This window comes from Podarcis erhardii, assembly GCF_964252035.2.
Source record: "Podarcis erhardii genome assembly, chromosome: 15".
In the NCBI taxonomy this organism is placed as follows: Eukaryota; Metazoa; Chordata; class Lepidosauria; order Squamata; family Lacertidae; genus Podarcis; species Podarcis erhardii.
In genome coordinates, this window is record NC_138505.1 from 5103262 (window position 1) to 5238850 (window position 135589).

The 135589-nt window shown below is 45.5% G+C and overlaps 7 protein-coding genes across 13 annotated transcripts; 2 read left to right on the forward strand and 5 right to left on the reverse strand.

The window, feature by feature from the left end:
- Positions 1 to 3996: 3996 nt before the first annotated feature.
- APH1A (aph-1 homolog A, gamma-secretase subunit) lies at positions 3997 to 21460 on the reverse strand. The gene is made up of 7 exons (XM_081841378.1): positions 21300 to 21460; positions 15135 to 15305; positions 14075 to 14148; positions 12546 to 12668; positions 9913 to 10040; positions 7241 to 7364; positions 3997 to 5471 (listed from the first exon to the last, which is right to left on the reverse strand). Exons 1-7 carry the CDS (start codon positions 21410 to 21412, stop codon positions 5407 to 5409), a joined length of 798 nt encoding a protein of 265 aa, XP_081697504.1. The 5' UTR covers positions 21413 to 21460; the 3' UTR covers positions 3997 to 5406.
- Positions 21461 to 26592: 5132 nt separating this feature from the next.
- On the reverse strand, positions 26593 to 30175 carry LOC309330585 (uncharacterized protein). Its single transcript, XM_081842307.1, has 6 exons — positions 29649 to 30175; positions 29055 to 29390; positions 28111 to 28422; positions 27893 to 28009; positions 27434 to 27480; positions 26593 to 26790 (listed from the first exon to the last, which is right to left on the reverse strand). Exons 1-6 carry the CDS (start codon positions 29725 to 29727, stop codon positions 26695 to 26697), a joined length of 987 nt encoding a protein of 328 aa, XP_081698433.1. The 5' UTR covers positions 29728 to 30175; the 3' UTR covers positions 26593 to 26694.
- A 3247-nt stretch (positions 30176 to 33422) lies between these two features.
- Positions 33423 to 88828, reverse strand: LOC309329999 (uncharacterized protein). Of its 2 annotated transcripts, none has more exons than XM_081841383.1 (5): positions 88517 to 88828; positions 40411 to 40731; positions 38344 to 38655; positions 35465 to 35566; positions 33423 to 33763 (listed from the first exon to the last, which is right to left on the reverse strand). In XM_081841383.1, exons 2-5 carry the CDS (start codon positions 40520 to 40522, stop codon positions 33756 to 33758), a joined length of 534 nt encoding a protein of 177 aa, XP_081697509.1. In that variant the 5' UTR covers positions 40523 to 40731; positions 88517 to 88828; the 3' UTR covers positions 33423 to 33755. The 2 variants fall into 2 exon arrangements, with proteins under 2 accessions (XP_081697509.1, XP_081697508.1); XM_081841382.1 differs by lacking the exon at positions 88517 to 88828 and adding an exon at positions 43074 to 43208.
- Positions 43734 to 70202, forward strand: LOC309329973 (uncharacterized protein). 2 transcript variants are annotated; one of them, XM_081841327.1, is made up of 6 exons: positions 43734 to 44470; positions 62888 to 63232; positions 65665 to 65976; positions 68482 to 68607; positions 69579 to 69625; positions 70050 to 70202. In XM_081841327.1, the coding sequence occupies exons 1-6, from the start codon at positions 44434 to 44436 to the stop codon at positions 70155 to 70157; spliced, it is 975 nt and encodes a 324-aa protein (XP_081697453.1). In that variant the 5' UTR covers positions 43734 to 44433; the 3' UTR covers positions 70158 to 70202. The 2 variants fall into 2 exon arrangements, 1 of the variants encoding a protein (XP_081697453.1); XR_014151245.1 differs by lacking the exons at positions 62888 to 63232; positions 65665 to 65976; positions 68482 to 68607; positions 69579 to 69625; positions 70050 to 70202 and adding an exon at positions 45047 to 45175 and having other exon boundaries at positions 43734 to 44832.
- LOC309330590 (uncharacterized protein) lies at positions 53147 to 61667 on the reverse strand. The gene is made up of 7 exons (XM_081842315.1): positions 61624 to 61667; positions 60098 to 60244; positions 57576 to 57887; positions 55593 to 55865; positions 54414 to 54515; positions 54211 to 54260; positions 53147 to 53341 (listed from the first exon to the last, which is right to left on the reverse strand). Exons 2-7 carry the CDS (start codon positions 60141 to 60143, stop codon positions 53309 to 53311), a joined length of 816 nt encoding a protein of 271 aa, XP_081698441.1. The 5' UTR covers positions 60144 to 60244; positions 61624 to 61667; the 3' UTR covers positions 53147 to 53308.
- Positions 80055 to 89933, reverse strand: LOC309329985 (uncharacterized protein). Its single transcript, XM_081841354.1, has 6 exons — positions 89586 to 89933; positions 87563 to 87883; positions 83605 to 83922; positions 81059 to 81157; positions 80912 to 80961; positions 80055 to 80246 (listed from the first exon to the last, which is right to left on the reverse strand). The coding sequence occupies exons 1-6, from the start codon at positions 89626 to 89628 to the stop codon at positions 80214 to 80216; spliced, it is 864 nt and encodes a 287-aa protein (XP_081697480.1). The 5' UTR covers positions 89629 to 89933; the 3' UTR covers positions 80055 to 80213.
- A 19536-nt stretch (positions 89934 to 109469) lies between these two features.
- Positions 109470 to 127200, forward strand: LOC309330066 (uncharacterized protein). 5 transcript variants are annotated; one of them, XM_081841485.1, is made up of 7 exons: positions 109470 to 109740; positions 114137 to 114302; positions 120436 to 120504; positions 122157 to 122198; positions 124197 to 124243; positions 125358 to 125480; positions 126741 to 127200. In XM_081841485.1, the coding sequence occupies exons 2-6, from the start codon at positions 114242 to 114244 to the stop codon at positions 125475 to 125477; spliced, it is 339 nt and encodes a 112-aa protein (XP_081697611.1). In that variant the 5' UTR covers positions 109470 to 109740; positions 114137 to 114241; the 3' UTR covers positions 125478 to 125480; positions 126741 to 127200. The 5 variants fall into 5 exon arrangements, with proteins under 5 accessions (XP_081697611.1, XP_081697610.1, XP_081697612.1 ...); XM_081841484.1 differs by having other exon boundaries at positions 114171 to 114302; XM_081841486.1 differs by having other exon boundaries at positions 114175 to 114302.
- Positions 127201 to 135589: the final 8389 nt, after the last annotated feature.

Here is a 135589-nt window from a genome sequence, read left to right on the forward strand (position 1 = left end):
TAATAATAATAATAATAATAATAATAATAATAATTACCCCGCCCATCTGGCTGGGTTTCCCCAGCCACTCTGGGCGGCTCCCAACAGAACATTAAAAGCACAATAAAACATCAGACATTAAAAACTTCCCTAAACAGGGCTGCCTTCAGATGTCTTCTAAAAGCCAGATAGTTGTTTATTTCCTTGACATCTGATGCGAGGGCGTTCCACAAGATGGGCGCCACTACTGAGAAGGCCCTCTGCCTGGTTCATAATACAGTGGTACCTCGGGAAGCGAACGGGATCTGTTCCGGAGCCTCGTTCGTATCCCGAACGGAATGCAAGACGCGTCTGCACGTTTCGCCGCTTCCGCGCATGCACATGACGTCATTTTGAGCGTCTGCGCATGCGCGAGCGGCAAAACCCAGAAGTAACGCACTTCGTTACTTCCGGGTTGCCGCGGAGCGCAACTCGAATGCGCTCAAACCAAAGCACATTCAACTCGAGGTATGACTATAAGCTGTTTCATAATATCTCTTTAAAATGTCTGTGGGGGGGGGGAGAGAAGTCACGAAGCATAGAGGAGATAGTTTCTGTAACTCCCAAGCCAACAAACAACAGGGCACCGCCATATGCTGAATCAGGCCGTCGGGGTCCTGATTCAGTACTTGCCAACACTGATTGGCAGCAGTTGGCTTTCCAGGGTTTTGGGCAAGGGGTGGCAGGGGACAGAACCTGGGGTCTTCTGCAAGCAAAGCAGATGTTGTACCACTGAGATAAAACCCTCCCATTGTAAACGATGCAAGTGTCTAGTCCTCATGGTTCTGGACTGATTCAAACAGGAAGCTGCCCTGTACCAAATCGGACCCCTCAAGTGCAGCATAAATTATAGACTCTGCACACTGACTGGCAGCGGCGGGTCTCCGGTTTTTGGGCAGGGGTCTCTCTCTCCCAGCCCTGCCTGGTGACGCCATTGGGGATTGAACACGGCACCGCTCTGCCAACTGAGTTGGGGGTTGTAATAGATGTCTCCTGGGTGCCCCTTCCAACAGTTCAGTGCTTCAGTGCTATGACATTAGGATTCCAACCTTCAAATATAGCATGCCTGAAGAATGGATGCTTTTGAATTCTGGTGCTGGAGGAGACTCTTGAGAGTCCCATGGACTGCAAGAAGATCAAACCTCTCCATTCTGAAGGAAATCAGCCCTGAGTGCTCACTGGAAGGACAGATCCTGAAGCTGAGGCTCCAATACTTTGGCCACCTCATGAGAAGAGAAGACTGCCTGGAAAAGACCCTGATGTTGGGAAAGATGGAGGGCGCAAGGAGAAGGGGACGACAGAGGACGAGATGGTGGGACAGTGTTCTGGAAGCTACCAGCATGAGTTTGACCAAACTGCGGGAGGCAGTGGAAGACAGGAGGGCCTGGCATGCTCGGGTCCAGGGGGTCATGAAGAGGCGGACACGACTAAACAACTAAACAACAACACAGATTGTACATGAGAATGGCCAAACACAACCCCCCTCCCTGCAATTCCTTATTTGCGTGTTGATATGGGAACCGCAATTAGGAATTCCGCTACATTCCACACCAGCCGCCACTTGGGAGTGGAATGCAGTTTGTGGCGGGGGCACAGGGAGCCTTGCCAACATAGGATCAGCTGATCCCTGCATTCCCTGCCAAAAATAGCCAGAGGCCTCTGAGAGGTGGGCGTTTTAAAACTACCACTTTTCCCTGCAAAGAAGACCCCTTGGTCTGTGAATTGGGGTGTCTGGGCTTTTGCTGTGGGTTGGGGGAGGAAAACTCCCCTTGGACCTCTTCCTTCTGCCCCGTGGAAGATGGAGCAAGTTTGTTTCCTGCTGTTCCCGAGGGCAGAAGCCAAACTAATAATAATAATAATAATAATAATTATTATTATTATTATTATTATTATTATTATTATTATTATTATTATTAATACCCTGCCCATCCGGCTGGGTTTCCCCAGCCACTCTGGGCGGCTTCCAACAGAATATTAAAATACAGTGGTACCTTGGGTTACATATGCTTCAGGTTACATACGTTTCAGGTTACAGACTCCGCTAACCCAGAAATATTACCTCGGGTTCAGAACTTTGCTTCAGGATGAGAACAGAAATCGTGCAACCGCGGCAATAGGAGGCCCCATTACATAAAGTGGTGCTTCAGGTCAAGAACAGTTTCAGGTTAAGAATGGACATCCGGAACGAATTAAGTTCTTAACCCAAGGTACCACTGTAGTCTATTAAACATTAAAAGCTTCCCTAAACAGGGCTGCCTTCAGATGTCTTCTAAAAGTCTGGTAGTTGTTTTTCTTTTTTGACCTCTGGTGGGAGAGTGTTCCACAGGGTGGGTACCACTGCCGAGAAGGCCTTCTGCCTGGTTCCCTGTAACTTGGCTTCTCGCAGCGAGGGAACCGCCAGAAGGCCCTCAGTGCTGGACCTCAGTGTCTGGGCAGAACGATGGGGGCAGAGAAGCTCCTTCAGGTATACTTGACCAAGGCCATTTAGGGTTTAAAAGAACCGATGAACTCAAACAGCAAGAACAGAGATTCCCACTAGGCTTAGGAAGAACTGTGCAATTCTATGATTCTTCGCACAGCACTGAAAGGTCTCCCTTGTGCAAGACCCCCTCTGCTTGTCTAACAGAGTGCAATCGTGCCAACTGCAATCCTGAAGAGGGGATCCCAGACCTGCCACCAAAACCAGCAGGAGACATTTATAACAGTTCTACCCATCCCTAGCAACGCCACCCTTTGCACCTGTAAAATAATAATAATAATAATAAGCCCTATTATAAGACAGAAATCCTTTTATTCATTGCACCAACAGGGATGATAGGAAAAAGGATCCTGGCTTCAATATATATCTCTATATTTAAAGGACTGGTGATCTGTCAAAAAACAAAAACAAAAACAAAAACAAAACAAAAACCCAAACCCTTTAAATGCCTTTTCCTTCCCCAACATATCAAAGCAGCAGTACAGTGGTGCCCCGCAAGACGAATGCCTAGCAAGACAAAAAACCCGCTAGATGAAAGGGTTTTCCATTTTTCAAGGTGCTTCACAAGACGAATTTCTCTATGGGCTTGCTTCGCAAGACGAAAACGTCTTGCGAGTCTTGCGATTTTTTTCGTTCCCCTCCCCCTTTTCTAAGCCGCTAATAGCTGCTTTGCCGCTAATAGCGCTAATCCGCTAATAGGGTTGCTTCGCAAGACGAAAAAACCGCTAGACGAAGAGACTCGCGGAAGGGATTCTTTTCATCTTGCGAGGCACCACTGTATGTTAATGTAGATGCAGTGGCACTTCCTGGCCAGCAGATGGCGCTAGAACTTCCTGCTGCAGCACAAGTGCTTTCCTGCCCAAGGTTCCAATGCTGCTGCTCACTGGCTGGCAGCCACAACCATAGAGTTGGGGAGGGAACCCAGAAGGAGAGACAGCCTTCTTCTCTTGTTCCTGTTTGAAAGTGGGGGGGGGGGCAGAATCATTTAAACTCTTCCTCTTTATGGAGAAAGCCCTATTTGCCTTGGCACTGGCCAGCAGCCACACGGCCATCTTCAGTCAGAGGTGCCAACTGAGCCTTTGGTGACTCCACACTCACAGGGCTGCCATATGTCCAGAATTTCACAGACATACCCGGGATTTGTCCGTCGAAAACAGTGTCCAGGCAGAATTTCTGATACAGTGGTACCTCGGGTTACATACGCTTCAGGTTACAGACTCCGCTAATCCAGAAATAGTGCTTCAGGTTAAGAACTTTGCTTCAGGATAAGAACAGAAATCGTGCTCTGGTGGCGCGGCGGCAGCGAGAGGCCCCATTAGCTAAAGTGGTGCTTCAGGTTAAGAACAGTTTCAGGTTAAGTACAGACCTCCGGAACGAATTAAATACTTAACCAGGGGTACCACTGTAATTGATTAAAAAGTCAGGGGAAATCCATGTTGGAAGTGGGGTTTTTTTGCAAAGAAAAAGAAAGAAAGAAAGAAAGAAAGAAAGAAAGAAAGAAAGAAAGATCAACAACTTTATTGTCCAGATTTTTACTTTTTGAAATATGGCAACCGTACACACTCAACTGGACCTCAATTTTCTTCTTCCCTTCCTCAAATATCCCATGAAGGCCGCTCTCATCATCTAAGGGGCCTGCTATCTTTCGTGGTCCTTGGGCTTGACCGCGGCTAGCATTGAAGGAGGGAGTCCACCTGTGGCCCACCAGATATTGTTGGGCGTCCAGCTCCCTCCAGCCCCTGCCAAGATGGCGAAGGAGCAAGGGAATGCTGGGAGCTGGGAGCCCCCAACAACTTAGGAAGGGCTGCCCTCGCGCATTCAGACACACATATATTAAAAATCCAGGGCTCCAGTGTTTCAACGCCTCGAGGACAACAGGAAGGCGTTTCAGTCCAAAGGCTTTTCATGCGCCACCTCTTCTGTCCTCTCAAAGGAAAAAAAAAAGAAACTTCAGTTCACTTTTTGTCCTTGAAAAAGAACGACAGTAAAACAAAATCAATTGCACACAGAGGAAGGATTCTTTCATAACAAGGGATCATTCCAGTTTGGGAGTTTTAACAGCAAAAAGTGGGTGACCGACCTTCACTGCCGTCAGCAAGACTGATCTAGAGTAACCTCGTCACTTGAGGGGATCGTGCTCTTTGCAGATTAGAGCAGGATCGGCGACTCACAGCAGCAGGGCCAAATCCGGGCCCTTCTTGAACAGCTCCAACCAGCTTCCAGTTGATATTATGATGGTGATGGCAATTGCTTCATTCGAGGAGGGTGGATTGTGGTCGGGCAGGCCTGCTCTCCTCTCTTGGCCCTCTGGCCAAAGTTGCCGACCAGGAGAAATGGGCGTCTAGCCTAGGCACAACTAACTTCACACCACTTTTACGTCAACATCACACATCCCAGAAAGAGAACTGGTTGTATATCCCGAGCTCCCCGACATTAAAGAAGAGGGGAAAGGAGGCTCATTTTGGCTCCAAGAAATTGTGTGTCCCAAGAAAACATCGGAGGACAAATTACTTGGCCTTGTTTGCCTCTACCGAAAAGATGAAACTGCTTAAGAGTTTAGCCGACGTTCTCCCTCTTGCAGATTGGAGTCAAGAAAATATACCTCCTTACACACACTGGAGAGACGGTAGGGAAACCAACCACATGGAATACTGAATTCCCAGCCACATGGAATATGTAATGAGCACTTCTTGGGAGTAGTTATCATCCTGCCATGAGAGCTATCAGTTCGGGCCAAAGGAATCACCCCTTGGGCTAGGAGGGTCGACTCTGGACTTGTGCCTCCCAGACAGAGGGGGGAGGGAAGAGAGAGGGTGTGGATTTGATTGGCAGAGGCTGCCGCCAACAGAAGGGCACTTGGGTGGTCCTCAGGAGCATCCTCAGATCCAGGATGCTGAGAAAGGGCGGGCTCAGTCCTCCACAGGAAGCTGCAGCGCAGAGTAGACCATCACTTGGTCAGCTTCCTTCCGCCGGCCTGGAAGAAAAGGGGGCTGTGTCAGGACAGAGAAAGAGAGACGTATAGAGGCAACCACTGGCTAGACTCCATCTAAACCACATTATCTAGGTGGTCACTGCTGCCAGTTGGGCAATCTTTGGCCAGTTGTCTGCTAGTAAGACTCTGGCCCTATCTTAAGCACTTTAAACTGGATCAATTTAGACAGATCCTCCCCCCAAAGGATCCTAGGAACTGTAGACTTTTTTATATACATTCTTGTTTCAGAATATTTATCTCTCTTTTTTAAAAATAATAATAATAATATAGATTTTATTAGTATTTTCCACACAACATGAAAAATTTCGAAAAATAACAATACACAAAACACAAATACCAACATTCAAAAAACAAAAAAACCCAAACAAAAACAAATCCATATCTTACAAGTTAATAATATAAACACTAAAAAGAAAAACAAACATTGACTTCCACCAATCCCACAGCACCTCCTTTACCTCTCATTGTGTCTTCCTGATCATCTCTATCCTAACATCTAGATATAAATCCCTCTTTCTTATCCTTTCACTTCACAAGGTTATTCCAGACTCAGCCAGATTTCTGTCCTCGAACCTTGGCTTTTAAGGTATTCATTTAGGCACTTTTTTCACTTCGCTTTTTGGTTTTTGTCTTATTATGTCTGTCAGTTTGGCTAATTCTAAATATTCTGAAAGCTTACATAACCACTGGGAACTGTAGATTGTGACGGGTGCTGAGAGTTGCTAGGAGGAGACCCTCTGTTCCCACCAGAGAAACAACTCCCAGAATTCCCTGGAAGGAAGGAACTGGCTGTTAAACCACTCTGGGAACCATCGCTGTCTCCTGCAGGACCGAGTTCCCAAGTTTAACTCGGCGCTGTGTGGAGAAGCACTCCTTTTATCTGTCCTGCGTACTCCGAAACCGACGAGTTCCAATGTTATGAGAGAAGGAGGAAAACATTTCTCTCTGCCCTTTCTCCATGCTATGCAGAATTTGCTAAGACTCCTCTATCACGTCACCTCTCGCTTGCCTTTTTCTCTAAACCAACAAGGCTCAAACACTTGAAATCCCTGCAGCCATATGGACTAGAAACTTGGGTTTTTAATTTTTTTAAAAAACTAAAGCTACCGCAGTTTTTGCTCTATAGGATGCCCCTGATCATAGGATGCACCTTGTTTTAGAAGGGGAGAACAAGAAAAAAATTCTCCCCCTCTCTGCTCAGAGCCCCTTCAGCGAAGCGGCAGGAGAAACGGAGCCCCTTCCATTTCTCCTCCCGCTTGGCTGAAGGGGCGCTGCACAGCTCTCCCTCTCTGCTGAAGCCAGAAGAGAGTCTTGCTCTCCCGGCTTCAACCCTAAGCCTTCGGAGCACAGCGCAAGTTCCCGCTGTGCTCCGGAGGCTTCAGGCGGCTATCCCTGAATCCCCTTTTGCTCTCCAGGCTACAGCGAAAGCAACGTAAAGCCAATGAGCACGGAGGGAGCGCTCCCTCTGTGCTTCGGAGGCTTCGCGTTGCTATCCCTGAAGCCTGCATTTGCTCCATAGGACGCACACACATTTCCCCTTAATTTTTGGAGGGGGAAAAGTGCGTCGTATAGAGCGAAAAATACAGTATTTGCTTAGGTCAAGCAAGCTGTTTCTGCTCCTACCCATGCCTGCATAAACCCAGGTGGGCTTGGGGTGTGTGTGTGTGTGTGTGTGTGTGTGTGTGTGTGTGTGTCTGTTTTAGCTATTGCCCTGCACTCGTTCCTCTCCCACAAAGAAGTGCTACCCTCACATGACAAGCAGGTGACGATGCTCCTTAGGGAACCTCCGGCAGTGAAGAACGCCCAGACTCCCATGGAGAAGGTGATGATGAAGATGGGGATGAGGCTGGCTTCATAGCAAGGGTTTAGAAACGTCTGTGGAGATGGGAGAGAAAGAGGATTTCAGAACAAAGGATTTCAGACCACAATAAATCTGCTCTGTATATAATAATAATAATAATAATAATAATAATAATAATAATAATAATTTATTATCTATACTCCACCCATCTGGCTGGGTTCCCCAGCCACTCTGTGAGGCTTCAAACAGAATATTAAAATACAATAGTCTATTAAACATTAAAAGCTTCCCCAAACAGAGCTGCCTTCAGATGTCTTCTAAAAGTCTGGTGGGAGGGCGTTCCACAGGGCGGGTGCCACCACTGAGAAGGCCCTCTGCCTGGTTCCCTGTTACTTGGCTTCTCGCAGTGAGGGAATCGCCAGAAGGCCCTCGGCGCTGGACCTCAGTGTCTGAGGTTGGAGACGCCCCTTCAGATATACTGGGCCAAGGCCGTTTAGGGCTTTAAAGGTCAGCACCAACATCTTGAATTGTGATCGGAAACGTACTGGGAGCCAGTGTAGGTCTTTCAAGACCGGTGTTATATGGTCTCGGTGGCTGTTCCCAGTCACCAAGTCTAGCTGCCGCATTCTGGATAAGTTGTAGTTTCTGGGTCACCTTCAAAGGTAGCCACACATAGAGCGCATTGCTGTAGTCCAACCAGGAGATAACTAGAGCATGCACCACTCTGGCAAAACAGTCCTCGGGCAGGTAGAGTCTCAGCCTATGTACCAAATGGAGCTCCAAATCCAGTCTTTAGCTGTGGTTCCTGCATTGCAGGGGGTTGGCTGGATGACCTAGGGAGGGCCCTTCCAGCTGTATGATCTGATCCTGTATCCTCTCCTTGTGGCTGCTGCCATTCCCCTCCACATCCCATAAATCTCTTCAAAGCAGTCAGGCCAGGCTCGTCTCCACAGCAACTGCGGCTGGCCGATGTGGCTTAGGGGATAATTCCCTGCTGTTCTAGAAGGCCAGATGGTTTTCATGTGACTGCAAATCTCGCATTTAACGTCCTCCCACCAGCCTCTTCTCCTCCTACACTGCTAAGGAGAAGAGCTGAATAGGTAGGGGGTGCAAGGGAAACAAATTAAGAGTCCTGCTCGCAGGCCTCACTCTCCTTTGTGACACCAGGAAAAGCACACAGGAAAGCCTTTGGAAATCTGGGGAGAGGGGTGGTTGTAACTAAGCCTTGATCACATGTCATTTGAGACCTTTAACACCAGAATATTTTTTTAAAGGGGCGTGGGAATAAAACTATTCACATTACTGTGTGAATTCATTATTCACTATTAAATGGAGAAGTCCCCACCCCACCCCACCCATAAACAACAGGATAAAGGGACAGTATAAAAACAAAGTAAGTGTCCTGCAGGATCAGGCCCACCTTGTCCTGTTCTCACCCAATGCCTGTGGCAAACCCACAAACAGAATTCGGGCACAAGAGAATCTCTCCCCTGCTGCCGTTTCCAGCAACTGGAATCCAGAGACATCGCTGCCTCCGGCCGTGGAGGTAGAACGTAACCATTGTGCCTTGTGGCCACTGATAGCTTCACTCTATGAATTTGTCCAATCCTTCTTTAAAGCCACCCAACTTAGTGGCCATTACTGCCTCTTGTGGGAGCGAGTTCCACAGTCTATGCACTGCGTACTTTTATCTGTCCTGAACCTTCCAGTGTTCAACTTCTTTGGATATCCCCAAGTTCTAAGGTTATGAAAGAGAGAGAAGCTATTCTCTAAACCTTTGGGCCCATCTAGCTCAGTCGGGACGCGGGTGGCACTGTGGGTTAAACCACAGAGCCTAGGACTTGCTGATCAGATGGTCGGTGGTTCGAATCCCTGCGACGGGTTGAGCTCCCGTTGCTCGGTCCCTGCTCCTGCCAACCTAGCAGTTCAAAAGCACATCAAAGTGCAAGGGACCCCTGACCGTTACGTCCAGTCGTGGCCGACTCTGGGGTTACAGCACTCATCTCGTTTTATTGGCCAAGGGAGCCGGCGTACAGCTTCCGGGTCATGTGGCCAGCATGACTAAGCCGCTTCTGGCAAACCAGAGCAGCGCACGGAAATGCCATTTACCTTCCCGCCGGAGTGGTACCTATTGATCTACTTGCACTTTGACGTGCTTTCGAACTGCTAGGTTGGCAGGCCCTGGGACCGAGCAACGGGAGCTCACCCCGTCGCGGGGATTCGAACCGCCAACCTTCAGATCGGCAAACCCTAGGCTCTGTGGTTTAACACGCCACTCTTTTTCTTCCTGCGAGAGGGAGTTCCGTAGTTTAACCCACGCGCTGTGTGAAGAAATATGCAGGAGTGTTCCTGCATCCATGTCTTCTCTGCAAGTTTTCCTTTCGGGCGTCTGCTCGGCCACCGTGAGAACAGGATTCTGGATTAGATGAGCCACTAACCTCACCCAGCTAGAGGGCCCTTCTGACTTTCTTATGGAACCTCCAGCTCCAGTGGCAGTCTATCTCAATTCCTAGGTTCTCGGGGGCATTCGGCCACTGCGAGAACAGGACACTGGAATAGACTGGGGCCTCATCCAACAGTGCTCTCCTGATGTTCCGATGTAACACGGGTCATTCTACTCACTAAGCCGGATGTGACCAGGTGACTGATGACCACCAACGCCAGAGTCCAGTAGCGGCCCTTCTCGCAGGCGTCGAAGAAGATCGTGCCCCAGAACGTGTGTAGGAAAACCAGCGCCATTGTGAGGAAGGCTGGAAGGAGGGAATGGCGGGAAAATGGTCAAGCCATATTGTGGCGAGTACGATTTACGCTGTTTCTCAAAATCGGTGGTTTGGCAGTCTGTTCCATGTGGACAGTGCCAGTTTAGAGAAGCATTTGCCAATCTTTTTTGGACTGCCAAGTGGCCAGCTCCCCAGGTAGGGCTGCAATTGTCCCATTACTGGAGAGCCTTTATTAGTCAGTGTGGAGCAGGGCAGCGGAAAGTTTGGCCATCCTGATAATTTTAGACAGCAACTCCCATTAGCCAACATTCAGAGATGATGGATGTGTGTTTTATTTTATCTGTTGTTAAACATATATCCTTCCTCCCAAAGGCAGGAGAGATCGGACATCTTAAAATCCATCCCACTACACACCAAAGACTAGGAAATATCTCTTATTGATAAAAAAAGGTTATTTGTGTAAGCTACTACTATTGCGGCCCGTGTTTTGTTAGCCCCAAAATGGAAAACGAGTGAGGTCCCAAGCAAAGAATGGGAACTTAAACTGACAGAATTCAGTATGCGTAGCTTGCGGACCTAACTTATAGAAACAAGAAGAACGTATGTTTAAAGAAGACTGGAAAACATTTATTGAATATATGGGGGGAATTTGTGTACATTTGAAAACGCTGGCAGCAGTAAGATAAATTCGACGGTGTAAATAAGCTTTGATGGGTGCAATAATGGAATACTGAATGGTTTAGTTTATATAAAATATGCAGGGATTTATGTTATGCAAAATGAACCATGGAAACAGAAGGAGGGAAGTCATTGATACAGTGGTGCCTCGCAAGACGAAAAGAATCCGTTCCGCAATTCTCTTCGTCTAGTGGTTTTTTCATCTTGCGAAGCAAGCCCATTGACAGCTTAGTGAATTAGCGCTATTAGCGGTTTAGCGGCTTTTAGCGATCAGCTGAGAAGCGGCTTATCAGCGGATCAGCTGTTAAGCGGCTTAGCGGCTTAGGAAAAGGGCGGAAAAAGCGGAAAAAACCTGCGGGAACTCGCAAGATATTTTCGTCTTGCGAAGCAAGCCCATAGGGAAATTCGTTTTGCCAAGCGCCTCCAAAACGGAAAACCCTTTCGTCTAGCGGGTTTTCCATCTTGCGAGGCGTTCGTCTTGCGGGGCACCACTGTATTTTAAGGTTGTTCAAATGAATATTTTAAATTGTAAAATTTATAAATAAAAGGAAAGATCTGTTCTTGGACAGCTTGCAGGAAGGGGAAGGTACGCAGCATGCGCCAAAAACTCCAGCACCTCTCCAATATTTAGCAGGACAGAATTCCAAATGAGAGATGCCACAACCTTGAAGGCCCTGTTTCTCTATTGCAAGCACCCCCAAACCTGGTCCTCCAGATGTTTTGGGACTACAATTCCCATCATCCTTAGCTAACAGGACCAGTGGTCAGGGATGATGGGAACTGTCTCGGTATCGATGGCCTTCCTATGTCCTCGAAAGTCTCCTGAAGTGATTTTTTTATTTTTATTTTACCAACAACCAAAACACAAACAGTGAAAACAAACAATGAAACCCCCCAGGTTGCTGATACGTTGGGTATACATAATCAATGATAACATATTCAAATCAACTATATGCACAATTCTATATCCCTTAACACTCCTCTCTCCACAAGGTTTATCTAATTTTTAACATTTTAATTGCCCCAATTTGTTCAAACCTGCCCAAATAATTCAATATCTTCTCAAACCAATCCTTCTCCTTATCACTGACCTTAAACCCTTTCATTTTATGTATCTTCACAGTTAGATATTCTAAGATTATAATATTTTTTCAATTTTCCCCTCCATTGGTTCACACCAGCTCTTCTGCACTTTTCCAATTACTTGCTATAATCTGTCTGGCTGCAATTACCATCAATTTTACCCATTTGCATTCCTCTTTTGTTTATAACTCAGTGCCACTCAGGCTAATAAAGGTAAAGGTAAAGGGACCCCTGACCATTAGGTCCAGTCGTGGCCGACTCTGGGGTTGCGGTGCTCATCTTGCTTTATTGGCCGAGGGAGCCGGCGTACAGCTTCCGGGTCATGTGGCCAGCAGGACTAAGCCACTTCTGGCGAACCAGAGCAGCGCACGGAAACGCCGTTTACCTTCCCGCCGGAGCAGTACCTATTTATCTACTTGCACTTTGACGTGCTTTCGAACTGCTAGGTTGGCAGGAGCAGGGACTGAGCAACGGGAGCTCACCCCGTCACGGGGATTCAAACTGCTGACCTTCTGATCGGCAAGTCCTAGGCTCTGTGGTTTAACCCACAGCGCCACCCGCATCCCACTCAGGCTAATAAGAACCATTAATTTAGATATTTCCACCTTCCTACCCACAATTCCCGCTATTTCTATACCAATCTGTTTCCGGAATTCATTAACTAGCGGACAATCCCACCACATATGACTGTATGTTCCCATCACTCCACATTTCCTCCATCAATTCTTTCTTCCAGATTTTGTAATATGATATAACCTTACATGTGTGTAATACCTGAAGTGATGAAGTAATGGGGCGAATCCCCATGGATTCCCACGGTGCCTGGCCCAATGGAGTCCGCAAGGATGTTGATGACGGAGAAGACCCCGCTGATGATTCCAAAGGAGAGACCCGACACTGCGGAAGAGAGTATGAAGGACAAACCAAATTTCACAGCACTCTGAGAACGTTTATTGGTATGCCATGCCTCATCGTACAGGACATCACTTTCCAAACTAGCAGCCACCATCGTGAGAGCCGTTTATAATGGAATTTGCACACACAGGGGAAGGGCAACTCAAAAGTATATCTGAAGGAGCGTCTCCACCCCCACTGTTCTACCTGGACACTGAGGTCCAGCACTGAGGGCCTTCTGGTGGTTCCCTCACTGGGAGAAGCCAAGTTACAGGGAACCAGGCAGAGGGCCTTCTCAGTAGTGGCCCCTTCCTGTGGAACGCCCTCCCACCAGATGTCAAAGAGAACAACAACTACCAGACTTTTAGAAGACATCTGAAGGCAGCCCTGTTTAGGGAAGCTTTTAATGTTTAATAGACTATTGTATTTTAATATTCTGAAGCTTTTAATGTTTGATGTATTACAGTATTTTAATATTTTTTGGGAAGCCGCTCAGAGTGGCTGGGGAAGCCCAGCCAGATGGGCGGGGTATAAATAATAAATTATTATTATTATTATTAATTATTATTATTATTATTATTAGAGGTCTGAAAAAGTCAGCAAAGGTGTTACAGTGGTACCTCGGGTTAAGTACTTGATTCGTTCCAAAGGTCCGTTCTTAACCTGAAACTGTTCTTAACCTGAAGCACCACTTTAGCTAATGGGGCCTCCTACTGCCGCTGCGCCACCGGAGCACAATTTCTGTTCTCATCCTGAAGCAAAGTTCTTAACCTGAAGCACTATTTCTGGGTTAGCGGAGTCTGTAACCTGAAGCGTATGTAACCTGCAGCGTATGTAACCCGAGGTACCAATGTATTTCACTTAGGAGGGGCCGCTCTGAAAATGGAGCTTTCAAGGAAACCGAATTCTGAAGTGCGAAGGGCTTTTGCTTTAGCTTTGTTGGTTACAGGGGGCTGCTTTTTAAGGCCAGAAAAGGGCTTTTGGTCGAAGCTAGCACATAAAGGGACATCTGGGTTCTACAAGGAGGAACTTATGTCACATAGAGGAGAGAGAAAGGTTGTTTTTCTGCTGCTCCAGAGAAGCGGACACGGAGCAATGGTTCCAAACTACAAGAAAGAAGATTCCACCTAAACATTAGGAAGAACCTCCTGACAGTAAGAACCGTTCGACAGTGGAATTTGCTGCCAAGGAGTGTGGTGGAGTCTCCTTCTTTGGAGGTCTTTAAGCAGAGGCTTGACAACCATATGCCAGGAGTGCTCTGATGGTGTTTCCTGCTTGGCAGGGGGTTGGACTCGATGGCCCTTGTGGTCTCTTCCAACTCTTCTATGATTCTAACTGTTTCCGCGACAGTTGTGGCGCACGTAGGGAGACAGACACGCAGGAAAGGGAACAGCCAGCAATTCTCTCACCATATGCCATCTGCTTGATCGAGATGGGAGACCGGCCGTCTTCGCTGATGGTCACCAACCCTTCGTCAGCTTTCCTGAGGGCAAGATGCAAAAAGAAAGCAGGAAATTGGTTGGCGGTTTGTGAGGCAGAGAAAGTCACGAGATTTTTATAGCGTAGAGTTGGAAGAGGGATCAAAGGTTGGGTAGTCTGGCAATGCAGGAATCACAACTAAATAATCCCTGAATGTCTCTTTTAAAACTTCCATGTTTACCCAAGAGCTCCTAGGTTCTGACTCTTTAATTTTGTTTTTCTTTTGAACCATACTCCATTTTATTTGCGATGCACTGCTGCATTTCCCCCCGTCATCTTTTATTTAGGGAATTTCGGTGATCAATTAGGACATTGACTCTTATAGAACATTACAGGTTGCCAGATTCCTGATTTCAGTTCTTTCATATAAAAGACTTCATGGAATGCTGTATGACTACTAAAAATCTAGTAAACTCTATGCACCATCTTTATCTTCAAGGCCATAATACGTATAGTGTTAAAGAAGATTATGCGTTGAAATATTTTAGTTGATATTTTAGATTGTAAAATGCTATTTTTATCTATTGATTTGTTTTACCTTGTGGGCTTATAGCCGAATAAAGTATTATCTATCTATCAGTGATCAATTCTTTTCCATTTGTTTATTAGTTTTATCTTAAAGTATCTCCTTTTATGACTCCAATTTTATGTTTTGATTTATTGTATCCTTTGTGTGCATATAAAGGAGATGGATGGATCAATTTACTTTTATTTATTCAACAAGGTTTATACACACCACTTGATTGCAATAAAAAACCTTTGAGTGGTTTCTTTTTTTTTAAAAAAAAAGGACGCCGCATTAAATTTATCAATAAAAGACCATTATAAAAATGGACCACAGAAAGAGGGAGAAGGAAGTCAAATTTCAAAATGTTAAATTGATTGTAAAACTAATGGAATGCATGAATTTGAAAAGTATAAACAAAAAACTAAAATAAAAATTGGCGCAGAAGTGGGAATATTTGCCACAGCTTAGCAAGGCACTCTTACTTGAGGAGCTTGAAGTACGCGAAGCGAAAGGCTTCCTGGAGCAAGACCGAGACAACTGCCCCGAACATCAGAAGGCCGTACTGTAGACGCCCATCTTCCCGGTCGCTCAGATGCACCGAAATAAACCAGATCAAAGAGGCCAGGAGCAGGGAAACCAGCCAGAAAAAGGCCCTGGATAGACAGCGAGAGAAATAAAAGGACATTAATCGTTATCAACAGGTGTGCACATACAGTGGTACCTTGGTTCTCAAACTTAATCCGTTCCGGAAGTCCGTTCCAAAACCAAAGCGTTCCAAAACCAAGGCGTGCTTTCCCATATAAAGCAATGCAAAACGGATTAATCCGTTCCAGACTTTTAAAAACAACCCCTAAAACAGCAATTTAACATGAATTTTACTATCCAACGAGACCACTGATCCATAAAATGAAAGCAATAATCAATGCACTGTACTATAAAATAAATAAGACAGTATTGCAGGTGATAAAAATTAAATTTAACTTTTTTTCTTAACTGCATTCACTGATGATAGTCATTGTTTGGTTGGGGGGCTTTTATCCATTTCCACAGTCACACAATCAATCAATCAATCAATCAATCAATCAGTAGCTGAACTGGGTTCCACACAAAAACAAATTAACCGAAAAAGCCTCTAAACAAACAAACAAACAAACAAACAAACAAACAGCAAAAACAAAAGCGCCAAACTTAAGCAGTTCCAGAAGGCTGTTTGACTTCCGTAATGTTCAGTAACCAAGGCGCAGCTTCTGATTGGTGCAGGTGCCCTGGAAACAATAACCAACAGCTGTGTTGGACGTTCGGCTTCTGAAAAATGTTCAAAAACTGGAACACTTCCGGGTTTTTGGCATTTGAGAACCAAGGCGTTTGAGAACCAAGGTACCACTTTACTCTGAACTTGGGGAGAAGAGATTCACACCAGGATAACCCACTTTCTGCAACCTTTTTAATTTGTGAGCTATTACGCAGAATTTGTTCTGCTTTGCAGGTAGGGCCCCTCCAGGTGATCCAGGCTACTGCTGGGGCTAATGGGAGTTGTAGTTCAAAACAGCTGCAAGGCCTCAGGCTGACAAGAGCTGAGCTGAACAGCCCCTCTCCCATGCCTTTTGGGGGGCAGGAATGCTTCCGAGTACCACTTGCCAGAAACCCCCACCCTGTCAAGCCTTATCTCAGTTATTTAAATCCGGGTGGATTTGATTTAAAATCAAATCGATTTAAATCACTAGTCAGTAAGACTTGATTTAAATCTTTTTTTTTTTTTTTTTACAGAAAGACTCATTCTTGCTGGTATAATCTTAACATTTACAACCAGATGAAGTTTTCATTTTTGGAATAATAAATTTTCAGAGTAGTTTTTACAGTCATATCCAAAATTACTGATTTGGTTTATACTATGATTAGAAATATATAGACAGATAATTATGAAATTATTGTGAGGTTTAATAAGTTAACTGTTTGGACAATTTTTCTGCTGTACTTTATTGGAAGGAGAAAAATAATCATTTCCTTAATAACAATTTAACAATTTATTTAACTTAAAACAATAACATTATAGCATATGTATCCATGTTTGTTAACTGATGGGGTTAAACAATTTTTTTAACAAACAACAACCTTAAGACTGAGTTTTAGCACACATGAAAAACTTTAAAACAAATCCTGATGAATAGCCTTTGGACTATAATGTAACTGAAACAGAAAACTATCTTTAGAATTATATTTCCTCCAAAAGCGTTTTATTTCAAAAATCTGATTTAAATACATTTTAAAAATGCGATTTTTAAAAAATAAAAAATCATTGATTTTTCATTCACCCTGGTTTAAATTCAGCACTATCTCAAAGGAATATAAGAAGCCCCCTTGTACAGAGTCAGACCCTTGAGCTCTACCCAGCTCAAGATCATCGCTAAGTTTTATATATGCTGGAAGCCGCCCAGAGTGGCTGGGGCAACCCAGTTCAGATGCACAGGGTACAAATATATTATTATTATCCGCATGGGCTGGCATCAGCCGTCCAGGGTTTCAGCTGTAGCTGGAGATGCTATTGACCTAACCTGGGAAATTCCACACCCCAGGAGATAGCTTCCACTGGGAGGCTAAACCAGGTGAGGGGAGCCGATGGGTCTCAAACCCTCAGTGAGTCAGGGACTTCTTCTGCTTCGAGAACACTGTCCAACCATCTCGCCCTCTGTCATCCCCTTCTCCTTGGGCCCTCCATCTTTCCCAACATCAGGCTCTTTTCCAGGGAGTCTTCTCTTCTCATGAGGTGGCCAAAGTACTGGAGCCTTAGCTTCAGGATCTGTCCTTCCAGGGAGCACTCAGGGCTGATTTCCTTCAGAATGGAGAGGTTGGATCTTCTTGCAGTCCATGGGACTCTCCAGTGTCTCCTCCAGCACCAGAATTCAAAAGCATCCATTCTTTGGCGATCAGCCTTCTTTATGGTCCAGCTCACTTCCATACATCACTACTGGGAAAACCAGAGCTTTAACTATATGGACCTTGTTGGCAAGGTGATGTCTCTGCTTTTTAAGATGCTGTCCAGGTTTGTCATCGCTTTTCTCCCAAGAAGCAGGCGTCTTTTAATTTTGCTAACACAGCAATTTGGACTTTACCTTGGAGGCACATTTCATTCTCTCGAAACAGACAGATGTCAACAACCATCTTTCCTCCAAGGAGCTCAGGGTGGAAAAAATAGCTCCCCCCCTCCCCACGTTATGCTCACAACGTCCCTGCGAGTTAGGTTAGGCCAAGACAGGCATAGGCAAACTCGGCCCTCCAGATGTTTTGGGACTACAGTTCCCATCATCCCTGACCTCTGGTCCTGTTAGCTGGGGTGATGGGAGTTGTAGTTCCGAAACATCTGGAGGGCCGAGTTTGCCTATGCCTGGGCTAAGAGACAGCAGCTGGCCCGTTCCCTTCGTAGTGCATCTGTTTCCACTCAGGGCTTGCTACCACGATTGGATATCTGATCTTGGACTTCAGAAGTTTCAAACCTGAGAAGTCTCTGAGCCGGGCACTGGCCACAAACCAGACAGGTTGAGTTGGGGGCATCAGAAAGCTCTGCTTAACTTATTTAAGGCTGTCATTCGCCAACGATGTATCTGACTTCTCTCCTCTGGGCTATCTAAGGGAAGTTCGGTCACATGCAAACCTTTGTCATGTGCTCCATTGAGGGAAGGAAGGAACGAATGCAATGCAATGCAGGCTTTGGGGTTTTTTTTTTTTGTAAATAAACAGCAGAACTGGAAAATCTAGATTTGCAGAGGACACACACAATGCCCCCTTTTGTCAACCAAAGGTGACAGCAGTTTCCTTTGGGGCTGTGATTTTCTCAGTGGGAATAAATGCTGCAGGCGCATTTTACAAGTACAGGCTTCAAATGGAAGGAAGAGGAAGGCATCAACCACACCTTGCTTGCTCTCAATACATCTCCAAACCTCATCATAGCAAGCTCCCGCCATCTGTTACAGAGCCTAGCATGTTGTCACCAGCAAAATGTGCTCCGGAACCAGCTTCCTACACTCTGGAGGCAATAATAAACAAGGACATGGATTGTAACTTCTGCAAAAAAAAAAAAAAAATAAATAAATCACAGCCAACAAGACCTGGTTCAGCAGTAGGGAACCTGCCTTGCACGCAGAAGGTCTGCGGTTAAATCTGTAACATCATTGACAAAGCAGTAAATCAATCCTTTTATTTGGAATCATGAGGACAAGGCTGCAGCTCAGTGATAAGAGCACATACCGTATTTTTCGCTCTATAAGACGCACCAGACCACAAGACGCACCTAGTTTTTGGAGGAGGAAAACAAGAAAAACAATATTCTGAATCTCAGAAGCCAGAGGTGCAAGAGGGATCACTGCGCAGTGAAAGCAGCAATCCCTCTTGCTGTTCTGCCTTCTGGGATAGCTGTGCAGCCTGCATTCGCTCCATAAGACACACATACATTTCCACTTACTTCTTAGGAGGGAAAAAGTGAGTCTTATAGAGCAAAAAATACGGTACTTTGCACGCAGGAGATCCCAGAGTGCAATCCTCAAAATCTTCAGGTCAGGCTTGGAACGTCCCACTGCCTGAAACCCCAAAGAGCTGCTGCCAGTCTGAGTGGACAATACTGAGCTACATGGACCCAAGGGTCTGACTCTGTTTAAAGTCCACTGGTCCTAAAATATGGGTTTTAAGGGAAGAGGACCCAGAGAAGACTGTGTGCCTTCTAGGACCTCTTAAGACTGACAAGCTCCTTAGAAAAACCACAAGAAAAATGGTTTCTGGTTTCTGTTTTTTTTAAAGATGATTATTTCTATGCTGGGGTAGCAGCATTGATGCTAAGATAGTACAGTATTTTAAACCGGATGCTTTATCAGGGAGAAAGGAAGAGGACGTGCCTGAAAAGTTAGTTCATGTCTTGGTGGGAGGGGGCACAGGTGGGCAGAATTGGCCAATAAACTGCAAATGGGCCAGTTTATGCCCACCCACTTTGCACTGTGTTGTTGTTTATAATAAGAGGGAGAGAGAAATATGCTTTTCTTCTCTTTTAAAAAGGATTGTTTGTTTATATTTATGAGTTGCTTCCTATAATAGCATATCGAAGCAATTTTGAAAATCGCCTTTCTATGTAAGCCACTTAAGCGATTTCACATCGTTGCGTGGTTATGTGCAAATAAATAAATAATCCTCAAGAACTAAAATGACACAGATTACAACGGGACTTCTCTCCCCGGAAAAAGTATGGATATAGAGATGGTTACCTAAGCAAACATAAATGAAAAACCCCAATATAATTAAGCTGCCTTAAAATGAAAAGGTGAGATAATAATTTCGCAATCCATCAGTTATAACCTCTCGTTGCTACACTGGGATCTTCAAAGGGTGGGCTCTGCATGGAGCCCCCTCCCCACCCTCAACTTCACAAGTGTGTTTCCATATCACCCTCATAACCTCAAGAAGCCCCTGACCCTGGAAAAAAGAGGAGGCCTGCACCCACCAGCCCTACTGCCCCTACAGGGGCTCTTGCCCCCTCCCCCCCTCCAGGCCCCACAACCCCCTCCAGGTCTACTCAAACTGAGCTTACTCCACCCATGGAAGTGGGTGGAAGTTTGCACCTTATATGAACAAAAGAAAACCAAGCAAAACACTGTGATCTCCGATTTAAAATGGAAAAAAAGTGGGAGTAACAGTTTTGCAATCTGTCATTAATTCCCTGCCCCTTTCTTGCCTGGGGCCTGCAAAGGAAGCGCTTTGCACATGCCCCAGATTCCTCTCTCCCCTCCACAAGAATCTGTGAGCAAGACTACGATCTTTGCCTTAAAAGGAAAAGGTGGGCCTCGTAATTTTGCAAAAAAAGAGATTCCAGCTAAACGTCAGGAAGAACTCTCCGGACCGTGGGCTCTTTTCCTTGCAGGTTTTAAAGCAGAGATTCGGGGGCCACCTTTCGTGGATGCTTTAGTTGAGATTCCTGCATCGAGGGGGTCCCTTCATTCTACATTCTGTGATTCTATGGAAAGCCCTCCCATTTTCTCTTTCAGAGGCTGGGGCCAGAGCCTTCTCCCCTCCACAAGAACAAAAAAACACGTGCACAAAACAAGGCTATGATCTCTCTGCCTGCAAACAGGAAATGTGGGAATAATCCTGTTTCTTCTGTTTTTTGTTTTGCAATTTATCGTTCAATCATAACCTTCCTCTCTTTGCTAGGCAGGGACCTACCACGGAAGGTCTTTCTGCACATGCCCCGGAACCCCCTCTCCACATCACCCACCCCCCATCGGGACCCACTTTCCTCCCCCCAGAAAGAAGAGGAAGAGGGGATTTCCCCCCCCCCCAGCAGCCCCCTTCCCCCCCAAACCAAGAGGCTGGGGCCAGAGCCTTCTCCCCTCCATAAGAACCCAAAAAACACGTGAACAAAACAAGGCTATGATCTCTCTGCCTGCAAACAGGAAATGTGGGAATAATCCTGTTTTTTGTTTTGCAAATTATGGTTCAATCATAACCTTCCTCTCTTTGCTAGGCAGAGACCGACCACGGAAGGTCCTTCTGCACATGCCCCGGAGCCCCCTCTCCACGTCACCCTCCCCCAACCGGGACCCACTTTCCCCCTCCCCCCAGAAAGAAGAGGGGATTCCCCCCTCCCCCCAAATCAGCCCCCTGCTGACCCAGCCACCAGGATGATGACGCGCAGGGGGTCCCCGGCCACGGTGAGCAGGCAGAGGGCCAAGGCCGGCCCGAAGGCGATGAAGGTGCAGCCGAAGAACACCGCCGCCCCCATCGCCCCGAGCAGCAGCGCCGGAGGCAGCAGGAACCAGGCAGGGAGGGAAGCTCCGGCAGAGAGCCCGGGCGGGGCCACAGGCGGCCAATGGGAGCCGGCGGGGAGGGGAAGCCACGCCCATAAGGGGCCCGGGCCCGCAAGGCCTCGTGGGAATTGTAGTCTCTCAGGTGAGAGGCGGGGGAAAGGGCGGAGCGCGCCACTCGCCCCGCCCTCAGCTCCATAGATGTGTGAATAGGGTAGAGGGGACCTCCTCTAAAGCTAGATAGATATTCTTTATAGATAGGATGATATATAATGAGATGCTCCATGATCACTGCAGATGGTGACAGCAGCCACGAAATTAAAAGACGCCTGCTTCTTGGGAGAAGGGCAATGACAGGCCTAGACAGCATCTTGAGAAGCAGAGACATCACCTTGCCGACAAAGGTCCGTATAGTTCAAGCTCTGGTTTTCCCAGTAGTGATGGATGGAAGTGAGAGCTGGACCATCAAGAAGGCTGATCGCCAAAGAATGGATGCTTTTGAATTCTGGTGCTGGAGGAGACTCTTGAGAGTCCCATGGACTGCAAGAAGATCAAACCTCTCCATTCTGAAGGAAATCAGCCCTGAGTGCTCACTGGAAGGACAGATCCTGAAGCTGAGGCTCCAAGACTTTGGCCGCCTCATGAGAAGAGAAGACTCCCTGGAAAAGACCCTGATGCTGGGAAAGATGGAGGGCACAAGGAGAAGGGGACGACAGAGGACGAGATGGTGGGACAGTGTTCTCGAAGCTACCAGCATGAGTTTGACCAAACTGCGGGAGGCAGTGGAAGACAGGAGGGCCTGGTGTGATCTGGTCCAGGGGGTCACGAAGAGGCAGACACGACTAAACGACTAAACAACAACAACAAAAATAATGAGATAGAATGATATATAATGAGATGAAAAAGATGTTGAAATATACATTTTTTAAAAAAACCAGAAGCATTTTTACTTGGTATTATAGGGCAGGACATTAATAGGCAAGATGTTAAATTGTTTTTATATGCAACAACTGCGGCAAGAGTATTGTTGACGAAAGAAGAATGGCAGACGAAATTAATGGACTATGCAGAACTGGATAAAATGACAGGAAGGATTCGAAACCTGCGGGACCAGAGATTCACAGAAGATTGGAAGAAGTCTATGAATTATTTGAAGAGCAACTGTAATCGACAAATTACGCTAGTAGGACTACAAGCAGTTTTGCAAGGAGAAATATACAAAGTGTTACAAAGTACAAAAAGATAGAGATATTGGTTATGAGTTTGAAATGTAATAGGGAAGATAAGAAATGCATACTGAGAGATTAGATTGGAAAATTTTCAGACAGGATTGATGGAAGTCAAAAATTTGAATAAGATGTAAAAGTATGTTTAATTACTGTTGAAAATGATATGTTTAAAAAACTAATAAAAATTATATATAAAAAAGATGTTCTTTATAGATAGACTCAATAGATATTGATATGCACACTTAATAAATAATTATTTATTTTTGCTTTTGAGTGCTTTATTGATTGAAAACTTTATAACAGAAGTGTACAATAGATATTACAGGCGAAATGAGAAATAAAAAAAATAAACGGTTATTCATTCTTTAACTAATGCTTGCTATGTACTGTACATCTATTTGTGATTTAATTTGTCAAGACCTCTGATCTTGCATTCCTGAATTAAATTCCTTAAATATGCGCTTAAACCTTACTTTCTCCATATTATTTGGCTTACAATAAATTTTATTTTATACAATTATCCTGTTTACACACCGAAGCTCAGTCAAAACCTGCTAAAGGCACACTTAATAAATAGATACAGTGGTGCCTCACAAGACGAAAATAATCCGTTCCACGAGTCTCTTCGTCTAGCGTTTTCTTCGTCTTGCGAAGCAACCCTATTAGCGGCTTAGTGGATTAGCGCTATTAGCGGGTTAGCGGCTATTAAAGGCTTAGCAGCTTAGCGGCTATTAGCGGCTTAGCGGCTTAGCAAAAGGGGGGAGAAAGCGAAAAAAAATCGCAAGACTCGCAAGACGTTTTCGTCTTGCGAAGCAAGCCCATAGGGAAATTCGTCTTGCGAAGTGCATCGAAAAATGGAAAACCCTTTCGTCTAGCGGGTTTTTCGTCTTGCGAGGCATTCGTCTTGCGGGGCACCACTGTATAGGTAGATATTGAAAGATAGCTACTATAAATAAATAAATAAATAAATAAATATTGACAGATACTGTTAATCATAGAATCATAGCGTTGGAAGGGACCCTGAGGGGGATTAAGTCCAACCCCGCCTGCCATGCAGGAATCTTTCGCCCCATGTGGGACTCGAACCCACGACGCCTGAGATTAAGAGCCTCGTGGCTCTACGAATAGATGATACATGTTAACAGGATACTCTTAGTAGGTTGGTAAATACCGATAGAAAGTTGCTCTTCAGAGGTTGATAGAAATGGACAGATGAAACAATATTGATACTTTTTTAATAGATAAGAAGATGCTGGTATTCTTTGCAAATGGAGATTGATAGATAGCAATGTATAAGAGAGATATAGAGACGGACAGAGCCAGGATGCTGTAGTGTCAGACTAGGACCAAGGTTCGAATCCTTCCGCCTGGCCACCATGTTAGCTTACTGGTTGCAATAATAATAATTTTATTGTGGTTAGAGAAGTATCTGCTCCCTTGTAGGCAGATAAATGTTTATAGGTAACCTCTTTGGGTGGCGCCCTGTGCCAGTCCTACTCAGAGTAGACCCATTTAAGTCGATTAGGCCTGGATAACTTGGCTTCGTCCGTTCTGAACGGAAATTGGCGGCAAAGAAAATCAGGGTGAAAATAACCTAAGGGCAAATCCGATAAGAGCAGAACCGCTTTTTAAAATGGATTTACGTCTTGTTCTTCCTCCAAGGAGCTCAGGATTGTCACGTTTTACCAGTGACAAAGGCGGAAAGAAACGCACAAATAAACAATGTCGTGAAAGGCTGAAATCTAGGAATAGCCCAGCAATAAATGCAAAATTATTCACATACCAAAAGACTTTTTTTTTTAAAAAAAAATAAAAGGTAGTAAGTGCATAAACAGGGGTTTATTTATTTTTTAATGTCAAGTTTTAATGTATTGACTAGCTATTTTGTTATGTCCAGCTGTGTTCTCTGGACAAGGTCACAGCAAGTTCGTATATATATATAAATATTATTGGTAAGTAAATATATATAAATCGTATATATATATAAAAATATTACTGGTAAGTAAATATAAAAAAACAACAACTCTCCATTTCCTAATGAAACCATAAATAAATGTCAAAAGTTGGTGAGGGAAATAAATAAACAACCTCCAAAGTCCAAAATCTTAGGTTTACGTTTAAATATATTGCTAATGTCTCATTTTAAAAGACACCGTTGATTGTCCTTTTTTCTTTCTTTCTTTTTTTTTGCTGTGGTTGCTTTGAAAACTTTGTAGCCCAAATTAAACTGAAACTGAAAAGATTATTATGTTTTGGCCTATTATGAATTTATAATTTTAAGTACTTGTTTGTCTGTTATGGCCTGTAAAGAGAGAAAACCAAATAAGATATTTTGTGCAACAGACTGAGGTAACTGAGGGAGCTAAGATGGCCGACACAGAGCAAAAAAGCCGGGAAAATGAAAAATGGTGGGGGTTTTTTGCAAATAACAGAGTCAGACTCAAACAGAAGACACACTGTGAAGCAAATCAAGTTTATTACAGAAAAAAAGCAATACCCAAAAGCTGAAAATATGCATGTAAACCAAAGAAAAAAATAAATGTTTTGTTTTGTTTAAAAAAAGACACACTTGCAAAACTCAGAGGCATCGCTGGGTTTAGCAATATTTTGGGCAAAGGTTGTTTCTTGTCAGCTCATGGATTTGTTGATGAAACACTGTTGGCACTTACAAATTTCTTAAAGCAGCTAAACTGAAAATTAAAGCAGATTCTGTCTGCAGGCCAATAATTTTAATTCAAGACAAAACGCCTTAAGGAAGAAAGGGGAGGAGGGTCTATTGCGTGCATTGCTGGATTTGACAACAATTAATTTGATTATTTTAACAGCTTCTGCTTTTTTATTATTATTAATAGTGTAGCTTCGGTTGCTCTGAGCTCAGTATGGAGGGTGCTGAGTAAAGTTTCTTTTTATTCAGAGATTTGGGGAAGGGCTTATTTCCAAGAAATTTCAATATCCCACGTCAACAAGCCTCCCTCTTCGCTTGTGTGATTTGTTCAGTGCAAAACTTTCTCAGAATGGCAGATATTTCTTGAACCACCTCCTCACCATCTAGAATTTCGCTATCTGATGTCAAGAAGCCACAAATGTGGCTCAGAGTTAGGCACAGCAAACGCTTTTTGACACAATTGCCCCATGGCATCATCACACCTCAAATTCCGGCTCTTGCAAAAAGCCACAGTCTCCCTCAGCCCGCGAAAGGCAAAATTGCCCCGTTGTGGTCCTTGAGAGCGATAAGATCTCCATGTCTCAAAAACTCCTGCATTGGTCACAGCAGGTTTGCCACAGAGAGCAGCAAAAGGCAAAAGACCTTACATCTTAACATTCGCCACTTTTTATTTTTATTTGTGGCCACCTGCAGAGAGTGTCTGCATTTTGCAAGAGGGATTCAGCTGTGTGATGGAAATGAAGTTTTGCACAACTGAGAGAGAGATAAGGTGCTCTGGGGCAACAAATCTATTCCATATGCATATGCATATGCATATACATATACAGATAGATATATAGACACACACACACACACACACACAAACACACATACACACCGTATTTTTCACTCCATAGGACGCACCTAGTTTTTAGAGGAGGAAAGGGGGAAAGCCCCTTTTGGGGGATCAGCTCACAGTTTTGCAACTTCTTTTGCAAAGGGGAAAAGCCCCTTCTTTTGAGGATCAGCTCAAAGTTGTTGAGCTTACTTTGCAAAGGGAAAAAATCCTGTTTTTATGGGGTTCAACTCACAGTTCTGCAGCTTCTTTAGGAAAGGAAAGGAAGCCTTTCTACAGTTTCCAGACAGATAATCTAATCAGCCAGTCACATGTCGCTGGGGGAAAACAGTCTCCATCTGTAGAACATTCAATAATGGAGGGCTGGGCAAGGGGGCAGAAAGGGAGCCAGCGATCGATCACACATTCGCCATAAGATGCCCAGACATTTCCCCTTACTTTTTAGGAGGAAAAAAGTGTATCTTATGGAGCGAAAAATACGGTATATCCTCCCAAATCAGAGTCTAGCAACTGATGCTTCTCAGACGTCCTTCAAAATTTTGGATTTCTTCCCTTGCACTGCTGGTCTTCTCTTCCTCTCATCTTAGGTCTTGCCTGAAAGTCCAGTTGGCCATAGCAAATTCCATCCTGTTATAAAATTTGGAGGAGAGGGCTGTTAGTTGCTTGATGGCTTAAATTCAACATCTTTTTGACCGTGTGAGAAGCATCCAGACCTTTCTGTCTCCGTTTCCCGTTTTTCCAGTTTTAAATACAGTTCTCCACATCTAGGGAAGCTTTTAATGTCTGGTGTTTTATCACTTTATTAATATTATTATCATTAATTCTTTTGGGAGCTGCCCAGAGCGGCTGAGGAAACCCAGCCATATGGGTGGGGTATAAATAATAAATTATCATCATCATCATCATTATTTCTGCAGCGATTTGTGATTTTTTTTATTTAAAAAAGCTTCATGAAAACCATACAACATTTTAGTGCAGATTTCATTTTGTATGCACTTCTGACTCATGAACAGATTTTCTCAGGTAATTATCCCTAATGGGATGCATTTTTGTACATTATTTTCATAAATATATTCATTTTTGTGAACATTGTTTGGATGGAGAATGACATTGCAAAATTTGTGGAAGTGCAAACTTCAAAGGTTGGCTGTGTTTCAGTTCTCATAGTGTTTCAGAAAGTGCAAATTTGATAGTTCTGAATTTAATACAAACGGAATCAAATGTATTCCCCATTCCTATCACCCATCTATATTTTAAAAAGAGCCCTTACCTGTATTTGCTCTGAAGGAGGAGGTTCAGAGATCTTGGTGTGACACCCTTCGGGAGCAAAAGTTTTACTATATTTGATTATCAAACAAATTTAACACACAAACAGACATATGTGCTGTTATTAACAACACATGACACACTTTTAAAAAAGGCTTTAAGATGTGTTATTTTCTTGAATGTTGTCGAGGGCTGCCAAAAAGTGGTTGGACCACCCTGATACACACACATACAAATTTAATATTTGATTTTTGCAGTATTTTCTTATGCACATTTTGCACTGTTTTATATAACTGATTTTTTATGATTAAGTGATATATATATTGCTAATTAAAATATAAAACAAATAGTGGGAAGCCCTGGCTGCCTTGTGCACTACAGGCAGCAACATTTCCTTTTGCCCTCTCACTGACATAGGGCATATTGTCATGGTTCTTTCCCGGGGTGTAGCTCCTCATACTACCTGGGCCAATTCGGATCCAAATAAAACTCAGGAAGATGAGAAGTGATGCCAACACTCCAACGACAGCAAAGGACACTCTGTAGACTTGGCAGTTCCTGTTATCGTCTGTGGAAGAAGCTTTCAAAAAAGGAGAGAGAGAAAGAATATTTTTTAAAAACCCCAGCTTTGCTTACTCAGGAATTTCTGCTGTCGACAGAAGACAACAATGCATCACTCACATGCATTGAACATGGCGGTCCTCTTCACGCTGGTGCTGGAGGAGTTGAACTTGACTTTGCAGGCGATACTTCCCCCACTGCTGTGTAATTCCAAGGGGAAGCGAAGGAGACTGACGAAGGTTAAGGATCCACTGTTGTTTTTCGCTAAAAGGGTCCAGGCCTCATGAGGGAGATCTCCTGGGACGTCCCAGGAAACCTGGACGAAGTTGCACACTCCATGGACCACGCAAGCAAGCTGGTTTTCCAGCTGGGAAGACGGCCCTTGCTTAGAGGGTTTTAAAAGCATCACCCGGGTGCTCGGGGTATAACTGTCTGATGAGAAAAAAATAGGGAGAGGAGAGTTTCATCGTTGCATAATTTCATCCACCTCTATCCTGCTCCCCTTTCTAAAAACTAAAAAGCACCAAACTCTCCTCCACCATCCTCTTCTAAACCTTTACTGGCTCTACAATATCCCTTTTCAGGTCAGGTAACAGTATCCCAATTGTGGCTTGCATGAGATATTTGTGTCATGGCGTTATGATGCGGGTGGTTTTAATTTCGATCCATTCCTAAGGATCCCTAGGGTGGATCTGCCTTTCTCAATCGTTCTAGGAAAGCTGCATCTTCGTTAGGAGGCTTGGGGTGAGGCCCCCTTAAATGGTATGGGGAAGGGCTGGGTTAATGTTTTGCTCCTGCAAAGGCCAGAGGAGTTTCTTAGAGAGAATCGTAGGAAACAGCCGAGCTGTTGAGGGATGTGGCAGACCCTCCATGAGATTCTTGGTGCCAATGGAGGCCGAACGAGGCTGGTTTCTGGTATTTTGTGACAGGACGAAATATGTCAGAGCGGGGCTAGAATTCAACAACAACCTTGCCTGCAACGTATGAGATGATCTTGAGAACGGATGCTAATTTAACTGCCCCACTCAGTGGTTCTAGTGCAAATCTCAGATCTAATCTCTTACCTCCAACAATCAGTAGCCATAATCCTTTGCTGACATTATAATTTGTTGTGACACAGAAATATATGCCAGAATCCGACCTCTGGACATTTAAGATCTCCAGCACTGAGTCTTGACTGTAAGCTTTAGCTCTGCAGACAAATCTGTCCCCGGTTTTTCCATCGTTACAAAATTTGATTAAAACTGGAAATCTGCTTTCTCTTCTTTTATACCAACTGAATGATAATCCACCGTCCTCAATTTTTTCGGCAGAAGTGCACGGAATCTGTGCCGACTCTCCAATACCCACAAACTGGAACCTCTGAGTTGGATACAGGAACGAAAGGTAGGCTGGAAGCACTGTGGAGAGGAAAACCCACAAGGACCATTAACGGCTGCAGTTTTGCACCCCTGGCTTTTTCCGCAAAAAGATATAACGCCACTTGAAGATCTCTACATTGCCCTGTGATTGAAACATTAGAAATCAGATGCACGTTTAAGGAAAAAGTGGGAAATGTTTTACAAAAACTACAGAAAGTTTCAGAGTCTATAAAAATTTCAACTCAATTGCTTTCTCAGGTTTTAAGAGTTGGGCAAAAGCAGCAGAATAAATCTTACCTGCGGAGGACAAAACAAGGTATGTGGTCAACAACATTGCTGAAAGTAGCGGCAGCAGCCAGAAGTCCAGAGCCCACATCAAATGTGCAACAGCTTCAGTGGAAAAGGTTTAATGTGACACCAGCTTCTTGCTAGGGAACCACCTCCATGTGGGTGTTGCAGTGGGGTTATGGGGACCATTGAGAAAGGTCAGCAGGGCTTGTGATAAAGTAAAAGCATTCTGGGAATTGATCTATAATGAGCTCAAAAAGATGTTTAGATATACCTTCCCCCAAAAGCCAGAAGCATTTTTGCTGGGTTTGATGGGAGAGGAAATCGCTAAGACTATTTCTGTACGCCACGACGGCAACAAGAACTTTATTAGCTCAAAAGTGGGAAGTGCAGGAATTGCCAACGATTGAGGAGCGGCAGACGAAGCTGATGGACTATGCGGAATTAGCCAAGCTGACTGGTAGAATCTGGAACCAAAACGACCAAAAGTTTCAAAGAGGCTTTAGTAAATTTATTGGGTATATGAATAATTGTGGCAAAAATGTGAAGACACTAGCTGGATTGAAATAAATCCTGCAATGAAACCTAAAACATTTTATAACTTTCTAGACCAAAGAGACAGAGTTGACTATAACTATTTTATAACTAGTACAACTATTTTACTTTTAAAAGACACCTGAAGGAGGCCCTGTTTATTGTTTTTTATATTTGGTTGGAAGCCGCCCAGAGTGTCTGGGGAGACCCAGTCTGATGGGCGGCGTATAAATAATAATAATAATAATTATTATTATTAGGATATAAAGGCCAGAAGTGGAGGTTTTAAAGTGTGACATAAAGACTTGAAAACAAAAGAACAGTTGAAGGGGTGGAGGGAAGTCACGAGCGCGGCAGAGCAAAGAGTATTTTTATTTGCTATTGTAATGTTGGAAATAGTGTGTTAAGAAATAAATTAATTAAAATTATATGTAAAAAAGTAAATGAGAAAGGTCAACAGGGAGGAATCACTCCCAGAAAGCCCCCCAACAGCATTCCTTGCTTTATTCAATGCCCTGTTATTGCCTAAATGTATATGCAATGGCAGGGACGCGGGTGGCGCTGTGGGTTAAACCACAGAGCCTAGGGCTTGCCGATCAGAAGTTCGGCAGTTCGAATCCCCGCGACGGGGTGAGCTCCCGTTGCTCGGTCCCTGCTCCTGCCAACCTAGCAGTTTGAAAACACGTCAAAGTGCAAGTAGATAAATAGGTACCACTCCAGTGGGAAGGTAAATGGCGTTTCCGTGCGCTGCTCTGGTTCGCCAGAAGCGGCTTAGTCATGTTGGTCACATGGCCAGTAAAGCGAGATGAGTGCTGCAACCCCAGAGTCAGTCACGACTGGACCTAACGGTCAGGGGTCCCTTTACCTTTACCCTTATATACAATGGCAAAATGTCTGCAGAAATGAATGGATGACAAATCTTACCCTTTAAAAAAATGGACATGCTGCCTTCAGGTCCATCCTGATTTATAGGAAGCACAGGAGCTTGCTTTCTGCTAAGTCAGACCTATCTAGCGTAGTGAGGCCTACACTGACTGGCAGCTTCTCTCCAGGGTTTCAGGCATAGGACGTTACCAGTCCTGCCTGGAGGATGCCAGAGATTGAACCCGAAACACCTTTTCTCTTGCAAAACATGTCTATGACATTTATTTCCCTTTTGGCAGAAGTGAATGAAATCTGCAGGCAGAGTAGCCCACTCCTGAGTTGACAAAACTTTTCAAACAATAGTCAGATAGATCCAGGAGTTTTTATGCTTGGTACCCGTAAAAGTGACATTTTTTTTGTTATTATTATTATTTCTTTGGTGCCAGAAGCTGCAAGTTTAACCAAGTCAGTTAAATCCTAGTTTAGGCTCTACAAAAGGTCATAGAATAGAACCACTGACCTTCTGATTGGCAAGCCCAAGAATCATAGAATCATAGAGTTGGAAGAGACCACAAGGGCCATCGAGTCCAACCCCCTGCCAAGCAGGAAACACTATCAGAGCACTCCTGACATATGGTTGTCAAGCCTCTGCTTAAAGACCTCCAAAGAAGGAGACTCCACCACACTCCTTGGCAGCAAATTCCACTGTCAAACAGCTCTTACTGTCAGGAAGTTCTTCCTAATGTTTAGGTGGAATCTTCTTTCTTGTAGTTTGGATCCATTGCTCCGTGTCCGCTTCTCTGGAGCAGCAGAAAACAACCTTTCTCCCTCCTCTATGTGACAAGAGCTTTATCTTTTGGCTAGGCTTCCCTGGAGATACCCAGGGGCACATTTATCCTCAGTACCCCTCTCCATAGATCAAGAAAGACAGGAGGAAATCAAACTAAAAGCTTTCTCTTTGAGAGCTATATTTAGGCAGTAGCTGGCTGGCCACCTCTGCAGCTTCAACAGACCACAGACACACAAAATCCCTGGGTGTGGATCTCAGAGGTAACTCTGGTTAAGAAAAAAGCACCTAGCACCCTCCTGAGTCAATCTTTCTGCTCTTGTTGGTTTTGACACCCCTGAGCCTATTTTCTTCATTTGCAAAATCGATAAAAACAGGAAATTTTTGTGTGGCTTTGGCTTCGATGCTGTTTGTAACGGTAATGAAATGTTGGTAGTCTGACTGGGCAGGAAGGACCCCTCGTAGCTCAAAATGGCCTGCTAAGTCAACTTGAATTGTTGAATTGTTTTCCCTACTCCGCCAGGGGGAAAAGCATTCTGCCTCTCTCATAAACAATACCTAGGAGAGAGAAACGGGGGACAAACTTGATCCAGTTTGCATTTAAAGTGGAACCGAACTGATTTGCACTTCCCAAAGCAATCTGCAAACTGCACCTAGCCATCGTTTGAAGTTTGCATTTGCACCCCAAATTTGCAATGCGGTTCTCCTCTCATGTAACGTGTGCAAAATCAAAAAATAAATAAACATACATGTATTAGGGTAACCTGTGCAGGAAAATAATTCTGAAATAGTGTTCCAGGGTAGAGGGGGAGTTAATTTATATTTATACTTAAAATTAATTTTGCGATGCAGTTTCTTATGGAGATAAAATAATATTCATTTGGTCTGAAAATTAAAAAGATAAAAAATACACATAAAAATGAAGTTATTACTGAAAGGTTTGTTTTATTTATTGATTTCATAAAACTTCTGTGCCTGTTTGTAAAGAACCTCAAAGCAGTTTACAAAAAGAATAAAACAATAAAATAAAACAAAAAAGTGTGAGTAAAAACAGCAAAAACATTAGTTGAAACATTCAAAAAGATTAAAATCCAATTGAAACACACATTCCCTGTTTAGGGAAGTTTTTAATGTTTAATGCTGCACAGTATTGGGTTTTTAATATTCGGTTGGGAGCTGCCCAGAGTGGCTGGGGAAACCCAGCCAGATGGGTGGGGTATAAATAATAAATCATCATCATTTTACAAATTCAGAATGAGTATTTTGTGGCAAACATATTCCAGTATATTGCTTTGTAAATAATAATAATGTACATATTAGGCAAAATTGCATTCTAACCTATGTATATTAGGAGAAATTTGCACCAAAATGCTGATTTATTTTCAAGACTCGCAATCTGATGTGGAAATTTAGAAAAGTGGAAACTGAAGATTGAGAAAGGGATAAACTGAGAGAAACACAAATTAAAGGAGTCTCCCTTCCGCAATGGCAGATAAAACTAGGCCATTGGAATATGCTGCAGAATGCAACCCTTACAAAAATTCCCCTGCATGTCCATCATTCAGAATGATTGATTGTTTTTACAATCAATTTTATTAAAGGTTTTCCAACATATTATACCATTAAAAACAAACTGATCAAAAAAGAAATAATAGAGAACAATGCATAAAAAAAGGAAATAAGGAAAAGGAGAAAAATAATAAAATAAAATAGTAAAAACCACCATAATAGTAATGATCCTAGTACAACACATTTTATATGTTTTACAATTTTATTAAAGGTTTTCCAACATGTTATACAATAAGAAGCAAACAAATCTAGAAGGAAATAATAGAGAACAGGTTAGCAAAGGGTGTTAAATTCAGGAGTCTCCTTTTCTACTTCTCCACATCCCTCCTGTAGACTCCATGTTTCTTCTTAGCTGCTGTGACCTATTCAGCTTGGAACAGAAAACAGAAAGGTCAAAACCCAGATTCCAGAGATGCTTTGTTAGGAACGAAGGATGAGAAATCACCTGGAGAGGTTTAGAGTGGTTCTTGAGATCCCATGTTGGGGGACCTGGACCACTTTGGACATTGATTGTCAAACTTAATCCATTCTGGGAGTCCGTTCGACTCCCGAAACCGTTTCAAAAACCAAGGTGCGGCTTCCAATTGGCTGCAGGAGCTTCCTGCACTCAACCGGAAGCTGCGTCGGACATTCCAAAAAATGTTCGCAAACCGGAACACTCACTTCTAGGTTTGTGGCGTTCGGGAACCAATTTGTTTGACAACTACCGTATCTTTCGCTCTATAAGACGCACCTGACCATAAGACGCACCTAGTTTTTAGAGGGGGAGTGCAAGAAAAAAATATTCTTTAAATATAGCGCTGAGCAGAGCCTGTATGCATCCCAGGCTCTGCTCAGCACTCCCTTTCACGAGCCGTGTGGAGCGTGTGTGCGGCGCTTGCACACACTTGTTCTAGCTTCTGGCTTAGCCACGCTCTGTCCCTTCCCTCACCTCCCGCAAAAGCCCCCAAGAGCCACGCTCCCTCCTCAGGGAAAAGCCCCCAAGAGCTGCACACACGCTCTGCGCGGCTCTTACGGGCTTTTGCGGAGGGTGGGAGAAGGGACAGAGCACGGCTAAGCCAGGTGCTAGAACAGCGAGAGGGAGCGCAGCAATCCCTCTTGCTGTTCTGCTTCTGGGATAGCTGCGCAGCCTGCATGCGCTCCATAAGACGCACGCACATTTCCCCTTACTTTTTAGGAGGGAAAAAGGTGCGTCTTATAGAGCGAAAAATACGGTAAGCCGTTCAGGAACCAAGGTACCGCTGTACTTCAGATCCAAGTTGTTTCTTTGTTTGCAACCGCCCACTTCTGCAAACCCCCCCCCAAACTCTGTTTTAGCCTGACTGATGTCAAATCTCTGACCGGGACAGAGAGTTGGAAGTTCCTGTAACAGTAGGAAGGGGGGGGGGTCAGATCTGGGACCCTCTTTGCTAATGCTGCACATTTGGGACCAGAGTATTGCAACTTTAGCTGTCTCTCCCCCCCCTTTCCCACGTCAGCCAGTGAAGAGAAAAGAACCCATTGAATTCTATGGGGTTCATCTGCCCTTCTTCCCACCAGCAGTTTCCCATAGGGTCTACCTCTTTGATCCTTGGTTTGCTGGTGGTTCTGGGTTCCCAAGGAAGCATAGAAAGGCTTCAGTGGGCTGGGTTCAATGCAGTCCCACTTTTTCCCCCTTTGCCTTTCCCTTTTTTAAATTATTATTATTATTATTATTTTTACCAACCAGCAAAACACAAACAGTGAAACCCCCCAGGCAGCTGACACATTGGGTATACATAATCAATAATAACATATTCAAATCAACCATATGTTCAATTCTATATACATTGACACTCCTCCCTCCACAACGTTTATTTAACTTTTAACATTTTAATTGCCCCAAATTGTTCAAACCTGCCCAAATAATCCAATATCTTCTCCAACCAACCCTCCTCCTTCTCACTGACCTTATACCCTTTCATTTTGTGAATCTTCACAGTTCGATATTCTAAAATTATAATATTTTTCGGTTTTTTCCCTCCATTGGTTCACCCCAGCTCTTCTGCATTTTTCCAATTACTCGCTATCCCGCTTGCAAACACATAATTACCTCTGCCCAAACGCTTTCTGAAGCAGAGGACCAACGGCGGGATCCACAGGATAATGGCCAAGCAGGGGACTCTATAATACAATGTAAGGAAGCAGGTTCCTGCTAAAAGAAGAAGACAGAGAAACAGCAGTGCTGTTAGTCATGGACCCAGGTTCTCACTGAGACTGGTAGGGCAGAAGGCAGGGAGGCCACCAGCAGGTGGCGCCAGAGCCAGTGACAATCCGAGCCAACTAATCCCAGCGTTGCCTCCACCTTCCTCTTCCCTACTGAGTTCCATAATGGCAACCCCGAGTCCACTTATAGCCCCTGCCACAATTTGCGGCAAGGGAACACCTAAAAGGGCTCTCTTTGTGGCCCTGACTCTGGAACAGTCTCCCCCATAGAATTCTGCCTTTCTCGCACCTTGCTGGTCTTCAGATGTCAGCGTGAACGACATTTTTAACACATCCAAACTTGCACAGTTTGAGATTATGAGATGTTTAGCCATCGGTAGCAATATGAATCAGTGGTTTTCTTTTTTTAACGATTAGTCTGAATATGCCTTTTATTTTATTTTCAGTATTTTGATTTTAGTATATTGTTGTGACAATGCCCCCCCCCCCAAGCTATTCTGGAGGAAGGGTGATTTGTAAGTAACATAAATAAAATAAAGATATAGGTTGGTGACTCTTGGCAGCTTGAGATAGACGGTAGTGCTGGGGTCTTACGGGGATTGTGGATTACAGTGGCACCTCGGGTTAAGAACTTAATTCGTTCTGGAGGTTCCGTTCTTAACCTGAAATTGTTCTTAACCTGGGGTACCACTTTAACTTATGGGGTCTTTCGCTGCCACTGCACTATTTCTGTTCTCATCCTGAAGCAAAGTTCTTAACCGGAGGTACTATTTCTGGGTTAGCGGAGTCTGTAACCTGAAGCATCTGTAACCTGAGGTACCACTGTACTTAATTTCCTTTAAAATGCGGCCGGGGGGGGGGTAAGCCATCTGTCCTGTATTTGGGGACCCCCTCACAGACCGCTGAGGGACATAGACTTGTGCCTCAGATTCTTGCCCTGGCGGCACTGCTAGAAGCTCTACGCTATCTTCAAATTCTAACCATAAAAGGGTGTGCTTGCGTAGCACAACATGCCCTGGAAAATTGGTCTGGAAGAGCGATTTTACATCGTAACACACCTGCATCCATAGATGATGATGTGCTTCCAGCTACTGCAACGCTTCCACTTTCCTACTCTTGCAGTAATATTTATTTCTGTTTGAATAGTATTTTTGTGCTCTGTATGACAGATAGGTTGAATTACCCATTATATCATACTGTTGCATGCCACCCCAATCTCTGAGAGGTGAAAGGGCACTTAACCAGAGTTCGGAATGAAGGTCAGTGGAGACTGTGGTGTCATCAGGATATCTGGTTATATTTGCACATATATACAATACAATACAATCTTTATTACGGTCCAGAGACCCAACAAATCATTACAAAGCAATACACAATTCATACAGCCTACCTCCAGGTTAAACAAGCATTTTGTTCAGAATATAGGAATCATTTGAGGAGTTAAGTACTAATAAGTTTTATGGTATTAATGGTAAAATAAGGTTAAAATAAACTAAGATAATTTTATGACAGAAAACAGAGAAAGATGGAATGGATTTGCTGAAATAATTAATAACTAGAATACAAAAAAGGGAGGTGTGAGGAGGTCGATGAAACAAGTAAATGAAAGACGAAGAAATGGAAAAATTGGATGTGTTTTCAACTGTTTTTGCTTTTATTTTTGTTCTGGAAGTATTGTTTTCTTGTTTTTGTTTTTGTTTTTTTATGTATTGTAAATCTTTTTTCTTTTTTCTTCTTTCTGTAATCTTTAAACTTTTAATAAATATTATTTTTTAAAAAACAAAAACAGAATATAGGAACCATTTGTTCTTGCAACCACTGATAAAAACTTTGCCACTGCTAATGTTCTAGCATTTGTCCAGTCTTCCAGTAGGAACATTTGCACATATATGCAAACTGAGCATGGCAACATTAACACCCCAAAATATATTGCTGCTCCATTATTCACCACTTTGGATCCAGCGCAGAGCAGGCAGCTGTATCTCCAGCTTCCAGCCTGATTTCTGCTCAGCCTTACAAACCACTCTCTTTCTTGCAATGGAAACAAACAAAAGAATTTCCTTCCAGTAGCACCTTAGAGACCAACTAAGTTTGTTACTGGTATGAGCTTTCATGTGCATGCACACTTCTTCAGATACCAACAATGGTATCACCTACCTAGCAGCCAGATGAGGGGATGGGAAAGCACATTCACTCATTCTATGGCACAGAGCAAATTATTTGGTTACGCTAATTGTGGTGTGAGCCACAACCACTGCCCAGGCAAAGGGGCTGGTTTGATAAACGTGCTGTCATCACTACTATGCCCCAAAGTGCAGGAACCCAAGAACTGGAAGGGACTCAGGGCATCATACAGCCTTGGTCCTGTATACCTGAAGGAGCGTCTCTACCCTAATCTTTCAGCCCGGACACTGAGGTCCAGCTCCGAGGGCCTTCTGGCGGTTCCCTCACTGTGAGAAGTGAGGTTGCAGTGAACTAGGCAGAGGGCCTTCTCAGTAGTGGCACCCACCCCGTGGAACGCCCTCCCTTCAGATGTGAAGGAAATAAGCAACTATCTTACTTTTAAACGACATCTGAAGGCAGCCCTGTTTAGGGAAGTTTTTAATATTTAATGCTGTATTGTGTTTTTAATGTTCAGTTGGGAGCTGCCCAGAGTGGCTGGGGAAACCCAGCCAGATGGACGGGGCATAAATAACAAACAACAACAACAACAACTATCACCATCATCATACAGTCTGACCCCACAAACTCACAACATCACTCTACCTGCTGACACTGTGTTCAAAGGGACCTCTGCACTGATGTTTCTTTTCTCCTGGTCTGAACAGGAATAAGCCATCCCTTGGCTCCATCTCTCTTGAGGAATCAGCTTCAGACTCCAAATGGTGAAGGCTCCTTCCCCATCGATCACCTCACCATCCTTCCGGCCCTGAGAGGTTTCCCCACCAATATCCCAGGAGAAAGTATCCTCATCAGGGTTTGCGTCAATCAGGAGGCAGAGGAGGGGAAGGTGGTGGGGGAGCTCTGTGTCTTCTGCAGCGGAAGGAGCAAAGAGGGAAAGTTTTGGCCCAGAAGTCCCTAGGAGACAAGGAGAATCGCATGAGAATGGCTCCTCAGATCTTTATCTTAATCCCTCTCGTAGGTTTCATGGGGGTGACATGGCTCCTCAACAAACTAGACCCAATAAACAGCCATCCCAATGACTGTTGCAGTAGTTAGAGTGTTGGACTAGGGCCTGGAAAAGACCTGGGTTCAAATCCCCATTCAGGAAGCTCGCTTGGGCCGGGCTCAGCCTAGACTACCTTACAGGGATGTTGTGGGGATCAGTGAGGAGCAGCTGTACCAAGTGAAATACCTGGAGCTCCTTGAAGAAAAATGTGGGGGTGTAAATCCAATAAATAAATAAAGCAAATGCTACAGACCCTAATTTAAATCTAAGCCATAGTTGCTTAAGACTTGCCCTACCAATATCTACTAGTAGTATAGTTGTACCTTGGTTTTCAAACTGCTTAGTTCTCAAATGTTTTGGCTCCAGAATGCCGCAAACCCGGAAGTGACTGTTCCAGTTTTCAAACATTCTTCGGAACCCAAATGTCCAACCTGTGTTCCACGGCTTCCGATTGGCTGCAGGAGCTTCCTGCAGCCAATCAGAAGCTGCACTTTGGTTTCTGAACATTTTGGAAGACGAACGGACTTCCAGAACGGATTCTGTACAACTTCCAAGGTATGACTGTATTAGTATTAACAAAAGCAAAAAGCAAAAAAGGCAAGAGAGCTTGTTTAAAGAAGTGGAAGCTGCGTTCAGACATGGATTAGAGCAGGGTGGAGAGAGACCCACAAAGCAAAATTAACAGAACACAGTGGCACCTCAGGTTACATACGCTTCAGGTTACATACGCTTCAGGTTACAGACTCCGCTTATCCAGAAATAGTACCTTGGGTTAAGAACTTTGCTTCAGGATGAGAACAGAAATCGTGCTCTGGCGGCGCAGCAGCAACAGGAGGCCCCATTAGCTAAAGTGGTGCTTCAGGTTAAGAACAGTTTCAGGTTAAGTACGGACCTCCAGAACAAATTAAGTTCTTAACCTGAGGTACCACAGTATAAGGTTTGGGGAGCAGAATGCTTAACAGATTAGGACAAACAAATAAAAATGTCTTTAAATATATGTTTAAAAATAAATAAATGTTTATAAATAAAATAAATAAAAAAATAAAAAATAAATGTTTTTTAAATATATCTGTGGCAGGAAACCAGGCAGGCAGGTAGGTGCGGCAAATAACAAAGCTGTGAAAGGATTAACTAAAAGGTGTTGGGGAGATTGCAAAGAAACTCAATTATTTCGTGGGTCTTTCTTCACTTGAGGAGATATTGGGCAGGTTTTTGTGTGCTGTTGTTTGAAATTTGCTAGGGGCCTATGGCAGGGATGCGGGTGGCCTAGGACTTGCCAATCAGAAGGTCAGTGGTTCGAATCCCCGCAATGGGGTGAGCTCCTGTTGCTCAGTCCCAGCTCCTGCCAACCTAGCAGTTCAAAAGCACATCAAAGTGCAAGTAGATAAATAGGTACCGCTCTGTCGGGAAGGTAAACGGCGTTTGCGTGCGCTGCTCTGGTTCGCCAGAAGCGGCTTAGTCATGCTGGCCACATGACCCGGAAGCTGTATGCCGGCTCCCTCGGCCAATAAAGTGAGATGAGCGCCGCAACCCCAGAGTCGGCCACGACTGGACCTAATGGTCAGGGGTCCCTTTACCTTTAGGGGCCTATGGCAGGTTTGCAAGTGGACTGGCTGTATATTATATAAGCAAGAAGCGCATTTGACATCTGCTGAGCCACTCACCTAAGACGATCAGCCTCACCCCACTCAGGAAGGTGAATTTCTGAGCCATAGCTCCAGCACAGTAATACACCCCAGAATCCCTTCCCTGGACGTTGTGTCGGGTCAGATCCATTTGGCTTGGTTTTTTTATTCCTGGTGTTTGAGTGGTATAAATGTCTGTAATCTTACGCAGTCCCCCTTCCTGTTCGTCTTTGTACCAGCCCACTACCGACACAAAAGTTCCTTCTGGAATGTTGCAGCTGATGTTGACAGTGGCGCCAGGAGATGCTGAGATCCTTGCCAGTCTCTGCGGGATTTCGGTGATCCCCTGTGATCCAGCAGCTGCAGCAGGGAAGCAAAGGGATGTGTGGTTGGTCCCATTTGGTTGGTCCCACTAAACAGAAAATCAAGATGACCACCCCATGACTATAAAACATTTCTTTTAAAATAGGGCACATATGACAGACCTGTTTGCTGCTTCCCCCTTTCCCTGCCCCTGTCTGGATTGTCACTTGATGTGGGGGTAAGATACAGAAGGATTACCAAATCTTAAGAAAAATATGCACACACACAAAAAATGACATGTTGAATTTTTCAACTTTCAACTTTAAAAAATGAGGGGTGCTGAAAAGTTGTAACATAACTTAAGAATTCAAAAGATATTTAGGTTAAATTAATATAATTTAGTTTTTCTTGGTAAGTAAAATAATTGCCATGCACTTGCAGTTATATTTATTATTATTAATTATTTCCTCCTGCTGCTGCTGCTGCTGCTAATAATTCAGCATTACTTGACATTTTCAGAAGGAAAAATTAATATTATCTGGTTTTCCGAAAGCAGTTTATGTGCTTCTTTGTCAAACATAGCCTTACCAAGCTAAATGTTGTCCAGTCACAAAAATAATGGCAGATTTGAATTCCCCACACACCAAAACATAGTTTGCAAAATTTAAGTTTTACCCCCTAAAATGAGAAGTGCTGCGTGTGTTCTCAAGCATCACAAATTTTGTGTTAAGCAATTAGCAACTAATTCCAAGCAGATTTCTTGTGGGGAGCAATTGCCCTGCCAAAGAAATGTGCTTAAGAAACTTTATAAACTGAGAGCTGCAAAAAGAAAACCAACCTCCTTTTTCCTCCTTAGGGAAGGAGACATGTCAGTCAAGTTCGTAAACCAGGTTCCAAATAAGAAACTTCAAATGTTTATTCAATGTGTGCAGAGATAAATATGCTTTACTGATTACTGAAACTGAATCAGTAGATTTTACTATATAGAATTAAATATGTGTTTCTTTTTGCCAAGTTAAAAGAAATGGCATCATGAAAATAAGAAACACTCATCGTTTAATTGAAGCGCATCTTGCTATTTGTCAAGACTCTGCTGAAGATTTGGGATGGGAGAGACTTTGTTCAGCTTTCATTTTAATGGGAACCAACCTAATTTGTGCTTCCTGAAAACATAAACAGATTGAAACACAGCATTCCTACAAAATTCACATTACTCTGAATATTTCAGGGTAGCTGTCCAACCAAAAAGTGTGCAGGTATAAGTGAAAACAATGAAAACAAAGCTACGTTATGTTATGGGAAATTGCTTGCAAAAATGCACATGTTTTGCAAAATTGTTCACAAATACACATGTGTTATACAACCGGCATTGGTATTATTAATTCACATCACAAATTTTGGTCTGTGGGTCTTTGGCGACTGTCAATTTCATGCATTTTAACGGCAGGCATGCCTATTCTTTAACCATTACTTGAGGCATCCAAGCAAAGCTTTACTTAATGCCCTAGGTAAGGTGGAATGTTTGGAGCACACTTTTCTTTTTTTGCTTTAAAAATGGGAATGTAAGAACACAAATATTCTGATTTTAATAAGCTATAAAAAATTAAGCTATAATGATTTGGACTGCAGGTATTCAAGGGTTTTGCAAACTGTCCTTCTTGAAAAACTTTTCATAAAGTGAAAATATCTAAACAGCAGAGTTCCAATGATCTATCTGGCTATCATCTATCTATCTGTTGGGCATTACTTTAATTCTTACATAAATAATGAGGCACATGGTCACTCGGTACTGTATATGTAAATGTCTGGCTCATGTAAGCCTTTGCAGTACATTTATTCTTAAAAATGAAAGAATGCACAGGTGGATAATACTTTTATTTTTATATATCTTTATTATTTGCAAAGGGAATCTTTGCATTGTACTTTTCTCCTCCCAGGCTTTGTGGTTTACATTTTTTATTCTTTGTTTTCTCTTTTTTTTGTTATCTTTGCACTTTTTTTGTTAATAACATATCATGATAGATAGATGATAGATAGATAGATAGATAGATAGATAGATAGATAGATATAACATCTTCAAAAAATATACATTTACTCAAGCTGTATTAGATATAAGATACTATGAATATTTAAATGATTTTTCTGAAAACTATTGAAGACATTTTTGTTTTTACATGTTTTCCTGCCTGGGTGAAAGCCTCTCCCTGCCTTAGGGGTTATTCTGTCTTGTTTTTAAACCTAACTTTCTTGTGTGTACTGTTTTAAAAACTAATTCTGCTTGTTTTTATGTAAATCACATAAAATGCCAGCTGTTTCTTGAGGTTTCCCTGAACATAAGCAACTGATGTGAGAAGAAACTTTTAAAGAGATCCTATTTAAAAAGCAAAAATTGTACATACTATGCAGAAGGGACAGAATCATCGCTGCAAAATGCAAGAGCATCTCAGAGGCTCCTTCAGCTTCTGAACTGTGAAGCAGATCTGGTCATTATCGGGGTGGGTTCCTGGTTCCTGGTGCTTCTGGTGCCTTTTTCATTTCCTGCTGACAGAGGCTCTACAGAAGCTTCTTTTCAAAAACACAAACAAGCAGAGGTTGCTTATAAAGGCACAAGCAACTCCCACCGGCTGCTTTCCTGTAGTAATAATAATAATAATTTTTTATTTATACCTCACCCTTCCCAGTTCAAAAACCGGGCTCAAGGCGGCTAACTAAAAATTTAAAACACTTAATTATAAAAACAGTATAAAATACGATATAAAAACATAACAATAAAATTCAAAATTCAATTAGATAATCCCCAGAGATAGCTGGCTGAATTGGTCCTACTTGGGCCAGCGAGGAGGCTGGGGAGAATTAGCTGTGGGGTCTCAGACCGGGTGATCTTCATAAAAGGGGAGGGGGAGGGAAGAGAAGGGAAATAAAAGATCAGGCTGAATTCAAATTAAAGGCCAGGCGAAATAGCTCTGATTTAACCGACAGAAGGTTAAATCCTGCAGGGCCCTAGAATCACAGGACAGAGCATTCCACCAGGTCGGGGCCATCACTGAAAAAGCCCTGGCCCCGGTGGAGGATAGTCTGACTTCCTTAGGGCCCGGGACCTCTAAGCTATGGACCTTAAGGTCCTCTGCGGGGCAGACCAGGAGAGGCGGCCCACGAAAATATGAGGGCTCTAAGCCACAAAGGGCTTTAAATGTCAAGACCAGCACCTTGAACCTGACCCTATACTCCACCAGGAACTTTGCAAGTTCTGGGACTCAGAGACACAGTGAATGCCATACAGGATGTGAATTTGCCCAGGAATCAATAGGTGGGAAACCAGATCCCTTGCCAACTCATTGTGCAAATATGGCAATCAGTCGCTAACAAACTGGTGTCCCCAAACAGCTGACAGGCAATCTTGCCTCCAGACTAGGCACCCAGATTCTGAAACCAGCAGGGTGATTTGACTTGACTGCTGAATAAACCTGAAGCAGAACACACACACGCTTACACAAATATCTGGAAAGGAGCAGAGAAGCAAGAGATTTGGAAAACCTAAAACTGTTCTGGAATAAGGCCAGTGATCTGTTGACCAGCAAAGGATTCAAAGGTGAATTAGTGAGACAGCCCCCACCACTGACTTTTCTCTGTGCTGCCCATCAAGATATTTCAACGCCCACATGGAAGTGGTTTCTTTGCAAGAAGCCAGCGCCACATTAGATTTTGTTCCACTAAAGCTGCTGCACATTCGATGTGGGCTTTGGACTTCCGGCTGCTGCAATGCCGCTGACCGCGTACCTCTTTTTATTCTCCGCAGGTAAAATTTCTTCTGATGCTTTTATCTGACTCTTAACTCTTGGGACGCTTCCAGACGAACCCTGTTTATTGAGCATTCATCCCGATTTGTTTGCCCAAAAGGGAGGTTAGACTACGTTGGCTACTTCTTGTGTTTCAGTTCCGATTTGTCTGCAACATCACTCCAAGCAATAGTTTCCCTACACTTCTCATCACTTTCCTTACTGTAATATGTTTTATGGGTCTTTGAGGGGGGCTGGCGGTGTCGCTGTGCAGTAATGCAAAATCTGCTCTAATTGTAACCTAGATTTTACCAGGATGGGACTGAATCCCACCCACAAATCAAGGAGATTCTGGAAGCGGTCTGAGCACCTGAGAAACTTGGTGGGTTGAATATTTATGATCTCTGAAACTTTCTGCAGTTTAGGTAAAATATTTTCCACCTTCTCCTTGAGCAAGTGTCTTGTTCCAGGACTTCATTTGCAGGACAGTGTAGGGATTCTCAAACAGCGTGATGTCTCCTTCAATGTCTTCTTGCAGGAAAAGCCAGTGAGAAACAGCAACCGTAAACGGTCCTTGTGGTCTTTCTCCTCCACAGTGTTCCCATCCCACTTACAGATCCTGCATCCGACCCGGCGGTTCCTTTTTGTGGATATTGGGGAGACGGCACAGATCTCGTGCACTTCTGCAGAAAATATTGAAGACAATGCATTATCATTCAGCTGGTACAAAAGAAGAGAACACGGAATGCCAATTTTAATCAAGTGCTGCGATGTTAGAAAACCCGGAGACAGATTTGCTTGCAAAGTTAATCCTAACCGTCGAAATGCCGTACTGGACATCCTTCATGTGCAGAGCTCTGATTCTGGCCAATATTTCTGTGCCCAAACATCTTCTAGTGGCTTGCATTTCAGCAATGCAACATCTTCACTGATTGTTGGAGGTAAGAGATCAGGGCTGAGTGAGCTTTGCAGTGGCACTACTCATGTCAATGGCAGATTTTAGTTTGTTAATTTTAAAGCCACTGGGGCAATAACTAAGCCTTTCGTTCGTTCCCCGGATAGGCAGAGCCCAATTTCCGACCAAGAGAGGGAGTCAGGAAGAACGAGAAAGGTGCAATTGCATTTTATTATGCCGCAAACCCGGAAGTGAGTGTTCCGGTTTTCAAACGTTCTTTGGAACCTGAACGTCTGACGGGGCTTCCGTGTCTTCTGATTAGCTGCAGGAGCTTCCTGCAGCCAATCGGAAGCTACATCTTGGTTTCCAAACGTGTTGGTAGTCGAATGGACTTCTGGAACAGATTCCATTCAGCTTCCAAGGTATGACTGTATACTCCCCCCTGGCAGCCTGTATGTAAATCAGCTCCTCTTCCCAGACTTCTCCCTCTGGCCACCCATCGCTGTCCCACCACCAGTCCCTGAGCTCTGAGCTATTTTCCCCCTTGGGGGTTCCCCAGCTGCCCCCCCCATTCCACTGCCTCAAACCAGTCCATAACATCCAGAAACATTACTGACCATGGAGGCAGATCATAGCCATTGATGCTGAACTAGACCTTTCCGTTGATCTTCGTAATTTTCAAAAGCGTTGATCTTCGTAATTTTCGTAACTTTCAAAAGGGCAGAAATCTGAACTGCGCCTCTTCCTCCGAGATTGTTCTTACCGTGCCCCTTGCTTTGTTTTCTTCATCAGACAGTTATACTCCGAGCACCCGGGTGATGCTTTTGCAGCCCTCTAACCAAGACCCAGATTCCCGGTTCAAGAACCAACTTGTCTGTGTGGTCCATGGTGTGTCCAACTTAGTCCAGGTGTCCTGGGACGTCCCGGGATATCACCTGCCTGAAGCGCAGACCCTTTTAGCCAAAACCAACAGTGGGTCCTTAACCTTTGTCAGTCTCCTTCGCTTCCCTGTGGAATTACAGAGCCGTGGAGGAAATGTTACATGTGAAGTCAGATTCAACTCTTCCAGCACCAGTGTGAAGAGTTCTGTATTCAATGCATGTGAGTAATTCTGCAAGCCACTGACTTTGCTACCATAAGACACAGGAGCAGAGGATCTTGCCTTGTTCTGAATCAGACCCTTGGTCCACCTAGCTCAGGTGGGAGAAGGAGACATCTGAAGGGGGAAAATGTGATTTCATAGACTTGTAGAGTCGGAAGGGACCCTGTCGATCATCTATCCCAACCCTCGGCAATGCAGGAATATTCTGCTGTCTCATACAGGGATTGAACCCGAAACCTTGGCATTATCAGCACCGTGCTCTAGCCAGCTGAGCTACCAGTTTGGTGGCAGAATGGGGCGAGAAAGGGAAGCTGTAGGGAGTTGGAATGGTGGGGGACTGGCAAGCAGGGCGGACAAGGGTGCAGCCCCTATTAGTACAATATAAATAAATATACAGAACAGCATCGTGCCACAGCTGTGTCAAACACCACCGGTGCCAGGGCTGCAGGAAAGTGTTTTAGTATCAGTCACTGTCTCCGAGGCTGGTGGTATAAACAAGGAGCTAGAGAAACTGTTAAGACTTCTCTGTCCAGGGAAGGAAGTCCTTCAAGCAAGCGTGTTCTCAATTAAAGGAGAGCGCGTGTTGCGGATGGGGCCAGGCAAGACACCCCGTAGTTGCCAGGCAGGATAGGTTGAAGGGGCCCGGCTCGGATTGGTGGATGGTGTTGCTGAGGTGAAATTGATGGGTGTTGCTGAGGTGAAATTGATGTTGCCAATTTGGAGATGAGAACAGAGGTTATTTAAGCAATGCTCACAGCAATCTGCTTTCTCTTTTGCTGTGGGCACCGGATCATCTGCCTGCCCTCCCTTGTTTTGGGCTTGTGCTTTGACCTTGCTATGCCTGTCATGGGGTCGTCCACCTTGGTGTGGGGGCCTGGTAGGAATTTTTCCATTTGGCTGATTAGTGTGTGCCATTTGGTTTTTGTCTACTGCGTAGCAAATCATCACAACTTGTAAGGTTGGCGGTTAGGCATTGGTTTAAATTGGTTGGTGGAGGGGTATGGATTTGGCTGTGCCTGTCCCTCCAATGCTGCTGCTGCACGGGAATTCCGTTAAAGGAATTCAGGGACTTACCATTCTTTCGTCCAAACCCCTGGAATTGGGTTTGGGCCGCGTAAGCCCCTGGGAGCATGCGGGGAGAAGCTGAGGGTCTGTGCCGCAGCTCCAGTTATCCCTGATCTTGTTCCTCCACACTGGCTTTCGCTGGAATCCGGGAGTCAGTGATGTGTGAGTTATTGGGGTAGGGGTGTTTTGGGGGACCTCAGCACACAACTGATCTGATGTTTCCTATCTTTGTAAAATTTCCCCTGTAGATGCAGAGATTCCTCAGTGCCACTTCAGACATACATTGGTCCTAGATACACTGACGTTGCTGCTGCTTCCCCTAAACTTCCTTTGGATTCGATTCTACCCTTCCGACTCCTAAACGGCATCAGGAATCACATCCGAGGAAAAACCTAAAGGAGGACAACATGTCGCTTCATGCGGAAGGAAATCCACAGAATTATTAGGAGGGTTTTTATAATATCCTGGCAGGTGGGCAGAAGTTAGACCACCACATAACTGAATATATTTACACGTTGTCTGTATCTCGATTGCCCGGGCTGCAAAGTGCAATGCTGGAAGTTGAAGCAAACAAATAAACGTCATTTTCACATGCTGCAGGACGGGTTTGGAATCGTTCCCCCTGTCAGGAATTTTATCCGTGTGTGTCCAGGGTTGCAGCAAGAGAGGCTTAGCATTGCAAGGATTCCTCAGGTGGTGTTATAGGAATTCTAAGGTCATATTATATATAAGGTCATATTATATACATTCATAAATGTACAAGGCAAACACATACTTAAATATATAAACCACGTGTCTGAAATAGTACAGGAGAGCAACCCTGAAGCCATTTTGACTCTTCTCTGCAGTTGATGAAGGAAATGGGAAAACCTCCCCATTGTCTCTTTGCTCACAAATCCTGTCTTAAAGGGTGCATTGGTGTATGAATAGGGTGAGCCTGTGACCTGGATTCAGGAACTGAGTATTTCCTCTTTGCATTTAAGTTTCTCAGGAAAACTGCGTTTTCACAATAAGATAAAGAATTTTATTATTCATTGTTTTTACTTTATTATCTTTTTTTATCCCACTTTTTCTTCCAATGAGCCCAAGGTGGTGTGCCTGTCAGGGATGATTTTGCTGTGTTTCCTACTTTGGAGGGGTCCTTTTCAAACCCTATGCCTCTGTGATTCTATCAACATCCCAATTTGCGCTTCGCTGTGCAATTCACCTTCTGCGCCTTTAAACCTTGTCCCGCTCATTTATCTCTCAGATTTCGGCATTCAAAAGTCTGGCGGAAACGGAGACCCGAGTTTGAATCCTTTCTCCGGAAGTTTAGGCCAAGGCAGCCTCCTTCTTGGGGCCTGCCTCCTCAACCCAGGGGTCCTGCTGGGTTATGGGCTCTAGGCAAATGCCCGACCCTGGTCACCCTTGGTGATGGAACTACTCCCAGATTTGGCCATACAAATCGTCAGGGCAGAGCAGTTCCCAGGCAGAGAGGACCAGAAGGAGGCGAAAGCAAACTGACAACCGTTTTCTACCTCTCAACAGCCTGTGACCAAGATGAGCAAACAAAAGATGCTATCACTTGCACAGCAGGTATCAGAAGAAGCCACAATAATTGCCTTAACGCACGTCAGAGGGTGAAGGGGCCCGAGGCTGTTTGACCACATTTGTTACGGTCAGGGTCCAAGCACCGTTTGTGGTCTTTGGGTCTCAGCCAGTCTTGCTGCACTTGGGACTTTTCTGCTCACAGGAAAGGGTGTGGAGTTGCTGTCGGTGCTGCTAAAGTCTTCCCTGGCTCAGGTTCACAAGAAGCGGCCTTAAACTATGATTACCATATTTTTTCCAGGAACACTTTTCTTTTATTTTTAAGCTGAGTAGCAACAGGGAGTCAGTAGTGGGGATGGTGAGGCAAAAGACCCTGGGCCCAAGCACACATGCATATTGTATAAAGGTGCAAAGCCCTTCTTTCGCACCCTGTGAAACATAAATGCACAGAGTTTTTTAAAAACCGAGCAACGGCCGCCTGCCCGCAACTCCCAAGCACCCTTCCCCCTTTGATCTGTACCACCGGACGTCCCTGGTTCCCTTTCGGCAATGGCAGCGTCAGCGTCTGTCAGCAGCCCGGAGCCAGGCTGGTAGCGCAGTTGGCTCTGGCTGGCTTCAGGAGCTGCTCGCTGCCGTGGCGCCCGCCATTTTTCCTCGCTGGAAGTCCCCTGATTTAGCTTGTGCGCAACACATCATATGGGGACTTCCGGCGAGGAAGTCCGGCCGTGGCACCCGCCATTTTTCCTCGCCGGAAGTCCCCATATGATGTGTTGCGCACAAGCTAAATCATATGGGGACTTCCAGCGAGGAAAAATGGCGGGTGCCACGGCAGCAAGCAGCTCCTGAAGGCAGCCAGAGCCAACTGCGCTACCAGCCTGGCTCCGGGCTGCTGAGACCGACACTGCCACGTTTCCCGGGACAGATTTGCAAATCTTAGGACTGTCCCCAGGAACCGGGGACGTCTGGTAACTCTACCTTAGACAACTATTTTACTTTTAAAAGATGACTGAAGGCGGCCCTGTTTAGGGAAGTTTTTAATGTCTGATGCTGTATTGTTTTTAATATTCAGTTGGAAGCCACCCAGAGTGGCTGGGGAACCTAGCCAGATGGGCAGGGTATAGATAATAAATTATTATTATTATTATTATTATTATTATTATTATTATTAAGCTCAGTGTTGTCAACAACACTGACTGGCAGCAGCTCCCCAGGGTTTCTTTTTAAAAAAGTATTTCATTTTTAAAATTTTATAATTGCAATCATTCATAAATTCAATACTTTTCCAAAAAACACCAAATAGACTCCCCCTTGCCCCGCCCCTGGATTCCAATCTCCCCCCCCCCATAATTCATTGCATCTCATCTTATCTCAAAATGCATTGTTCTCCATCTTATTTGCCTTAATTTCCAATTATATAACTACTGTATATAGATGTTATATCAAACTTGCTAATGTTTTAATGTATTTATAGTGGTCTTTTGAATAGCCTATACATTTCTTTTTTTAAAAAAATAATAATATTTATTCAAGTTTTAAAGGTTACAAAAAGAAAAAAGAGAAAAAATAAAAATAAAAAAGACAGAAAAAATACAATCAATTAAAAAAGAACAAATCGAACCTTTACATAGCTTTCTTTCCTTTACTTATTTCCTTGACCTCCTCACACCTCCCATTTTTGTATTCTAATTCAAATTGTTATTTCAGCAAATCCTTCCAACCTTGTTTTTATCTTAATAATTTGTCTTAATATACTATAATTTTACGTTCTCTCTTTCATCAATTCATTTTTACTTAATCCTTTATGTCATTTCTGCCAAAACCACATAATTTTCTTTTCCCAACATCTTTCTAGCAATCCTTAATTTTGCAATATTTTTGAAGATAAACTTTGAATTTTTTCCAATCTTCTTCCACTGACTCTTCTCCTTGGTCCCGGATTCTGCCAGTCATCTCAGCCAGTTCCAAGAATAGCCTATACATTTCTTCCAGTCCTGCTGAAACTTCTCAGCCTGATCTCTGATTTTCGCAGTCATCTTTGACATTTCGGCATAGTCCATCCAGCTTCCCAGAGTTTCAGGCACCCAGGGACCTTCTATGTGTAAGGCAGGTGTCCTGTCAATCATCTACGGCATGGGTAGGCAAACTAAAGCCCAGGGGCTGGATCTGGGCCAATCGCCTTCTAAATCCAGCCCGCAGACAGTCCGGAAATCAGCGTGTTTTTACATGAGTAGATTGTGTCCTTTTATTTAAAATGCATCTCTGGGTTATTTGTGGGGCATAGGAATTCATTCATTCCCCCCCCCCAAAGTATAGTCCTGTCCCCCACAAGGTCTGAGGGACCGGCCCCCTGCTGGAAAAGTTTGCTGATCCCTGATCTACAGCTTTTCCATAGTAACAAACTAAGATTCCAGCCCTCGTGGGTCTGAACAAATGGCTGATTTAGATAGGAGCAGAGAAGGATGCTTTCTACTGAGTCAGTCCATTGAGGTCCATCTAGCTCAGTACTGTCTTCAGAGAATTTCAAAGCTGGAAGGGACCCCAAGGGCCATCTAGTGTAACCCTCTGCAATGCAGGAATTTGTCCCTGTCTCCACTTTTCGGGCAGGACATGTGTTCCTAGGATGCTCCTTAGGCACAAAGGCAAGAGCCCTCCAATGTCTGACTCCAGCAGATGAGATTCAGGGGTATACTGGCTCTGCGCAAAGAGGCTCCACAGCTATTGCGACCAACAGCAGCCGTTAAGGGTCCTCTCTGAATCCGCGGCTTCTTCCGGCTCCTGCTAAGCTTGGTTCCAGTAGGAGCTTTGGAAAGCAGTTCCTGCATGCCAGCAGCTCTTCCATGCTTCAGACAGGCGTCTTTCTCAGTCCTAAATGGAGGTTTCTAGCGATAAATCTAGACTATCCTCATGCAAAGGGAGTTGCTCTTCCAGAGTCACAGCCTCCCTGACAGAGCCAGGATTTCCGTCTTGCTCTAAGGAAAAGGCAGCTCTACACACACAGAGAAGGAACTTGGGCGAAGTCTTGGTGCTGACCTTTAACAGCCCTAAACGGCCTTGGTCCAGTATACCTGAAGGAGCGTCTCCACCTCCATCGTTCTGCCCGGACACTGAGGTCCAGCGCCGAGGGCCTTCTGGCAGTTCCCTCCCTGCGAGAAGCCAAGTTACAGGGAACCATGCAGAGGGCCTTCTTGGTAGTGGCACCCGCCCTGTGGAACACCCTCCCTAGATGTCAAAGAGAAAAATAACAACCAAACTTTTAGAAGACATCTAAAGGCCCTATTTAGGGAAGCTTTTAATGTTTAATAGGTTATTGTATTTTAGTGTTTTGTTGGAAGCCGCCCAGAGTGGCTGGGGAAACCCAGCCAGATGGGCGGGGTATAAATATTATTATTATTATTATTATTATTATTATTATTATTATTATTATTATTATTATTATTAGATGCTTAAAAATGAGGGTCTGGACATAAGCAATATAGCTAATATTGTACTGCCAACCTTACTGTATGCTTGTGGAACATGGACCGCTTATAAACACCATCTCCAACTCCTCGAAAGATTCCATCAACGGTCTCTCCGAAAAATTTTCCACATCACTTGAGAAGACAGGCGAACTAATATCAGTGTACTGGAAGAAGTAAAAATCACCAGCGTTGAAGTAATGATTCTTCAACAGCAACTTCGTTGGACTGCTCATGTTGTGCGGATGCCTGATGATCGTCTTCCAAAGCAACTACTCTATTCTGAACTTAAAAATGGAAAGCGTAATGCTGGTGGTCAACAAAAGAGGTTTAAAGGCTGTCTCAAGGCAAATCTTTAAAAATGTAGTATAAACACTGACAACTGGGAAACACTGGCCTGTGAGCAGTCCAGTTGGAGAACAGCCTTTACCAAAGGTGTCATGGGCTTTGAAGACACTGAAACTCAGGATGCAAGGGAGAAACGTGCTAAGAGGAAGACACGCTTGGCAAATCCACACCGTGATCAACTCCCGCCCGGAAACCAATGTCCTCACTGTGGAAGGACGTGTGGGTCTAGAATTGGCCTCCACAGTCACTCGTTGTTAAAACAGTGTTTATGGAAGACAATCTTATTCGGCTACAAGTGATCGCCAAAGAAGGGGAAAAATATTTAACAAGCATCTATGTTCAGCAAGTTGAAAGATAACAAAGTTGGGTTCTACTAGGTGGCCCTTTGGGATTGCAACACTGCAACTCTACGAAAGTCTCAGTTCTGCTTTTCTTTCTTCATCGCTCCAGTTTGATCCGGATTTCATTTGCTGCAACGTAGCTCTGCGTACTCTGTCTGGAAGGGGAAGGAAGCAGAGCAGTTATAGGGTGCTCACACGTTGTAAAAGTTGATTTCCCACATCTGCAAAATCAAACGAACTTTTGTTGTTTTTACTAGAATGTTTATCTCTTTTGCATGAATGGGTGTTGGGAAAAAATGGTGATTTTTGAAAAAAACAAAACAAAAAACTTTTTAGTTACCTTGGGTAGTTTCTACCAGAAAGTAGAAGGATATATTCAAAGCAGAGCATTAGAGCCTAGTAAAAGTGTTTATGGTCACAGGAGGACTATAAGCATTTTTTGCCAGCCCACCTGTCCCGTTCCCCACTTTGGCATTTGTTGAATATCAAAGGCCTAATAATAATGATGATTATGTTAATTAATAATAATTTGTATCCAAGAGAATTCTACTCCAAGTAGGCTGAACCCCCCCCCCCCTTAATCACTACCCATCATCAATAAACATTTCCTGGTCAGCTTGCAAACCACATTTAAACTCTTTCAGTTCAGGAAAGCTTCAAAGCCTGGTCACCTGGATACCATTTCCCCTCACCATAGGCGATCATCCACAAGCCTTTTCACATCCAAAAATCCTCATTCAAATGCAACCCACACTTCTGTACTACCTAGTGTTGCCATATTTCAGAAATCTGGACAGAATTGTTCACTTTTATTTTTGCAAAATAATAAAAAAGAGGTTTTAGAGCTATTTTTTCCAGAAATTGCTAAAATTGCCACTACCAGTATGGTCTCTCTGTGTGTCTGCCTATCTGCCTCCTGGGTTCCTGGGTTGTCCCAAATTAGGACTGGTTTCTTCCAAACCCTCCTGCAAAATACAGGAACACACATCTTTCTGAAATTTCAGTACGCAAAGCCAGAGTTTACCTGTGGGATCTCCCTCATGGGTATTTGATTTCCTGGTTTCTCTGCATTCCCTGTGAGGAAGGAAAAAAGAAGGGACATTTCATTGGTCTACTCAGAAGCAAGTTCCTTCAACTTCCGTGGGATTTCCTCCTAGCTCCCAGTGTGTCTCACGCACTTCATTGCCCCTTGAATAACGACCACAGTTTATCTTACAAAAGGATTACCTGTGTGAAGAAGTTTCCTGAAGAATAGGGCCGAGAGCGGGATCAGGAGGACGACGGCGACAACGCAGGGTACCCCAAAATATAGTATGGAGATGCAGTTCTCTGTCAATGAGAAGGAGAGGGAAACGGGGGTCAGCAACTAGACTGGCCATTGGGTGGTCAAAGGGAGAAGAGGGAGAAGACTGGGAGGAGGAAGTTTCAGAAGCTGTGACAGACAGCAGTCCAGAATCAGAATGTGGGAGGCCAAGAGGCGGAGATGAGGCAGGCTGGTGAAGAAATCTGCCCTTCCTGCTGCAACAAGCTCCCTTCCCCGCTGGTCTCCAAGGACCAGGAGAGGTATGAAGCGGGAAGAACAAAGGCAGGCACACTGGCATAGTCTCAGATTGCTTGGGGAGGACTTGGAGGAGGAGGAAGCTTAGGCAGCCGTGGGAAGGCAGGAACCTTCAGCCTTGGCAACTGCCTCATAGGGGCAAGACCTGCAGAGAAGTGTTGTTGTGCTCACTTCTACTAAAGAGTTAACTTCACTGAACGCCGTGTGATTTATTGCTGGCCCACTTCTACTAAAGAGTTAACTTCACTGAACGCCGTGTGATTTATTGCTGGCCCACTTCCACTAAAGAGTTAACTTCACTGAACGCCGTGTGATTTATTGCTGGCCCACTTCTACTAAAGAGTTAACTTCACTGAACGCCGTGTGATTTATTGCTGGCCCACTTCTACCAAAGAGTTAACTTCACTTAATGCTGTGTGATTTATTGCTGGCCCACTCCTGACGGATAGACACATCTATAGCAGCTGGAATGGATATGGGACCAGTGGCATTGCCTCCTCCTGCTTGCCTGGATCGAGGATGGAGAGGGGTGAGCGTGCATCTGTGTCAAGGATGGGGAATCTTTGGCCCTCCAAATGCTTCTCAACCAGAATCCCCAATCTCCCTGGCCCTTCACATGCTTGCCAGGGGTTATGAGAGCTCAGCAACATCTGGAGAGGCAAAGGTTTCTCACACCTGGATGAAAGAGAAACCTCTGCCGGGTGGGATGTAGATTCCCATACAAAAGTTGGGGTCATATTTGTTCCCTGCTTCTCCCCCTCTTTGCTTTCACCTGACACTCTCTGCTGCCCCGTTGAAGAGCTTATTCAGTGCAAATCTACCTGGGCTGGTTGACACTGTGTTTATACCTGCTGGAGAACCAACATTTGTCTTCTCTGAACAGGTATCAGGCACCTGTGTTGGAGGAATCAGCTTCACACTCCAGATACTGAAGTCTCCATTTCCGTTTGCCATGGTAATGTAATTCTGGTCCTGAGATGTTTCCCCACTCGTATTCCAGGCGTTGAAATCCCCCTTGGGGTCAGCATCAAAGAAGACACAGGGAAGGGGGGCGGCGTGGTTCAACTGAGCCTGCTCTGAGTAGGATGGCATGGCAACAAAAAGACTCCGCCTCAAAGCACCTGAAAGAATGTTGAGAAAAATAGTGTTACGCGCTGCTCCAATCTGAGTGGCCAGAGATTTCAGGCATTCCAGGCTGAAATATACTCAGAGTTGAGAGTGGATTTCATGCTCTTTGTTCAGCTCGTAGTGGTGAGGAGGAATGGAAGTTCCCCCAGAATGTCTGCTTTATATATATTATTTACACAATGGGCCCCACGTGATTGGCTAATTCCGGGATTCACCTGTAGGCCAATCTGGTTGCGGATTCACTTCCACCTGGAGCTGGATTGGGTGGCTCCTGTGGACCAATCAGACTGCTGCATTCTGGACCCTATTGTTCTAGAACCAATCAAACTGCTGCATTCTGGACCCTATTGTTCTAGGACCAATCAGACTGCTGCATTCTGGACCCTATTGTTCTAGGACCAATCAGACTGCTGCATTCTGGACCCTATTGTTCTAGGACCAATCAGACTGCTGCATTCTGAATCCTATTGTTCTAGGACCAATCAGACTGCTGCCTTTTGGATCCTATTCAACTCAGTACATAACACAGGCACTTGGCTGGATGAAAAGAGAGGCAGGAAGTTAGGGCGAGAGGAACAGGAAATACTATTTGCTCCACCCCACGGTGTGATGATTTGCTACGCGGCAGGCGAAACCCAAATGGCAACAGCCAATCAGCCAAGTGGGGGAAATTTCTGCCGTGCCCCTGTCCCAACCACAGACGACACACAACGGCATAGCAAGGTCAAGCGCAATGTCCTAAAAGTAGGGAGAGGTGGGCAGGTATTCCAAATGCATGCGCCGAACGAGGAAGCTCTGGGTCACATGCATGGGCATAAATAGGTCCCTTGAACCGTTTGGACTGCGTCCCACTGGCCAGATTGCACCCAGCTTTGAGGGACCTACCACTCGGGTGTTGCGGCTGACCAATTGTACCCACCCACAACACAGGGTGTCGGTTTTCCAGGTCTCAATGCAGTATGTGCTCTCTTTAAGGGAGGACCCGATTTTCCAAAGTTTGCTGGAGGTGCCTTGAGGGATGGAACCTGAATCCTTTTGCTTGCAGGTGCTCGATTACTGATCCCTAGGCAGAACACTGCAGATGGTGACAGCAGCCACGAAATTAAAAGACGCCTGCTTCTTGGGAGAAGGGCAATGACAGGCCTAGACAGCATCTTGAGAAGCAGAGACATCACCTTGCCAACAAAGGTTCGTATAGTTAAAGCTATGGTTTTCCCAGTAGTGATGTATGGAAGTGAAAGCTGGACCATCAAGAAGGCTGATCACCGAAGAATGGATGCTTTTGAATTCTGGTGCTGGAGGAGACTCTTGAGAGTCCCATGGACTGCAAGAAGATCAAACCTCTCCATTCGGAAGGAAATCAGCCCTGAGTGCTCACTGGAAGGACAGATTGTGAAGCTGAGGCTCCAGTACTTCGGCCCCCTCATGAGAAGAGAAGACTCCCTGGAGAAGACCCTGATGTTGGGAAAGATGGAGGGCACAAGGAGAAGGGGACGACAGAGGACGAGATGGTTGGACAGTGTTCTCGAAGGTGCCAGCATGAGTTTGACCAAACTGCGGGAGGCAGTGGAAGACAGGAGGGCCTGGCGTGCTCTGGTCCAGGGGGTCACAAAGAGGCAGACACGACTAAACGACTAAACAAAGGCAGAACATACATTCAATAAATACTGATATTTCCCCCCAAAATCTTCAAAGGCACTCACCTGAGATGACCAGCCTAGTCCCTCTCATGAGCCTGCTTGTGGCGCAGTAATAAACCCCAGAGTCATTCCTTTGCACATCGCTGATCCTCAGACTGTGCCCTTGGCTTGAGTACCTGCCCTGTACCTGTTTTGCGTATGGAGAACTCTCGTAAATCCTGCGCAGATTTTTGCCTTCTTCCTCCATGTACCAGGACACCATCAACAAGAAAGTTTCATTTACAACGGGGCAGCGGATGTGAGCCGTGTGTCCAGGAGATGCCCAGATCAGGGCCAGATCCTGCGGCATTTCAGAATTTCCCTCTGCCTGAGCAGCTATAAAATGGAAGCCAAGGAACGTGTGGTGAGCTGGTAGTAAAATGAGTGAAGGGGAAAGATTCAGACATGTCAGACTGTGAATTTATCCACAGTCCTTCTTGGAACCGGCATTGATATTATTAATTGAAATATACATTCTTAAAAAAAAACAGAAGCATTTTTACTTGGTATTATAGGTCAGGACATTAATAGGCAAGATGTTAAATTGTTTTTATATGCAACAACTGCGGCAAGAGTATTGTTAGCCCAGAAATGGAAACAAGAAGAAATTCGGACGAAAGAAGAATGGCAGACGAAATTAATGGAGTATGCAGAATTGGACAAAATGACAGGAAGGATTCGAAACCTGCGGGACCAGAGATTTACAGAAAATTGGAACAAGTATATGTATTATTTGAAAAGCAACTGTAATCAACAAATTACGCTAGTAGGACTACAAGAAATTTTGTAAGGAGAAATATACAAAGTGTTACAAAGTAGAAAAAGATAGAGATATTGGTTATGAGTTTGAAATGTAATAGGGAAGATAAGAAATGCATACTGAGAGATTAGATTGGAAAATTTTCAGACAGGATTGATGGAAGTCAAAAATTTGAATAAGATGTAAAAGTATGTTTTATTACTGTTGAAAATGATATGTTTAAAAAAAACGAATAAAAAATTATATATTTTTTAAAAACATATTATTAATTTACACCACAAATTTTGGACCGTGGGTCTTTGGCGACGGTCAGTTTCATGCATTTTAATGGCAGGCGTGCTTATTCTATAACCATTACTTGAGGCATCTAAACAAAGCTTTACTTAATGCCCTAGCTAAGGTGGAATATTTGTAGCAGACTTTTCTTTTTTTGCTTCAAAAATGGGAATGTAAGAACACAAATATTCTGATTTGAATAAGCTATAAAAAATTAAGCTACAAATGCAGTGGCATTTTACAAGACAGACTTATACTCTTTATTTTTTAAAAGACCTCCTACGTTTTCGTCCCATCGCATTGGGTGCATTTTCTTGCACCTGTGTAAATGAAGAAAACGAGAAAGAGAGCAGCCCGTGCTGTTTTGTTTTATTTTCATTCGTTTTAACTTAATTTTTACTGGAGACCTTTTTGCTCCTACCTCATGCAAGATAGAATGATGAAAGACCCACCTCTGTGGGGCTGCTCTGAGGTGGGGGGGAGGTTTAAGGTTTTGCCACCGAAGCTTACAAAACGTTTTCACCGTATAGCTTTACCAAACAAAAGCAGTAATTCATATTCCCCTCACAAGTACACGTACATGTATATTAGTTGCCTAAAGTCTAGCTGAATTTCCTCAGAACAGAGTTCTAAAAATGAGTGCCTTCGAACACGGCATTTTAGACACTATTCATCAGTCAGCTTTTCTTGCTTCAACTGCAAATCTCAGACCAAAAGGATCCAACATCAGCAACGGCAACCAGGCGAGATATTTACAATAATATCAAAGGGTTGTAATTTCCATGTTCACTGAATTTGATGGACCTAAATTGGCTGCATCCAGTGACCTGAACAGGCCTACTCTGAGTAAGACTGATGGTGGATACCCAGAAATAAAGCTCACTGTGTTCAGTGGGGCATTCTGCCAAGCAAGTGTGTTTAGGGTTCTCAGCCCCAAAACCAAAACCAGTATAAGGATACAATCTGCTGAGATCAACTCTTTTAGCTTTCAAATATGCTTACTGCAGAGTGACGAATGGAGGAACAAAAAAGATGCATTCAGTGCTGATTGGTTTACATTTAGTTGTTTCATGAACTGTCACCTGGAGGAACCTAGACAAAGAAACCCTCAACTCAGATATCTTTTAGGCGTAATTATTTGACTTAACATGAGGCAATTGTTTTCTCCCTTGCAGACATCCTGACTGTATTTTGCTTTGTAGCTGATGAGCAACACCCATTATTTGCTCAGCTAGGTAGCCGTGTTGGTCTGACGCTGTCGAAATAAACGAAGAAATTAAAAACTTGTCCAGTAGCACCTTAGAGACCAGCTAAGTTTGTTCTGGGCATAAGCTTTCGTATGCATGTTTCTGAAGAAGTGTGCCTGCACACTAAAGCTTATACCCAGAACAAACTGAGTTGGTCTCTAAGGGTCTATTGTACAATTTTTTAATTTCTCCACTATCTGTTGTTTGCATTGCTTCATGTTATTCTTAATAAGAATCATATTATAGATAAGGAAGATACGTACTCAGCAGATAAAATAGAAGGAGCCCAAGGAAGTGTGAGAGAGACATCTTCTGGTCCTCTTCAGGTGCGCAACTTGAAAGCAGGCCTGCTGGTTCAATGGCTCTCTCCTCCAGCCTAGTGCTGCGTGTGACGTATGTCTCTCAATTTCCTGCCAATTTCCGTGGGTTAGAAAGTCAAAGGTTGGGAAACGAAAGCTGCCTCTGACTTGCACGGGGTCCCCCACACAAGACTCACAGGGGCAGACTCCAGCACCTTTGCTTTGAAGCCACAGAAGCAGGGAGATTTTGGGGGAAAAGAGGAGAACTTATTTCACCTGCAACTTCTGGGGGATTGAGAGAAATGCGGCAAATATGCTTTCAGCATGCAGGAAGATGCGCTCAGGATAGAGTACCACATAATGGTTCAAGTGATGCATAAATTTTAGGGAAGGAAATTGGGAGGGAGGTCACCATTTTCCACAAAGCATAGGAATACCATTTAATAATTTTGATCTGCACAGGCATATTTAAAGCATAAATCTCCCAACGTGGTTTCCCTACACAAACATACACCAACATATGATAAATGAAGGGGTAAACAAGCCAAATTTTCTGAGAGGAAAAATACATTGTTGTTGTTGTTGTTTAGTTGTTTAGTTAAATAGAAGGGGAGGAAATGGAGGCAGTGAGAGATTTTACTTTCTTGGGCTCCATGATCACTGCAGATGGTGACAGCAGCCACGAAATTAAAAGATGCCTGCTTTTTTGGAGAAAAGCAATGACAAACCTAGACAGCATCTTAAAAAGCAGAGACATCACCTTGCCAACAAAGGTCCTTATAGTTAAACTGTGGTTCTCCCAGTAGTGATGTATGGAAGTGAGAGCTGGACCATAAAGAAGGCTGATCGCCGAAGAATGGATGCTTTTGAATTCTGGTGCTGGAGGAGACTCTTGAGAGTCCCATATGATGAAATATAAAACAGATTTAAACCATTGCATGTGGCAGTTCATAACATCCATCAAAAGTCATCTGATTCATCCTCAACACGCCAATAATGAACGAACAAATTGGTACCCAGGAATGGCTAATTGTGCTTCAAGGCAGCCAGAAGCTGCTCCTGACAGTCAATTCCTCATCACGTCTAATGTCAGGGCTGGGCTTAGATGGCACAGAAGACCTGCTCCCTCAGACGCCTGCCTATTGTCGCCTCACCAGGCTCCTTCAGAAGGAAAATATCATCTTCATCTTCATTATCATCCAAGTTGAAACTTGTAGTACGATAAGGTACAGACCACTGTATTTTAATATTTTGTTGGAAGCCGCCCAGAGTGGCTGAGGAAACCCAGCCAGCTGGGCAGGGTATAAATAAGAAATTCTATTCTATTCTATTCTATTCTATTCTATTCTATTCTATTCTATTCTATTCTATTCTATTCTATTCTATAATAATTCCCAAGACAGAAGCAGAAATAAGCAAAGGCCTACCTGCAATTTGGCCTCATTTTATTTCACGTACAAATCAAAGCAGCGCACTTCCAAGTTACAGACCTCATGATAGATATTCAGTGACGAGATTTAATTTCTGCGTCAACAATGCTGGGAAGAGTCTTTTGATTTCCCTTTGGCTATCTCCATACGATAACTGGGGGGGGGGGAACAGAAACAGAAAAACATGCTCATGAATAGCAGAATCGTAGATTTCTAGAGTTGGGATCCCGGTGGTCATCTAGCCCAACCCTGGCAATGCAGGTATCACAGAGAAGCTAATGAGGTTAATGTCATGTTATAATACTCCCAAGAACTATTCCACATTTCTTTTCCCATTCCTTATTTGCATTCGTTCTTTAAAAAAGGGGTTCTATGATCTGTGCATCTAGATCATAAAATAATAATTTTAAAACTTTCATAGCCTTGCTAGTGCTTAGAGGTCTCAAATACTGAGAGGGACATTTGGGGCTGCCCAGGACTGATTCTGCCCCAGTCCGCTTCCTCGATGGCACGCCCACAAGGAGGTGGGTCCTCTGCAAAAAGCTGGCATCAAGTTAGACCTTCTCACTGTAGCTGCTGCACATCTGATGTGGGTTTTGAGCTTCTGGCAGCTGCGTCTTTCAACAATGCTGTGGGCTGCGTACATCGTTCTGGCCTCCACAGGTAACCTTTCTTCTGCTCCTTCTACCAGACTCTTAACACTTAAAGCATGAGAAAGTCAGTGGGTTGTATATTTATGTGCTCTGAGAGTTCCTCCACACTCAGTTCAGGCAAAATACTTTCTCCTTCAGCATGTGTCTTATTTCTAGGGCTTCAGTTGCAAGACAGTGTTGTTGTTGTTGTTGTTGTTGTTGTTGTTGTTGTTTAGTCATTTAGTTGTGTTTGACTCTTCGTGACTCCCTGGACCAGAGCATGCCAGTCACTCCTGTCTTCCACTGCCTCCTGCAGTTTGGTCAAACTCATGTTTGTAGCTTCGAGAACACTGTCCAACCATCTCGTCCTCTGTCGTCTTCTTCCTCTTGTGCCCTCCATCTTTCCCAACATCAGGGTCTTTTCCAGGGAGTCTTCTCTTCTCATGAGGTGGCCCAAGTATTGGAGCCTCAGCTTCAGGATCTGTCCTTCCAGTGAGCACTCAGGGCTGATTTCCTTAAGAATGGAGAGATTAGATCTTCTTGCAGTCCATGGGACTCTCAAGAGTCTCCTCCAGCAGGACAGTGTAGGGATTCTCAAACAGCGTGATGTCTCCTTCAACATCTTCTTGCAAAAAAATTCAGAGCGAGAAACGGCAACCATAAACGGTCCTTGTGGTCTTTCTCCTCCACAGTGTTCCCATCCCACTTACAGATCCTGCATCCGACTCGGCGGTTCCTGTTCGTGGATATTGGGGAGACGGCACAGATCTTGTGCACTTCTACAGAAAATATTGAAGACAATGCATTATCATTCAGCTGGTACAAAAGAAGAGAACACGGAATGCCAATTTTAATCAAGAGCTGCGATGTTAGAAAAAAAGGAGACAGATTTGCTTGCAAAGTTAATCCTAACCGTCGAAACGCCGTGCTGGAGATCCTTCATGTGCAGAGGTCTGATTCTGGCCCATATTTCTGTGCCCAAGCAAGTTCTAGTGGCTTGCATTTCAGCAATGCAACATCTGCACTGATTGTTGGAGGTAAGAGATCAGGGCTGAGTGAGCTTTGCTGCTGTGTGTTAAAGGCACCAGGGTCTGAATTCAAGCAGAGTCAAATAAGGGCCAGTTCTCAGGATCATCCCATTCACTGCAGGCAAGACCCTTGCTGAATTTTAGCCCCTGCTTTAATGTAAGGAGGTGGCATGGCACCCCTGCCAGGCTGCAACCACATTTGGGTGGATCGATAGCTTATTGAGTTCAGTAAGTTGATGTTGCTCTCCAGAGCAAGTTTTGAAATGTTCTTCCTCTCAAGGAAACTTTCCCCATGTTGCATTGTGGGCTGAGAGGTTCCTAGGCATGCGCCCCTGTGCATTGTAAAACATTCCAGGCTGCAGGGTTTCCGATGTGCATTCCTTATGAACCAACACCTGAGTCTTGAATCCAAATGAGCGCTGCATGGGAAGTGTGTTTTTGGTGACAGCAATCTGTCTTTTAAGGACATTGATCTGGAGTTAAAGGTAAAGGGACCCCGACCATTAGGTCCACGCGTAATAATTTTTTATTAATTTTGCAATCATACAATTATTTTCCAAATCTTAACAAATTTTAACAAATTACTCTTTTTAGGCTTCCTTCAGCTTCTCTGGTAATCACCCGTAATTACTCTTCAATACACATTCCTTTAATTGCTTTGCCATTTATCTTCCCTCCCTTTTATATTTCTTTTGACAATACCTCTTAAGCTTTTACAGTGCTTCTTGAAACCCCACCAGCGTTGTTTGCACATCACATACATTTTTCAGATAATCTACAAATTTTCCCCAATCTTCGATGAACTTTTGGTTTCGAGCATATCTTATTTTCCCAGTCAATTTATCCAGTTCCGCATAGTCTTGTCAATTTCATTCTCCATCCCTGACCATTAGGTCCAGTTGTGGCCGACTCTGGGGTTGCGGCACTCATCGCGCTTTATTGGCCGAAGGAGCCGGCGTACAGCTTCTGGGTCATGTGGCCAGGTTAGACTCCGCTAACCCAGAAATAGTGCTTCAGGTTAAGAACTTTGCTTCAGGATGAGAACAGAAATCGTGCTGTGGCGGCACAGCAGCAGCAGCAGGAGGCCCCATTAGCTAAAGTGGTGCTTCAGGTTAAGAACAGTTTCAGGTTAAGTACGGACCTCCAGAATGAATTAAGTACTTAACCCAAGGTACCACTGTACTTGCACTTTGAGGTGCTTTCGAACTACTAGGTGGGCAGGAGCAGGGACTGAACAACGGGAGCTCACTCCGTCGTGGGGATTCGAACCGCCAACCTTCTGATCGGCAAGTCCTAGGCTCTGTGGTTTAACCCACAGCGCCACCCACGTCCCATGAACTGGAGTTACTAAGCACCTTTTCTGAGAAGTCTTGCACACAATACCCTTGAAACCCCCATCATTTCCTAAAAGCCCAACACCAGGATCAGATAGGTAGCCGTGTTGGTCTGCCATAGTCAAAACAAAACAAATTCCTTCCAGTAGCACCTTAAAGACCAACTAAGTCAGTTCTTGGTATGAGCTTTCTTGGTATGAGCTTTTTTTTTGCCTACAGACAGCCACCCAGTCTTAAACAACTCCTAACCCACAATAATACTACAACCAGACCTAACACGGACACTGGCACCAGAGCCTGCAATAAACCCAGATGCCAACTTTGCTGCCACATACACCCGGGCAACACCATTACTGGCCCCAACAACATCACACATACCATCTCGGGACTATTTAATTGCTCATCGTCCAACATTGTGTATGCCATAAAATGCCAACAGTGTCCTTCAGCTCTCTATATTGGACAAACAGGCCAGACCTTACGCCAAAGAATAAACGGACATAAATCGGACATCAGGAATCACAAGACAGAGAAACCAGTAGGAGAACACTTCAATCTCCCAGAACATTCTATACAAGATCTCAAAGTAGCTGTTTTACTACAAAGGAATTTCAGAAATAGACTGGAAAGAGAAGCTGCTGAATTACAACTTATCACCAAACTTAAAACCATGGAGAAACCTGGTCTGAACAAAGACCTTGGATTCTTATCTCATTATACATGACAAAGCCATTTTTCACCTTTTCACCCCTTGCTTTTTCCTGTAAGACCTATTGCAGTCGTTAAGAGTCGTCAACAGGCTCATCACAGCTATCTGCCAATCACCCATTCCCACCACCCTTCTGAGTAATACCCCTCCCCACCTTCTCACTATATAGAAGGGTCTGGAAACTTCTGTTTCAGTGTATCTGAAGAAGTGTGCATGCACACGAAAGCTCATACCAAGAACTGACTTAGTTGGTCTTTAAGGTGCTACTGGAAGGAATTTGTTTTGTTTCAACACCAGGATGAAATTCTGAAGCCTTTGTTATCCATAGGTGGTCCTCCTTGCTGTCCTCTCTTTGGAGATTGTTCTTACCGTGCCCCTTGCTTTGTTTTCCTCTTCAGACAGTTATACTCTGAGCACCCGGGTGATGCTTTTGCAGCCCTCTAACCAAGACCCAGCTTCCCGGTTCAAGAACCAACTTGTCTGTGTGGTCCATGGCGTGTCCAACCTCGTCCAGGTGTCCTGGGACGGCCCGGGAGGTCTCCAGCAAGAGGGCCAGACCCTTTTGGTGAAAAACAGCAGTGAGTCGTTAACCTTCGTCAGTGTCCTTCACCTCCCTGTGGAATTACAAAACACTGGGGGGAACATCACCTGCGAAGTCAGGTTCAATTCTTCCAGCGCCAGCGTGAAGAAAACTGCTGTGTTCAACACAGGTGAGTGAATCTTTTTATCCTGCCATAAGAATATCAGCTGGCCTTTTCACCAACGTCGCTTATGGAAGGTCTTGTTTCCATCCTGAATTTTAACCAAAAAAACCCCCCTACATTGATAATACCGCTGACAGCCTTTTTCTGCGATGCCCAGAGTTTTACAAAAATTGCTCAACCAGAGCCAGGGCTTTTTCGGCTGTGGCTCCGATCTGGTGGAACGCTCTGCCACAAGAGATTAGACTTGACATCTTTCTGCAGGGCCTGCAAGACAGAGCTGTTCCGCCAAGCCTTTGGCCATGGCACAGCCTGACTCCCTCCTTTGGCAATCTTCACAGAACTCTAGCCCAATGGTTGCCATCAATTTGATTTGAAGTAATTTTTTAATGAAATGATTTTAAAATGTTGTCTTATTTTATTGTTGTTAGCTGCCCTGAGCCCTGCTTCGGCTGGGGAGGGCTGGTTATAAATAAAAAATTATTATTATTAATTACTCAAAGGCTCTTGAATATTCATGCCCCCAAACGCTTGCTTTTTCCTGACTGGGCTAGCCCACACAGGGCTAGAGTCTGTGTGATTTGTGCTTGTATTTTTGTTGCTTTTTTATTTCTCATATGTTGCATTTTATTGCATGACAATCTGAATTCCAAAAGATTCAAATTGCACGTGTCAAACTGTACATGCGAAAAACCACCTGAAGGAAGGTCCGTGGACAATAGTTTGGTTGCTCCTGTATTAGTGAAAAGTAACATACAGACTGAGTTACGTTAGGAGAGATTTGTTCTAAAACGGTGCTGAATATTGATGTGGGCTTTAAGGGGGGGGGGAAATAATGGCAATCTGATGTGGAAATGTGAACTGAATTTAAAAGACTGAAATTGCCATGTTGTCAGTGGTGACTTGTCACAATGCCTGCGCTCTCTGTTATAAGAATTTTAAGGTCTCAAATACAGAATAAACATTCATAAATGCACACATATCTAAACAGATGAACCATGTGTCTTAAATAGTACGGGAGAGCAACCCTGAAGCCATTTTGTCTCTCCCAGTGACCTCAAAAATTCCTCTGCAGAAAGGGAGGCAAATGGGGAAAGCCTTCCCATGGTCTTTTTGCTTGCAAATCCTGTCTTAAGGGCGTATTTGTGTATGAATAGAGTGAGCCTGTGACCTGGATTCAGGAACTAAAGTACAGTGGTACCTCGGGTTAAGTACTTAATTCATTCCAGAGGTCCATTCTTAACCTGAAATTGTTCTTAACCTGAAGCACCACTTTAGCTAATGGGGCCTCCTGCTGCTGCTGCTGCGCCGCCGGAGCACGATTTCTGTTCTCATCCTGAAGCAAAGTTCTTAAACCGAGGTACTATTTCTGGGTTAGCGGAGTCTGTAACCTGAAGCGTATGTAACCTGAAGCTTATGTAACCCGAGGTACCACTGTATTAACCATCACAAAAGAATGGCCAGGCTGCCCAGGTAATGCAATCAGTGACCCTTATCAGGTATCCTGGCAGACAGGATTTCTGCTGTGGACCACCTCCTCCTGTGATGTACGTATGATGTTTTAGGGGAGTGGTCTTGGGCTACAGGGTGGGCAATTTCAAAAGCCTATATAAGGGCTTGCACACCGTTGTTCAGGGTTCTCCTCCCTCCTGCGGGTGGTGAGTGGGGACCCTGTTCCAACAGTTCCTTGGACAAAGATCAGGCTTACTAGCCGCTTTGCTTCTCAATATACAGTGGTACCTCGGGTTACATACGCTTCAGGTTACAGACGCTTTAGGTTACAGACTCCACTAACCCAGAAATAGTACCTCCGGTTAAGAACTTTGCTTCAGGATGAGAACAGAAATTGTGTGGTGGCAGCCCGGCGGTGGCGGGACGCCCCATTAGCTAAAGTGGTACTTCAGGTTAAGAACAGTTTCAGGTTAAGAATGGACCTCCAGAACAAATTAGGTACTTAACCCAAGGTACCACTGTACTCTAGTTGGCCTCTGTTATTTTCTCCTACTGATAGGGAACCTTAGAAGGACTCTATATGGACTCTGGAATACCCCATAAGGGGAAAGGAGCAGTTTTGTTTTCTTATAGCATCTCCTCCCCCTGTCGGAGGCAGAATCCCTCTGAATAACACCAGATGCCAGGAATCACAAGCAGGGCAAGTGCTGTTGTTCTCGGGTTCTGCCTTTGGACATCCATCGGGGATCTGGTTAGGCCTTTTGAGAAGAGGAGGCTGGACTAGGTGGGCCTGATTCAACTTCGAGACTATCCTTAGGTTCTTATGGAGCCTCCGGGTCCAGGGGCAGTCTATCTGGATTTCAAGGTTCTTAGGGCCATTTGGCCACTGTGGGAACAGAACGATGGACTACGCCGAGCCACTGGCCTGCTAGACCAGGCCAGGCTCTCTTTATGTCCTTCTCTAGTCTTTTGCCAAAAACAGCAGTTCCTGAGTAAGCAAATCTTCTCTCTCTCTCTCTCTCTCTCTCTCTCTCTCTCTCTCTCTCCCTCTCCTTTCTAAAGCTTCGTGGACGGAAGGTGACACAAAGTGCCTAACCCACAAAGTGTCCTTGGCTGTCGTAGCAGGATTGGCATCACTGCTCATCTTCCTGAGTTTCCTTTGGGTCCGATTTGGCCTTTCCAAGCTAGGTAATATGAGGGAACGCACCCCGGGCCAGAGGGGGAATAACATGAACAATATCCCCTATTCAAGTAGGTAGCCGTGTTGGTCTGTCATAGTCAAAATAAATTAAAACAATTCTTTAAAAAGATAGTTGAAAAGACTCTTCTTCAAAACCTAAAAACTCTCTTAAAGGAATCAAGTCTTCAAAAAAGTTATAGGATCTAAGAAAGTCTTTAAAATAATCCTTCTAAAAGAATTTAAAAATTATACTGTCGCACCCTAGAGACCAACTAAGTTGTTTTCAGTATAAGCCTTCGTGTGCATGCACACTTCTTCAGATACTCTGAAAACATATCCCCTATGTCAGTTTCTCCTTATGCAGAGGGGAAAAATGAATTTCTCCGCTTGAAGTGGACAAGGCAGCCTCTGCCCCCCCCCGATTTATTTTATATTTTAGTTAGCAAGATTTTTGCATGTTGCTTAATGAGCAAAAAAGGGTTTTACACAAATGTTAAAAACAAGCAGACATACAAACTGAACAAAAAAAATTAGACAAAATCAGCCATTTTCCTCATCACAAAACATTGGGCCAAGTTCTACTCAGAGTAGTCCCATTGAAATCAACAAACCTGATTTAAAAAATGCATATATCGGTGAAAGAAAATGTACAGAGATGCATTATGAGAGGGGAGATTGTTTGCAAAGAAGTGTATATTAGTAAAAAACGCATCCCTGAAAGTGTTTATTAGGAAAAAATTGCACTAAAATGCTGATGAGTCTTCATGTTTTTTTAAAATATAATTTTAAAAAATGCAAATTGCTGCAGAAGTGTGGAGAAATGACTTTAATGTTGGGAAAATGAGGGACTTAGAGAGCGGAAATTTACAGATTTGCCCATCAGGCTCAAATATGGAATGCAGAAGGATGTGGGCAGCCCTCGTATTTGTGGATTGGTGCATTTCCTTTGTGTCTTATTATTCATTTTTTGCTCCTCAAGGTTCCCACACCAAGATCTCCGAGCCCCCATCTTCAGGGATAACAGAGGTAGGAACTCTTTTAAATATATATACATGTATAGGTTTTGAGATGCTCTGGGTTTTGAGGCGTACACAGTCTCAGGTGTGCAATCTGGGCACACAACTGATAAGAATAAGGGATAAAATCAGCTCAGTTTGCATGCTGTCAAATCCACCCGTTTTGAATCCTTTGAAATTTTGCACTCATCCGAATTTTGCATTGCACTCCTCCATCCATGCAACAGTCACAAAAATGAATATATTAGCGGGAGGCGTGTCTGAAAATGAATGAATCTGTGAACATAATGCACAGAAATACACTATATACTTGCAAAAAACATGTGCACGAGTTTTGTCCCCATGAGCTCTGGCTGCTTCTCACATGGGATATAAAGGTGTTGAATTTAAGCCGTCAATCAACTAACAGCCCTCTCCTCCAAATTTCATAACAGGATGGGATTTGCTACGCCCAACTGGACTTCCAAGCAAAGACCCAAGATGAGAGGAAGAGAAGACTAGGAGCGCAAGGGAAGAAATCCAAAACTTTGAAGGACCTTTGAGAAGCACCAGTTGCTAGACTCTGATTTGGGAGGATTAAAAAAAAAATACAACATTATTTAATGGATTTGTTGCCTCCGTTGTGCCAAACGTTAGTTGCTAGACTCCGATTTGAGAAGTCGGTGTTTACTTTCCACCTTAATCGTGAAAGGCTACATTGCTTGCGACAAAAACTCTGCTGTGAGTTTGTGGCTTATTCACACCAGATAGGGGAATTGTACATGTGGCGGCAGGAAGGCTGGTCAAGGTCTTTCAACCGTTCTGAGTCAGAGGGAGGTAAGCCAAGATTTGCATCGAACAAATAACACAAGAGAAGGATGAGAAGAGTCGGGTTTGCTTAGATGAGGGAATCGCCAGCTTTCAGAATCTGACTGCTCACTCCCGATCGAGGTGGAACACATTTCAGGGTTGCCAACTCCCCGCCCTACAAGGCTCCTCTGCCTTAAGCAGCAGAGCCAGAAGCAGAACTCCCACTGGGGTGCATTGCTGATGGCTGAGTGTCTGCCTTCTCCTTGTCCTGGAGCCTTACAAGGGAAATACTTGGCGTCCCTGGCTGCAGAAAATGTAGTCTTTAGCGAAACAGAGCAGGACTGGGGAGCATGTAAAGTAAAGGTAAAGGGACCCCTGACCATTAGGTCCAGTCGTGACCGACTCTGGGGTTGTGGCGCTCATCTCGCTTTATTGGCTGAGGGAGCCGGTGTACAGCTTCTGGGTCATGTGGCCAGCAGGACTAAGCCATTTCTGGCGAACCAGAGCAGCGCATGGAAACGCCGTTTAGCTTCCCGCCAGAGTGGTACCTATTTATCTACTTGCACTTTGACGTGCTTTCGAAGTGTTAGGTTGGCAGGAGCAGGCACCGAGCAATGGAAGCTCACCCCGTCGCGGGGATTTGAACCGCCGATCTTCTGATCGGCAAGTTCTAGGCTCTGTGGGTTAACCCACAGCGCCACCTCCATCCCCGGTGAGCATGTAACAGACTAGCAAAATAGGGGATGTCGGCAGGTACAGCTGTACCTGTAACAGATGCTCATTCTGGCATCAGCCTGACCCATGCAAAGACATTTTTTGAGGGTTGGTGGAAAGATATCTGCCACTCTCAACGGCAAGCCCTGTAACCAAACAGGATGGAAAACAATAAACCTTCCAAATTGGCCAGCAGTCTGTTTCTTTACCACTTTCGCAGTGTTTATAGGCTGACCTATCACAGGGCAGCTCCTATCAAGAAATAAAATTGCTTAAAATGGATTGGAAAAATGAGAAATGGACAGAATTCAAAAATGACCGATCGGGCCACCCCCAGGAAACAAGACAAGGCTGGTGGTTTCCCCCCTGCATTCAACATTGCCTGCAATTTAATAGACTGGAGGTTATTTGATGCTTTTGGTATTCGTCTGGATTGCCTTCAGATGATAATTTATTGTGTGTTTCCGTTAATAATAATAATAATAATAATAATAATAATAATAATAATAATAAATTATTTATACCCCGCCCATCTGGCTGAGTTTCCTCAGCCACTCTGGGCAGCTCCCAATCAAGTGTGAAAAACAATACAGCATTAAATATTAAAATCTTCCCTAAACAGGGCTGCCTCCAGATGTCTTTTAAAGATAAGATAGCTGCTTATTTCCTTGACATTTGATGGGAGGACGTTCCACAGGGCGGGGGCCACTACCAAGAAGGCCCTCTGCCTGGTTCCCTGTAACTTGGCTTCCCACAGTGAGGGAACCGCCAGAAGGCCCTCGGAGCTGGACCTCAGTGTCAGAGCAGAATGATGGGGTATAGAGGACCGAGGCCGTTTAGGGCTTTCAAGGTCAGCACCAACACTTTGAATTGTGCTTGGAAACATACTGGGAGCCAATGTAGGTCTTTCAAGACTGGTGTTATGTGGTCTCGGTGGCCGCTCCCTTTATGGAAGGTGTTTGGGAATTATTATTGTTGTTGTTAATCATCAGGGCTTTTTTCATCTTCAGCCAAAGCTCACTGGAGCTCAGCTTTGCCACCTCTCAAGTGGGAACCATTGCCGTTCTAAGAGAAAAAGGGAGAAGTTTGTGGTGAGCTCCGACACCTCTTTTTCTAGAAAAATAGCACTGATGATAATGATGGTGATTACATTTACACCCCCTCTTTCCTTCAAGAGCTCCAAGGTGGTGTACATCGTTCTTCTCCTCCCTCCCCTTTCATATCCCTCACAACAACCCTGTGAGGTAGGCTAGCTTGAGAGCGAGTGTCTGGCTCTCAAGATCACAACCAGTGAGCTTCATGGCCCTGTGGGAAGATTTGAACCCTGGTCTCTCCCAGGCTAGGAAGCAGAGTAACACAAGAAGAGCCTGCTAGATCAAGCCAATGGCCCATCTATTCCAGCATCTATTCCACCCAGAAGGCAGAAGTTTAGATGAACTAGCTGTCCCTCTGGCGTCAACATAAAGTCACCATCATGCTAGCAGTGGCGTAGTGTGGGGGGTGCAGGGGGGCCCAGCCGCACCGGGCACAACATCTGGGGGTTAGGGTTAGGGGGCTCAAATCCACGGGTTAGGGGGCGCAAATCCACGGGTTAGGGGGCGCAAATCCACAGGTTAGGGGGCGGAAATTACTTGCCTTGCCCCGGGTACTGACAACCCACGCTACGCCACTGCATGCTAGAGCCTTTAGCTGGCCCTGTTCATGGAAGCACAGAGAAAAGAAAGCAGAAACACAGTTCTAGGTGGCTCTTTGCGGTCCAGCTCTGGGTGACGCTGACCGCAGAGACGTCATGGGTCCCTGCTTACGAACCTCGGTTAGAGGCGCCTTCGGTTTAAAAAAAGCCAAGCGCCCGCCTGAGTCAATCTTTCTGTTCTTTTGGTTTTCTGCCCTTCTTGGTTTTGACACCCCCAAGCCCGTGTTCTTCACTTGCAAGAACAATAAAAACAGGAAGCAAAAGTTTGTGTGGCTTTGGCCGGGCCCCGCTTCATAGCTGCGACACTTCAGGTGTGAGGAGAATCACCTCTCTCGCCTCGCCTCCGGCAGCCAGGCCTGACAAGGCTCCCTGTGGCCCAGCATTGTAAGCACAATGAGCAAATAAATTCAGCTGGGCGTCCCGAGAGGAAAGCTGAAAGGCAGGGCAGGGCGGGAAAGACCCCTCGGGCTTACCGATAAGAGGAAACTGCCCTTTTGGTTTCACTCCGGCTGGATCTAGATGCATCAAAGAGGCGATTCAGTTAAACGCGTTGCAGGCTTTGTATGAGAAATCGTGTTGGCAAAAATGGGACTCCACAGCACCATCTGGTGTCACAGCATAATATACAATGCAAGAATTCAAGGTCTCAAATATAGAAATTAAATGTACAAGGCAAACACGTACAGTGGTGCCTCGCAAGACGAAATTAATTCGTTCCGCAAGTCTCTTCGTCTTGCGAGTTTTTCGTCTTGCGATGCACGGTTTTCCATAGGAATGCATTGAAAATCAATTAATGTGTTCCTATGGAAACCGCCTTCCCCTGACCTCTTCTGGCGGGCGGCATTTTAAAATCGCCCGGGACAGCGGAGGACTTCTCCGCTGTCCGGGCGATTTAAAAGCCCCTGGGAAGGCAAGCAGGGGGGACAAAGACTTTTGCCCCCCGCCTGCCTTCAGAAGAGGACAGGCTTCGCGGACCTCTCTGCAAGCAGCGGGAGTGCTCCTTGCGGAGAGTTGCCAGCGCGCCCAGGCTTCGCGGCCCCGCCGCCCGGCTTCGGGACATCGTTCCGATGCCAGGCGGCGGGGGGAGGCTTTCTCGCCCCGCCGCCCGGCATCGGGACGATGCCCCGAAGCCGGGCGGCGGGGGGAGGCGTTCCTGCCCCGCCGCCCGGCATCGGGACAATGCCCCGAAGCCGGGCGGCGGGGGGAGGCTTTCCCGCCCCGAAGCCGGGCGGCGGGGGGAGGCTTTCCCGCCCCGAAGCCGGGCGGCGGGGGGAGGCGTTCCCGCCCCGCCGCTCGGCTTCGGGACATCGTTCCGATGCCGGGCGGCGGGGGGAGACTTTCCCGCCCCGCCGCTCGGCTTCGGGACATCGTTCCGATGCCGGGCGGCGGGGGGAGGCGTTCCCGCCTCGCCGCCCGGCATCGGGGCATCCTTCCGAAGCCCGGCGGCGGGAGGAGGTGTCCCCGCCCCGCCGCCAGGCTTCGGAGGAGGTCCGAGGACAGCGGGGAAGACGAGCTGCGCTTCCCCGCTGTCCCGGAGATTTCCCTATGGGCTGTCGTCTTGCGAAGCAAGCCCATAGGGAAATTCGTCTTGCGAAGCGCCTCCAAAACGGAAAACCCTTTCGTCTAGCGGGTTTTCCGTCTTGCGAGGCGTTCGTCTTGCGGGGCACCACTGTACATAAATACAAAAACCACATGTCGGAAACAGTACAGGAATACAGTCCTGAAACCATTTTGACTCTCCCAAACTGCCTAAATGTTTCTCTGCAAGGAGGAAGAACTGAAAAAACCTCCCCATTGTCTCTGTGCTCACAAATCCTGCCTTAAGGGCACATTTAAGGTGTGAATAGAGTGAGCCTGTGACCTATATTCAGGAATTAAGTAGTTATAATAACAAAAGAGTGGCCAAAACCCAGATAATGCAATCAGGTAACTTGCCAGACAGGAGATAAACAACACACTCAGGATTCTGTTTTAGACAGCCCCCTGTGATGTATGTATGATGTTTCTGGGGATGATCTGGAGTTTGAGGGTGGGCAATTCCACAGCATCTTAAAAAGCAGAGACATCACCTTGCCAACAAAGGTCTGTATAGTTAAAGCTCTGGTTTTCCCAGTAGTGATGTATGGAAGTGAGAGCTGGACCATAAAGAAGGCTGATCGCCCAAGAATGGATGCTTTTGAATTCTGGTGCTGGAGGAGACTCTTGAGAGTCCCATGGACTGCAAGAAGATCAAACCTCTCCATTCTGAAGGAAATCAGCCCTGAGTGCTCACTGGAAGGACAGATCCTGAAGCTGAGGCTCCAAGACTTTGGCCTCCTCATGAGAAGATAAGACTCCCTGGAAAAGACCCTGATGTTGGGAAAGATGGAGGGCACAAGGAGAAGGGGACGGCAGAGGATGAGATGATGGGATAGTGTTCTGGAAGTGACCAGCATGAGTTTGGCCAAACTGCGGGAGGAAGTAGAAGACAGGAGTGCCTGGCGTGCTCTGGTCCATGGGGTCATGAAGAGTCGGACACGACTAAACGACTAAACAACAGCAACATATAAGGGCGGGCACACCTTTGTTCTGGGTCCTCCTCCTCTCTCCTGCATGGGGGGCGGGGAGCACCCTGTTGCAACATTTAATAAAGATCAGGCCTACTAGCTGCTTTGCTTCTCAATATTCTCTGGCTGGCCTCTGTTATTTTCTCCTACCGATGGAGAACGTACAAAAGGACTCTATAAGGGCTCTTGTGTACCCCGTAAGGAAATAAGGGCAGATTTTGTTTACAACAATATAAAGCGCCCTTTCTTTGCCAAGGTAGCTGAGTCCTGTGCTCACTTCGGCTGCACATCTTCCTTTAACTCTTTTAACCACACGAATGCTTTGGGCATTTCCCTATCTTTCTTTGGCTTTTGTTGCATCAGCCGTCATAACTCTCAAGGAGTTACCTCAGCCTGTTGCACAAAATGTCTTATTTAGTTCCCTCTTTTCACAGCCCTACAGTTCATGGGTGATGCTTTTGCAAACGCCGAAGAAAGATCCACCTTCGATTGTTTGTTCCATGGACTTTCCAACTTGGTCCAACTTGCACTACAATTTCCATCATCCAGGACCACTGGTCCTGCTAGCGAGGGATGATGGGAGTTGTAGTCCAACAAGAAAAACAACAACATTTCTATTTTCATCCGAGAAATGTTGGAGGCTATTTTGGCATGATCCAGCAACTAATATCTTCCTACATTCTTCTGATGCCCTGCTCCTAAACCTGCCACTCTCTGATGTTGCTTGAAAAAGAAATGGCGAGCGAGATCTTAACTGCATTCATTTTGTTAACTAGCGTACAGTGGTACCTCGGGTTAAGTACTTAATTCGTTCTGGAGGTCCGTTCTTAACCTGAAACTGTGCTTAACCTGAAACACCACTTTAGCTAATGGGGCCTCCTGCTGCCACTGTGCCGCCGCTGCCCGATTTCTGTTCTCATCCTGAAGCAAAGTTCTTAACCCGAGTTACTATTTCTGGGTTAGCGGAGTCTGTAACCTGAAGCGTATGTAACCTGAAGCGTATGTAACCTGAGGTACCACTGTATTGAAAACACCACCCACTTGTATAAAATATCTAGGTGGTGGTCTGTAATATATAAAAAACAACTGCAATAAACCAACAGAGCAATGGAAGTCCTGGATTCCTTGCCTATGGGAAAAATCCCTGATTCTCCTGTCTCTCTCCCTCATTCAGCTTCCAGCACAGACTGCCGAAACTACAAAGCAGACCTGGTTGTCTCAGGTGTGATAGCGCTGCTTCTCCTCCTCCTCCTGTGGCATTTCCAGGCCAGGTAACAGCATCCTCAGGGACACATTCAGGGCATCCTGTCCCAGTATCTCTTTACGGCTTAGGGCTGTACACAACTCTCCCAGATTTGGAGATACTGCAAGCTCATCTCTAACTTGTTTTTGTGGAATTTGTGAGAGGACCTCAGCAGCCACGGGGGAGTTGCGGTTAAGGAGATGTTGGTAATGTTCTTTCCAGCACATTGCAATAGCTTCAACTCCTTGAAAGATTCCATGAATGGTGTCTCTGGAAAATTTTACACATCACTTGGGAAGACAGGTGAACTAATACCAGTGTACTGGAAGAAGCAAAGATCACCAGTGTTGAAGCAATGATACTTCAACATCAACTTCGTTGGACTGGTCAGGCTTCTGCGGAAGCTTGATGATCATCTTCCAAAGCAACTACAGTGGTACCTCGGGTTAAGTACTTAATTTGTTCCGGAGGTCCGTTCTTAACCTGAAACTGTTCTTAACCTGAAGCACCACTTTAGCTAACGGGGCCTCCTGTTGTTGCTGCGCCGCCAGAGCATGATTTCTGTTCTCATCCTGAAGCAAAGTTCTTAACCTGAGGTACTATTTCTGGGTTAGCGGAGTCTGTAACCTGAAGCGTCTGTAACCTGAATCGTATGTAACCCGAAGTACCACTGTACTCTATTCCGAACTTAAAAATGGAAAGCATAATGCTGGTGGTCAACAAAGGAGGTTTAAAGACTGTCTCAAGGCAAATCTAAAAAAATGTAGTATAAACACCGACAACTGGGAAACACTGGCCTGCGAGCGCTCCAGTTGGAGAACAGCCTTTACCAAAGGTGTCATGGGCTTTGAAGACACTCAAACTCAAGACGCAAGAGAGAAACGTGCTAAGAGGAAGGCACGCTTGGCAAACCCTTATTGTGATCAACTACTGCCCGGTAACTAATGTTCCCACTGTGAAAGGATGTGTGGATCCAGAATTAGCCTCCACAGTCACTTATGGACTCATTGTTAAAACCGTGTTTATGGAAGACAATCTTACTCAGCTACGAGGGATCGCCGAAGGGAGATGGCTTAGGGCAAAGCAGCTGGGAACTTCAGCCTCCTGGACATCAGGGGCTGGACTGAGGAGGAATGATGGAGACCACACCTCCTCCTCCTGCACTTTCTGAGAAGAGGGAAACAGAATAGATTTAGAACAGTGGTTTGAGGAAGGTCACAGTTCAGAGGCTGCAGAGAGGAAAAGCTGGGAAATATTGGGAGAGGAGCAGGAAGAAGAAGCAGCACCACCACCAGGGGAGAGATAGATGGGGCCATGGTGGGCGTTGGGAGTTGTTACGGAAATTACGGGGCGAGGCACATCTTTAAAGTTGTTAAATGTTGCAAATATTATGCCTGAATGTATCCTTTCAACTTGACAGCTGACGGAAGTTACCTAGCTTTAAAAATAATATAAAATAATATAAAAGATAATATAAAATCAACTCCTTTGCCAGTTTCCTCCATTCCAAAGCTATTTTCCCCTTGAAAAAGAACTCCAGGAAGTTGCCAGAGGTGACAATTGCTGAGCTGATTGTTGGCCAAGGAAAGCCTAATCCCATCACCAGACTTGCCAAAGGGTCCAGACATGCAAAGGAAGTTTTATTGTACTTTGGGTGGTGGGACTTTAGAGGTGTTTGCCTATGCTAATCTTATACCTTAAGGCTCCAATACTTTGGCCACCTCATGAGAAGCGAAGACTCCCTGGAAAAGACCCTGATGTTGGGAAAGATGGAGGGCACAAGGAGAAGGGGACGACAGAGGACGAGATGGTTGGACAGTGTTCTTGAAGCTACCAGCATGAGTTTGACCAAACTGCGGGAGGCAGTGGAAGACAGGAGTGCCTGGCGTGCTCTGGTCCAGGGGGTCATAAAGAGTCGGACACGACTAAATGACTAAACAACAACAACAATCTTATACCTGAGTCTTGCCCTGACATGTCTGCTTATGCTAATCTTGTACCAAGGACTTATCTGGACATGTTTGCCAAGGTTAAACTAGTGTAACCCCTGTCTACGCCTCCCCTTTTGTGACATGTCAGTGATGAAGCAATGATGCTGTACGAACTGTATTGTGGGATATGGTGGGAAAGTTTTAAAAGTCTTTGTTACCCCATCCTCGGGGTTCAAAATAAACTTTGGTCTACAGCTATTTGCTGGTGGTTGGACTCCTTCCTTTATTTCGCAGGGACCCGCAGGCTCTGCCCGACCAGTTGGGTGACTGAGCAGCCTCACACCTAGATTTTTCCGTAACAGGAGTTCACCCGCGTCTGGAAGGCAACAGACCTTCTTCATCCCTAATACACATGGAGCAGGAAAAGCAGCGTTTCGCAAACTTGCTGTTGCACTACAACTCCCATCATCCATGACTGCTGGTCCTGCTTAGCTAGGGATGATGGGAGTTGTAGTCCAACAGCAAGTCTGAGAAAAACTGAACAGTTGTAGGGGAGATATCAAGGTCCTTCAGAGAGAGGGAAATGGCACAGGGTTGCAAAGGGTTGAACCATATGAGCCTTCCAACTCTACAGCTCTATGATTCTCGGAAGCTGTGTCAGGCCATTGGTCCATATAGCTCCATATTGCCCACACGGGCTGGCAGCAGCTCTGGAGGGTCTCTCCCTGGAAATGCCATTGGGGAATGAACCTGGGGCCTTTTGCTTCCGATGCTCTGGTCTCAAGGTACCAAGGGGTTGCTCGAGAGCAAGTAGGCAAATGCCTCCCTGCTCGGCTGTGAAGCCTTGCTTTTGATGCCAAAATAAACTTTCTCTGTGCAGAGCACCACTCTCCCGTGGCTGGCTCATTCACTGGCAGAATCTGTGAGTGGGTGGTCCTTAAACCTTCCCCAGCAGAGAAGTTTCTTGACGCCCAATCTGCGCCTCCCCTCTCGGCGCGGAAGCCTACTGCGCAAGGAGGGCGTGGGTAACGGAGGACCTCTCCCCTCCCCGCTTTGCCCAGGCAAGGAGTCCTGGCACTGCCTCCCAGTGGCGTAGCGTGGGTTGTCAGCACCCGGGGCAAGGCAAGTAATTTGCGCCCCCTAACCCGCACGCCTGGCACCCCCCCTCCACAGTGGGCGGCGACTCGGCGGCTCAGATCGGATTCGCACAGCAGTGAGAGTGAGTGAGCCAGGTAGGGGCAGAGAGCTGCGAGTGCGAGCACCCCCCCCAGATGTTGCGCCCGGTGCGGCCAGCCCCCCTGCACCCCCCACGCTACGCCACTGCTGCCTCCTCCGAGCCCTGAAGTTCCTCTCCGCTGGAGGGGTGGTTACTCTCCTCCGCTGAGGAGGTGCTGCTTCCCACAATCTTTGGGGGCTCTCTGTAATCCATCCGGCTTTTCCCCTCTTGCCCCTGAGCCGATGGCAGTTCCCTGACATCTGAGCCACAATGCATGAGGCTATTCTTGAGAATGAGGACATTCATGGAGGAAACATCAAGTTTAATACAAGCATCAACATTCAGCAAGTGGGGAGGAAAATATATTAAACTTCTGGCATTTGATTGTCTTCCTTCTGTCTCTCCTCCTAATAAACCATGCTTTTTTAAACCACTTGACTGTATCGATTGGTTTGAACGGGACTTTTCATTTCTTGCAACGGACTTCTGCATATTCGGTCTAGAACGGGAAATGGAAAAGCCAGAGGCCACTCAGTGTTTTTTTAATTTTCTACATTTGCAAAAACAAAGTGCCGCCCCTTCCCCCCGCTTCTCTTGGACCAATTTAACATTTTGATTTTTTTTTTTTAAGTGATCTTGTTTTCCTGTGGTTATTAGTCAGTTTCACCTTGTGAGCCTTATGCACTTTCCGTTGCAAAAGCAACATTACAAAGTTATGACTATTAAAAAGTAATGCATTTTTTTTTTTTAAAGGAGCATTTTCACTAGATCCAAAAAGGAGTTTTTAAATTCAGGTTGTTACCCCTAGAATATTTTTCTTTTCTCAGCTGCCCACTAGTAGTTTATGGCATTTAAAGGTCCAAAATAAAATAAAACAAAACAAAACAAAACAAAACAAAACAAAACAAAACAAAACAAAACAAAACAAAACAAAACAAAACAAAACAAAACAAAACAAAACAAAACAAACAGGACTGTACCAGCAATTAAGAGCACGTCCTTTCACAATGTCTGTTTTCAACTTCTGTTTATGGTTTTTATTGTACAGTTCTATACTTTTATCGCTGTAAACCGCTTTTATATATTCTTTATGACACAGCGGTGTACAGATATTTTTTATAAATCAATCAATAAAAACTTCACTATGCAGGGATGGTGAATTACCTGTGGGATCTCCCTCATGGGCAGTCGATTTGCTGGTGCTTCTGCATTACCTGGGAAGAGAAAAGGGACAAGAAGAAGAAACGTTAACCAGAAGGAAAACCTGAGGAAGAGATCCCCATGATGCTGTTCATTCCCCAAAGGCATTACCTCCAGATCGAAGTTTTCTGCAGAGCAGGACCAAAGGAGGAATCAGCAGGACGATGACTAAACAGGGTATCCCAATCAGCAATATGTTCCTGCAGTCCTCTGCAAGAGGAGAGGTGGAAGAGAGAGGGAGAAAAAGGTGGTCAGCGACTGCAGAGGCTGGAGGACCAGTCTAGGGCAAAGGGGAGAGCAAGTTAATCTATGGAACTCTCTTCCACAAGAAGCAGGGAAGGCCACCAACTTGGAGCACTTTAAAAGGGGAGTCATTCTGGACTCACAGCTGTCCATGGAGGCGCAGGTCAATTCTGTGTCCAGGGCAGCTGTCTACCAGCTCCACCTGATACGCAGGCTGAGACCCTCCCTGCCCGCCAACTGTCTCGCCAGAATGGTGCATGCTCTGGTTATCTCCCGCATGGACTACTGCAATGCCCTCTACGTGGGGCTACCTTTGAAGGTGACCCGGAAACTACAACTAATCCAGAATGTGGCAGCTGGACTGGTGACTGAGAGCGGCTGCTGAGACCACATAACACCGGTCCTGAAAGACCTACATTGGCTCCCAGTACATTTCCGAGCACAATTCAAAGTGTTGGTGCTGACCTTGAAAGCCCTAAATGGCCTCGGTCCAGTATACCTCGTCTGTACCCCCATCGTTCTGAGGTCCAGTTCCAAGGGCCTTCCGGCGGTTCCCTCACTGCGAGAAGCCAAGTTACAGGGAGCCAGGCAGAGGGCCTTCTCGGTAGTGGCGCCCGCCCTGTGGAACGCCCTCCCACCAGATGTCAAAGAGAAGAACAACTACCAGACCTTTAGAAGACATCTGAAGGCAGCCCTGTTTAGGGAAGCTTTTAATGTTTGGTGTTTTATCGTTTTTTTTACTATTCTGTTGGGAGCCACCTAGAGTAGCTGGGGAAACCCAGCCAGATGGACAGGGTATTTTTTTTTTTTTAATTTTATTACGGCCATTGGCCCATATCTAAAACAATACACCAAAATTTATCCATAAACAATACAATTTACACAGTTCCAAGTTAAAACACCCATATAAAACCAATTTTACTTCAATTAAGTAAACACTATACACAATAAGCTCCCTCTATGTAAACCGCAATTCAAATTCCTCAGATTTTGGGGGATATGCGTCTTAGTTCTGGCACTTATTGATGGTTCTTAAGTTTAGCTAAGCTGTCAGAGTCATACAGTGATCCATTTCTCCTCTTTTGAAATAAGACATTAATCAGGTATCTAGCGACTGCAAGGGATTATTATTAGTCCCTCCCTGTGAGAAGTGAGATTACAGGGAACCAGGCAGAGGGCCTTCTCAGTGGTGGCACCCGCCCTGTGGAACGCCCTCCCATCAGACGTCAAGGAAATAAACAACTATCTGACTTTTAGAAGACATCTGAAGGCAGCCCCGTTTAGGGAAGTTTTCAATGTTTTATGTTTTATCGTGTTTTTAAAATTCTGTTGGGAGCTGCCCAGAGTGGCTGGGGAAACCCAGCCAGATGGACAGGGTATGAATAATAACTGATGATGATGAAAGAAGTCTAGGCAGATGCACAGAGGAGAAGGCTATTGATGGCTACTAGCCACAGTGGCTATGCTCTGTCGGCCCAGTTGGAGCAGCAATGCTGGAAACAACAGGAGGGGAGAATTGCTCTCACGTTTGGCTCCTAACTACAGTGGTACCTCGGGTTACAGACGCTTCAGGTTACAGACTCCGCTAACCCAGAAATAGTACCTCGGGTTAAGAACTTTGCTTCAGGACGAGAACAGAAATCGTGCAGCAGCGGTGCGGCGGCAGCAGGAGGCCCCATTAGCTAAAGTGGTGCTTCAGGTTAAGAATAGTTTCAGGTTAAGAACGGACCTCCGGAACAAATTAAGTACTTAACCCGAGGTACCACTGTACTGGTTTCCCCTTAGGGCATCTGTTTGGCCACTGTGATGACAGAATGCTAGGCTAGATGGGCCCCCTTTGGCCTGAGGCAGCCGACACTTCTTACGTGTGTGTTTATATGTAAATAAAGTAGATTAGCCAAAATGCTGAGTTGCTGAGGTCTGTCACGCAAGCTGCGAAGACTCTTCGGATCCCTAAGTGTGCTGATGTTTGTTGGCGTCGGTTGCTGTGATGTTCGGGCAGAAGAAAGCTTTTGAAGCTCCTGAACAATTGGCCAGGAGGGAGGGAACATGCCAGTCGGGCATGTGTCTCTGCAAGGGTCCTACTCAAGTGTAGGACGAGCTCCTGACAGAATCTTGATAAACTCAGTAGGTTAGCTGGGTAATTTTAGACTCTGGAATTAAGGGTTGTGCAAGACCTCCATCTTTTGATGGGCAGTTACTTCCTTCAAAACGGGGCAAGACAGTCACCTTGGGTTTGGAGACCCTTCTAGAAAGCCTGCTTGGTGGGGGCCCAGGCTTCTGCAACACCCCAATAAAGTCATGTCCTGATGGCCCCACATAAAAGGTCTGTGCCCTTGCAAATTCTCACCACTTAGGGAAATGGGGTCCATGGAAAAACTAGAGGCTGAACTAGCTATTTGGTTACAAGGTACCTTGGGTTGTAGACACTGTCTTTGAAGGGACCTCTGCACTGATGTTTCTTTTTTCCTGGTCCGAACAAGAATAAGCCATCCCTTGGCTCCATCTCTCTGGAGGAATCAGCTTCAGACTCCAAATGGTGAAGGCTCCTTCCCCATCGATCCCGTCACCATCCTTCCGGCCCTGAGAGGTTTCCCCACCAATATCCCAGGAGAAGGTATCCTCATCAGGGTTTGCGTCAATCAGGAGGCAGAGGAGGGGAAGGTGGTGGGAGAGCTCTGTGTCTTCTGCAGCGGAAGGAGCAAGGAGGGAAAGTCTTGGCCCAGAAGTCCCTAGGAGTGAAGGAGAATCGCATGAGAATGGCTCCTCAGATCTTTATCTTAATCCCTCTCGTAGGTTTCATGGGGGTGACATGGCTCCTCAACAAACTAAACCCAATAAACAGCCATCCCAGTGACCGTTGCAGGAGTTAGAGTGTTGGACTAGGGCCTGGAAGAGACCTGGGTTCAAATCTCCACTCAGGAAGCTCGCTTTGGGCTGGTCCTCACAGGTTGTTGTGGGGATCAGTGAGGAGCAGCTGAACCAAGTGCAATACCTGGAGCTCCTTATTCGTAGAGAATAAAGTGGGGGTGTAAATGCAATAATAAATAAATAAATAAAATGCTACAGACCCTAATTTAAATCTAAGTCATAGTTGCTTAAGCCTAGCCCTACCAATATCTATTAGTAGTACAGTTGAACCTTGGTTTTCGAACAGCTCCTGAACGCCACAAACCCAGAAGTGACTGTTCCGGTTTGCAAACGCTCTTTGGAACCCAAACGTCTGATGGGTCTTCCGCAGCTTCCAATTGGCTGCAGGAGCTTCCTGCAGCCAATCAGAAGCTGCGCTTTGGTTTCCGAATGTTGTGGAAGTCGAACGAACTTCCGGAATGGATCCTGTTTGACTTCCAAGGTACGACTGTATTGGTATTACAGTAGTACCTCTGGTTGCGAACGGGATCCATTCCGGAGCCCCGTTCGCAACATGAGCAGAACGCAACCCACGTCTGCGCGTGAACAGGTCGCAATTTGCTGCTTCTGCGCATGCGCGTGACGTTATTCCGAGCATCTGCGCATGCGCGAGCTGCGAAACCCGGAAGTAACCCTTTCTGGTACTTCCGGGTCGCCACAGGACGCAACCTAAAAATGCTCAACCTGAAGCAAACGTAACATGAGGTATGACTGTAATAGTAATATTAATACATTTATTTCTTGCCCTGCACCAGCAGGTCCCAGAATGGAGCTATCAATTTGCTAGAGTGAGGCACAGCTACCCTCAGATGGCAGATATGGGGGGGGGGGCAACCCCCTCCCTGCCATCTCCTCACCCAGTTTCCTAAGGCAGACTGCCTTGCACACAGGGGGACAGGCAGTTCTGGGTCCGGGGCTTAAATGAAATCCCAGTGTCAACCCAGTTGGATTCTGTATGTGGAAGGAGAAGGTGCCATCTTGTTTTCTTGCCCCAGGTGGCCGTGAAAGCAGGAGAAATGAGAATGGGAGCTTCACACTGGTTCCAAGCGGTTTCAGACCTATTTCAGAGGCTCCATTGAGATGTCCACCTGCAACATCAATTGTGGGTGGCTCCCACAACTGTGGAAGCCAACTGAGACCAGGCACATGCCCCCCTCTCTCGCAAATTTTAAGCAGGCCCAAAAGGCTTATCTGGTTTTCTACTGGGCTGTGGGGGGGCTAAACGGGACTTTCAAACCGGATGCTGTGTTTATAAGGAGTTATTTCCTTTTGTTTTATTGCACAATGCGTCGACTTCAAGTGCCACACATTTGTGTGGTTCTGCAGAGACACAGGACAGTGGGGAAAAGCCCCTCGCGAAGTCAAGCGCAGCCACTTTTACTTTCGAGAGAGAGGAAACCGGTCACAATGGAGAGGGTCTGTTGAAAGGAAGTTGAAAGGGCGAGTCACTTAAGATACGATCGCTTCTGGCTGCTCACCATGAACACAAAATCAAATCAAACAAACACTCCGCAGATCAAGAAAGCATCAATTTTCTGCAGCTGTTTCAAATGTTTGGGAAAACCCAGGCGTATGGAAAACCATTTTGGAAGTGGGTTGGTTGTGGGGTTTTTTGCCGAAGTTTGTAAAAAGATGGCTCAGAAAGTGGTTTTAAAGCTCAGCAACTTTGCGAAAGGAAAGGTCAACAACTCTTGGCTCTGGATTTTCACTTCCTGAAATATGGCAACCCTGTCTTCATCCTCCACCCAGTAAGAGGCGTTATCGCAGTTCAATGGCACATTTCAGCCAGGCAAAAGCATTTAAACTGGGGGGTGGAGCAGACACAGTGAGGGGTGTTGACCTGAAGGGGGCAGGGCATGGCCAATGTGGGAACATGGCCTGTGGGGGTCTGCCCATGCCCTGAGAGTGAGGATCCTAGAGGCCACATTCATACACCCCAGGCCTGACATTTCCCATCCCTGCCAGAGAAGATGCTAGCATGGTTGAACAGCAGTGTCACAAAATGTCTTTAAATATATCTGCGGCAGGAAACCAGGCAGGTGTGGCGGATAACAAAGCTGTGAAAGGATTAACTAAAAAGTGTTGGGGAGAAACTCAATTATTTTGTGGGTCTTTACTTGAGGAGAGATTGGGCAGTTATTTGTGTGCTGTTGTTTGAAACTTGCTAGGGGCCTATGTCAGGGACGTGGGCGGCGCTGTGGGTTAAACCGCAGAGTCTAGGACTTGCCGATCAGAAGGTCGGCGGTTCAAATCCCCGTGATGGGGTGAGCTCCCGTTGCTTGGTCCCTGCTCCTGCCAACCTAGCAGTTTGAAAGCACATCAAAGTGCAGGTAGATAAAGCGTGTTCTCCAATAAATGAGAGCATGTGTTGCGGTGTGGGCCGCCAGGCCAGGCCTCTTGTTGCCAGGCAGGTTAATAGTTGTTGCCTGGCATTATGATTGGGTAACCGGGTTGCTGGGGCAAATTGTATGTTGCAAATTGGGTGGGTGGGACCATAGTCTTTAAATATTGGTGCACTCTGGTTTCTCTTTCTCTTTGCAGAGTGCATCGGATCACCCGCCCGCCCGCCCTCTTTCCGGTTGACCTTGCTTTGCCTGTCATGGGGTCGTCTGCTTTGGAGCAGGGGCCTAGTAGGAATTTTGCCATTTGGTGATTGGCTGTGCCATTTGGTTTTTGCCTACTACTCAGCAATTCGTCACAACTTGTAAGGTTGTGGTTAGGCATTGGTTATAATATGCTGGTGGTGGAGGGGTCAGGATAGGCTGTGCCTGCCCCTCCTATTGCGCCGAAGGGAATTCCGTTAAAGGAATCCTGGGGCTTGCCACGATTTCGTCCAATCCCTGTCATGGGACCAGGGCCGCCCAATCCCTGTCATGGGAATCCCTGTCATGGGACCAGGACCAGCAAGCTTTCGGGGAGCTGCTGGGGTGAGCGGCATGGGTCCAACGCTTAGCTCAAATGACCCCCAAGTTTGACTTTCCCTTCTACTGGCTACCGATCGGACCTCGGGCTGTCAGTTCTATCCCAGGCGAGGGGACAGATAGTCATAACCAATGTCTAAACAACCACTCACTGATTTTGTATTTTAATAAAGTTGTGGCCAAAATAGTGCCCAAAAACCAAAACTAAAATTACGTGTTATGTGTGACGTTATTTGAGGGGTGGCCTGGGGACCTACACACGCAAATAGGTACCGCTCCGGCAGGAAGGTAAATGGTGTTTCCGTGCGCTGCTCTGGTTCGCCAGAAGCGGCTTAGTCCTGCTGGCCACATGACCCGGAAGCTGTATGCCGGCTCCCTCGGCGAGTAAAGCGAGATGAGTATCACAACCCCAGAGTCGGCCACGACTGGAACTAATGGTCAAGGGTCCCTTTACCTTTAGGGGCCCATGGCAGGTTTGCAAGTGGACTGGCTGTATATTAAATAAACAACAAGAGCATTTGACATCTGCTGAGCCACTCACCTAAGACGATCAGCCTCACCCCACTCAGGAAGGTGAATTTCTGAGCCACAGCACCAATACAGTAATACACCCCAGAATCCCTTCCCTGGACATTGTGTCGGGTCAGATCCATTTGGCTTGGGGTTTTTGTTCCTGGTGTTTGATTTTTATAAATGTCTGTAATCTTATGCAGTCCCCCTTCCTGTTCCTCTTTGTACCAGCTCACTACCGACACAAAAGTTCCTTCTGGAATGTTGCAGCTGATGTTGACAGTGGCGCCAAGAGATGCTGAGATCCTTGCCAGTCTCTGCGGGATTTCGGTGATCCCCTGTGATCCAGCAGCTGCAGCAGGGAAGCAAAGGGATGTGTGGTTGGTCCCATTTGGTTGGTCCCACTAAACTGAAAACCAAGATGACCACCCCATGACTATAAAACATTTCTTTTAAAATAGGGTGTGTATGACAGACCTGTTTGCTACTTCCCCCTTTCCCTGCCCCTGTCTAGGTTGTCACTTGATTGAAGGTAAGATACAGAAGGATTATTAAACCTCAATAAAAGGATGCACACTCAAAAATTGATTTCTCTCAGACATGTTGAATTTTTGAACTTCTGAAAATGAGGGGTGCTGAAAAGTTGTAACACAACTTGAGAATGCAAAAGATATTTAGGTTAAATTAATATAATTTAGCTTTGCTTGGTAAGTAAAATAATTGCCAAGCACTTGAAGTTATATATATTATTATTAATCATTTGCTGCTGCTGCTGTTAATTCAGCATCACCTGACATTTTCAGAAGGAAAAATTTAAAGTGTTTGGTTTTCCGAAAGCAGTTTATGTGCTTCTTCATCAAACATAGCCTTACGAAGCTAAATGTTGTCCGGTCACAAAAATAATGGCAGATTTGAATTCTACACACACACCAAAACATAGTTTTAAAACCCCTCACTGAAGAAATTTGCAAAAATTAAGTTTTACCCCCTAAAATGAGAAGCACTGCGGGTGTCACATAGCATCACAAATTTTACATTACATAATTAGCAACTACTATAATTCCAAGCAGATTTCTTGTGGGGAGCAATTACCCTGCCAAACAAGTGTGCTTAAGCAACTTTATGTACTGAGAGCTGCAAAAAGAAAACCAACCTCCTTTTTGCTCCTTAGGGAAGGAGACATGTCAATCAAGTTCCTAAACCAGGTTCCAAATAAGAAACTTCAAATATTTATTCAGTGTGCGCAAAGATAAATATACTTTACTGATTACTGAAACTGAATCAGTAGATTGTACTATATAGAATTAAAGTGTTTCTTTTTGCCAATTTAGAAGACATGACATCACGAAATATAAGATATGCTCATCTTATAATTGAAGCGCATCTTGCTATTTGTCCAGACTCTGCGGAAGATTTGGGATGGGAGAGAAGTTTGTTCAGCTTTCATTTTAATGGGAACCAACCTAATTTGTGCTTCCTGAAAACATAAGCAGATTGAAACACAGCATTCCTACAAAATTCACATTACTCTGAATATTTCAGGGTAGTTCTCCAACCCAAAAGTGTGCAATTAGTGAAAACAAAGCTACATTATGTTATGGGAAATTGCTTGCAAAAAGGCACATATTTTGCAAAATTGTTCACAAATATGCATGTGTTATACAAAGAGGATATATTATGGGAAATGCTTGTGAAAATGGATAAATATTTCAATACAGCCTTTTAACAAACATTTGCAAATTGATGCAAAGATGTGGCAAAAAGCAGGTTTTTTGGGAAAGGATGACAAACTGAAGGAAGGCAAAACCAAATGGTTTGTCCACTGCTGGTGAAGACAGGTAATTTTACTCATGTTTTTATTTTTAAAAAAATCCATGCATGCTACAATCCTATAAATATTTACTCAGAAATAAGTCTCACTGTGTTCAATGCTGCTTGCTCCCTAAGAAGGGATCTTAGGACTGCAGTCTTAAAAGCAGAACCAATATATAAAATCCATCGAAACCTCATCTCACCACGAATTGTTAAACTTATCAGGTTCCAGAAATACTTACTGCGTAGAGAAAGTAGCACGATCCCAAGAAATGATACAAACATTTCCTGGTTTTGCGCAGTCCTTCGTTGGGCGAGGGCGAAACGTCGGGATTGTGTGACAAATTCCGTGGGAGCGAAGCCGGCAAAATCCAGAGAAGGTTGTTGGAATAGGGATGCTAGATGATTGCTTTTCTCCTCAACCACAAAAGCAGGAAGATGTGGACTAGTGCTTTGCTCTCCAGTGCAGCAAACCCCAACCTTCCCCCAATTTTCATCAAAAAAATATATTTATGAAACAGAAAACCATTTGGTGCTCCCAAACACTGACCAACCTGTGCTGCAGAGGAAACCCAAATCTGCTGAATAATAGGGCCAAAACCTGAGAGCTAAGCTCTGGGATTCAAAATCCGCTGCAGCAAACCCAAATCTTCCCCCAGTTTTCATCAAAAAATAGATTTATTTTTTGGGTGCTTCCAAACACCTGCCAGTCTGTGCTGAAGAGGCAACCCAAATCTGCCTATCAAAACCTGATAGCTAAGATCTGGGATTCAAAACTGTACCAGGGGCATCAAAACTGAGCTGCAGTCCTGCTGTAGGTTTGACGTCTCAAATAATTCAGGTTCAGTGGTGGTTCTGTTGAATTCAGGTGGCTGGTCCCCCTCGCTGTCTGCCTGGGAGTCAGACAGTGACCTTTCTCAGTGGCTCCATCCCCACCTTGAACCGCCCACAGGGAGGTGTTTCTTTGCAAAAAGCTGGGGCCACACGACTAGACCTCTTCCTTGAAGCTGCAGATCAGACGCAGATTGGGGGTCAGGGAGGGGGGGTGCTTTTAGAGGCGGGGGGGGGCGCTACAGCGAGGATGGTTCCAGCTGCACAAATAATAATAATAATTTATTATTTATACCCAGCCCATCTGGCTGGGCTTCCCCAGCCACTCTGGGCAGCTTCCAGCCAAGATTAAAAATACATTAAAATGTCACACATGAAAATAAAACTTCCCTGAACAGGGCTGCCTTCAGATGTCTTCTAAATGTCAGGTAGTTGTTTATCTCTTTGACATCTGATGGGTCAAAGAATATACACAGCCGAGGGAGGTTGCAAGGGGATGGTACATTTCTGAGAAAGTGGAAGTTGCTTTTTACGTCTCTGGAAATTAAAACGTTTGAGATTTTCTAGATGATGCATGCCATAATTGCATATCATATATCTTGATATATATTTTTTTACATTTCATATATTATTTGCTTCAATGGTTCTTATTTCACTTATGTGCATTGTTAATAATAATAATAATAATAATAATAATAATAATAATAACAACAACAACAATACTTTTATTATTTGTATGCCAGCCATCTGACTGGCTCCTTTTTTCGCCTCCCTCCTAATCCATTTTTCCTTTGGGGTTTTGTATTTTTAACTCTTGGGCTCCATTATCACTGCAGATGGTGACAGCAGTCATAAAATTAAAAGATGCCTGCTTCTTGGGAGAAAAGCAATGACAAACCTAGACAGCATCTTAAAAAGTAGAGACATCACCTTGCCAACAAAGGTCCGTATAGTAAAAGCTCTGGTTTTCCCAGTAGTGATGTATGGAAGTGAGAGCTGGACCATAAAGAAGGCTGATGGCCAAAGAATTGATGCTTTTGAATTCTGGTGCTGGAGGAGACTCTTGAGAGTCCCATGGACTGCAAGAAGATCAAACTGATCTATTCTGAAGGAAACCAGCCCTGAGTGCTCACTGGAAGGACAGATCCTGAAGCTGAGGCTCCAGTACTTTGGCCACCTCATGAGAAGAGAGGACTCCCTGGAAAAGACCCTGATGTTGGGAAAGATGGAGGGCACAAGGAGAAGGGGACAACAGAGGACGAGATGGTTGGACAGCGTTCCAACATGAGTCTGACCAAACTGCGGGAGGCAGTGGAAGACAGGAGGGCCTGGCGTGCTCTGGTCCAGGGGGGTCACAAAGAGGCAGACACAACTAAATGACTAAACAAAAACATTTTTAACTCCTAAGCCTGAAGGTCAAGACCAATGTGTGTGTGTGTGTGTGTGTGTGTGTGTGTGTGTGTGTGTGTGTGTATTTGCAAGCCATTCTCTGAACCCTTTTTGGCTGAAGGGAGACATTAAAAATGAAAAATCCACTCCTTTGCTCTGCAGAGAGCCTGCTTAATGTTATTTCAGAAGGCAAGGTGAGGTGATGGGTTGCTATTGGGGTTGGGCTGGGATCTGAATGTCCCTGAGGCGTCTGTGGGCATTTCTGACACAAGTCTATGCACCTCCAAACCTGAGCCGGTTTAAGTTGTATTATTGTGGCTCTCACACATACAGGAGAAGGAAACCGCACAAAGATAGAGGTAGCTTTGGTCAAGATATTTATACTTTTCTGAGCAACAGTGGAAAAAGAAACCCTGAATTGTTTGCACTGAACAAATAAACAAAAGATAAGGTAGAGAAGAATGAGGTTTCCGTTGCCAGCTTCCAAAATCTCCCCACTTCTTCCCAAGCCCTGCATTTGATTACAGAAGAAGGGGCACAAACAAGAGTTGCCAACTTTTCCTCCTGGCAAGGCTCCTCTGCCTTGAACAGCTGTGTGAGAAGCAGAAATTGATTAGTGGGTACTTTGTTTTTATTAAAGATTTCTTAGTCTACAAAAAAACAACAACCCTGATTGTCTCTTTTTTCAGGCTGTGTTTCCTGCAGATCCTTTTTCATTTGTTGTGAGACATAGTGTTGCATGCAGTGTTAGGTTGGGAAGAAAAAAGGGGGAAAGAGGGGGAGGGGGAATGGTGAGTGGGGTGGGGTGGGTTTGTGTCAGCGTCACTTGTGTGGGTTCTCATAGTACTCACTTGTTACATTTCCTTGGTGGTGAGAGGGGTTGGGGGTGGCCTTACGGTGTGGTTCTGGGGTTACGTTTTCCCCTTCTGCTTCTCTGCTCGCCCTGAAGCTGTTGTTAACAGAGAAATCTGAGGGCTCCCTTGGATAAAAAACAAGGACACCAGCCAGGAATACCAGAGCAAAACAGCAGCCAGTAAGCTTGGTCTTTATTGAAGACTGTCGAGACAGGACTCCCACCTGCCACAAGGTGGAACAAGATGGAAGCCCTGAAGAAAAGAGCCCCCAAACTACATCACTAATACATCATGAAAGGGGAGGTCTGGTGGCAGTAATCTGAGCATCCTGGACTCTGCCCCATGGTTCTCCTTGCCCTCCAGCAAACACCCATCAAGTGTAACAAAAGAGATATGTACATTTCCTTGTTTCCCAGCCAAGTTTATCCCACCCTTTTGTCTTCATCTGGGTTTGTTATTTCTGGAATGGCTACCTGTCTGGCACTCAGGTATCAGGAGGCCAGGGATTATCCCTCAGGCAGAGGGGCTGCTGAGGAGCTGACCTCACATGTCTATATGAATTTCTGAAGTTTTCCCAGTGAGCCAGTAAAGGTAAAGGTAAAGGGAGCCCTGACCATTAGGTCCAGTCGTGGCCGACTCTGGGGTTGCAGCGCTCATCTTGCTTTTTTCTGGGTCATGTGGCCAGCATGACTAAGCCGCTTCTGGCGTACCAGAGCAGCGCACGGAAATGCCGTTTACCTTCCCACCGGAGTGGTACCTATTTATCTACTTTCACTTTGAGGTGCTTTCGAACTGTTAGGTTGGCAGGAGCAGGGACTGAGCAACGGGAGCTCATCCCGTCGCGGGGATTCGAACCGCCGACTTTCTGATCGGCAAGTCCTAGGCTCTGTGGTTTAACCCACAGTGCCACCCACGTCCCTTTTAGTGAGCCAGTACATAGATACATTTTGTATCATGCAGCAAAGGCCCTTTGAATAGATAGGAAGAAACTGATGGGGTGTTTTGTGGGGACAAATCACAAAAGTCACAAAAGTGATTGTGTTGATTTTGGTAGTGGGCTGCATGTGCATGATATCTGCTGGAGGAGCAACCCCCCCAAAACTATACATAAATTCCTGCAACACTGTTCAAGGTGCAGGAGCCTTGCGAGGGAAAAAAATTGGCACCTCCACCTGTGGAAGGGGAAGTTGGTCTTCAGCTGGCCTGATGCAAAACGGGACTGGATTGCGTGCTTCTAATCAAAGGTAGGCAAACTAAGACCCAGGGGCCGGATCCAGCCCAATGGCCTTCTAAATCCGGCCCGTGGACGGTCCGGGAATCAGCGTGTTTTTACATGAGTAGAATGTGTCCTTTTATTTAGAATGCATCTCTGGGTTATTTGTGGGGCATAGGAATTTGTTCATTCCCCCCCCCCAAAAAAATATATAGTCCAGCCCCCTACAAGATCTGAGGGACAGTGGATTGGCCCCCTGCTGAAAATGTTTGCTGACCCCTGGACGCTAACTGCAGAAGCATACCCTCCAACATTTATCTGATGAAAACAGGGACGTCCCATTCCATAATTATAATTTTACTATTTATACCCCACACATCTTACTGGGCTGCCCCAGCCATTCTGGGCAGCTTCCAACATACATAAAAACATGATAAACCCATACTTACAGTGGTACCTCGGGTTACAGACGCTTCAGGTTACAGACTCAGAAACCCAGAAATAGTACCTCTTGTTAAGAACTTTGCTTCAGGATGAGAACAGAAATCGTGCTCCGGCAGCGCGGCGGCAGCAGGAGGCCCCATTAGCTAAAGTGGTGCTTCAGGTTAAGAACAGTTTCAGGTTAAGAACAGACCTCCGGAACGAATTAAGTACTTAACCTGAGGTACCACTGTACTGTTTTAAAAATCCCTTCCCTATACAGGATTGCCTTCAGGGGTCGGATAACTCCATACCCTCCAACACTTCTCCGTTGAAAATAGGGATGCCGTAATGAAAAGTGCAACGTTCCGGGATCAAATCAGAAACTGTGATGGCTTCTGTAAATCCGGGACTGTCTCTGGAAAATAGGGACACTTGGAGGGTCTGCAGAAGAGGCGAGTTTCGTCACACTTTTTGCCATCCCTAGGGCTCCAGGAAATGTCACACGAGCACACGAGCTTCCTTCATTTATAACACTATTAAATCAGGAGTTCCCAAATTTTTTGGAGTCGCATCCCCCTTGGAGGAGGAATGATGACTGGGAGGAGCACAGACAGAAGAAATGCCGTGGTGTATCTGCAGCAACACAACTGGACGCCTTCATCTGCCCCAGCTGCAACAAAACATGTCTCTCCCCTATCAGTCTCTACAGCCACAGAAGGTGCTGCAACTTTCCGATGGTTTGGCTTCACCTGCAAAGACACACTCCTCCGTGGTCTCCCAAGATAGCCAGATGCCAAAGGCAACAAGAGGATTTGGAAAGATGTAGCCACAGGCTTGCAATCTATTCCTGCCATCCAGATGTTGTTCAGCTCCCCAATTGATGACATGGCCAATTGGCCAGAAATGATAATAGGAGTGAGCTATAGCTGCCACCAGGACGCAGGTGGCGCTGTGGTCTAAACCACAGAGCCTCTTGGGCTTGCCGATCGGAAGGTTGGCGGTTCGAATCCCCGCGATGGGGTGAGCTCCCGTTGCTCGGTCCCTGCTCCTGCCAACCTAGCAATTCGAAAGCACATCAAAGTGCAAGTAGATAAATAGGTACCACTCTGGCGGGAAGGTAAACGGCATTTCCATGCACTGCTCTGGTTCGCCAGAAGCGGCTTAGTCCTGCTGGCCACATGACCCAGAAAAACTGTCTGTGGACAAACGGCGGCTCCCTCGGCCAGTAAAGCGAGATGAGCGCCGCAACCCCAGAGTCCTTCACAACTGGACTTAACTGTCAGGGGTCTTTTACCTTTACCTTATAGTTGCCATCATCTGAGATGCCCACCCCTGATTCAGACTAACTTGCCAGCTTAGCAAAGCTCATGAGGACTAGCCCCATGCCAAAAATCATTTGGGCTAGGCTTACCTAGAAAAGCACAGGGGCGTGTTTGTTCTCTGATGGCCTTTTTCATCTGTCTCTCCCCCCCCCCCCAGCTGAAAACAGGAAACCAGGCTTCTAGCTTGCCATTTCAGAGTTATATTTAGGCTGAAGTTGTCCATCTATGCGGTTGAAACAGACCGCAGGTACGTTCGAGGTCCTGCGCCTCAAACCAGATATAGGCACCCTTGGTAAATGCCACGCTTCTGCCTGAGACAACCTTTCTGTTCTTTCGGTCTTGGGTTGTGTTTGTGTCTTTTTACTTGTTAAGGTTGGATAAAATAAGTTAGAATCCTGAAATAATAACCTATAATGAAACATAAATAATAATGAATAGAATACAGTGAGCAATTTTAATAGACATGTAAATATGCAGATAATTTATAATGCCAGGTAAGTCGAAAGCCTTTCCTTTCCACCGCTGAATTCATGGAGCTCATCTCCTTTTGCCCATGCCCAAGCGTCACACATGCATACATTCAGAAAGAAAGAAAGAAAGAAAGAAAGAAAGAAAGAAAGAAAGAAAGAATCATTTTAAAGAGACTGATCTTGGATAGGGAGGAAGCGCCTTCGTGACTTCCTAGGTGTTAGCCAATTGGTGCTGTTCTCATCCAAGTGCAGCAACAAACTTGAAAAACCAGCTTCTTTCCCTCTAAAGAAACCTGGGTGTGCTGGGGAGAGGAGCAGTTCCCACTGCTCCAGAAATGTTCTATCCAATGTCATTCTGGAACGTGTCTAGAAGAGGACAACAGAGATGCTCAAGGGTCTGGAAACCAAGCCTTATGAGGAACGGTTGAGGAGAGATAGGATAGCCATCTTCAAATATCTCAAGGGCTGTCACATGGAAGAGGGAACAAACTTATTTTCTCCTGCTCTGGAGGGCAGGGCTCGACCCAACGGCTTCAAGTTACAGGAAAGGAGATTTCGATTAAACCTCGGGAAAAGTTGATAGACAGAGGAACGGTCTCCCTAGGGAGGTTGTGGGCTCTCCTTACTTGAAGGTTTGCATTGGCTCCCAGTACGTTTCCGAGCACAATTCAAAGTGTTGGTGTTGACCTTGAAAGCCCTAAACGGCCTCGGTCCAGTATACCTGAAGGAGCGTCTCCACCCCCATCATTCAGCCCGGACACTGAGGTCCAGCTCCGAGGACCTTCTGGCGGTTCCCTCCTTGCGAGAAGCCAAGTTACAGGGAGCCAGGCAGAGGGCCTTCTCGGTAGTGGCACCCACCCTGTCGAACGCCCTCCCACCAGATGTGAGGGAAATAAGCAGCTATCCTCTCTTTAAAAGGCATCTGAAGGCAGCCCTGCTCAGGGAAGTTTTTAATATTTAACGCTGTATTGTTTTTAACACTTGATTGGGAGCTGCCCAGAGTGGAAGGGGAAACTCAGCCAGATGGGCAGGGTATAAATAAATTATTATTATTATTATTATTATTATTATTATTATTATTATTATTATTTTAAAGCAGAGTTTGGATGGCCATCTGTCATGGATGCTTTCGATGAGATTCCTGCATTCTAGGGGGTTGGACTAGATGTGGTTCCTCCCTACTCTACAATTCTATGCTTCTATGAGAGGGTAAGATTCTAGTCCTCATGGTTCCAGTCAAAGCACTGGGTTAGGCAAGAGCAGAGGAAGCAGACCATTGTCCCATGTAGCTCAGCACTGTCTACACTGACTGGTAGCAGCTCCCCAGGATTTCGAGGAAGGAGGCATTCTGTGCACAAAGCAGGTGCTCTAACCACTGTGAACAACAGCCCTTCCCTGCTACGTGTTGTTGTTGTTTAGTCGTTTAGTCGTGTCTGCCTCTTCGTGACCCCCTGGACCAGAGCACGCCAGGCACTCCTGTCTTCCACTGCCTCCCGCAGTTTGGTCAAATTCATGCTGGTAGCTTCGAGAACACTGTCCCACCATCTGGTCCTCCGTCGTCCCCTTCTCCTTGTGTCCTCCATCTTTCCAAACATCAGGGTCTTTTCCAGGGAGTCTTCTCTTCTCATGAGGTGGCCAAAGTACTGGAGCCTTAGCTTCAGGATCTGGCCTTCCAGTGAGCACTCAGGGCTGATTTCCTTCAGAATGGAGAGGTTTGATCTTCTTGCAGTCCATGGGACTCTCAAGAGTCTCCTCCAGCACCATAATTCAGAAGCATCCATTCTTCGGCGATCAGCCTTCTTTATGGTCCAGCTCTCACTTCCATACATCGCTACTGGGAAAACCATAGCTTTAACTATACGGACCTTTGTTGGCAAGGTGATGTCTCTGCTTTTTAAGATGCTGTCTAGGTTTGTCATTGCTTTTCTCCCAAAAAGCAGGCGTCTTTTAATTTCATGGCTGCTGTCACCATCTGCAGTGATCATGGAGCCCAAGAAAGTAAAATCTCTCACTGCCTCCATTTCTTCCCCTTCTATTTGCCAGGAGGTGATGGGACCAGTGACCATTATCTTCGTTTTTTTTGATGTTGAGCTTCAGACCATATTTTGTGCTCTCCTCTTTCACCCTCATGAAAAGGTTCTCTAATTCCTCCTCACTTTCTGCCATCAATGTTATGCCATCTGCATATCTGAAGTTGTTGATATTTCTTTCGGCAATCTTAATTCCGGCTAGGGATTCATCCAGCCCCGCTACGTAGGTGATGGTTTTTTGTAGCTCAATTCTATTTTGGAAGGTGATTGCATCACACCCTAATGATCAGGCGAGGAGTTTTAAGGGACCCAGAAGGGAAAGAACAGATGGATGAGTTTCCTGCTGGAACTCGTCTCAGTCGCAGAGAATACCAAAAATGTCCCGAAGTGTTCTATGCGCCAAAGGAAACGTCTGAGGAAGGATACTGTTTGGACTATGTGTCTGCAGCTGCCACGTGAGAGGGATGGCTGTGCATTTAGAAAAGGGGAAAGAACCTCAATGTACGATAATAAAGGAAGGAAACTTTACAAACCCGTGGCAGGCAGCCAAAGGAGGCTGGGGACGCGTCTCCTAAAGAGCATTTCCTCACTTTCATCCCCATCTGACAAGCATTTTGTAGGCAAAGCATCCTGAAACCCCAGCACCCAACTGGGCCCTTCCCCAAAAACTTGGGCACATGCCTATGATGGCTGTTTTGATCCCTGCCTCTAAGCGATCTTCCCTTGGCTCGGCCAAAAGGGGTCTTTGTGTTGCCCATCACTAGCCATCAAAATCCCGTTCCCTCTCCTGCCTCCTCTGCTGTTGTGGTGAATAAATAAGATAAAAATCGGGCTTAGCATCTAGCCAGAGAATTGTAGAGTTGGAAGGGACCCTGAGGGTCATCTAGCCCAACCCCCGGGCAAATCAGGAATCACAGCTGGAGAATTCCTGGCAGGCAACCCCCCCAAACTTAAAAATCTCCAAGGATGGCGAGTCTGCCGCCTCCTGACAGAGTCCACTCCACCGGCAAACAGCTCTTGCCATCAGAAAGTTCTTCCTAGGTGACCGTGACGCCACGTGACAGGAATGGCCAGTGGAAGTATGTGTTGATTCTGTGGAGTCTGCTGTGAATGCAGAAAGAGGAGGTAATCCCATAAAAAAGATGGAAGATCATTGAGGGGTCTTTCTAGGCCAGGACACCTCTGGGTGCTGGCCACCTTGAACTGTGTGCCAACCTCATAGAAGGAGGAACAACACCTACTATAGGCCTTTCGCAAGTGGTGAAGCAGTGTATAAGGTAAAGGTAAAGGGACCCCTGACCATTAGGTCCAGTTGTGACCAACTCTGGGGTTGCGGCGCTAATCTCGCTTTATTGGCCGAGGGAGCCGGCGTGCAGCTTCCGGGTCATGTGGCCAGCACGACTAAGCCGCTTCTGGCGAACCAGAGCAGCGCACGAAAACGCCGTTTACCTTCCCGCAGGAGCGGTGCCTATTTATCTACTTGCACTTTGACGTGCTTTTGAACTGCTAGGTTGCCAGGAGCAGGGACCGAGCAATGGGAGCTCACCCCGTGGCGGGGATTCGAACCGCCGACCTTCTGATCAGCAAGCCCTAGGCTCTGTGGTTTAACCCACAGCGCCATCCGTGTCCCTGAAGCAGTGTATAAGGGTGCCTGTATTTGTGATGATCCACCCCCGTGGGGGAGATTTCCTCAATTCTGACTGAGAAATGGAGGTGATGAAGGCAGGCATTTGACTTGCCAAGCAACATGGGGCTGATGGGTTGGTGTTTGGAGCCTTGACTGAGGATGGTCATGTGGATACAGAGCTCTGCACAGCACTGCTGGCTGCTTCCCGCCTTCTGCCAGTCACCTTCCACAGAGCTTTTGACATGGTCTATGACCCTTTGGCAGCCTTGGGAACGCTAATATAGGGACGCGGGTGGTGCTGTGGGTAAAAGCCTCAGCGCCTAGGGCTTGTCGATCGAAAGGTCGGTGGTTCGAATCCCCGCGGCGGGGTGCGCTCCCGTTGCTCGGTCCCAGGGCCTGCCAACCTAGCAGTTCGAAAGCACCTCAAAGTGCAAGTAGATAAATAGGGACTGCTTACTGGCGGGAAGGTAAACGGCGTTTCCGAGTGCTGCGCTGGCTCGCCAGATGCAGCTTTGTCACGCTGGCCACGTGACCCGGAAGTGTCTTCGGACAGCGCTGGCCCCCGGCCTCTTAAGTGAGATGGGCGCACAACCCTAGAGTCTGTCAAGACTGGCCCGTATGGGGAGGGGTACCTTTACCTTTACCTATGACCCTTTGGCAGCCTTGGGAACGCTAATATCGATGGGCTTTGAACGGGTCCTGACTAGTGGCTGTGACAGCTCTGTTCTAGAGGGGCTGCCCTTGATAAAACGACTGACAGAACAGGCTAAGGGCAGGATTGTTGAAGTGCCAGAAACCCTTACACTACCACGGGGGACTACCTCTGCACACCTGAATATTCCATCAAGGTGGCTGATGTGGCTAAAGTGAGGACCCTGAAGGCAATTGCAAAGAATATCCTGTAGAACAAGCTACTGTGAGCCAGGAAGACCCAGAGCCCTGTGACCTGCACAATCCACAGACATAGACATTTCAGCAGCATCCTTGCCAGCACTTAAAGGACATGGGTCAATCAAATTAAGAAGCCTCTGCTTGTTTTTCTCTTATTCCCACTTGCTCCACAGCATTTTTTCCTCAGATGCCGTAATGCCATTTTGTCTGTGGAGAGCAAATGATGGGGAGGGGCTTAATTAAAGGGGCACTCGCCATCGGGCAACACTCTCCCTGTTAAGGTCTCTTCTCAAATAAACCCTGAAGCCACTAAAAAATAAATAAATTAAGTTCTTCCTGATGTTTAGTCGGATTCTATTTCTTGCAACTGGAAGCCATTGGTTCTAGTCTTCCCATCTAGAGCAGGAGAAAACAAGCTGGCTCCATCTTCCATGTAACAGCCCTTGAGATATTCGAAAATAACAACAACAACAACAACAACAACAACAACAATAATTTTTTATTTATACCCCGCCCTCCCCAGCCAAGGCCAGGCTCAGAGCAGCTTACAAGCAATAATAAAAACAAGATGAATGATTACAACTTAAAAACAAAAATAAAATACAACATTAAAATAATGGAACATTAAAATATTAAAATGTAGCCTCATCGCGGGAGGAGAAGGAAAAGAAAAAAGAAAGAGAGGGAGGGAGGGAATCAAATTGGCTCCAAGCCAAAGGCCAGGCGGAACAACTCTGTCTTACAGGCCCTGCGGAAAGAAATCAGATCCTACAGGGCCCTGGTCTCGTGAGGCAGAGCGTTCCACCAGACTGGAGCCAGTGTTGAAAAGGCCCTGGCTCTGGTTGAAGCCAATCTAACTTCCTTAGGGTCCGGGACCACTAGGGTGTTGCTATTTATGGACCTTGAGGCTCTCTGTGGGGCATACCGGGAGAGGCGGTCCCGTAGGTACGAGGGTCCTAGGCCATGAAGGGCTTTAAAGGTCAAAAGCAGCACCTTAAATCTGACCCTGTACTCCACCGGGAGCCAGTGCAGCTTGAAAAGCACTGGGTGAATATGCTCCCATGGCAGAGACCCCGTGAGGAGCCTCGCTGCAGCATTCTGTACCCGCTGGAGTTTCTGGGACAGGTTCAAGGGCAGCCCCGCGTAGAGCGAATTACAGTAGTCAAGCCAGAGATGACCATCGCATGGATCACTGTGGCCAGGTCGGGGCGGGAAAGGTAAGGGACCAAATGCTTGATGCGGCGAAGGTGGAAAAATGTCGCCTTGGCTGTTGCTGTAACTTGCGCCTCCATGGAAAGGGAGGCGTCAAGGATTACACCCAAACTCTTAATGGAAGGCAATGGCACTAATTGGGCCCCCGCAAGAGAAGGGAGTTGGTCCCTCATCCCCATGCCATCCCGACCTAGCCATAGGACCTCTGTCTTCGAAGGATTTAGTTTCAATCGGCTCCCACGAAACCATCCAGCCACAGCTTCCAAGCATCTGGTCAGTGTGTTTGGGGCCGAGTCGGTGTGGCCATCCATCAGCAGATAGAGCTGAGTGTCATCAGCATATTGGTGACAACCCAGCCCAAAGCTCCGGATAATCTGGGCAAGGGGGCGCATAAATATGTTAAAAAGCATCGGGGAGAGGTTTGCGCCCTGCGGCACTCCACACACCAAGGAGTGGCGTGACGACATTTCCCTCCCTAGTGCCACCCTCTGTCGCCGACCAGAGATAAAAGAGCACAACCAGTTACAGGCTATGCCCTGTATCCCCACGTCTGCGAGGCGGTGGTCCAGAAGATCATGATCGACCATGTCAAAGGCTGCTGACAAATCTAAAAGGATCAGCAGTCCTGACCCGCCTCGATTCAGTTGTCTACGGAGATCATCTGTGAGGGCAACCAGAGCCGTCTCCGTCCCAAAACCAGGACGGAAACTGGACTGAAATGGATCTAATGCCGATGTTTCCTCCAGAAACCTACCAAGCTGTTCAGCAACCGCTCTCTCAATTACCTTACCCAGGTATGGAAGATTTGAAACTGGGCGGTAATTGGATAGGGTCTAAGGGATCTGATGAAGTTTTCTTTAAGAGTTGGACACACCACTGCTTCCTTCAGTTCCCCTGGGAATGTCCCCGTGTGAAGGGACAAATTGATAATTTAACCCACAGCGCCACCCACATCCCTACTTTAAAATTGATTGCGCCAATTGGTAGAAGATGAGATCAGCAGTGGCTATTAGCTACCATGGCTGTTTCCTGCTTCTATTATTAGTATATAGTAGGGCAGAAGCTGTACGCCGGCTCCCTCAGCCAATAAAGCAAGATGAGCGCCGCAACCCCAGAGTCGGTCACAAATGGACCTAATGGTCAGGGGTCCCTTTACCTTTACCTTTATGCAACACCACCACACTTAAACTTATAAGTATTGTTTAGGCACTTACTTAGGAAAAACATCAGTCGTGTCAAAGGTGCCTCTGACTCACCCTGCGGCCTCATAGCAGCTCAATACAATACGTAACATAATATTTTGATGTAAGAGTTAATTTTGTGTGGACACCGCCGTTGAGAATGACAAGCGCTGCCGCTGGCATGGCGCATCTTTGATAAAAGAGCGCGCAAAGTCGAAAGTCCTTTAGTGAAACAGTAGGTATACATTTCGGCCAAGCCTCTTCTAAGGCTCCTAAATGGCTTTAGCTTTCTCGGACCACATATGCAGATTATATTACCCACAATTTCGCTGCATGCTTTCAGGTGAAATAAAGATTTTGATCTACATTAACCATTATGTTCTGCATGCATTCATTGTGACGCATTCAGTTATTCTGGGACAGCCCCTGTTTTCAACTTTGAAAGTCAAAGGCGGTGGTTGTTCCATGAAGACTACATTTTAAAAGCATAATATTTCTGTGCAGCTGAAGGAAGCAAAGTACTTCCCTTTGCTAAGCAGCTAGGAAGTACCTAGAAATGAGAGAGCTGTTTCTTCCCCACTATCTCAGTAATCTGCATATGAAGAGGAACTGCATGCAGTTGATGCGTCAGACTGACAGAAAGAGCAAGGTGAGGATATCAGAAGAGATTGGCTGCTGCAGGATCAGGCCAAAGGGGGCCCATCGTAGCCCAGTGTCTTCTTCTCATAGTTGCTAACCAGATGCTCCAATGGGAAGCCTTGTAAACGGAAAAATCCGAGGGCTCCCTTGGACAAAAAACAAAGACACCAACCAGGATTATTAGGAGCAAAACAGCAGCCAGTAGGCTTGGCCTTTATTGATCTGTTGCAACAGGAGAGAGGAGGGACCCAGAAAAATGGTGTGCAAGGCCTTATAAAAGACTTTTGAAATTGCCACCCTGTAGATCATGACCACCCCCAGAAACATCATACATATATCACAGAAGGGGTGTAACCTAAGACCACCCCTCGGATACATCACACCTACATCACAGAAAAGGCGGTCTAAAACAGAAAATTGAATACTGTTTTTCTCCTGTTGTTGTTTATCTCCTGTCTGGCAGGTTACTTGATTGGATCGCCTGGGGAGCCTGGCCAGTCTTTTGTAATGATAAATACTTAGTTCCTGGACCAGGTCACAGGCTCACACCCTATTCAAACACAGACATACCCTTAAGACAGGATTTGTGAAGGAAAAGACAATGGGGAGGCTTTTCCAGTTTGACCTTGCAGAGAAAACATTTGCTCAGTTTAGGAATCAAAATGGTTCCAGGTCGGTCTTCCTGTGCTGATCTATGCATGTGCTTGGTTGGTACACTTATGAACATTACCATATATCTAAGACCATAAAATTCCTATCACAGCCTGAAAACAAGACCTCAGTGCAAAAGCAGCACAGCTCTCTACTCAGAGTTCCCAGAAATCAATATTATTTGGGGGCATATTCTCTCCAGTGGAGAGAAGACTCATCGCCTTACAGGAGGAAGTGATGCATGCCCTCCAACATTTATCCGATGGAAATAGGGACATCAAAGTCAATAATAATAATAATAATAATAATAATAATAATAATAGTAGTAGTAGTAATAGTAATTTTGACTGGGCAGCTGCAGCCACTCTGGGTAACTCCCAACATATATAAAACCGTAATAAAACATTTGAAATCTTCCCAATACAGGGCTGCCTTCAGATGCCTTCTAAAGGTTGTTTGGTTACTTATCTCCTTGACGCGGGTGGCGCTGCAGTCTAAACCAATGAGCCTCTTGGGCTTGCCGATCGGAAGGTTGGAGGTTCAAATCCGCATGACAGGGTGAGCTCCCGCTGCTCTGTCCCAGCTCCTGCCAACCTAGCAGTTTGAAAGCACACCAGTGCAAATAGATAAATAGGTATCGCTCTGGTGGGAAGGTAAATGGCGTTTCTGTGCGCTCTAGTTTCCGTCACGGTCTTCTGTTGCGCCAGAAGCGGTTTAGTCCTGCTGGCCACATGACCCGGAAAGCTGTCTGTGGACAAACGCCGGCTCCCTCGGCCTGAAAAGCGAGATGAGCACTGCAACCCCATAGTCACCTTTAACTGGACTTAACTGTCCGGGGGTCCTTTCCCTTTCCCTTTTTACCTTCCTTGGCTTGGTGGGGGGGTCACATAACTCAACACTCTCCAACATTTCTCTGATGAAAATAGTGACAACCTAAGCAAAAGCAGGGACGCGGGTGGCACTGTGGGTTAAACCACAGAGGCTATGACTTGCCGATCAGAAGGTCGGCGGTTCGAATCCCCATAACGGAGTGAGCTCCCGTTGCTCGATCCCTGCTCCTGCCAACCTAGCAGTTCGAAAGCACGTCAAAGTGCAGGTAGATAAACAGGTACCGCTCCAGCGGGAAGGTAAACAGTGTTTCCGTGCGCTGCTCTGGTTCGCCAGAAGCAGCTTAGTCATGCTGGCCACATGACCTGGAAGGTGTACGCTGGCTCCCTCGGCCAATAAAGCGAGATGAGCACTGCAACCCCAGAGTCGGTCACGACTGGACCTAATGGTCAGGGGTCCCTTTACCTTTACCTTTAAGCAAAAGCAGGACATTCCAGGATCAAATCAGAAACTGGGATGGCTTCTGTAAATCTGGGGCTGTCCCTGGAAAATAGGAGGGTCTGGTGATGGCCTCTCACTTGGATGGTTTTACAAGAGGATCAGACATTTTCAGGAAGAAAGCTACTGATGGCTGCTGGGCACAATGGCTCTATTCTGCCTCCACAATTGGAGGCAACAGTGCTTCTGAATACCAGTCGCTGGAGAGGGCAGAAGGGGAAAGGGTAATAATAATAATAATAATAATAATAATAATAATAATAATAATAATAATTTAATTATTTGTACCCCGCCCATCTGGCTGGGTTTCCTCAGCCACTCTGGGCGGCTTCCAACAAAAGACCAAAAATACACTAAGATGTCACACATTAAAAACTTCCCTGAACAGGGCTGCCTTCAGATGTCTTCTGAATGTCAGGTAGTTGTTTATCTCTTTGACATCTGGTGGGAGGGCGTTCCACAGGGCGGGTGCCACCACTGAGAAGGCCCTCTGCTTGGTTCCCTTTAGCTATGCTTCTCGCAATGAGGGAACCGTCAGAAGGCCCTTGGCGCTGGACCTCAGCGTCCGGGCTGGACGATGGGGGTGGAGACGCTCCTTCAGGTATACTGGGCCGAGGCCGTATAGGGCTTTGAAGCGCTCAGGTCCTGCTTGTAGATTTCCCCTGGGGGTCCCTGGCTGGCCACTGCGAGGACACAATGCTGGACAAGATGGGCCATTGGCCTGATCCATCATGTCTCTTCTTATGTTCTTGGGTAACACAGGCAGCAGGACTGTCAAATGGCATGGTGTGTAATCTGGAAGTGAGCAAAATGTGTATTCTTCATTAGCTGGCTTACTTCATTTCCTGGAAGGGGGAAAAAGAAGAAGAGGAGAAGGATTTCACTTCCTCCAAGAAGCTTCTAACTCCTGCAGGTGTTTTCTGCTTTAGCAATCAGCTTCTTCCTTAAACAATGAAACTATGTCATACCTAGTTCCGGACAGACAGCAGCTGAATTATCCAGACCAAACACTTAAGAGCAAACAACACCCACACACCCACACCAATTTTCCTCTCCCTTTCCCAGAAATCTGAATCACGCAGCAACAAACACAAGGAGCACGTTTGTGGATCAGGCCGCCGATAGCACGGATTTCATTCCATCTTGATCAGCAGCCAGTGGGTGCAACAGTGAACAGAGATAAGCTTTTCCTGGGTGCTTTGCATCCATTCGCTCAGAGGTAGACTGCTGCTGTACATGGAAGTTTCATTTAGACTGGGCATGGGGCAGTGGCGTAGCATGGGAGGTGCAGGGGGGGCCGGCCACACCGGGCGCAACATCTGGGGGGGGCGCGCTCGCCGCCTCCGGAGTCGCCGAAGAGCCTCGGGCGCAGGCTGTAGCAGAGCCCCATGTCTCGCGGAACCGGCGAGCTGTGCACGCGTCCGGGCTGAAGGCGTCCGGCAGGCAGCGGCTCTCAACGCTCACCGCGGTCCCCGCGCGTCAGGGCCGCGGAGGGCGCGCCAGGCAGCCCCTCCTCACAGCCTCCCCGCCACCGCCGCTGCTGCAGCTGCTGAGCCATGTTGCATTTTCCTCGCCTCTCTGCCCTCCTCCTCTGGGCAAGCGGCGTTGTTTGGGCGGCAGCGCCAGCGGCAACTCGCCTCAGATCACCTGACACGGACCCGCCGCCGCCATGGCTACCTTACCGTAAATACCCCAGCCCAGGCAGCAGCAAGAAGAAGCTGGCAGCGGCGGCAGGTTAGGGGTTAGGGGCGCAAATTACTTGCCTTGCCCCGGGTTAGGGGGCGCAAATTACTTGCCTTGCCCCGGGTTAGGGGCGCAAATTACTTGCCTTGCCCCGGGTTAGGGGGCGCAAATTACTTGCCTTGCCCCGGGTTAGGGGGCACAAATGACTTGCCTTGCCCCGGGTTAGGGGCGCAAATTACTTGCCTTGCCCCGGGTTAGGGGCGCAAATTACTTGCCTTGCCCCGGGTTAGGGGTGCAAATTACTTGCCTTGCCCCGGGTTAGGGGGTGCAAATTACTTGCCTTGCCCCGGGTTAGGGGGCGCAAATTACTTGCCTTGCCCCGGGTTAGGGGGCGCAAATTACTTGCCTTGTCCCGGGTTAGGGGGCGCAAATTACTTGCCTTGCCCCGGGTTAGGGGGTGCAAATGACTTGCCTTGCCCCGGGTTAGGGGGCGCAAATGACTTGCCTTGCCCCGGGTTAGGGGGCGCAAATGACTTGCCTTGCCCCGAGTGCTGACAACCCACGCTACGCCGCTGGCATGGGGGAGCTTTTGGCTCTCCAGAGGGGACTGATCTACAACTCTCAGCAGCCTATATGCCACCCGTGCTCAGAGACCTGCACTGGCTGCCAATTTGCTTCCTGGCCAAGTTGAAGGTGTTACTGTTCGAATATTAAAGCCCTTAAGAGCTTGGGATGAATGTGCATGCAATGCCCTAAAAGAAAATGTGATGAAAATGATGTATAGATGGTATATTACACCTGTCAAGTTAGTGAAAATGTATAAAGTTAGTAATAAATGTTGGAAATGTAAAGAAAAAGAGGGAACATTTTATCACATGTGGTGGGAATGTAAAAAGGTGAAATGCTTCTGGGAGATGATATATAATGAGATGAAAAAAATGTTGAAATATACGGTACATTCATAAAGAAACCAGAAGCATTTTTACTGGGCATTGTGGGGAGTGACATAAATAGAAAGGAATGTAAGCTCTTCTTATATGAAATAACAGCAGCAAGAATATTACTGGCCCAAAAATGGAAGCAAGAAGAATTACCGACGATTGAAGAATGGAGAATGAAGTTGATGGACTATGCAGAACTAGATAAACTAACAAGAAGGATTCAAAACCGGTGGGACCAGAAATTCACGGAAGACTGGAGTAAATTTACGGACCACTTGAAAAGTATTTGTGAAGAACAGACGACGTTTGTAGGTTTGCAAGAAGTTTTGTGAGGAGTATTATTGGAAGTATTGCAAAAATGGAGAAGAGGAAGGATGATTTGTTAAGAGATGTAAAGGCAATATAAAGTTAAGAAATGCATAAGAAGTGGTTAAAATGGTGGATTATCAGAGGTGCTGATGGAAGTCTAAAAAGATTGTATAAGTGATAAGTTTTGTGGTACATTTTATAATTTATATGTTAAAATCAATTAAAAAATAAAGAGCTTGGGATGAATGTACCTGCAAGATCGCCTTAGACCATATTCACCCACTAGGCCACTTCAGTTGGCAGAATTGGCAATGTTACAGTTGCCTCATAATACTTATTCCTCATTTGTAAGAAATTGATGCGTTAGTGTGGCAACATTTTGAAATACACCAAGATTGCGCATAGTCAAAACACTTTGGGTCTGATGGCGGTTGGGATGGCCAAAGTCATTTTTCCTGGAATACTGCTCCCTTTTTAATTAAAAATTATTATTTCCCCACACGCACGTAAAGATGAATACGCACAAGTTAAATGTGCGTATAAGTTGCGGGCTTACTGTATTTTTAAACCCTTAAAAAGCCGGCAATAAACACCAGATTAAAACACATGCTGACGTTCTGCATGTCTGGACAGACTTTGCCTTAACAAATATGCTTTTTATTGTGTGCCGAGAAGATTAGAGTTGCCAGATATCAAGAGGCAGAGAGATCCTGGAACCTTGACCCCATGTGAGTTGCAGGCTTGCTGGAATCTACGGTACTTTATTGCTTTGAGGTTTCCTTTCGTTTTATTAAATCCATAGCAAATAAGAGGCACGGAGTATTCCAACGATTCAGCAAAAGAGGCGTCGTTTCGGGCGGGGGGGTTGCAACCAAGTGCTGCAAAAATCTTCATAAAATAAAAACAAAACAAATTCCTTCCAGTAGCACCTTAAAGACCAACTAAGTCAGTTCTTGGTATGAGCTTTCGTGTGCATGCACACTTCTTCAGATACGAGCTTTCGTGCATGCACACGAAAGCTCATACCAAGAACTGACTTAGTTGGTCTTTAAGGTGCTACTGGAAGGAATTTGTTTTGTTTTGACTATGGCAGACCAACACGGCTACCTATCTGTAACTATTCATAAAATAAGTAAGTGGATACAATTTTCAACTCTGGCTGTTGGGCGAATGCTCCGAGTTGGAGGTTGGGCAAGATTGAACCAGCCCTCCAAAATTCCCCAGAACCCAAATTTAGATGCAGTTTCTGTTCTTTCTCCAAAGGCCTCCCCTGCTCCCATCCTCCTCCTCCTCCTCCTCCTCCTCTCTGTGCGCTGAGATCCACCTTCGCTTTCAGTTTAACTGAGCTGAGCTGCATTCCTGAGGTCTGTCACTTGTGGCTTCGGCTTGAATTCCCACCAGACATGTAAGTACCGCTCCCTTTTGAAGTCTCTCAGGTGGGCTTGCTGTATTGCCAGGGGCAGCCGCAAGAGGTTTCCTGCCCCTCCCAGAAAACATCCCTCGGGTTACAGACGCTTCAGGTTATAGACACTTCAGGTTACAGACTCCGCTAACCCAGAAATAGTACCTCGGGTTAAGAACTTTGCTTCAGGATGAGAACAGAAATTGCACGGTGGCAGTGCAGTGGCAGCAGGAGGCCCCATTAGCTAAAGTGGTACCTCAGGTTAAGAACAGTTTCAGGTTAAGAACAGACCTCCAGAACGAATTAAGTACTTAACCTGAGGTACCACTGTATATTAAATCTTGATCACTAAAATATAACCTAAAAGTATCATTTAAAACCTTAATTATTTTGGTAGTACAGTGGTACCTCGGGTTAAGTACTTAATTCATTCCGGAAGTCCGTTCTTAATGTGAAACTGTTCTTACCCTGAAGCACCACTTTAGCTAATGGGGCCTCCTGTTGCTGCTGCGCCGCCAGAGCACGATTTCTGTTCTCATCCTGAAGCAAAGTTCTTAACCCGAGGTACTATTTCTGGGTTAGCGGAATCTGTAACCTGAAGCATATGTAACCTGAAGCGTATGTAACCCGAGGTACCACTGTACTTTTAACCAGAACCCATAAACGAAACACAACAGGGCCGCCCAGTCAAACTGTAGATTGGGAGACCCAGGATGGGCAAAAAGAAAAGGCTTGTTCAAATTACGATAAATTCAACAGTGTAAATGAAGTTCTGATGGATGTAACAATGGATTACTGAGGGGTTTAGTTAGTTCATGTAAAATATGCAGGGATGTATGGTATGCAAAATGAACCACGGAAAGGAGAAGGGAAATCATTGATTTAAGGTTGTTTAAATGAAATGTAAATTAGAAAATTTAATAAAAGTTATATAAAGAAAGACTTGTTCACACAGTGGATCACTAAGCTGCGGCAGTCACACATTATTATTATTATTAATTATTATTATTATTATTATTATTATTATTATTATTATTATTCCCATTGGAACTCCAGGCTATTGAGATCACTGCACTGTCGGAGCCTGCTAAAACATTGTTTAGACAAGCCTGCCGAGCTTTTAAGAAAGTCGGTGAGAGGTTTTTTCAGTCCATTGCCGTTTTAATTTTCAGAAAGTTTTAAATTGTTGATTTTTCTTATTGATACTTTTATTGTTTTATTTTTTCCCTCTAAACTGATCTGAGGTTTGTTATTACAATTAAGCGGTGTAAACATGTCTTGAAATAAATAAACACTGAGTGCCCTCTCTTTGCCCTAAGGTGAGTTACATTATGGAGGGGAAATACTGTGATTTTATATTGTAAACTGCTCTGTGATCTTCAGATGAAGGATTTAATGAATTTGATAAATCTTAATTAATTAATTAATTAATAACATTAAAACGCAAAATTAAAAACAGTTTTAAAAAACAATCACAAAAACCAAGGTGGGTTCTAAATAATAATAATAATAATAATAATAATAATAATAATAATAATTTATTATTTATACCCCGCCCATCTGGCTGAGTTTCCCAGCCACTCTGGGCGGCTCCCAATCAAGTGTTAAAAACAGTACAGCGTTAAATATTAAAAACTTCCCTGAACAGGGCTGCCTTAAGATGTCTTCTGAATGTCAGGTACCGTATTTTTCGCCCCATAGGACGCACCGGCCCATAGGACGCACCATGTTTTTTGGGTGGGAAATAAAGAAAAAAAATATATTTCCCCCCCAGGCGCTTGTGGGGCCGGCAGCGGGGAGAAGCGCTCTTCTCCCTGCCCCCGCCTGCAGACCAGGTCCGGAGACAGCGGGAGGACGAGCTGCACCTCCCAGCTGTCCCCGGAGCTTGCGGGGCTGGCAGCGGGAAGAAGCACGCGTCTCCCCGCTCTCAGCCTCCAAACCACATTGGGAGACAGCGGGATGGCAGCGGTCCGCCTCCCCGCTGTCCCCCAACCTTGTGGGACTGGCGCTGCGGCTCTCCTGGAGACTGTAGAGCGAGAGGGGTCGGTGCGCACCGACCCCTCTCGCTCTCCAGGCTTCAGCGAAAGCCTGCATTCGCCCCATAGGACACACATGCATTTCCCCTTCATTTTTGGAGGGGAAAAAGTGCGTCCTATAGGGCGAAAAATACGGTAGTTGTTTATCTCTGACATCTGGTGGGAGGGCGTTCCACAGGGCGGGCGCCGCTACCAAAAAGTCCCTCTGCCTGGTTCCCTGTAACTTGGCTTCTCGCAGGGAGGGAACCGCCAGAAGGCCCTCGGAGCTGGAGCTCAGCGTCTGGGCAGAACGATGGGGGTGGAGACGCTCCTTCAGGTCTACTGGACCAAGGCTGTTTAGGGCTTTAAAGGTCAGCACCAACACTTTGAATTGTGCTCGGAAACATACTGGCTATTAATGGCTACTAGCAACAATGGCTATGTGCTATTCCTCCTGTGTTGAAGGCAACATGCTTCTGTATACAAGACACAGCCGAGTTTACTGGCTCTCAGAGGATGGTGCCCGGTTGCCACTCTGTCTGAGTCTCTGCTCTAGGGCTCTCCTCTCCCCCCCCCCCCGGGCTTGAGGCTGCAGAAGCAGCGGTGGCCTTGGACCAAACAATATCAAATTTGAGATTCACACAGAAAGGCAGGCTTCTCTGAGGGAGGGAGCACTCCATACCCCCTCAAAAATGAATTTAACTCAGAACCCCAGCCATGAAAACCCGCTGGCGAATAACCAACTCAGCCCACACCCCATAGAGGGAAACAAAACTCCTCTGAAAACCTATAAAGGAAGTAATGAAGACATCAAAACATACTCGGGCTTGACCAACAGCGCCATCCATTTGACCTTTGCAATTTCCTGTTTCACCCTTAAACTTTGCTTCCTAAAGAAAAGAAGAAATTGTATGACTTTTGATCACCATTATACATAAGGGCATAATAAATCTGCCTTATGCCCAGCCAGAGCATTGGTCCATATAGCTTAGTGTTGTCTACACTGACTGGCAGAAACTGGACTACAGCTTCCATTATCCCTGACCACGTTTGGGGCCAGGAATGCTTCGAAATATCAGTTGCTAGAAACCCCAGGACGAGAGAGTGCTCTTGGGCCTGATTCCTGCTTGTGGGTTTCCCTTTGGGGCACCTGGGTGGCTCATAGCTGTCAACCGTCCCTTATTTGGTGGGAAACTCCCTTATCCCAGCGCCGTGTCCCCCTGCTGTCCCTTACTGATGAGGTCCCTTAAATCTCCCGGGTTTCAAAGGAAGCAGCTCCTCTCCCTCCCTCCCTCCCTGCCGGCCAGGGAGGAGGGAGGCTCCAACTGTGTTGCTTGGCTGCGTTGCTCACCCAATAAGGAGTCTAAGAACGACTGAGGGGTGGAGCTTGCATGCCTTGTGCCAATCAAATCAGCCGCATTGCCTGGGGACTCGCCCTTGCTCAGCGCTTCCCAGCGGAGAGGTGACAGTGGTTTTCCTTGCTGCATCCCCTTTGCCCGGTTGCTGCGCTGTGGGAACCACCGCTTGAGGCTTCGTTTGGCTGCTGGCTGGGCTTTCTGCCTTTGGCTCAGAAGTTGAACATACCTGTGCCCGGAAAATCCCTTATTTTGGCTGCTGATCCCTTATTTTCGAGTCTGCTGGTCCCTTATTTTCAAATCTGTAAGTTGACAGCTATGGGGTGGCTACTGTGAGTACAGGGTGCTAGACTGGATGGGCTCCCTTTGGGCCTGATCCAGCAGCCAAGCTCTTCCTATGTTCTTATGAGCCACACTGACTCCTGGAGCTGATGGGATTTGGAGTCCATCAACATCTGGAGCTTAAAGTTTTCTCTTTCCATGGAATAATCCCTAAGCATTGGGCTAGAAATCCATTAAAGCAATAGGAATACTTACAAAATGTTGCTCCTGCTAATCAAGACGATTCCTTGATTAGCAAAGGAATCAATGTATTACCCGCCAGGTCCCAGCACGGGTGACAACATTTTAAGATTCCCTATTAAAAGCACTTGAAAGCAAATTGTATCCAGTGATAGTTCTACTCAAGGGCAGAATTAATGAATAAACCAGACCAACTTAGGTCCATTAATTTCAGGAAGTCTACTCAGAACAGGACCAGCACGGGATACAAAACAACAACAAAAATGTAAGTCTACTCTCAACGGGACAAAATGTAACCCTGTAATGATCATAAGTGGCAGAGGTGATAAGGAAACATTCGTCCCCTGCAAGAAAACATCTTTCCTTGGAGGGGTTACACCCGTTTCCTTGGCCTACCCAACATGATGATTGCACAACATGGGTTTCTCCAGAAAAATATCTTGGGAGATTTTATTTTATCAAAGCGAAAAAGCCCCTTCGCATCCAGCCTTTTCTGTTTCACAATAGAGGGTGGTGGTGACTGGTGTTGTTTCCTGTTAAGACAGCGAAAGGAGCAGTTGCATTGTTCCTCAGCTAAGGAGTGCTCTGACCGACCCTCCGGACATCTGAACAATGGCAGACGTGAAGATGGGAGCCTTATTCCTGCTCACCGCCATCCTTCAGAGTTTTGTAGGTAAGTTGCTTGATCTCTTGCATCTCCTTCATTCAGGAGGTTTGGACTTGTTGTTTTTGCCTTTTGCTCGTTTGCTTTGACCCAGTGAGATTTCAGGCAGACAGGTGACTGTCCCAAACAGACCGGCTTACGGAGGAAGTTTAGACATTGCACCCGTTTAGGTATAACCGCAAGGATTTTTTTTGAGTCTCAAAACATCTGAATGAGCACTCGGACCTAGGAAAGTCATTTAAAAGCTACGTTTTTTCTTTGAAAGAGCATCTTTGTTTTTATTTCGCTTTGCAATTAGGCAAACTTTACCAATTCATTTTTAGCAGGTTTTTCTTTTCTTTTTTAAGGGAATGAGAAGGAGTGAGTCCTTTAGGCCGGCAGCTGGGGGATGGGACGGACAGAAAGGATTAGTTATAATTTTACCCTCAAATGTAATTTTAGCTGCTTTTAAAAAGGAAAAGGAAATGGGAAGTAGTTACTCATTTACTCAGGGTGGGAGAACGTTATCACTTTCCTCCCAGGTATCATCAAGGAAAGTTATAGATGATATTTTACAAAGTCACGGAGAAGCCATAAATTGATTTGTTTCTAAAGAAAGTCTTGTGAAACATCCAGTTAGCCAGAAGATAAACATTTATTGCACAAGAAAAAGGCCATAACATCATCTGAAAACACTAATACCATAAGAACATAAGCAAAACCTCCTGTTCTCATGACTCATTGGGAAACCTCCAAGTAGGATCTGAGCACAAGAGCAGTTAAGGCTTTGGGCAGGGGGCAGAGTTTAATCTGCAGCAGAAGGCATAACGCTTCTGAGGTCGCAGCCACACCGTTTATTGAAAGCACGTTCAGCTCACAGTTAAAGCACATGGTGTGTCCTTTCCCTCAAAAAACAGAACCCTGGAAACTGTAGTTTGCCATTTCCAGCACCCTTAACAAACTACAGCTCCCAGGATTCTTGGGGGTGGCACTATGTGCTTTAAATGTGTAGTAAAAAAAGGTAAAGGGACCCCTGACCATTAGGTCCAGTCGTGGTCTTCTCTGGGGTTGCGGCACTCATCTCGCTTCATTGGCCGAGGTAGCCGGTGGCGTACAGCTTCCGGGTCATGTGGCCAGAATGACTAAGCCGCTTCTGGCGAACCAGAGCAGCGCATGAAAATGCCATTTACCTTCCCACCGGAGCAGTACCTATTTATCTACTTGCACTTTGATGTGCTTTCGAACTGCTAGGTTGGCAGGAGCAGGGACCGAGCAACGGGCGCTCACCCCATTGCAGGGATTCAAACCGCCGACCTTCTGATCGGCAAGTCCTAGGCTCTGTGGTTTAACCCACAGCACCCCCCGCGTCCCAAATGTGTAGTAAATGTGCCGTAATAGATATATGGTGCAGATATTAACTGAATGCCAATTTCCAAAAAATTAGGAGAGTTGCTGTTTCACTCAACACCATGCTTTAGGCTTCACATTTGGGGCATTTGACCGGCCATTGAGAAAACAGGAGACTGGACTGGATGGGTCCCCTTTGGCCTGATCCTGTGGCAGGGCTCTCTTTAAGTCCTTGCATTTATTTCCCAATTGAATGGATCCTTGTTGCTTTCAGATATGGGGTAGTTTTACTATATTCTGTTTTGGAGCTGGCTGGATTCTGTGCAGGCTGACATGTTGTGCGGATGCCTGATGATCGTCTTCCAAAGCAACTACTCTATTCCGAACTTAAAAATGGAAAGCGTAATGCTGGTGGTCAACAAAAGAGGTTTAAAGACTATCTCAAGGCAGATCTAAAAAAATGTAGTATAAACACTGACAACTGGGAAACACTGGCCTGCGAGCGCTCCAGTTGGAGAACAGCCTTTACCAAAGGAGTCATGGGCTTTGAAGACACTCGAACTCAGGACGCAAGAGAGAAACGTGCTAAGAGGAAGGCACGCTTGGCAAATCCACACCGTGATCAACTCCCGCCAGGAAACCTATGTCCCCAACTGTGGAAGGACGTGTGGATCCAGAATTGGCCTCCACAGTCCCTTACGGACTCATTGTTAAAACTGTGTTTATGGAAGACAATCTTACTCGGCTATGAGGGATTGCCAAAGAAGAAGAAGATTAAGGCGATGAGCTGGGAAGCACAGAGCTGACTCAGGATGCCTGTGAAACTGCTCTCTGGGCAGAATGAAGAAGAAGCATCAGGTCAAACTGACTTCATAAATGAGCAGAAAATCCCCAAGGAAGGGGAACTTGCCTTTAATGGCTCTGCATTTAATTTAATCCCAAATGAGCATGTGCAAATGCTTAGACTGCCCCTCTTCGAAACAAACCAGACGAATTCTAAGGTGAACCAAGGGGGAGTTCAGAAGATGCACCCACACTTTGGAACTCCCTGCCTATTGACATAGAATCATAGAACTGTAGAGCTGGAAAGGGACCACGAGGGTCATCTAGTCTAACCCCCTGCAACGCAGGAATCTTTTGCGCAGTGTGGGGCTTGAACCCAGGACCGTGAGATTCAGAATCTTACGCTCTACCAACTGAGCCATAAAGCTGTGTACTTTGTTCAGCACCTGCTTAAAAACTATTTTTGTTTGGGCATGCCTATCCAGATATATAGATTATTGAAAGCATTTTAATTTGGTTTTTAGCTTACCACTGATTTTTTTACTTTTGTTAAAATGTTGAAAAACTGTCGTTTTACTGATAATGGCACTGAATTTTATTATTTCGGTCGCAGACCAGTTCCGGCCCACATACAATATCAAGGAAGTCAGAAAACACAATAGGGATACATTTGAATTTGCAGTTAGGTATAACAAGGACAATACAGATATAGCAACAGTTAAAAAATATATAAATTAAAACTTAGTCGATAATGGCACTGTTTTGTTTTCTCTCCCCCCCCCTTTTTTTTGGGGGGGGGTAAGCCACTTTGAGATTAGTTTTAACGATCAAGATGAATATGAGATCTTATGCAATAAATAAGAAGTTGACGGTTGGGCTCCCAACCAAGGACTCTCAGAGGTAAAGAATGAGGGAAATTCCTTAAGACGAAGAAGGGAAACAACTTTCACAGCAAGTGGCGAGGAAGGGAAACCCCAGACATCACAAGTCACCCGACCCTTCAAAACAGATGACTAGAAAGGGAAGGAAGTTCAGGGAGGAGTCAGTATGCAGATGACACCCAGCTCTACCTCTCTTTCAAATCGGAACCAGTGAAGGCGGTGAAGGTCCTGTGTGAGTGTCTGGAGGCGGTTGGAGGATGGGTGGCGGCTAACAGATTGAGGCTGAATCCTGACAAGATAGAAGTACTGTTTTGGGGGGACAGGGGGTGGGCTGGTGTGGAGGACTCCCTGGTCCTGAATAGGGTCACTGTGCCCCTGAAGGACCAGGTGCGCAGCCTGGGAGTCATTTTGGACTCACAGCTGTCCATGGAGGCGCAGGTCAATTCTGTGTCCAGGGCAGCTGTCTACCAGCTCCACCTGGTACGCAGGCTGAGAACCTACCTGCCCGCGGACTGTCTCGCCAGAGTGGTGCATGCTCTGGTTATCTCCCGCTTGGACTACTGCAATGCGCTCTACGTGGGGCTACCTTTGAAGGTGACCCGGAAACTACAACTAATCCAGAATGCGGCAGCTAGACTGGTGACTGGGGGCGGCCGCCGAGACCACATAACACCGGTCTTGAAAGACCTACATTGGCTCCCAGTACGTTTCTGAGCACAATTCAAAGTGCTGGTGTTGACCTTTAAAGCCCTAAACGGCCTCGGTCCAGTATACCTGAAGGAGCGTCTCCACCCCCATCGTTCTGCCCGGATGCTGAGGTCCAGCGCTGAGGGCCTTCTGGCGGTTCCCTCATTGCGAGAAGCAAAGCTACAGGGAACCAGGCAGAGGGCCTTCTCGGTAGTGGCGCCTGCCCTGTGGAACGCCCTCCCATCAGATGTCAAAGCGATAAATAACTACCTGACATTCAGAAGACATCTTAAGGCAGCCCTGTTCAGGGAAGTTTTTAATCTGTGATATTTTAGTGAATTTTTGGTTTTTATGGAAGCCGCCCAGAGTGGCTGGGGAAACCCAGCCAGATGGGCGGGGTACAAATAAATTATTATTATTATTATTATTATTATTATTATTATTATTATTATTATAAAACGAAAAGGGGTCAAACCATTGCAAGAGGTGTTGAAATTTTGGGAGGCTGGATGGCTACAATGGAATGCTCTCGGTGGTGGGGTGCACATTTTTATTCTTATTTATTTATGATTATTGTTGTTGTTTAGTCGTTTAGTCGTGTCGGACTCTTCGTGACCCCCTGGACCAGAGCACGCCAGGCCCTCCTGTCTTCCACTGCCTCCCACAGTTTGGTCAAACTCATGTTCGTAGCTTCAAGAACACTGTCCAACCATCTTGACCTCTGTCGTCCCCTTCTTCTTGTGCCCTCCATCTTTCCCAACATCAGGGTCTTTTCCAGGGAGTCTTCTCTTCTCATGAGGTGGCCAAAGTATTGGAGCCTCAGCTTCAGGATCTGCCCTTCCAGTGAGCACTCAGGGCTGATTTCCTTCAGAATGGAGAGGTTTGATCTTCTTGCAGTCCATGGGACTCTCCAGAGTCTCCTCCAGCACCAGAATTCAAAGGCATCAATTCTTCGGCGATCAGCCTTCTTTATGGTCCAGCTCTCACTTCCATACATCACTACTGGGAAAACCATAGCTTATGATTATTAATTTATCAAAATAAAAATAAAATAAAAAAGAAGGGGCATCGAGCCCAACTCCTGCAAGTAGTTATAGCCTTGTCTATGTATTCATTGACTTGAGATCACTGACTAAATCCTGCATCTGGACATTTAAAGGCCTGATAGTTTCCTCTGCAGCCATTGCCTTATTCTGAGGACTGGGGGTTCAAGCTGTGGAGCTGTGCTCTTGACAGGAGATCCCTGAGGAGATAATAAAAGCCTACTGGACTGGGCCAATGGCCCATTCAGTCCTGTATCCTGTTCTCACATTGGCCAACCAAATGCCCATTATGGAAAGCCTGCAAACAGGACCCCAGAACAGGAGCCCTCGCTCTTCCTGCTGTTTCCAGCACCTAGTATTCAGAAGCCATCATGGTTAATAGGCATTGGTAGCTTTCTCCTCTGTTAATTTGTCCAGTCCTCCTTGGAAGTCCTCCAACCTGCTGGCCATCACTGGGTAATGTTGAAGCAAGTTCCTCTGTGGAACTATGTGATGTGATATCTCCTCGAGAATCTCCTGACTCGCTAAGGCCTAGGACCCTCGTACTTATGGGACCGCCTCTCCTGGTATGTCCCGCAGAGGACCCTAAGGTCCATGAATAATAATTGCTTAAAGGTCCCAGGCCCTAAGGAAGCCAGACTATCCTCCACCAGGGCCAGGGCTTTTTCAGTGATGGCTCCGACCTGGTGGAATGCTCTGTCCCACGAGACTAGGGCCCTGCAGGACTTGATCTCCTCCCGCAGGGCCTGTAAGACAGAGCTATTCCGCCTGACCTTCAGTTTGAATTAACCTCTATTCCCTTTTCCCTTTCCTCTTCTATGAAGAAACCCTTTCTGGGACCCCACATTTAAATTCTTATTCACACTCCTCCTTGCTGGCCCTAGTAGGACCAACTTGGCCAGTTAGCCCTGGTGATCATTCAATGTCTACTGAATGGGTTTTTGTTTTGTTTTTTCAAAAATGACCCCTGAATTTTTGAATATTATTGATATTGATGCTGCATTTTATCTTGTATTCTATGCCGTTTTATGCTGTTTTTAAGTCACATTTTAATCAATGTTTTTATTTGCTGTTAGCCGCCCTGAGTCCGGTTTTAAAAATGGGAAGGGTGGGGTATAAATAAAAAAAATATTAATATTATTATTATACTTAAGGAAGTATTTGGACTGATCAGCATAGGTTTGGGAGCAGAGGTATTTTCCTTGGGGTTCAGGGAAAGAGATGCAGGTACCAGGGACCATGGAACAGCATGGGGCAGACCAAGGATTTGACCCATCATCAAGGATGCCATCGTCGGAAGACTCTTAAGGATTCTGTATCTGGGCCATGACCCCAATGGCTTGTGTGTAGAAGAGGCATTTGTCAATATCTGGAACAAATCTCTTGTGTCGTGCTCACAGGCTTGAAATTTTGCTTTCTTAGAAAGGAGCACCGCTGGCGTGACTATACGTTTCGAGGAAGCTGGCCAGAATTACTCCTTTTATATCAACGGTAAGAAAATCCATCAGACTTTGGCAATTTTAAGGGGAGTATTAACAACTGCACAGAGAGCTATCTGTTAATCACCACCAATCATTATATTTGCATGCTGGTTTTTCCAAATTGTGCTTTGGAGGGAGTCACAGGAATGGTAGGACAAACCAGTGTTTTGGCAGGTCCGTCGGAAAACAAATTGGAAGTCTTATCAAATATATCCCACAACGTAACATTCAGACCAGTGGTTCCCAAATTGGGAGGTACCACTTTTTGGGGGTCGGTGGGATTGCCTAGGGGGTTGCTAAGAGGCAAGGGGCTCTGGAGATGACATTGACTTTGAAAAGCTGGTATCACTGGATTAAATTTGTCAGTTTCATTTGAATTCATTAAACTAAACTGGTTTCATTGGGTTTTGAATAATTTTGACTGTTTTGAATTGTATCATACTATTATCTTCCTTAATGGGTCATGCAAAGTGTTATTCTGAACAATGCTTTTTGTACGGTAGGGGGCACTGGAGGGTGATTTATGGAACAAAGGGGGGCGGCCCCAAAAAGTTTGGAAACCAAGGGGAGAGGGCCGTCTCTGTGGTGGCCCCCACGTTGTGGGACCTCTGTCCCACAAAGGTGCCCTGGCACCTGCACTGTATACTGTAGCTTCCAGGGAACACTTTTGATCCTTGAGGTACAGTGGTGCCTCGCAAGACGAAATTAATCCGTTCCTTGAGGCTCTTCGTATAGTGGTTTTTTCGTCTTGCGAAGCAAGCCCATTGACGGCTTAGCGGATTAGCGCTATTAGCGGTTTAGCGGCTTTTAGCGGATCAGCTGATAAGTGGCTTAGCGGCTTAGGAAAAGGGGGGGAAAAGGGGGAAAAACCCGCAGGAACTCGCAAGACATTTTCGTCTTGCGAAGCAAGCCCATAGGGAAATTCGTTTTGCAAAGCGCCTCCAAAACGGAAAACCCTTTCGTCTAGCGGGTTTTCCGTCTTGCGAGGCGTTCGTCTTGCGGGGCACCACTGTAGATATTTTTAGGATGCACTTATTTTGGTGACTGTAAGTCGTTTTAAACCGTGTTGTGTTTTATGGTTGCAACGTAGGGTGAAGGGAGGGTAATGTAATAATAATAGTAATGGTAATAATAATGGGGTTCCTTATTTCATTTCATTATGTTCCATTAAAAAGAAAATAATAATAATAATATACTTGGCACCTGCCTGTTCCATTAATGGAATTGGAAGTCTCTAATGACTGCAATTGTACATTGCAGTTTTTATTTCAGTGCGGTGTAGTGGTTAGAGTATTGGACTAGGACCTGGGTTCAAATTCTCCCACTTGGCCATGGAGCTCCCACTAGGTGGGGCCAGTCACTGCCTCTCAGCCTAACCCACCTCACAGGGGGGTTGTGGGGATTAAACGAGAAACAGGAAGAACCATGTAGTACACCTCCTTGGGTGGAAAGCTGGGATATAAACGCAATGAATTAATAAACACGATTAAATTAATTGTTCTGACCTGACCTCAGAGTTAACGGTGGCAGAGGGGGATTCACATTACGACTATTCTTTGCACAAGTGGGAAAAGGAATATTTGTCAATATTCAGAATTAGTACCCTGGTCTTCAATGATTTCTGTTACTCACTTCAGTATTCTTACAACTTTTCCCTCACAGACACCTTTGAGGACTTTTACTCGAACGACAGCAACTATTATGGTATGATGATCTGGAAGGATCCACTGTAACAGCGTGGAGAGTGTCATTTGGCCCACTTGGGGGCCTATGGACTGGCCAAATTTGACTGGATCACCCCAACCGGTCAGAAGGTTTGGGGTCAGACCCCCGGGTTTGGGGGCCTCAATGAAGCAGGGCCAGTTTAAAGCCACGGTTTTTGAACTTTCAGCTCCAAGGGAACCTTTTCTTCATCAACTGAATGTTGGAATTTGGGAAATATCAGGAGAGATAAAAGGCCTTTTTTCAGACAGTGCATACAGTCATACCTTGGAAGTCAAATGGAATCCGTTCCGGAAGTCCGTTTGACTTTTAAACATTCAAAAACCAAAGCGTGGCTTCAGATTGGCTGCAGGAAGCTCCTGCAGCCAATCGGACGCAGCGTCGGACGTTTGGGTTCCAAAGAACGTTCCCAAACCGGAACACTCACTTGCGGGTTTCAATCATTTGGGAGCCAGTTTGTTTGGGAGTCAAGGCGTTTGAGATCCAAGGTGCAACTGTATTTAACTTTTGGAACCCCCCTCCCACAGGAGGCTGTGATAACTACCAACTTGAAATGCTTACAAGAGGATGGTGAATTTTGAGCATCTAAGCCCAAAGCATAGGAAATAAAATCCCACCAGACCAGATGACCTATAAGGGTCCCTCTGGTTCTAGTCCAACCCCTCAGAGACATGCGGTTTATGTGTATTTTTTTCCACAATAGCTGAAGTTCTCTCCCCCCCCCCCCGCAGTGGTTAAAGTGCATACCTTAAAAAAATAATATTTTATTTGTTGAATATAAGAACAACATATAATCAAATACAAGCAATCAAATACAGTTTTTCCCTACACCTTCCCCCGCAAAAACCAGCCCCAACTACGTCCAGGTAATTACATTAGTAATATAATAATAATAAAAATTCTACAATTGCTGGTTTAAAAATATCATCCCACTTGCTCCCATGTATCTTAGGTGGTTTAAATCTGAAGTTCTTATACAGTGGTACCTCTACTTACGAGTGCGATCTGTTTCGGGGTGCCGTTCGCACCCTGAAAAGTCCGTAGAGTGCTGCTATTGTGCATGTGTGAAGCGCGATAGAACATTTCTGTGCATGCGCGAAGCATGCAGATCGCTTCTGCGCGTACGGCGAACCTGGAAGTAAACACTACCGGGTTTGCCACGTTCGTAACCTGAAAAGCGGCAACGTGAAACAAACATAATAATAATAATAATAATAATAATAATAATAATAATAATAATAATTTATTTGTACCCCGCCCATCTGGCTGGGTTTCCCCAGCCACTCTGGGTGGCTTCCAACAAAGATGAAAAATACACTAAAATGTCACATATTAAAAACTTCCCTGAACAGGGCTGCCTTCAGGTGTCTTCTGAATGTCAGGTAGTTGTTTATCGCTTTGACATCTGATATGAGGGCGTTCCACAGGGAGGGCGCCACTACCGAGAAGGCCCTCTGCCTGGTTCCCTGTAACTTGACTTCTCACAGTGAGGGAACCGCCAGAAGGCCCTCGGCGCTGGACCTCAGCGTCCGGGCAGAACGATGGGGGTGGAGACGCTCCTTCAAGTATACTGGACCGAGGCCATAACACGAGGTATGACTGTATACCACAAAAATCAACTGTAGATCCCCTACTCAGTTGGTTAGAGCGTGGTGCTGATAATGGCAAGGTTGCAGGTTCGATCCTTGTATGGGACAGCTGTATATTCCTGCATTCCAGGAGGTTGGACTAGATGATCCTCAGGGTCCCTTCCAACTCTACAATTCTATGATTTATGACCTCCAAGGATTTCCATTGCTGGACTGTTGAAATCCCGGCTGCAGCTGACATCAGTGTCCAAAGCACTTTAGAGCAAAAATCATCCACGTTGTGCATCCACATATTCAGTAAAGGCAGTTTAATAAATACATAAATTAATTAATAAACATATAAATGAATAAATGCATAAATTAAGTGTTTACTTCTTTTTTACCTTTCCAGATACATTGGATTATGATGAGTTCGAAGAAATAGAAGAAATAGAAAAAGTAAGTCGCTTTTTTGGGAATCTACAGGTTAAATCCCACCCACTCCTCAGTGGGGTGTTAAGTCTCTGTAGGAGCAAGTCGAGAGGCTAGGCACTGAGTGTTGCTGCTAGTCGTCCCTCCTCCCCACACCATCGCTGAGTGTGCCCCTTCCTTCCTGGTTGGCCCAGTAGATGCCTCCTCTGGGGCAATGTGCATAGAGGCTAACACCTTCTCTTCTTTATTTATTTAATAAAATGTATACACTGCTTGGGGCTGCAGGTGGCACTGCGGGTTAAACCACCGAGCCTAGGACTTGCTGATCAGAAGGTCGGCGGTTCAAATCCCTGTGACGTGGTGAGCTTCCATTGCTCGGTCCCTGCTCCTGCCACCCTAGCAGTTCAAAAGCACGTCAAAGTGCAAGTAGATAAATAGGTACCACTCCGGCGGGAAGGTAAACGGTGTTTCTGTGCGGTGCTCTGCTTTGCCAGAAGCGGCTTAGTCCTGCTGGCCACATGACCCGGAAGCTGTACACCGGCTCCCTCGGCCAGTAAAGCGAGATGAGCGCCGCAACCCCAGAGTTGGCCACGACTGGACCTAATGGTCAGGGGTCCCTCTACCTTTATATACTGCTTGGTTATAAAAAAGAAAAAGAAAAAGAAAACCTCAAAGCAGTTTCCAAAAAAAAGTTTAAAGTAAAAAATTACCATTGAGGGAAAAATTAAACTTTCGGAAAGTTAAAATAATAGAGTAAAATTGCACCAGCTCTCTAAAACATCTGGGTAGGCTTGCCCAAATAAAAATATTTCTCTGCAAGCACCAAATAGAGAACAGTTGAAGGGACCTGCCTGAAGTCAATAGGCAGGGATGTTCCAAAGATTTTAGTTTCTGCCACACTGAAAGATCGATTTCTCGCTCCTTTCGCCAGTGACTCGCTCAGAGAGGGCAGGTCAGCAAGCACAGAGGAGGCAGAGGAGCACCAGGGGCAGAAGGCATGAAAGATTGGTGTGAGGGGTGTGCCCCAACTGGAGGGGGGGCCGTGGCAGCTTCCCAGCAATACAGACCCCTTCCCTGCCAGCCCTAGAACCAAAGATCCATGTTTGCGGAGTAATGCACAGCCTTGTGTTTCCTTTTGCAGCACCCTAATGACCCTAATGACTCCACCGGGCCTTTACACCCTTGCTGCTGTGTCCTGTTCTTCGTTAGTCTCCTCCACACTCTACCTGTCATCCTGCGAGTCCTTGATGCGCGACACTAGAAGGTACAGAAGTTCTCATCGTATTCACCTGATTTGACAATGTGCCTGTGGAGTACATATGATACGATACGATAATCTTTATTGTCATTGTCCCATACAGAACAACGAAATTGGGGAAGAAGGAAAAAATCTACATCAGACATTCAAAACCAACAAGCCTGCTATCCCAGCTATCCTAGCCTGGTTAGCCCCCTAAATACTCTGATACCCCATAATTAAATACAATATACTCCCACAGAGACTACCTTACACTGCGTTTAAAACCAAAATCGCATTTGGATAGAAACCGTTTCTCAGGCGGCTAGTCCTAGTCTTTATAATCCTGTACCTTCTTTCAGAAAGCAGAAGCTGAAATAGATCATTTCCAGGGTGCACACTATCCTGCATAATCTCTGCAGCTTTCTTGTGACACCTGGAAGCGTAGATTTGGCCACGACTGCACCTAATGGTTAGGGGTCCCTTTACCTTTACATATTTAATAATTTGGTAACATGTAAATCCCAACAATCATTTAACATAACTTCTTATCTTATACAATATTTTAGACTTCCGTCAACAGCCTCTGAAGATTTTCCATTCTTTATCACTTGTTCTGCATTTCTTAATTTCTCTATTACTTTTAATTGTCCTTAACTAAGAATTCTTTTCAAAGTCTTTCTTGCATTATTTCACAAAGTCCTCCTTACAGAACTTCTTGCAGTCCTACTAGCGTAATCTGTTTGTCACAATTGCTTTTCAAATATTTCAAATATTTACTCCAGTCCTCTAAGAATCTCTGATCCCGCAGGTTTTGAATCCTTCCTGTTCATTTATCTAATTCTGCATAGTCCATTAATTTCATTTGCCATTCTTCTTTCGTCAGCAATTCTTCGTGAAAAGACATTGTTAGGAGACTCTGCTTGCTCAGACTGTGCAAAAGATGTGTCGAGAGCTGTGATTCCTGCATTGTAGGTGGCAGGGATAGATCCCTCCAACTCCACAGTTCTGGATTTCAAAGAAAGTTTGTGCAGGAAAAACATGGCCTTGTGCTAGTCTGCAAGAGAACAGGCATCCTGTCCTTCTTGCTAAATCAGGCATCCAGCTCTGATAAGGCAGGCATGCTTTTTGTCTGAATAGGTGACTTAATTTCTGCAGATGTGCAAAGCTAAAGTGAGGGAATGCCTCTAGATAAGCCTGGGCAATTCATAGGTCCGTGGATTCTACCTTTGTTGAATTATTTTTAATGGATTCTCTTTGCTCTCTCTCTCTCTCTCTGTGTTCCAGATCTGATGCAATCTGCTTGCTTTGGTGACAGGATTTGTTGTTTTAATGTCTTCCTGAGTGCCAAAGAGGAACTTTCCTACACCTGTGAATGAAATGCCTTATTTTCCTACAGTACAGCTATGATCGAAAGAACCACACAACTTCTTCCATGGGCCCAACAACTTTTGTACCTTCCCTTTCTGGAGCAAGGCATAGAGGCTCTTCACGGGACATTATTTGTTAAATTCTAGGAAGCATCGAAAGCATTTTGATGTTTGGGGGTGGGATGCAGTAAAGAATCCTAGTCCTTGCCTATGTCTTTTTCGGCAAATTCGGCAAATATTGGAAAATTCAGATGGAACCGGCAAACGATATGTAATCGATGAGTCTCCCCTGCACATGTGCATTGAAATTAACAGTGGCAAAATAACGTAACGCCAATGTAAATTATGTAATAAATTATGTAAGTCTGCCACAGCAAGCAGCAGAATGAACAGTGTTGTTTTTGGCAGAAGGCGACCTGCAGCAAAACAGAAGCAGTGCTGCATACAACAGGAAACGATTCCCTTGTACACCCCTACCTTCTGCTCATCGAAAAAGAGTTATTTTTTGCTCCATAAGACGCACCTGAGCATAAGACACACCTAGTTTTTAGAGGAGGAAAGGAGGAACGCCCCGTTTTTGCAGGGGATCAGCTCACAGTTTTGCAGCTTCTTTTGCAAAGGGGAAAAGCCCTGGTTTTTTGAGGATCAGCTCAAAGTTTTGCAGCTTCTTTTGCAAAGGGGAAAAGCCTTGGTTTTTTTTAGGATCAGCTCAAAGTTGTTGAGCTTACTTTGCAAAGGGAAAAAATCCTGGTTTTATGGGGTTCAACTCACAGTTCTGCAGCTTCTTTAGGAAAGGAAAGGGAGCCGTTTCTACAGTTTCCAGACAGATAATCTAATCAGCCAGTCACATGTCGCTGGGGGAAAACAGTCTCCATCTGTAGAACATTCAATAATGGAGGGCTGGGCAAGGGGGCAGAAAGGGAGCCAGCGATCAACCACACATTCGCTCCATAAGACGCACAGACATTTCCCCTAACTTTTCAGGTGGAAAAAGGTGCGTCTTATGGAGCGGAAAATATGGTATTTGCCTACCATCTGGCACCTGCCTAATGGCAAGAGTTGTCGGCAATATCCATTCACTGTTCAAACAACCGGCCCGCATTATCAGCAAATGGCAGCCACTGAAATTCTGCTGAGTTTCTTGTTGGAAGATCTGATTGTGTAGTTTCTGTGGTTCCTTCCTACACCAGTGCCAGCATTGTGTGACAGCTTCAGCAAAGTGGCAACATAAGAATAACCTGCAGGATCAAGCCAATGGTCCATCTAGCCCAGCTTCCTGTTCTCACAACAACCAAATGCCCCTAAGAACCTAGGAATCCTATGGAGCTTCTGTTTTTTTTTTTTTTAATAATTTTTATTGGGTTTTTACATTTTATAACAACAAACACACACACACAGACAAAAACACACAAATACAATTACATACCCTAATTTTCTTTACCCACTTTCATTGACTTCCCCCCACCCCCTCCTCTTACATCCCAGTTCCAATAATTAATTCAGCAAGTTCTTACCTAACCTCTTAAACATATTCATATTGCTTTTAAAAATTTAATTCTTTTTGTTTATCTATATTCAACTTATCCAATTCTCTTATAATCATTAATTTCTTTCTTTTTTAAGGTCGATCTAACTTCCCTTCCACAAATTTTCCCTTTATTATATTAATTATAGGTCACATTGACCAAATAAAACAAATCATAACATTTTATAGTTCTATTCTCTCTCCCCCCCCCCCTGCCCCGGTTTCTGTCCCTTCCCAAACAAATGTCCAAAAAACAAACAAAAAATAGTTCTTAGCCCGGATTCCTCACGTCCGAGGCGTCTGATTCTCTGTCAGTCCCTCTCTGCCAACTATATTGGTAGTTCTCTTTGTTGGTCCTAAGACCCCGAAGGAGTTCAGTCAGAGTCACATCATATTTTCTTTCATCCAGAATGTTAAAAAGTGTTTGCTGCGAAGAATCATCTACTTTTCCATACTCAAGAGGAAAGTCCCAATCATGTTGCTTTATTCTTTTTAGTTTTAATATTCCAAGTACTCCAGGGACTTCCCTCTTCTTCTTTCTCATCTTTCGCAGGTTTGTAATCCAAAGGTCTTCTTGCTCATACTCTAACAATGTAGATTCCTGGTTGATATTTTCCACTTGTAGTGTCTGCACTCCTTCTTTCTTCTCTGTCAATTCCAAAGGCATCTCTTCCTGCTCAGCTGCAGAGTTTTTGTCATAAGTCTCCTTTGTGCATTCAGCAGAGTTGTTTGTTTAAGAATTCAAGGTCATAAATACTTTACTCAGAGCCATACTCTGCTCTTGCAGGATTCCCACGAGAAAGAACATTTTTTCTATCTCCGCCAGTAATTTTCCCTCTGCAGCCATTGTAATGTCACTAATTCCCCCTAGGGGGCTTTCAATTATTTAGTAGTCCTTTTCCAATAATCTGTTACTTTGTTATTATCAGTACTTTGTTTCCAATCGCCTCAGTTCAAATGTATCACCTTTAATTCAGAGAGTTGTTAAATAACAAAATTCTTTACTTTGTCTGCCCGTTTGACAGCTTCTTTGACAGCTGTCAAACTCCTTTCACTTCTTCCTCCGGCACCCAAACAGGACACTCCCGGTTTTTTGGGGGGGATTACACACAAAGTTCCAAAGTTCCTCCCTTTCTCTCCAGCACAAAATCTTCTTCTATCAAATTTGTGAAAAACTTTTTAAATCATCAAAACAATATTCATTCCGCCTTAATTCTCCGTTCCTTGCTTTAAATCGTCTATAAGTAGGGGGGGTGCGGACTTCCCTTTAACACATCCCCCGATCGTGCCGAATTCAAAGGATAGAAATTTTTTAAAGTCCAAATTCCACTACTCACGGGTCCTTTGTTATCCAGTCCAAATTTTGGGAAGAAAGTCAGCGCTCTCCGGCCATGGCTTGCGGCTTCGCTCCACTGAAGTAGCGGTCTACTCTCAGCACCACGCCACTCTCCGTACCCTCTCCGTAGCCTTTAAAAAGGCTCTTCGTGGTTCGGGGAGGGAGCTTAAGGTGCCCACCGAGTCACCAAGTCCGCAGGCTTCCGCGCCTGCGGTTTCTGAGGGTCCCCGTGTCGCCGGCACGGCAAGACCCGTCTTCAGCAGAGCCGATTCCCTCCGGAGCTCGGAGGGAATCCGCCATTAGCCGTTCGCGCTAACCCGGAAGTCCTCCTATGGAGCTTCTGGACTTGGAGGCTCCATAGGAACACCCAAAGAGCCCCACTGCTGGATAAGGCCAGCTAGGTGCCCATATGGGAAACCGGCAAAAGCAACTTAGCTGGCAACCTCTGAGTGGATCCTGACAATAACTGCTCACCGTGTGCCACTTAGGGTACATGTGGACAAGCTCAAATGTTAAGGATGCACCCAGGGTAGGGTAGATCCAGGGCAATGCTCATAAGCTGGACACCTCAAGAATACCAACATTGTTATTCAGGGGGAAGCTGGAAAAAGCACCATAAAGGCTAGTTTAGGTCAGCCCTCTGTTTCTCTCCCATTCTCTTCCTTATGTGTGATGTGCTAAGCGACTCTGCCTATTTGCATGTGGATTATGAGAGGGTGATAAAATGTGTCCGTTGCAAAACAACAAATTGTCCTGGCGTTTATAATCAAACTGATCCACACTTCCTGGTGCAGATACAAACTTAGTCCAGTCAAATATTTATTTATGGTCAACCAAATAAATTACGACGTATTATAAATATATATATATACACACAATATCACAACCTCAGGAGAACGAAGATGATAGACTAGGAGTTCACAATCATAGCGGGTTTAAGAGGTACCAGAACATACAGGTATATTGTCAGCTGCTTGGTTATGGATTTATGAGACACCCCTCTCGGAAGATGCTCAAAAGGGTCTTTAAAGGTCACCCAGGAAACTCTCTTATAAGGGGAACAGTTACGTATTCTCAGCCATTGATAGGGAATCTATGGTAGAAAATCACTTGATATATCGTTTCAATGTTTTAAGATTTCACCCTCCAAGATCCCAGAAGACATAACACGAGGTTTCATAGATTACACTGAGAGCCCCATCCTCCATGAATTTGTCCAATCTTCTTACCAGGAAATATCCTGGGAGATCTCTGGGTAATCTGCAGTCAAGTGGCAAGGATTTTCGGTACCTAATCTGTTTAAGAGTAGCAGCAACAAAGGGGGACCCAGCCACACTCACGTTGGCATGAATAACACTACGAAATGAAGAAAGTTTAGGGTAAGCTAGGTGCAGATTTTTGTATGGAGGGAATGGAGAGTTCTGTTCAGTTCCAATACTCAAACTCTTTGGCTTGGAATCCTTTCATTCTAAGTGTTTCTGATAATGGTTGGTGGGTCTTGTGGGGCTCTGTTAAAAAGCAACAACAAAGTAAATCTTCCCAAATCTGAAGACTGACCACCCCTGAGCTAAACTCCTGCACCAGTGATGAATGCAGAGCTTGCCTTCAAATTAGATGACCAGCCAAATCACAGAATTGCAGAGTTGGAAGGGACGTGGGTGGCGCTGTGGTGTAAACCACTGAGCCTTGGGCTTGCCGATCAGAAGGTCGGCGGTTTGAATCCCCGTGACAGGGTGAGCTCCCGTTGCTCGGTCCCTGCTCCTGCCAACCTAGCAGTTCGAAAGCACGTCAAAGTGCAAGTAGATAAATAGGTACCGCTCCGGCAGGAAGGTACACAGCGTTTTCGTGCGCTGCTTCGGTTTGCCAGAAGCGGCTTGGTCATGTTGGCCACATGACCCGTAAGCTGTACGCCGGCTCCCTTGGCTAATAATAATAATAATAATAATAATAATAATAATAATAATAATTTATTTATACCCCGCCCATCTGGCTGGGCCTCCCCAGCCACTCTGGGCGGCTTCCAAAAGAATATTAAAATACTGTGATACATCAAACATTAAAAGCATCCCTAAACAGGGCTGCCTGTTTAGCGAGATGAAGCGAGATGAGCGCCACAACCCCAGAGTCGTCTGTGACTGGACCTAACGGTTAGGGGTTCCTTTACCTTTACCCAAGGGACACCTCTAGCCCAACCCCCTGCAATGCAGGAATCACAGTCTCAACCTCTGCTCAAAAATCTGTAATATAGGAAACGTCTTTTGAGAACGTTTGTTCTGATCAGTTTTTTGTTTTTGTTTTGGTGGCCTGTCAGATCTTCACTACATGATCCCCCCTACCCCATCCAGGAATAGTTAATTGTTTCCCTCAACAGGGAATGCCATTCAAAACCAGAGCTTAAACAGCCCCAGATAAGAAATAGATCCTCTTATTGTTAGCTAAAGCTTCCTCATACAATCGTACCTCTGGTTACGTAAACCTTGGGATGCCCGCGCAGCAAAGCCGGAAGTATTTTACTGGGTTTCGCTGCGCGTGCATGCGCAAAATTGGTCCTCAGGTTGCGGAAACCTCGGGATCCGACTAGACCTCTGGAATGAATCCTGTCCGCAACTGGAGGTACCACTGTACTTCCTTTGATATCTCTAAAAGGACACCTGTATTGCAGATCAATTAATTAGTTCATTGATCAGTCAACAGGTTCTAAGGATTCTCTAATTAATTGGTTTACAGGCCTGTTAAAAAAACATTTCAGACTACGGCTTCATTCCAAAGCATATTTACTTGGGATTACAGTGGTACCTCAGGTTACATACACTTCAGGTTACAGGCGCTTCAGGTTACAGACTCCGCTAACCCAGTAATAATACCTCGGGTTAAGAACTTTGCTTCAGGATGAGAACAGAAATCGTGCTCCAGCGGCACAGCAGCAGCGGGAGGCCCCATTAGCTAAAGTGGTGCCTCAGGTTAAGAACAGTTTCAGGTTAAGAACAGACCTCCAGAACGAATTAAGTTCTTAACCCAAGGTGCCACTGTAAGCCCCTACAGAACACGAGTGGGACTTTCTTCTGCAAAAATGAGTATTATGCAACTGGACTGTGATTCTCCAGTTCCCTGACACCATAAAGCCCTATTACAGTGTACTGTATTACAGTAAATGTTTTGAAGTAATTTGGTATTGGTGGCTTTATCGTGCCACCTTGTGGCGATTTGCTAAAAAAGCAACCCCCAAACCTTTCAAGATTCTTTACAGCATATACAGTGGTGCCTCGCAAGACGAAAAGAATCCGTTCTGCGATTCTCTTCGTCTAGCGGTTTTTCGTCTTGCGAAGCAAGCCCACTGACAGCTTAGCGGATTAGCGCTATTAGCGGTCTAGCGGCTTATCAGCGGATCAGCTGTTAAGTGGCTTAGCGGCTTAGGAAAAGGGCGAAAAAAGCGGGGGGAAACCGCGGGAACTCGCAATACATTTTCGTCTTGCGAAGCAACCCCATAGGGAAATTCGTTTTGCGAAGCACCTCCAAAACGGAAAACCCTTTCGTCTAGTGGGTTTTCCGTCTTGCAAGGCGTTCGTCTTGCGGGGCACCACTGTAGCTACAAAAGTCGGGTGCCTGCCCCTCTTTCTGCCAAGTGGTGGCGAGAGCCCATGGGTTCCCCAGGCACCCATGCAGGGTGTGTGTCATTTTTTAGAATTGAAGTTGCAGTGGAGACTGTCACAGCTTTAAGAAATATGGTTTATTCACTTCTTTACACCTTCAGTCTGCATGGAGGGTGTCCAGATCTTACCGCATGGTCATTTCAAGAGGAAGCAGCGCAAGCAGTCTGCAGCCGCTCCCTTCCAAATATGGATCTCTCCTCTGCCCAATAACCCTTGCTCAAAAATACACCCCATCACCTTGGCAACCCCTGTCTCTATTTACACCTCAGGGCAACAGGGAAGGAGTTCTCCTGTATTGTTAATGGCCCTCTATTGTTCTCTTGGGATGCGGGTGGCGCTGTGGGTTAAACCACAGAGACTAGGACTTGTCGATCAGAAGGTCAGCGGTTCGAATCCCCGCGACGGGGTGAGCGCCCGTTGCTCGGTCCCTGCTCCTGCCCACCTAGCAGTTCGAAAGCACATCAAAGTTCAAGTAGATAAATAGGTACCGCTCCAGCGGGAAGGTAAACGGCGTTTCCGTGTGCTGCTCTGGTTTGCCAGAAGCGGCTTAGTCATGCTGGCCACATGACCTGGAAGCTGTACGCCGGCTCCCTCGGCCAATAAAGCGAGATGAGCACCACAACCCCAGAGTCGTCCACAACTGGACCTAATGGTCAGGGGTCCCTTTACCTTTACCTTATTGTTCTCTTGATAGTCATAGCTCTGCCAGGTTGGTTTGCATAAACCTGCCCAGGATTTCCCTGTCTGGCACAGCTCTGCAGTTTGTGTTTTGATCCATATCCCAATTAATCATGTTACGGTAAAATCTGGGTGCGAGGCTGCTCTGCTACCCAGCTCGTCGGACTAAGTCCGCGGGTCCCTGCAGAGGAAAATGAGCTCAGCCGGAGACAGGAGCAAGCTGCAGAAGATCCAAGTTTATTGCGCAACAGGTTCAAGGCGAGATTGAACAGCGAGAAAGGGGTGACATGAACTTTTGAAACTTCCCTCCATGTCCCAGAATACAGTGCAAAATACATCCCAGTTACATCATGAATACATTAAGAAGAGGTTGGGTTACACAGATTACATTATGAATATATTAAGAAGAGGTTGGGTTACACAGGATTAACATATGGAGGAGGGAAGGGGGAATATGCAGAGCTGGAGATATGCGCAGATAAGCACATCCTGAGTACCGGTGATGAGAAGACAATGGTCCATGTACTGGCATTGCACGGAGGAAAGGCTTGGCAGAGTGATTTGACAGGATTAGGGTCTTGACACCTTGCTTGAGGGATTATGGAGGACAAGGGAGGTGTCATGGAGTCCTAGAGAAATTGAGCAAATTGGCACGTTGAGTTTCTATGAATTTTATAGATTTTAGTCCCTTTTGACATTGACAATTGGAAATAAATGGATATATTGTAGTGAAGAAGAAAGTGAAGAAGACACCCCCCCCTTCCGTATCAATCAAAATCCTAGCATTTATCCATTCCTAGTGTTTAGGGGGAACTCCCCCACCCCATCTATAGCAATATATAAAAATGTGTTTCTAAAATCCTGATTGAAATGTATAAGCTTAAAAATAATTCAAAGGTTTCTGGAACATACCTTCAAACCCTCCCTGCTTCCTCGGAAGTTTGTTACTAATAAAAGAAAAATGCTACATACATATCCAGTGGTGTAGTGGTTTACGGAGTCATGAAGAGGAGTTGAAACCTATTACTGTTTCTGCACCAGGATTGCTGTCTCCAGAAACACAGAGCTGCCCAATCAGCATTAAAGGGAAGCCAATCGAAGATCGGAGTAAAAGGTGAGACAGCCATTGAGGATCGGCTCCCAGGGTCACTCTGGAGAAGGACACCTAAGCAGAATTGTCCTGCATGCTTCAAAGCTAAGCATCTAAGAATACCGAAAGGCGAAGGGGCTTCAGGAGGACAGGGTCAAGTACTGTTAAGGACAAGTGGAATTTACATAACAACTCAAGTCACTCAGGAACAAGATCATAGGAGCAATCCAAATCATTTATCCTAGTAGATCTAACTGAAAGGCAATGCCAGGAGATCTTCATTGATCATTGCAAAACAGCCCCAATTATGATCATTACATAATCATAAGGCAATTGCGTAATCCTGGAAAATTATATCATTATGTAATTTGCCTTCCAATAGACGTTATAGACAGGCTCCATCCTTGTTGTCTTTCTGCCAGCGGGGGAAGACATTTCTATTCCAACAGGTATAGGGAACTGACTGTTTCTAAGGAAAGGACTGTGC

What these genes read in the sequence shown, in the direction of transcription:
- LOC309329999 (XM_081841382.1), bottom strand. Translation starts at nt 43,116, where the DNA reads ATGCTCTTGCATTTTGCAGCGATGATTCTGTCCCTTCTGCATA. An exon ending in GGTGAGGCTGATCGTCTTAG is followed by an intron (nt 38,656 to 40,410) that starts GTGAGTGGCTCA and finishes CTTGTCTCCTAG; the next exon opens with GGACTTCTGGGCCAAAACTT. An exon ending in TTTGAACACAGTGTCAGCAG is followed by an intron (nt 35,567 to 38,343) that starts GTAGAGTGATGT and finishes TTCTTCTTTTAG; the next exon opens with CAGGAACCTGCTTCCTTACA.
- LOC309330066 (XM_081841485.1), top strand. Translation starts at nt 114,242, where the DNA reads ATGGCAGACGTGAAGATGGGAGCCTTATTCCTGCTCACCGCCATCCTT. An exon ending in CATCCTTCAGAGTTTTGTAG is followed by an intron (nt 114,303 to 120,435) that starts GTAAGTTGCTTG and finishes TTGCTTTCTTAG; the next exon opens with AAAGGAGCACCGCTGGCGTG. An exon ending in GAACGACAGCAACTATTATG is followed by an intron (nt 122,199 to 124,196) that starts GTATGATGATCT and finishes TTACCTTTCCAG; the next exon opens with ATACATTGGATTATGATGAG.
- APH1A (XM_081841378.1), bottom strand. Translation starts at nt 21,412, where the DNA reads ATGGGGGCGGCGGTGTTCTTCGGCTGCACCTTCATCGCCTTCGGGCCG. An exon ending in GATCAAGCAGATGGCATATG is followed by an intron (nt 12,669 to 14,074) that starts GTGAGAGAATTG and finishes TCTCTTCCGCAG; the next exon opens with TGTCGGGTCTCTCCTTTGGA. An exon ending in CATCGTCACCTGCTTGTCAT is followed by an intron (nt 5,472 to 7,240) that starts GTGAGGGTAGCA and finishes CTTTTCTTCCAG; the next exon opens with GCCGGCGGAAGGAAGCTGAC.
- LOC309329973 (XM_081841327.1), top strand. Translation starts at nt 44,434, where the DNA reads ATGCCGCTGACCGCGTACCTCTTTTTATTCTCCGCAG. An exon ending in ATTTGGCCTTTCCAAGCTAG is followed by an intron (nt 68,608 to 69,578) that starts GTAATATGAGGG and finishes TTGCTCCTCAAG; the next exon opens with GTTCCCACACCAAGATCTCC. An exon ending in CATCTTCAGGGATAACAGAG is followed by an intron (nt 69,626 to 70,049) that starts GTAGGAACTCTT and finishes ATTTCATAACAG; the next exon opens with GATGGGATTTGCTACGCCCA.
- LOC309329985 (XM_081841354.1), bottom strand. Translation starts at nt 89,628, where the DNA reads ATGTTTGTATCATTTCTTGGGATCGTGCTACTTTCTCTACGCA. An exon ending in GACAGTGTCTACAACCCAAG is followed by an intron (nt 81,158 to 83,604) that starts GTACCTTGTAAC and finishes CTCCTCTTGCAG; the next exon opens with AGGACTGCAGGAACATATTG. An exon ending in CCATGAGGGAGATCCCACAG is followed by an intron (nt 80,247 to 80,911) that starts GTAATTCACCAT and finishes TTCCCGTTCTAG; the next exon opens with ACCGAATATGCAGAAGTCCG.
- LOC309330585 (XM_081842307.1), bottom strand. Translation starts at nt 29,727, where the DNA reads ATGTGGGCTCTGGACTTCTGGCTGCTGCCGCTACTTTCAGCAATGTTG. An exon ending in CCTTGTTTTGTCCTCCGCAG is followed by an intron (nt 29,391 to 29,648) that starts GTAAGATTTATT and finishes TCCTCTCCACAG; the next exon opens with TGCTTCCAGCCTACCTTTCG. An exon ending in GACCGCCATGTTCAATGCAT is followed by an intron (nt 28,010 to 28,110) that starts GTGAGTGATGCA and finishes CTTTTTTGAAAG; the next exon opens with CTTCTTCCACAGACGATAAC.
- LOC309330590 (XM_081842315.1), bottom strand. Translation starts at nt 60,143, where the DNA reads ATGTCTCTCTCACACTTCCTTGGGCTCCTTCTATTTTATCTGCTGA. An exon ending in CCTTCTATTTTATCTGCTGA is followed by an intron (nt 57,888 to 60,097) that starts GTACGTATCTTC and finishes TCCATTTTATAG; the next exon opens with CTGCTCAGGCAGAGGGAAAT. An exon ending in CCATGAGGGAGATCCCACAG is followed by an intron (nt 53,342 to 54,210) that starts GTAAACTCTGGC and finishes TTCCCCTTCCAG; the next exon opens with ACAGAGTACGCAGAGCTACG.